The sequence below is a fragment of the Ptychodera flava genome, assembly GCF_041260155.1.
Source record: "Ptychodera flava strain L36383 chromosome 23 unlocalized genomic scaffold, AS_Pfla_20210202 Scaffold_23__1_contigs__length_28996876_pilon, whole genome shotgun sequence".
Classification (NCBI taxonomy): Eukaryota; Metazoa; Hemichordata; class Enteropneusta; family Ptychoderidae; genus Ptychodera; species Ptychodera flava.
In genome coordinates, this window is record NW_027248277.1 from 16,429,296 (window position 1) to 16,548,042 (window position 118,747).

Here is a 118,747-nt window from a genome sequence, read left to right on the forward strand (position 1 = left end):
GTTATCGTCAAATATGGAAAGGTCTATAAAACGGATCAATAGTGGACAAAACGAAAGAAGTATTCATGTTTCATAATTAACTTTTCTCCAGAATTTACAACCTGATTTGTTCATGACTAGCCTTCCCAATAATGTGCCACTTACAGTTCATGCAAATCTCTCTCTCTCTCTCTCTCTCTCTCTCTCTCTCTCTCTCTCTCTCTCTCTCTCTATATATATATATATATATACATATGTGTGTCTGTCTGTCTGTCTGTCTGTCTGTCTGTCTGTCTGTCTGTGAAATATGAGGGGGGGGGCTATGGATTTTCTCCATAAATTACCGGGGGGCCATGGAAAAAAATCACCAGAAAATAGAAATCCTCCAGGCTCCCCTGGAATTAAATTCTGAACACTCCCTTATGAACGTTTAAAAGGTAGATGCACGGAGTATCGCTTGTGAACCGATACACAATGGCCGCTGTGTGCTATGGATTAGAAAAGTAGGTCATAGCAGACAGAGGCAGCCGTGTATCGGTTCACAAGCGACTGTGGATGTATCCAAGATGGTCTCCGATAAAAAGTTGATTTTGCTGTTATAAAAGAGTATACATGTTCATGTTTTTTCATGTTAAGTCTGATTTTTTCAGGGACGCATGACTGTTTGCTGACGTCATCTCAGTCTGCCTCCGTTTTGGTTCACGCCAAGAAGCACCGACTTGCCTTGTTCGGGTAACTGCAATTTTTTTCGCTCGTACGAGAGCCTGCAGTGCAGTCTTGGTAACCGAGACTGATACATGCATAGTGTTTGCAGCACGACAAATGGCGCTGGAAAATTACACGCCTGCATGACAAATGAATCTCCTAGCCAATGTAGGTTGAGGTCAATTTAAATCATCGTTTGTAAATTCACGCTAACTTGTGTGCAACATCTCTCCATGGAAACAGTGCGTTGTTGACTGTGATACTCCATCTGGTATTATTCACATTATTGTTTCGAAAGGTTTATTCTCCCAAAATCTGTCAACAATTTAACCTTCAAAGAAGCCAGATATGCAATTATTCATCACGTTAAGCAATCTTAATATCATAATTATTCTGGATTATCGCACTTCCCAATGTTCTGTTGGAAAAGGGGAAGGCGTATATAAATTTCCGTTGCCATCCTCGTGTGTGCACCTTTCACTAAACCTGGGAACACACCAAAAGCTCAATAAATTACAAATAACAGTTGATTCTGAAAAAATAAAAAGATGAAAGGCTGGCTCAATTAATTCAGTGCGTGACTCTTATCTGATCAAGATAGGAACGTTTCTTAGCTACGAATACGCACTGGTTAAATGGATGTTGGTCGGCTTCAGTGTGAAATGCGGTCATTTCAGGTCTCATCAGCCTTCTATCAGCAGCTCGTGGCAAAATATCTACTGTATTCTCCCGCCATTACAGATCAAGATGAGCAAAATAAGTGATCGATTGCTAGCTAAAAATTGGATAGGTACATTTTAATGTCATGAGTTCTCTTCAGTTTTGTGGAGGGGGTGTTTCGTTGGATTTTTACCGAGTTGAGTCAAATCGAGAATTCAGATGCCGATTTCGTTATAAACACCATTCATCAACCGTTCAACCATTTGCCTGACTGTATGTATAGTGCTGTGGATAATTGAGAAAGGTATTACATATGAAAGTGTCTTGTTCAATTTAGGTTAAGGACGCATCGACTTTTACGTCGAGGTAGGATGGCAATGGGCCCCTTTCATCACTGATATGACATTTGCTTTCCTTTAAAATTAATTTATTTTCTCTCTTTGTCTTCAAAACCAGAATGATAAAAAGCAATAATGATTAGTGATAATTTGTGAACTTTCAGTGATAGACACAGTCAAAAATTTTGCTGAGGGGCTTATTGTCTTCAGTTCCCCCACCTAAAAATGGAACGTTCATGCCATGAGATTATGTCCTGGCGTTTTGTGACGTAGGCTGGACATTTTCTGTTACTATGGAAACGAGGTTGGTGGTTTGTTTATCATTGAATTATAAAAACTGTGCAACGAGCTCGTCAAACATAGACCCATCCTACGTGAACAGTTAGAGGGAGATTGCGGTCTCTTGAAGGGTCTAGCCAATCAAGTCTTGGGATTTGATGCTTAAAACTGTCGATAATAACGGTTCGGTGGGGATATGTAACACACAGGTCTACTCTAGCTCAAGGATAAATTATCGGATTCTGTGATTCGATCGGTAAGGACATTTCTAATATTTTCAAGAACGTGTTTTAATCTAGACTGTCGACTGTCGTTTCCGCCATTTCAGGTGAAGCTAGAAGCCATGGTGTGACAGCTAGCAGTTTAAACTTGCACGCCCCTTTCCTTCTATATTTCAAGGCACGTGCACAGCAATCTGAGGAAAAAGGTAGTTTGTACATGTATTAATACAAACACATCAATTACTAATAAATTCCTTTACATAAATCATGTAAACAACACTTATAAGTGTACAATAGCAATACCTTCAGAGAACAAGATGCTGTCTGCTAGATCGCAATTAATATTGTACATCCATTTCACCTACTCTGTCCTCTGCATATACATCCATACTGACAGACTACACATGCCTTACCTCCTATTGATTTCTTTGCATTAATTATCTTTATTATAATGAGCTTATGGTTATAGAACACAATGTATTGTCCGCTGGAATATGAAAGAAAGAGTGTGCATCCATTTCACCTACCCTGTCTTATACATCATACTACCAACTATACTTGCACATTTTTTCATTAATTTCTTGGCGTAAATTATCTCAATTATAATTAGCACCTGTATGGTAGCTAATGGCTATAGAACACAATGCATCACTTATCTGCTGGAATGAAAGAAAGTGTGCATTCCTTTACCTAGCATGCCCTGTGCATATACACCCATACTAACAGACTGCACATACCTTGACTCATAATTAAATTCTTTGCATAAATTATTTCTATTATAATTAGCACCTATATACTAGCTTATGGCTATAGAACACAATGCATTGTCTGCTGGAATGAAAGAGAGTGTGCATCCGTTTCACCTATCCTGTGTTACACATATACATCCATAGTTACAAATACACTTGCCCCATTTCTTTATTAATTTCTTTGCGTAAATTATCTCCATTATAGCATCTATATGCTAGCTCATGACTATAGAACACAATGCATCGTCTGCTGGAATGAAAGAAGAGTATGTATCCATTTTACATACCCTGTCTTATACATATACATCTATAACAAACTACACTTGTCGCATTTCTTAATTAATTTCTTTGCATAAATTGAATTTATTGTCATTAGCACCTGCATATGCCGCTCATGGCTATAGAACACAATGCAAGGAATGAAAGAAAGAGTGTGCATCCATTTCCCTATCCTGTTAATTAAGACACAAGGTACCGGTATGTGTAGTCTGTTAGTGAGGATGTATGTGCAGAGAATAGGATCGATGAAATGGATGCGCACTCATTCTTTCAATCCAGCAGACCATGCATTCTGTTCTTAAGCCGTAAGCTGGCATACATGTGCTTATTACAATAAAGATACTTTTTGCAATAGCTATTATAAAAAAGCTAGAATAAAGGTGTTAATTATAATCGAGGCAATTTATGCAAATTATTTAAGAGTTAAGGTATGGGCAGTCTGTTAATATAAATTGGTATGCACAAATAGGGTAGGTGAAATAGATGTATACTTTCTTATTTTCAAGCAGACAATGGATGCATTGTTTGCCATAGCCATTAGCTAGCATACAGGTGTGATTATAATTGCTCAATAATGTCCTCGCTTCTTAAAATGTATGTAATTGTTGATTGACTTCTGACATATCGCATTGTTGGTGTGGTGCAGTGGCTGGCAGGGCTCTCCCTCTTGCGTTCTCTTTCATCACGTATGAGAAGTCAGCTACAAATAGAAGCTCATAGGAAACAAAACCCCACGGAGCCCACGCAAATAGTATTCAATGAGCTTATATATCACAAGAAAAGTGATGTCGAGAAAATCAAAGTCTCGTAATTACGAGAATTCAAAACTCGTCATTACGAGAATTTTTTTGGTTTTTTTCTTACAAATATGGCACGAATACGCTTCCGTAGTATCCTACACCAGTTAGTTTTATAAATATTTGTCTTTGTTTGTTTGCGTTTTGTTTTACCCAGTGTTTCCTTTTCAGTTAAAGTTTTTAAGATGCTTGTAAATAGGACTTTATCCCGCAGGATTTCGAAATAGATAAATAAATAAATAAATATGTTTTTTTGGATCTATTTTAGTGTGATATTCATCTTTGTTTGCCCTCAAAAATGAAGACATCCGAGAGGATTACTTCGTTGATAACTGTGATTTTGATCACCTGGACTGAAGTTAGTAAGTAGACATTTACTGTTTCATAGATTCTGTGTATGTTTTCTTGGCTATATGCCCATACCATGTGCCTTAGTCATGATGGATTGCACAGGGTATAGCATTACTGCAATAACTGTCGCTTTGACGGCTAATTATAATCGACAAAAATTGCGAAATTGCGAAATAGCGAAACTAAGAAATAAAGAAACTGAAAAATTGAGAAATTAAACTATGCTTGATACGATATCAATAACAAACGTCGTCACTTACAATATAGTAGAAATTTGATATTATTGAACGCCATCTTGAATATAGAGCACCTTGACGGGTACGCTTAAGCCAAATTCAAGTGCCACAGGCCACTTGACACATGCCAAATTTCACGATTCACGTTCTGCAGTTTACACCAGAAAATACATTTTCACTCCAATTTACTTTTATCGATGCATCTACACTGATAAATCAACATTAGCATTTCAACGGCGCCTTCTATATGCATTAAGTGATGACCTGTGGTATGTGTGTTTAAGAATTCTACATGTAGGGGCCTAGGTTAGTACAATGAAGGACTGGACAACCTATGGGTGGACGGCCGGTGTTTTTTTTCAAAATGATGCTGCGCATAAAATAGTAGCCCTTCAAAAGTGCTTGCAAGAAAAAAGTTCCTCTCCCCAATTTTCATGTGCAACAAACATGACTCTCCCCTGTGTTCTCTTCTTTACACTACTATTGAGGTTCGGTCTTCGCCTTACACTTCGATCATGGGCTTTCGATCGACTACCCGAGCAACGCTGCACGTAACTTTGGCTTTGATGTGCAAAACATTTGTTCACATGAGTGGGACACTTGAAAAACTCTCCATCGTCAAATGATTAAATTACCGACCGACAAATACTCCTTTAATACTAGTTTTCCCGTCAGTATGGTTATGGTGTAATCTTGTAAGCTTGATGACCCAGGATGACCTGGTTGAAGGACAGTTATGCTTGTAGGCGAGACCAAATGGGTACATACAGTTAAAATGCGTTGTAGTCGTCAGTGCACGGAGGTCCAAATTTCTATAATTTGGTTCCCTGACCGATTTCAACCGCTGGCTGCGCTGCTAACGAAAATAGGGTTAGGTATGGGCTAATGCATTTATGTTGCAGTCAGAATTTTGATCATATTAATGAGCACAGTCACATGATCAGATAATGTAATGAGCGCATCTGTACAGTGGCAAGCTTGGAAATTCGATGATGAAACATCGAACGTTTTAGTTGTTTGCACGGCTTCACTTTAAAGTCTCTGATTTTGTATTTCTATGATTGTATTTAGTGGTGAAATGCCGATTATCGTCTATTTTTTTCTCAGACGTGACCTTGTGACCCTGGTGACCTTAGGCGTATACGGCAATGCCTCAAAAGTCAATGATTTTGTCGACATAGGATGCTTGCTTCGGGAAATTATGGAAGTAAAATGACTCCACGAACATAGAGAAATCTAAATTCGAAGGTACCCCCAAATTGGAAATACAACGCAATCACTGCACTCGTACTTTTGACCAATGACAGCCATGCTTACAAAAGCGCATACCTGACCCTGTTTTCATCAGCAACTAGCGCAGCCAGTTGCAGATATATGTCAGCACAGACAAAGAGAAACAGACTAGCAACGGGTATTATTCAAGGCGTGAAGCGGTTACGTTGCCTCAGCTGGCTCTCGCCTCGCTTTTCCGAAGAGTGCTGACCATACATCCTTCGGTAATTTTCGGATTTTCCTCAATTGTTAAGCGAAAGTATGTTCGGCAAAGTTGTGTTGTTGTTGTCGTGTGGTGCTGAGCGGAATTGGCGTGCTGGCAAAAACGGAGTGTTTTGAGCTTCAGGAAAGTGAGTTTTACCATTTTAAAAATTCCTCTCATATTTTATGAATATATAATGAGTGTGTTTGAACAAAATTTGAAAGTCTTTTATCGGTCTGGTTTTACTCAATAGTTTACGGTCAGTCATACCGCCTTTTACACGTTCGTCAAGGAAGGACATGTTTATGAAATGCTGGCGTGTTATGTTTTGATTAGCGTGAAGCAGTGTTTCTGCCATGAGATCTCACAAAGAAACTATGGTTGCGACGCGACTGGCAGTGCGATGCCATTGCGTCGTATTTTTCGCATAATCTCGTGCAATTATCAACCACAAACAGTCTCCAAAAAGTTTAACACCTTTAAAGCTCATTTTAATATGAAAAGGCCATAGTCTACCGAGACGACCATGGAACAAAAGGCATGCCGCGTTTCTAGTTTGTTTCTCTATTTGTCTGTGATGTCAGGGATCAAGACTACAAATTTATACATATTAGCTTAGGAAAAACAGCCCACTTTTGACGTCATCGCATTCCTGAGCAGTTGGTTATAGCCAGACCTCGTCGCATGCGGTTACTCGCAGGAGGTAGCAATGACAGCTGAAAGTAAACCACATACAGCAATAATTCATAACAGGTTCAGTAATTATAGTAAGAATCTACCGACCTGAGAGAGTAGCAGAGAGAATACTCCGGCAATTTTATGTTGTGCGTTTGTGAAAGAACAGGAATGCAGATAACAGAGGCACGGATTTACGACGTGTGGTGGAAGGAATCTGAGGTGGAGTGCGCTCAAAAATTGAAAGCTACAAGGGGTGTGCTAAAAATGTTGAGAGGAAGCTTAACAAGGGAGGGCTACTCAATTTTGTTGAAAATGTACAGAAGCATTTAGTGCAGTTTAAATCAAATGATATACAAATGGCAGAAAAGAATGAAATACAATGGATTATAAAATGGTTCAATTTACAAAAAATATGCTACATTTCGATATGTATGTATACTAATTATATTAACTTTCAATACAAAATGAGTAATTTCTGAGTATTTCTTGACTAAAAAAGAATAGTATACTTGCCTAATCTAGCATGAGGAAAATCTACTCGCTATTCTATAGGGCATTGATTATTTGGGAGAATATGTAAACTTTAACGAAGCTCATTCCACATAGTACACAAAACATTAGACTGCCTCGATAACGAATCCATCTTTTATTGCAAGAAATAATTTGTCATATTCCAAAAATATCTGGGCAATAGAAATTCTTGTATCTTTCAACCAAATGTTAATCTGATCTCTACATGTACTTTAATTTTTGTTTTCTATTTCTTTTTAATTTTCCCTTTCCCCTTTGACACAAGTTTTGGCGATCTCTTGATAAACGCAATATTGCAGGAACAAAGTATGATACCATATATGAATGAAATGCATAAAATGCATTCTTATAAATGTTAAAATATAAAGAGGATATCATGGAGTAATGCTCTCAGCAGATACTGTTATTAGTGTACAGGGTCTAGGACAAAACTGAACTGTTGTGAATTCATCCTTTATTATAACAGAATGTATATTTTAATTGACTTAAGTTCAATAATTATTTTAACATTTAACCGTATCCTTTAGAGGCTTTTCAAATTACACGGCTGCTGAGGTTGTTTTGAAAATACAAAGTTGCAAACAAATAATGAATGAATAAAATAAAAATTCTGAATCTGACTGTTGGTCTATTGATATGACAAATGACACAATAAAATCGCAGATTTGCCATTCCTGCAGATTTTTAATCTTCAATCTCATGCAAAACTAAACAGGGTTTTCTTACCAGGTACAAAATGTATTGTCATTGTTAGATTGTTGAATATTGTGACCAAAACACTGATCATGCGAAAAATTGTGATAAAAATATCAGTTTTCAATGTCATTTTTTTATTTTACCTAATGCAAAACAAAGTGAATCACCTCTCAGATTGCACACATTAATTTCTCAAAATTTTCAATGCGAGAGGACCCCTTTCAAGCTTTTCCCCCTTGGATGTCCGATGTCATTTTCTAACAGTTTTACGTTGTTTCATAACAGTTTTACTTTGCTTAAAACAAATTGAAAACACTTCTCACCTTGCACCATACTGAACTATCGCACACATAAATTTCCCAAATTTTCCACGCAAGAAAGGGGACATCCCCTTTCGGGCATTCTCCCCCTCAGCCCCTTGCGTGTTCTCCCCTGTACTTTAAAAATTCTTCCCTGTAAGATATCCCAGTAAAAATGCCTGCCATGATACCCATCCAAATTGAACAATGGATACTGGTTATAGCCGGATGTTTCATATTTACATCTTGTTGTGACTTGGAATTTCATTTTGTTGGTTGCACCTTTTTATCCGTCGTGAGACAACTGATGGTAATCTAGCAGTGTAAACCAGGATTTGAATAGTCTTTATTATTGCTGTATTGTTGTAAATTGTACAAATACATTTATTGATGTTTAGCTTTTCTAAGTTGGGGGTGGTCAAAATTTCTGTGTTAGAGACTGAGGGTGATTACTCAAATTTATCATGGTTGGCTAGGGAGTTTCCAATAAAATTCCTCCGACCCCTCCCCCAACCCCGAACCACTGACCGTAAAAATGACGGCTCCCTAAAGCAAAGACAATGAAGCATCAGGGCTAGAGATATACTCTGACGATAATGATGATGGTACCGTGATTGATGAAATCGACAGAGGCACGAGGAGGTACAAGGATACCGAGGGGGGGCACTGTGGGGCAGTGGATAGGGTATCGGTCTCACCGTCAGACGATGGTTGGTTAGAGACCCATTAGGTCCACAGTAACGTACTCATTGTCGGAGGATGGCACTTTACTTTAACCCCCTTGCTCCCCTGAGCAGTCTGTAATGGATACCTCATCCTGCAAGTGGCCCTTTGCCTGCATGTTACACTAACTGTACATGTTTTCCGTACAGAAGTAACCGACGTTGACATTCTTATTGGAATCTTATTCAGTTTGTCGTCTTCAAAATGCTTATGTATGAGATCGAGGAAAGACTTTCCTAAGTTTGTTCTGACCAATTTCGAGAAATGCGGATACCACAATAACGTTTCGCTCTCTAGTGTTCTTATTTCGGCTGGTTCTTCCTTCTCATCCATATATCATAGGATCTACTTTAGTCTTACGTTATGAACGCCCTTCATCACTTAAATGAATGGAAATATATTCATTCATTTATAGATTGATTGATTTATTTCTTATTTATTTTTTGATTTCTTTATTTAATTATTCATTTCTTAATGTATTTATCTATTTATTTATTTATTTATTTATTTATTTATTTATATACTCTCCAGGCAGTTTTTCTTGTCATAATTACACAATTGTAAAATGTTCTTTGCCAAACTAAAACATATAAAGTGTGTGACATAAGAGAGAGAGAGAGAGAGAGTAAAATTTTGAATTCTAGCTAACTTCTTTATCTTTCCCTGTTTATTCGCAGATTCTCTTCTGATGGTTAAAGAAGATTCGTTCGTCATTACCGGTCCTGAATCTCTTACGTTTAGTCCTTACTACTATACCGATTTTACCTTCTCGGTCAACTTGTACATACAAAGTGGTGGCGACGAGTTTGACAGCGACATAGTTTCTCAATTCACCTTTTTCTTTAGTAATTATGATACAGATATTAAAACCAATGATGGTCACATTGGCTCCGCTTACGCTTTATCAATGGGACAATCGCCCGAGGATATTCCGATACCACCTGAAGGGGTTAACATAACTGGCTGGACGGTGGCTATGAGGCCTGATCTGGGAAATTGTCATCATTACAAATACATATGTTTTACACCTGCAAGCATCGTAAGCTGTTTTGACGCCACAGATATGATTGATTGTAAGTACTTTTTCACTAAACTCATCGTTGCCCAAAGACAAATTATGTTGTCTCACTGAATGCAATATGAAAATCCAACTCTTTTGAGCTCAGAGCCCAATGTATACATTGGACTACATATACAACTTCCCGAACTTTGTTAGTAATGTCAGTATTTTGTTTGTTTTGCAGGCAACAGTACCGTAACTCTGGGTAAGTTTATTTGGCTTTAGTTGGTGGCATAAGCAGATATGAAATGAAATTCATACATACAAACTTATGTACGTACGTACGTACATACATACATACATACATACATACATACATACATACCTAGAGATTTGCATATCATGGCGGCCTGAACAGACGTGTGCTCTCCAACCTCCGCAAGCTTTTTTCTGTTTCTTCAAAAATTGAGAGTTTATTCACCTTGGCTGCAATAATTATTGACATTACATCATTGTGGTTCATGTGAACTACTTTTTTTAGCCATATGGTACGTAAGAGTAAAAAAAGACAACGGCAGAAGTCTTCGACAAGTTCCACGTGTGGTCTTGACATGGCGTCTAATGCTGCTACCGTGAGTATTGGCAATGAGAGTGTTACGCAACATGATGATCAAGATATTTTCCCGCAACTGTCGTCACCAGAACTGAAGGCTTTGGCAACGATACTTACTAAGCAAAATGAAACTTTGTCACTCAAAATAGACCAAGTGAAAGAAGAGTTAACTCTAGAAATCTCCTCGGTCGTCGCTAAATTGAACTCAACGGTGGAAAATGTTACAGACTTGAAGGAAAGGGTCGCTGACGTGGAACGCTGTCAAGAGTGCCAGTCATCGGAGATTGATTCCCTGCGTAAGATGCTAGCTAATGAGCGTCGTGAGCGGATAACTGCTCAGCTGTTATTAGATAGATATAGTCGAAATATGATATAATTATACGTGGTATCCACTATGAGAAAGATGAAGATTTAGAACGCAAAACTCGGACCTTTTTGAAGAACTCGTTAAAACTCCCGACGGCTGAAACCGTACAATTGAGTTCCGTTCATCGTCTTGGTACGCCTTCTGAAAATCGCCCGTCTCCTCCAGTTATTACAAGGTTTGTCAGTCTCAGCGATAGGAATGATGTGCTTAGTCGTGGACATTTATTGAAGGACACCAACTTTGTCGTTCATGAACATTTACCACCTGCCTTACAGAATGCACGCAATAAACTGTTGCCTGCGTATTACACGGCCAAGAAAGATGGCCACCGTGTCAAGTTACGAGTACCACCACGAGACTGTTGTGCTTTGTTAATTATTGACGGTAAAGAGAGCAAACGCTTAGATGCAGTGGTTTAATTTTTTTATATGTGAATAACTTGTCCAGATATACACTGAATTTAAAATTTGTCACAGTTGTTTTTCGGGGGTTTTCCCTTGTCTCTCTCATATTGTTAGTCGCGAGGTTGGAGACGCTTGCTTTTCCCCGTTGTGCTCCATCTGTTGGCGCCTCGTCTGAAGTTAGGTCGTGTTTCGGTTTTGTTGTTTGTTGTTTTTTCTTGTGCTTTGTTTTCATAGTTCCTTTTTTGTTTTTTTTTTGTCCTTGTGTGTTGATGTTTCCCTTTTGTTTGCTTTCTTCCTTTCTTTTTTATGTCATGGCAATCCCCATTTTCAGCTATTGTATACATTTGGTGTATTTTGTAAGTTATTTATTTCAGTTATTATTTCCCACTACTTACATATATGGCTGTTACTTCCAAAGTTGAAATTGCTTCATATAATTGCAATGGATTAGCAAATTCAGTTAAAAGAAGAGAGATCTTTACTTGGTTGCGAGATAAATCTTACAACATTTATTGTTTGCAAGAACTCACTCCACTGTATGTAATGAAAGTTACTGGAAAGCTGAATGGGGTGCGGATATTTTTTTTCAGTCATGGTACTAGTAATCGGAGAGGGATTGCAATTCTTTTGAAAAATAATTTTTCGTATACAGTAGCCAAGTGTAGATTCTGAGGGTAGGTGGATTATGATGGATATTACTGTTGATACTCATCGGTTCATTCTTGTTTGTTTATATGCCCCAAATGATGATAATCCCCTTTTCTTTGAGAATATCCATTCACAAATTGTCGATTTCTGTGGTGATGTGTCTGATATCATCATTTGCGGGGACTTTAACACCGTTCAAGATGATTTGGTTGACAGAGTAGGTAGTGGAAAGAATGTTTATCATCGGAATGCATTCGAGAGCATTAAACATTTAATGCATTCGTGGGACTTGCATGACATCTGGCGATTACGTAACCCTTCTGTAAGGCGATACACGTGGAGGAGAGGCAATTCGGCCAGTAGGATTGATTATTTTTTAGTGCCATTTTCTTTTGTCTCAAAAATAACAGGTGTTACCATCGGCGAAAGATATCGCTCAGATCATCACCTTATTGGTATTGGTTTGGAAACTAATGTTTTCACACGTGGAAAGGGGTATTGGCATTTCAATAATTCTCTCCTCAAAGACCAAAATTTCATTATCCATTCACAACGTTTTATTTCCAATTTCTTTGTTGCTAATAATGGCTCTGCAAACCCTCACAGTGTTTGGGATGCCTTTAAATGTGCTTTTAGAGGTCACTGTATTAAGTTTAGTTCATTTAAGCAACGCAAAAGAACAGAAAAGGAGAATTGTCTTATTAGAGAAATTAATGAATTACATGCCATCATTGATTCTGGGTCTAGTCATTGTCAAGGTGACCTTTCTCTCCGTTTGTCATTGAAACAGGAAGAACTTGAGTCTCTGTATGCAGAGAGAACAGGTGGTCTCATTATTCGTGCTAAAGCTAGGTGGATGGCTGATGGCGAACGTCCGACGAAATATTTTCTTAATCTTGTTCACAGGAATTATTCGAGGAAAAATGTCATGACTTTAGTACAGTCCGACGGTACCATTCTATCAGACCCATTACAGATTTTGAGTGAAGAAGTTTTGTTTACAGGAAACTTTATTCATTCGATCATCCCCCGATTTTACTAGCAATGAAAATTGCCATACTTTCTTTCCTGATAATTTTGCTTGTCGTCTAGGTAGATCTGAACGGGAAACCTGTGAAGGTTTAATTACGATCAATGAGTTGTGGCAAGCTATCAGATCCTTCCCAACTGGAAAATCTCCTGGCTTGGACGGTATTCCGGTTGAAGTTTATAAAACTTTTTCAAAGAATTATGTACACCCATGCTTCAATGTTTTAATTATTCATATAATCTTGGGTTTTTATCATCCTCACAAAGAGAAGGGCTATTATCACTTCTTTTGAAACAGGATGCACAAGGTAATGATAAGGATCCAGTGTTTCTTAAAAATTGGCGACCTTTAACTTTGCTTTGTTGTGATACTCGCATTTTGGCCAAGTGTCTTTCATTGCGAGTAAAACGGGTTATCACAAATATTATAAATGAGGACCAAACAGGTTTTATTCATGGTAGATTTATAGCAGATAATATTAGGAGGATTCTTGAAATTATAGAATTGTATGAGAAGAATAATGAGCCTGGATTGGTCTTTATTGCCGATTTTGAAAAGGCCTTCGATAAAGTGAGATGGGATTTTATTTTTAAGTGCTTGGATTTTTTCAATTTTGGTCCTTCATTTATGTCATGGGTGAAAGTTATGTATAACAACATTTCTAGTCGTATTATTAATTATGGTCATATTTCTGATAATTTTAGTCTCTCTCGGGGCGTTCGACAAGGTTGTCCGCTGTCACCTTACTTATTTGTAATTGCTGTAGAGATTCTAGCGATTCGAGTAAGAAGTTGTAAAGAACTAAAAGGTCTTAAAACAGGTCCCTTCGAAAATAAGATTTCACAATACGCCGACGATACTAACTTCCCAACTGAACCAGACCCTGGTTCTTTTTATGCATTACTTGATATCTTGAATGTGTTTTCCATAATATCAGGGTTACAACCTAATTATGATAAATGCAAGGTGCTACGTATTGGGTCACTTAAAACACAGATTTTCATATCAATACCAAATGTCCCCTAATTTGGACGGATGGCGATGTTAATGTTCTTGGTATCCAGATTCCAAGAGATTTATCATATCTTGTTGATGCTAATTTTTATCCACGTTTTGAAAAGGCGAGGAAGTTACTGCAGCCATGGCAGGGTAGGGGGCTCACTCTTTACGGGAAAGTAACAGTTATTAAATCTTTGGTTAATTCACAGTTTACCTATTTGTTTATGTCTCTCCCTTCACCCAATAGCGACTTCTTCAAGAAGTACAATACTTTAATTTTTAATTTTTTGTGGGGAGGTAAACGAGACAAGATTAAGAGATGTACTATACAAACTCCTATGAAAATGGGGGTCTTAAGTTAACAAATTTGAGTGTTTTAACCTCACGCTTAAGACTGCCTGGTTTATTAGACTCTTGTGTAATGATAGTTTATTTTGCAGTAAGTGGTATAAATATTTGCTTTCCAGTTTTGGTGGTCCTCCTTTTTATTATGTTAATTTAGACAAGACTGATTTTGATCTCTTAAAGCCCATTAGTTCTGTTTTCTTACGAGAAATTTTTTCAGCGTGGCTGCAGTATAACTTCACCACTGTTGTTGACAAGGTAGATGTTTGCCAACAACTGATCTGTTATAATTCTAAAATACGTATTACAGACAAGCCAATAATGAGGAAACGCTTTTTGAGAATAGTATAATTTTTATTAACGATCTTCTTGACGATAATTGTAAGTTTTTTAGTTATGAAAATGTCATCACAATGTATGGTAATATCTGTACTCGCTTTCAGTACAATCAATTATTGTCTGCAATACCAACAGATTGGAAGAATATTTTACAGAGTTCACATTCATCAAAATTACAGGTCTGTAGGCCTAATTTTCGCAATCCTAAATGTTTGTCTGGTTTAAAAATTAACAGAGAGATTTACACTTTCTTTGTAAATATAGAACACCTGAGGACCTTCCTCCACACATAGTTTGTTACTGGTACGATTTATTTGATGAGATAATATTTCTGAAAAAGTTGTTAGTGCTTCCATTCCAATTAACTAGTGATATTAAGCTATGGAATTTTCAATATAAGTTGATAATGAAGATTCTTCCCTCAAATCGATTACTTATAAATGGCAACTAATTAATTCACCGATATGTAATTTTTGCAATGAGGTTGAAGAGGATTATTATCATTTATTTTGGGATTGTATTTATGTAAATCGTTTTTGGATTTCAGTAAAGGAGTGGTTTCAAATGGTTACACTAAATACCATAACGCTTAATGCAATCTACTGTATACTTGGCGACTCGTGTTCGAGTTCTAGTTTACTTATAAATCTCATCTTCCTTATGGGACGCTTTTATATTTTTAGATGTAAAAATGCTAATTCACTGCCAAATGTTCTTCAGTTTAAATTGTACGTGAATTCTGTTTACAAAACAGAAAAGTATGTAGCAATGTCAAAAGATAGGCAAAGGATACATGTTGAAAAGTGGGGAGATTTTGTGAACTTTTTTGATGGTTAGCTTTTCTTCTTTCTGTGTTGTCTTTCTTTTTCCTCAGGTCTTTTCTGTTTTCTTTATGATTGTTTTTTCAACAAAAAAAATAAAAAATAAAAAACCTATTTACATACATACATACATACATACATACATACATACATACATACATACATACATACATACATACATACATACATACATACATACATACATACGACTTTTTAAATTTGAAAGTTTTGCGCATTGTAACATTTCGATCTTTGTTAATTAATGTCAGTATTTTGTTTGTTTTGCAGGCAACAGTACCGTGAATCTGGGTAAGTTTATTCATCTCTAGTTGGTAGCATAACCAGATATGAAATGAAAATGCTCACGTGTTTCATGAAATGTTGCAATTATGTGAAATTTGAACTTTTTGCCACATGTTTGCAACTCCATAGAAAGTGTTATGATCAACATAATGAACAAGATGCACCACAGATTAATTATAAAGTTCATTAATTATTCAAATATACCAGGTTAAAACAATATTGAAGTCATTTCACATTTTTATGTCAGCTAATTTATAGTATGCATATCTGATGAGCTTTCACAGTTTTGCATATATAGCTTTAAGGACCTGACCAAAGGCATTACACTTGCTATGTAAAATGGAAATATAATGACACAGTTAAAGAAATTAAGCATTTTTATTTCAGCTATTTACATATTGTATACTTAATGACCTTTAGAATTATTCTGTGGTGAATATTGCAATGCAGTTGCAAAACATGTGGCAAAGGTTCAAATTTACACATCACTGCAATATATAATAAAGCACGTGAGCATTTTCATTTCATATCTGGTTATACGATAGAGACGGTTTCTCATTCCTCTGTACAGAAACTTGCCTTTCAGTTATGGACAATATGACATTATCGATAAGCCTTTAATAACCTGAGGACATAAATTGAACTATTTCGAAATAACCGCTCGACGGAGTAGATGTACAATTTTCAGAATACTCGCACAGACGATATGTTATAGTTGCGCTTCCACAACTACACGGTCACCAAGGATTGGCATATAACAAGATAGGGCAAAAGAGGCGCGGAAGCAATAATTACCTCTATGCAGTCACCGCTTGGTGGAGCATTGCTTTCCGTCCCAACCCAAGAGAAATTAAGTGATTGTCTACTGTGATTAAAGTTCAATGTCCGTGCTAATATAAGGAGTTTTGATACAAAACACAAGGAAACATAACTATGCAGAGTTCTTTCACCGTTTATCAACGTGCCAGGATTGTGAAAAATATCGATTTTCTTCAAGACAATAACTCATCCCTATAGGTTAACGAAAACTTGTTGACATGTTATTACTGAAAATGAACCTCTCATCGTTTGTGATTACTGTTATAATTGAAGAATGCAACGAAACCCTTGCATTTTTTTTGCATTTTCAAAACTTCAAAACTCACGATGATTTACCGAATTTTGCTGAGCTTATATAGATCACACTCATTATATATATATATATATATATATATATATATATATATATATATATATATATATATATATATATATATATATATATATATCCCGACCAACATGCTTTTACTTCCAAAGGGTCTGTTAACGGAAACACTTTTATGTTACGCCCTGGGCGTTAACATCCAATTGTGCGCCATTCTAGCATTTCTGTATTAGAATGTGAAATTTTATGTGAAACAAAATACGATGATGAGCTAGATAGCATGGTACCTCACCTGGGTAGAAATCAGTATGTCCTGAAAGGATGTTGATAAAATGGGGATACACTTGAGCGTTGATCGACTTTTGAGTGATTTTCCATGTGGTATCAAATATCTCTATTCCTTGATGTTGTAAAATGCTACGTCAGCAGACAAAATCGGGCACCCATCTTCAGTGTGCCTTTCAAGTAACAAGAGTGTGGTGTACAAGTTTCATTTCACTATAATCACTCTAGATTTGGTTTACTAATCTCGACCCCCCCCCCCCTCCACGAGAACTTCTGGTCCTTCCCTTTGATGGTTGCAGACAAGCACTGTTGTGACAAGTTTCATTACCCAGACTGCACTTCGAGGAGCTCCAATCCTGCCGATTCCAAGTGCAAGCCTCGGTAACAAAGACCATATTGTGGCATATGGTTACATTTTCTGTATTATTTTACCAGATTAGTGCAGTGGTCTTTAGCGTTTACCTGTGGCTTTAAGCTTTCACTCCGTATGGTACTTGAGCGTATGCAGTGGTTACTGGCTCACAAAGCTTCGCAGTCATTACAATATTACACAATGACATCGCTACCGACCCGGGAGAATTTGCTGAATTTTTCTGCTCTTGGGACAAGTCTTTTTTCTCAAATCCGAAAACAATGCCAATCCTTATGTGTGTTTCCGGTAAGATGCCTCAGAAAATAAAGGTTGGCAAGTCGGATGATTTTTTTGTTGGCTGAGACCAATAAAAAAACAAGATAAAATTTAGAGATTACTCAGTTTGTTATGGAAAATTCGAATATAATATCTGGAGTTGGCGGGGTTTCCTAGGGTAGGTCGGGTTACCGGAATCCCACATATGTCTTGTTTTTCATATATCCTTACTGCTAATTTTTACCAATTTTTTTCGCATTTCGTTTGTTCTAATCATTGCAGCTACAGGTTGTGATGGTGGAAACGCTCTTTCGGCGGCTGGACTGATCGTTGCCATGGCAACTCTCCTGCAGCTGGCCAGTTACATTTCTGGACAAGGATAACTGCTGGGGCAGAAGATGTAAGCCGCGCCCATGCAAGCAAGTTCATCCCAGGAAGCGTCGTGTTTTTTACTTAAATTTCACTTTTTAAATCGAGTTGAAGGAAGAAAATTACTCCATTCATCTTCTGGCTTGTTAAATAGTTTTTGCATCATTTTGCGGTTATTGTCCTACACTGTAAAAACTACGCCAAACATGTTCCAACGCATCCGTAATCCTAGCCATCAGTGTACAGTGATGAACCGGCAATCTTCGGAACTGAGAACTGCAGGTCAATCAAAGGGAAGAGATGGTCGGAACTGCGCCTGTGCGATTTTCTTGTTTACAAATAATGTATTTCTTGCATGATATCTGGTTGAAACACGTCAGGATAGCTAAAACTATTGAATTCTACGGTTACATCTTTCGTCAAACGCCGAACGTACCTTGGATATAGCATCGATCGTATGGGTGCCATACGACTTTTGAGCGCAGTTCGAATCCAAGCGACCCTTTCCCTTTCATGGTAAACATCTGAAACGACACCATAAGTTTTCAGCAATGCCATGCGGTCCGGATTTATTATGCTGTCTAATATTGAATATTAATGGTCAAAACATTGTAAAAAAATTATATTATGTAGGGCTAAGCCCTTGGAGTCGCGCCAGAGGTTAAGATTAGAAATTTTATTTCCGTCTGACGATGCACAGTCGACGCTTACATGGTCAATAATAGTATTGATTCACGATTAGTGATAAGAAAGAAAAAGGAGAATTAATTGATACTTCCTATAAAAATTTGTAAGACCTCTACGAATTGCGTAAATAATTAATTCACACACCCAGGCCCAGTTCAACCTCTGATGAAAACAGTTCACACATGCTATCAAGCAGGTATAGATTTTCTGTGTCATTTGCCACAAAGTTGGACATAAATCGGCAATTTTTACAATGGTAACGACCCACTTTGTTTAATGAGGGACGAATTGTGCCATTTTTATCGTTGCAATAGCAAATGTACTGCCCAACTTCCAATTGCAGGCTGAAAACTAGCGTCCCGACGAAAAACTGACAGGTTTTGACACAGAGAGCGCTCTAATACCAATTCCAAGCATTCTTAGCCTTTGTCCTCGTTCATACGCAAGACACTTTTCTCTCTTTCCCTATCTTTAAAGACGATATCTTGTATAAATGACGAGATGGAGAATAATATTTACTAGCTAATAGCAGTCACTGTGATATATTTTATAAATGGCGTGTAAAAATATAATAAGTGCACGTTTCGTATTTGTTTCTTTCCAAGGGCTAAAAATCATGGCGGCGCCCATGAATTTAGTGGGGTACACTTCCTTTCTGTGTGAAAAGACCAAAAACAAAGTATTGTCATCGACATATTGTGTACAATAAGCAATGCAACTTATGAATAAATTAAAATTAATAAGGTAACATAAGTATATGATTTAACATAATCAAATTAATTCTTGTCCAAAATATGTTATCACGATAACATTGGAAAGTTCAAACACACTAGACTGTGATTAAAATTAAAAGTCTTGGCATTTCGACATACTTTTATGAAGTAGAACAAGAAACTATTTTACATACCGAAAATATATCAAGCATTACAAACAATAGAGCTTAAAGATAGAATACGCCTCTGGGACAGATATCCGGACTCTAAAATGTTTGCAATACTTTTCTGATCTACCGCTTATTGTGGGGACTCATTTTCAAGCTCTTGGAATACTCAGCGTCTTAGCTTTTCGAATATTGAAAATGTTACTTTCCTCATAGAGTTAACACAGGGATGGCGGCCATTTTGAATTTCAAATGTCGGTAAAATTTGGGTAATTTATTTCTTCAGTACCAAATTTTGTACGGTAATCCGAAGTGTTATTCTTGATCACGTAAAAGAATGGGTGAAAGTTTCACTGAGGAAAGTTTAAGAAAAAACTTTAAATCTCTCACTTACGAGGTGCTTACTACATTCAGTTTGCAAAAAAGTTGTATATTCTGGAATGTAAAATCTTACCTAGCGAAATAATTCATAAAATGAAAAACTTAAAATTCCAGCATCTTTGACGATAGACTTAAAAAGTGCGTTTCGCTAATATACCTAATCGTTGTTGTAATTGTAAGTTAAACTTAGAACACAAAAGTCGCTGATAACTATTGTAAGGCCTCTTCCCATAGCTTACCCTGTCGTTAGCTTACGTGTTTGCACGCACTAGCTATTATGCATTATTAGTCTGTGTGTCTGTTGGCGCGATATCTTAAAAACTCAAGAATCAACTGTGGCTCATTGATACCGTTTTGAAATGCCGAGTACCTGTAGTCTTAGCTTCTATAATTAATGCTAATTTCAACATTTGTTTATTTATTTATTTATTTATTTATTTATTTATTTATTTATTTATTTATTTATTTATTTGGAAAGCCAACGGGATATAGTCCCATTTATAGGTTCCAAAATTATGTGTTCAGAAAACATATCTCCTCAAAATTACTGTATCACATCTTAAAAATCTTGATACATATGTTTATCATGGAAGCATACGACAGATTTAAGGTCATTTAAAAGTTTCATGACAGTTATCGCATGTTTCGCTGTTCATAGTTCAGCAGCAGCAATTATGAAAGAAACTTCAAAATGTCTTAGAATGCTCATTTTGGTCGTGAGACCAAACTTTCTCGAATTGTGTAACGATGTTTAATGTTCGTGATCCGTGATTAGGCAATCAAACGTATCAGATAATAGACGCGACACAATGATAAAACTTCGCTGAAAATTGTCAAAGGACAAATACGTGATTGTGAAAAAGAAAAAAATATTTGTAAAACCAGTGCCAACATAACACCAAGACACGAAAACGTTGGTTGTATGAACCTTTATTGGCAATGCACATCATACTCCAAAATAAACGATAACAACAAGAAACCTGTGCTGAGACAAAGACACCCATACCCCGCCCCCACACCCACATCCACACCCCTGGGAACGGGCATGACAACTGTCCTTTATGGGTACCCATATAGCTATTTTTATCCAGATGGCGGAATGTTTGTCGGATTTACAGTTGTTTCATAACAATGTTCTGCTACTCTTATGAATCTATCAGGAGAGAAGAGATTTACATAGCGGACTGTGTTTTAAAGTTAGTTGTTGTATAACAATGCCTTCCTTCTGTGTTGGAGTGATCGTGAGAACACAAGTTGGTTTCTTTTGTTGAGCGTAAAACACTCCGGGTGGCGGATTATAATAAAGGTTGCACCGCTTGTTAGCGCTGCCAAATGGCTCCGCTTAAAGGTACACGGTCACCGTGAATTTGCATATTCCATATATGGGGGGCGGGGCTTAGCATACTACCCCCGTAACACAAATACAAATACTTCATCAGGGTATTTTCTGCTTTTGCCTTGATAAGGTATCTTCCCAACTCGCCTTGTATGCCAATAATTGTTGTAAATTTGCTGATTCCCAAGATGAAAGATAGAAATTGGTTACATAACTGTTCCAAAGTATCACTAACCCTTTGAGCGCCAAAGTCAATTTTTGTCGCCTTATGACTATACCCAGACATTTTGTTTTCAAATTTTTGCCAAAATTTTGATAAAAAACCGTAGCCAATGAAATATGTCTGTTCGCCCCACAATCATCAAAAATGTTACAGAAAAATTCATAAAATAGGTAAAATGTTACATTAAAATTTTGGTTGGAAACATTACAGCACTCAAAGGGTTACAGCCCCATATAACAAAACAGGAAAAATAAGTTGATCAAATAGCATAAGGCAAAGTGGTGTGGAGACGATTCTTGTGACTCTGAGTGATACATCGCAATGTAAATAATACTTAAATGCCTTATTTTAGCAGGATATTGTTCCTTTTGGTTTCTATTCCTAAATATCAAAACTTCCTAACTGCTGTTACATTGTCATTATAAATTCTAAAGTTAATATTATTTAGAAGCCTGTTACTTGTATTAAAATCATAACCTTTGTTTTATTAACATTAATAACAAGATTTCACTTCTTACATATTAATTAATCAAGAAAGATTCTGTAATCAATCTGCAGTTTCTGACATAAAAACTAGATCGTCTACATACCGAATGCAATTAATGGGTCTATCACCAAAAATACAGGACTGGTTTATCAGCATGATTTACAAATATATGTAGGAGGTCATTCAAACAAATAAAATTGCTGAATAAAATTTGAGACATATTGCATCATTGCTTATAATATAGACAGTACTCCGGTAGAACAAGCACACAGTCAGTGTGTAGAACAAAATAACATTGCCCTAGATGTAAATTTTCTACCTGTTGTGTTGTCGCCACCAGCATTTGGTACATTATGGAAAGTTGTTCGAGACTCCCGGCAACAACAGTTGAACAATGCAAAAATTACGTAGGAATATACCGGCGACAACTGTTACGTTAATGTAATTTTGCATTGGTTCGACTGTTGTTGCCGGGCGTCCCGATAGGCTTTCTCTAGTACAATTCAAAGTGCGCATGCGCTTCAAAGTGAACAACGCTGCCACTGCCTGGCCAGCTCAAAGTAGATGGTACTCGTCGGTTTTTAAATTGAAGGTGATTGCTTTTTAGTTGTAGATGTCGGGTGAGATTTTACAGTCGTTTGCTCTTGAGTTGTCAAGTGCCGTTTTTGTTGTTGTCGCCAGTTTTTTCGTCAGAAATGTGTAACAGTTGTCGCCGGTACATTCCTATGTAATTTTGCATTGGTTCAACTGTTGCCAGGGTCCCAAACGGCTTTCCACAGTTTCGTGTTGCTCATTCGGCTGTAAATAATCTTTATCGGGTTTCTGTTGAATATTTTTCTGGGCTTGTGGTCTTTCGGGAAACATTTGTCTTCTAGGGATAGGAATCGTTGTCCGATTTTGGTGCTCACATTCTCACTCAATCGGGTTTCAAAATGTCGCCACCAAAACACATAATATTATTTATCAAATTTTAACACCACCTACAAATAGAATGGTACGTCCTAATCATATAAATGAGAGTGTCGAGCTAAGAATTAAATCCTTTCACTTCTGTCTGAGGATTGCAGGATGCATGAAACTTAAGTAACATATATTATTACTTTGTACTTGAAGTAAACGATGTTACAATTTCATCCCTACAAAGTTATTTCGTCGGCGTCGTTTACAAGGCCAAGGTATCAACGGGGGACAACACGGAGAAGGTTTACATCGGCCTCACTAACAACACCTTCAAGACGCCCTTCGCTAATCACATGCAATTGTTCCGTAACGAGAAATATCGTAACTTTACAGAACTGTCAAAGTTGTCTTTAAAAGACAAGCTTCGACGTCTCGTGGTCAATTATTGACAAAGCATCAAATAAGCAATCGATGTAATCTGTGTATATCAGAAAAGCTACACATCAATGCTGACAAATCTACGCTGTTAAACAAACGCTCTTAGTTGGTTTCAAAATGCCGCCACCAAAACAAATATTATTTATCAAATTTTAACACCACCCAGAAATATAATTGTACGTCCAGACCATATAAATGACCATATAAATGAGTGTAGAGCTAAGAATCATTTCACTTCTGTCTTAAGATTCATTTGGTGTACAGTAAGTACTTTTACCTAGAGGGCATGGGCAAAAAATGAGGAGTTCAAAAAAGGTTGCCAGAATTCACTAACTTGATGAAATATGCCCAGCACGTAACAGTATCACCTCATTAATCTTTCTGACCACCCCCGGGATATTAAATGTACCGCCCTCAACCTTCGATCCGGGGAAATTATCAGCCGTTCTTAAACGGATCTAGAGTGGAAGATTCCATGATGATCACAACAGTTAGTTTACCTGTACCAAATGAAATCCGTATGGAAATTAGATAACACTAAAAGTTGCAGCATTGTAAAACAGTAGGGAGCCATGGCGACGCCCTACAGCGACTCCATTCTTCCCTGAGCGGTGAACTTTTCGTCCTGGCACCGGAAGCAATCTACAACATACATAGATATAGCTGAAAATGCTAACTTCGAATATGAAATAACCTTTAACCTTGTAATCTCTCAGTTTTCCATGGTATGAATACTACGCCAAAGATGCAAAACTGAAAAATTTAACACGGTGACTATGCATGCTGACTTTTCAGATTTCTCTGATCTTCCGTGATCTTGATTCAACACGGAATGATAATCTATACTTGGACAGTGCACTGATATGATTCAGGCAATCGATAGTTCTGGGTTTAGGGACCGGTCAGTTTTTTTGGCCCGGGGGTGGATGATGTTTTACAAACGTCAAAAAGTGGCTGACCCCGCCCCCCTTCCAACTTTAGAATACAAGGTGACCCCTATTCCGAATTTGGGAAACAGGGTGACCCCCACGCGCGCGACAAAGGTAAAACAAAGGCTGGAATATAAATTCAATAATCATATATATAAATATATATATATATATATATATATATATATATATATATATATATATATATATATATATAAGAAAATGTAGGAATTCAGGTGATCCCCAGTGGAGCGTGGAGTGGGGTGGAGATAGAAGAAACTTAGGTTGACACACACTACCACACCTGGTTGTTAGGTTCCAAACGTATTTATTATACCTAAAACACAACCAATATTTACATTTTCAGTCAGCGCACCCCAGACATATGAAACTAGGTGTCCCCTACGGCCTGGCAATACGCATTTGTCGCATTTGTTCGGAGCCAGAATGGCGTGATACACGCCTTAACATTCTACAACAATCGCTGATTGAACGCGATTACCCTCACAACCTCGTCAAAGAACAAATAAATAGAGCAAAATCAATCCCCAGGCCGGCTCTCCTTCAGTACAAAAACAAACAGGGAGACTGTCGCATCCCACTAGTCACGACATATAATCCCCGTCACCCTAACTTGAAATTCATCATGTCCTTGAACCTCCCAACACTCCATAAGTCACCAAGATGTAAAGAAGCCATCCCTAATGTGCAAATTATATCATATCGACGCAATGTTAACCTCAAAGACCTCCTTGTCCGCTCGAATATTGACAACGCCGGTGAATCCAGCCCCGGTTTCACCAAATGTCAGTCTACGAGGGTAGAGTTGACTTTTCAGATCCTCAGATTCAGATCAAAGATCTCAGATCAAAGATCCTATAACTTCAGACGCAGATTCGGAATTAAAATTTCACAATTTTCAAAGTTTGATGTAATATACTGATAAATAAAATATAATTTAGATTCCAAAAGGCTTTAGAAATAATTTTATTTCTATCTTGAATCTTGAACTTAAAAACTTCGGTCTAAGAAACAGAACGTCATCAGTCGAAGACAGGGTGCGCAATGATTCAACTTGTTATGTGATCACGTGTGTAGGCAATTAGTAAACGTTCAAATGCCTCATGCCGATATACGCCCTCTATAGTCAATACATAGAGATAAACACACCACCAGCGATCGAACGATCAAGACCGCGACGTGACGATCATTAAATGCTGGCAATCGACTGTCCATATTTTACCATCGTTCGTAATATTGATAGCGAGGGAATATAACTAATCCATGTTGGAGGCCGGTGACCCCGGGCAAAATCAGGAATTCAGGGGTCGGAAGAAGCAAGTTAGTTAATCTGTAATTGTAAACGCGTGTTCGTGGAAACTTGCTGAGCGAAAACGTTTATGTAGAACCTTTTTTTTGTTATCATACCTGCCTTGTACACATATTTTAAATTATTATTCTAAATATTGTAATCATACTGTTAATACGGGTATTGTAAAAGGCTTCTAAATTCGAATCTGCGTCTGAAGTTATAGGATCTGAGATCTGAGGATCTGAATCTGAGGATCTGAATCTGAGGATCTGAAAAGTCAACTCTACCAGTCTACGAGGGGTTGCAACATTTGCAAATATACCCTCAATACATCACAGTTCCAAAGCACGGTCAACAACAAAACATACACAATCAGAAATGCCATCAGTTGCAACAGCAAAAACGTCGTATACCTCCTCACATGCCAACGCTGCCATAAACAATATGTCGGGGAAACAAAAACATCTCTCAGTGCGTCACAAAAGAGATACCCCGGTCGCCATACATTTTAATTCTGATCAACACAGTATCAGTGATATTTCAATAATTGGCATCATACAAGTCAACAAACAGGATGACAAACTACGCAAACATTTAGAATCACAATGGATCAAAAAACTTGACACACTGTCCCAAGCTGGCCTAAATATTCGCCCAAAATTTACATGGCCTTCAACAGCGCCCCCACATACCAGCTTTTGAGTATTTGAAGGAACCCCCTGGACTTCAGCGCGCCAATTTCCAGCTCTCGGCGTAGGTCCAGACAGTTTTGACCGTACTCACAACCTCGAGGTTAGTCTCTCTCCTGTCATTTATGTACATTTACAGATTTTCAGATACTTGTAACTCCACATTGCTCGTTTTCCCATACAATTCAACCATTGAAAATTTTATGTTCGTACTTTTTATTGTAGAAAACACCTGAAGAAGCTCTAAATTTAGAGCGAAACGTTGTGTTTGAGGTATAATAAATACGTTTGGAAACTAACAACCAGGTGTGGTAGTGTGTGTCAACCCAAGTTTCTTCTATCTATCTATCTATCTATCTATCTATCTATCTATCTATCTATCTATCTATCTCTCTCTCTCTCTCTCTATATATATATATATATATATATATATATGTAGGTAGGTAGGTAGGTAGGTAGGTAGGTAGGTAGGTAGGTAGGTTAGGTTGTACTCGCTGGTTGAGAAAGTGCTCGATGCGGTCATTCCGCAGAGCGATTTATACTTCAGGATTGACTGGAGTGACAAAGTAACTGAGTTGTTACTCTGAGTTTCGCGCTCTATGCGGTCATCAGACAACTGAAGAATCCAGCTCCCGGCATAGAGAATGCTCGTCGGCACCCAGGTGGCGAAGGTGTTGGTATGTAGTTGGCAGTTCCAGTTTCTAGGTGGGGTCGCAGGAGTAGTTTGTTTTCATGGCGACATTTGGAAACAAGTTCTGACCTTTGGTTGAGTAGACTGTTCTTGTCTGCGTTGATTATGCAGAGTTTTTTTCTGCGAGGCACAAGTTGCAGCGTTTTGTTTCGTTGGTGTATGCGGTTGCCCTGGTGACGATGGACCAGCTGACCACTAAATGCTACTACGGACTAACAGAATCAACATTCAAAAGCCGTTACACCTACCACAGGTACTCATTCAACCAAAAGAAACAAGCTAACAGCACCGAACTTTCAAAGCACGTATGGAAGCTAAAACAAGGAGGACGACCATTCACTATCAGCTGGTCCATCGTCACCAGGGCAACTGCATACACTAACGAAACAAAACGCTGCAACTTGTGCCTCGCAGAAAAACTCTGCATAATCAATGCAGACAAGAACAGTCTACTCAACAAAAGGTCAAAACTTGTTTCCAAATGTCGCCATGAAAACAAATTTTACTTAATGAACTACTCCTGCCACCCCACCTAGAAACTGGAACTGCCAACTACATACCAACACCTTCGCCACCTGGGTGCCGACGAGCATTCTGTATGCCGGGAGCTGGGATTCTTCAGTTGTCTGATGACCGCATAGAGCGCGAAACTCAGAGTCACAACTCAGTTACTTTGTCACTCCAGTCAATCCTGAAGTATATATGTATATATACTCTTGTCAGTTGTACGATCGGAATTTACAAAGTGTCAATATTCTGAATGAGTTGTGAATAAATTAACACTTTCTATGCATAACCAGATGTCCAGAACTGTTGTACATAAATGGATGTCATCATTAAGAAAAGCAGCAAATCAAAAACTTTGATGGGTTTTTAGACTCGCTAGCCTTCAAAGTACATCTCCTGAGAAGCCATAGAGAACTATGTTTAGAAGTTGTAGCCAAATCTGATATGCGCAGTGTCTGAGAGGACCTTTTCTTTTAACATTGAAATCAGCACAGATAATTACAAAAACTGCCTTTTGTTAACTATTATTTAGCCATTAAAAAACACCTTTTTACAGTAAACCTACGACACAAGGGAAAATAGTTGCATCAATGAGAATGAAAAATATTTTGTCATTTTTCTCTTTCTAAAGTATGTCACTGTATCAAATGTACTGTGAAATATTAGTGCATGTTGCTGTCTTATGCTCAATTCTCATAGAGAAAACAGAAAAGATTCAGAAAATTTGTCATGCTTTTCGTATGAACTGCATATTTCATAATGATTAGTACACTTTGCAAAACAGACTTTCAAGTTGCAAACATCAAGATATCACTTATATCTGATATACTAAAGAACCGCGCCCTGCCGAAAAATATTAAACATCCAGATATCTTTGATATATGTCTCATATATGAAGGCACGCAGCCGAAGGGCATGCTGAAAAATGTCTGATATTTTAAAGTAACGCGCCTATAGGGCGCACCGAAAAATATTAAACATACAGATATCTTTGATATATGTCTCATATATGAAGGCACGCAGCCGAAGGGCATGCTGAAAAATGTCTGATATTTTAAAGTAACGCGCCTATAGGGCGCACAGAATAATATTAAACATACAGATATCTCTAATATTTATATGTGTCTGATATATCAAAGTCATGCGTCCAAAGGACGCGCTGAAAAATAGTCTGGTTATTAAAGTTACGTACTAGAAGGCCGCGCCGAAAAACGCAACTGAATGGTGAAATTCGTGGCTGGCATGATGCATTTTAGGCAAGTATGGGTCCTTGTCAAAATTCAAAAACATACTGACCCCATTGGGCATTTAAAAAGACAAGATAAACCCCCATTCACCAAAGTCAAAAACAGGGTGACCCGCCAAAGAATCCCCCCGCCCGAAGAAACTGATCAGTCCCTTAAAGTGGCACTCGCACTTGGTAACATTTTAAAAGCACATTTTTTAATGCCAACGGTCGATATTTGACGAGGCGACTGCGCGCGGATCGCGAGATATCGATAAAAACATGTCTTCAAAAAAGTAAAAGTTTGAATTCCGGTGGCCCACCTAAATTCAGCTTCCGAACATCGAACGTTCGGCACTGGGGCCATTGTCAACTAAGCTATGGAGTACGAGTCTACGCTGACGCTGCTGTACGCCACAGTACCACTGGCGTCGGTGATCGGTCATGGCCTTTGGGAGAAAGCTGAGTCTTACTGACTTGGCGTATAAACGAAAAACAATTTTTGCTGATTCCACCAGAATTGGCAAAGGTGACTAGCACAGTTACGTGCGGTTGATACATAGCGGCCGCCGCGTGATATGCATAGACGCATGCCACGCGCGCATACCACGCGCGCGGCGTACTGTGTGGCAGACGACAAAATGTAGTCATCGGAGGCGGCTAATATTTGACATGTAAAAACTGATGTTTATGTGATATTGGTTAAAAATATAATACAACCGATTTAGAATAATGAAAACGACAAAAACTAAGGAGAAGTTTTTAAAAACTTGCCTGAGGTAAAGGCATAATGCTGTATATAAAGTCTTTGCAGTGGGAAGTAAATTAATTGCGTCGTTCGAACTTATTGTAGACTCCCTAGAATATCGTCAATCAGCACAACAACAAACCTTCGGGTGATTTCGAGTCAAAATTAGAACGATCGTAAAACTTCGGGATGTGAAAAATACGCTCGGGAAATGACATGTTTTTATCGATATCTCGCGATCCGCGCGCAGTCGCCAAGTCAAATATCGACAGTCGGCATTAAAAAAATGTGTTTTAAAATGTTACAAAGTGGGAGTGCCTCTTTAATGGCCCAGGGTCAATTAAATCCAGTCGCAATGGCTACGATGCGTATACCAGCTGCTGTCTCTTTTCTCAGGGTAATTGTGTGTACACCTGGTTTAACTCCCGTTCGCAATATATACACTTGACTAGTTCCCCATCTGAAATCCGTTTTCACAACAGTTGCTGTAGATTCGTCTTCATCAAGCCATGCAGTGACCTGTCCACAACCATCACATGTCATAAATCCCATTACAATATGAGCTTTCTCGTGTTCGTACGGCGTTATATCAATTTTGAATTTTATTGTGCTGTTTGGCTCTGTTGATTCCCAAAAGTTCTTTTTATCCACGCGGGCCTGGTCCCCTCCGGTAGAGTTCCCATGCCAACCACTCATCATAATAGGAACGAGAGGGTTGGAGTTTCCTGTCTGGGCGCGTACAGTTGCCCAACACTGAGTACTTTTTAGTTTTGTGGTGTTCAGTAATGGCGAGGGGATGGACATACGTTTCCTTTGGTTATCTGCAGATTGGCTATGGGAAGTGTTTGTCATTCGTTGAATTACCCTTAACAGAACGTTGCCAAACATTCGCGTCAGAATGTTTCCAACCAGGGAATGGTATTGCACGCTTGGATGGCAATGGTCCACTGGACTTGCAAAAATAGCAGCTTCCCCTCGCTCGATGAGATCGCATAAAGCCACTTTCATGTCAAGGGATGGCACATTGTAATGCGCACTCAACGGTTTACTACAGCTGTCTACGTTGCTCTGACAAGAATTGAATTGGAAGCCAGTAACAAAATTCACATATACCAGCTGTGGTCCGTTGGCCACCTGCAACACTTTTCTTGTATATTCTTCTTGCGGAGAACAGCCATAATTATAAAGGTAATCGTTGACACAACATTCCCACAGGAGGATATCGAGCTCAGTTAAATTTAAGAAATTCCCCATGCAATAAGTATGGAACAAGCTTCCCGTTGCACCAACTGCACCGTTGAATATTTCGACTTTTGTACCCAGCGCTTCTTCCAAATTGTTCTTAAGTTTTGCAGCGTAGCAATTCATCCCTCCGACTCTAGCCCCAGTTGAGATCGAGCCTCCACTGACCCCGATCCTTAAAGTCTTCTGTTTGAGCAAAATGTTTTTGAAAACGGTCTCCAATTTGGAAAAACTTGCTGAGTTTTCCAGAGCTTTAAGTTGTCGTTCTTTTTTAAATCCCGACTCAAGATCTTCAGTATCCAAACTTTTACGAAGTTTGAGAAACCTTTCTTCAACGGCGTGTAAGTGTGTTCGATTCATTGTGTCTTTCAGCTTGTTCCTGTCGTCACCGGCAGTTGGACGTCCCGCATGCAGCAAGTTGCCAGTGATCGCCATTGGTCGCGGAACGGTTTCCTCTCCGCCATCAAATTCTCCCCACAGCTTCAAAGGTGAACGCTCGTGTACCAACGAATACGCCCCCGATGAAAACGACGCGTAGAACACAACAGTGAAGCATACCAAGACTATAAGAATGAACCATGCGATAGTCATCTTGTGTCGATATATCGAACGAGAACCATGTCGATCATGTTGTATAGCCATGCTTTCTGGTGGGTGATATCTACTGCCAGTCTGAAAACAATGGATGTGGACATTAGTGACACGTTTAAGGTAGATCGCGCCTCGACTCAGGGACACATATACGGACTTTCAAACTTTTACAATTTTTTTTTCTGATCTACCACTTGTAGGGGTTCATTTTGAAGCTCTTGGAGAAAAACAGACTTTCACCGGCTTAGTATTTCGAAAATCGAAAATTTTATTTTTTCTCCATAGAAGTAAACACATGGATGGCGGCCATTTTGAATTTCAAATATCGGTAAATCTTGGGTAATTTGCGTCTCTAGTACTAAAATTTGCACGGTGACCCCCAATTTTTATTCTTTATTTTGAAAGAGAATGGTCGAAAGACTCCTTAAGGAATTAATGTTGGAGCAAAGTTTAAGTCTTTCACTTTCGAGGCGCATACTACGTTAGAGCAAAGGCCATAGAGGAAGTAACAGCTGCCTGTATAATTGGCAAAATCTATCAGCAACGTGTACATAGGCGTCCTTATGACGCCAAACCCCCCTGACAGGTTTTGCATCAGACCCGGCATATCTTAAATGTTATCAGACGTTCAGTTTATCTGACAAATACAGGGTTTAAACCCCAAATTGCCGTATAAAGGAAGTCATCGATTACTGTCCTACAATAAATAACGAGAATGTTAATTTGCAACACAGCCAGGCATGCTCCCAGAAATGTAGTTGTGGTTCTGCTCATTCTGTCAAATTTTCATCAAGTTATCCAGAAAAGTAATACCGTCATCATTGAAGTACCTTCAGATCGCTAATTTACACTTAAAAAGTTTGGTAATTAACAATGCTGTCAATAAGTATATGGTGACGGAAAGATAATGAAGAGTGTACATTGATAATGGTGTGCGTTGAACCGTTGGCAATACGCAGTGGACTCTATGCAAATAAGGCTGCATACAAGCGTGTGAAGATTTTACGACACGGTGTACATGTTAACGCTGTTGTACACACAATATAGATTTATGGGGACGGGAATGTTGGAATTTTGCGCTTCACATAAGTACTATAACTGCAAGCTGCTTATCTACATGTTATCGTTGTTTTTCATAGAAATATGGATTTAGGGGAACGGGAATGCGCCCAGAACGTCACCAAAAGTAGAAACATTGTAAATTCCAGCGATTTTCTTCTCTCAGAGGAAGTAGCAACCACAGCACCCTATTATACTTATTAATATTATATATTATATTATATTATATTATATTATATTATATTATATTATATTATATTATATTATATTATATTATATTATATTATATTATATTATATTATATTATATTATATTATATTATATTATATTATATTATATTATATTATATTATATTATATTATATTATATTATATATATTATATTTACTTTTGAAGATAAGAGTGTTCTTTTCAAAACATATTTTTGTTAATTGTTTGGTGATCCAATTTGGATGCTATATTCTGTTAATATCATGAGGAAATTGAAAGTTGCTTATAATAATGCTGATCGTTTTTTATGGGATATATAAAACGTAGTAGTGCGAGCTCTATGATTGTATCTAACAGAAACAATGACTTTGATGCCTTGCAAAGAAGGAAAATTTGTGGTTTAAAACAAAGAATTCTGAGAAGCAGTAATGATATTGTACGATGTGCGTATGACTCATTATATTTGAACTCTGAAACGATAAAGTTATGGAACAAGCTTTTTCTGTAGCTTAACTAAACTATGTATATTTATCACTATATTTTCTTTCGCTGTTATAAGGACAATGAGTTTGAGATAAAGTCTACGATGATAATAATAATAATAATAATAATAATAATAGTAATTGTTATTAAAAATAACAATAACGACTTACCGTGTTTGGCAATGTTACAGAGAGGAATTTTTCCGCGTTGGAATTTGGCGCAGTACATACAGTACTGTATTATAGACCAGCTGTTGATATATGCAACCGTTTTCATCCCGTAATACACTTATTTCCACCTCAACAGCTGTGTCACGTTGTAATCTCGGCCTAATCTGCAAAATTTATCCTGCTTTGGTACCACCTGCATTTATTGTGGCATCATGTGTCTAAACAGACACAAACACGCACGCACAGCGCAAACTGCTTCATGCCTTGTTTTTCTAGTAATGCGTAGTTACGAATTAGTGCAGCTGTATGCCAATTTCCGTCTGACGATGTTAAAAGATTGTGACACTGTTGCTCCGCATACTATACATACATACATACATACATACATACATACATACATACATACATACATACATACATACATACATACATACATACAATTTAAAAAAGTATGTCTTATTACAATTTACTCCAAATTTTATTACAAATCACTGCAGTGATTGTTATTACAAATTACTTCAAATTTTATTACAAATTGCGCTTGTTCAATTATTACAAATAACTCAAAAGTATATTACAATTTACTGCAGTTTTACAAATTACCACAAAATTTTATTACAATTTACTGCAATATAACGAATTAAGAAAGTATTACAAATTACTGCTCTACACCCCCTGCCAACCATGACGTGTTTGAGTAACCCCCCTCTCTGCTACAGAAATTTTGAGTGACCCCCGCCCTCCAAAAATTGGGAAAGTTTAATATCTTTACAGTAAAATGGATTGCTGCTGCGACAGGCCCTGTACAGACCCTGATTAAACCCTGTGGTACAGGTCTGTGTCAGAAAGAGGTTCCATTGCTGTGACAGGGGGTGATGTACAGGTCTGTATCCAGTGCTCTGATGACATGGCTGTATACAGTGCTGTGGACACAGTGATGTGACAGGGCCTGAAATTTCTGCCTGTCCCAGCACTGTACGTACAGGACTGTGCCTGCATCAGGGTCAAAATTATTTAATGAGCACACAATGCGTGTATTCCTTTTTCTTACCAAACTGGTTCATTTTTTTCTGAAAATATATACCCCTGAAATCTTACAAATTTTCAGCCACTGTATCAGGCCCTGTATTAAAATTCAACACAGACATACCACTGTTCATAAACCAGTATTTCAGTTATGTTGTCTCAGCACTGGATACTTGATTGCTTGCACTATTTGTATCTGCTGAGGGCATTCCTCCATTAGTAGAGCAGATGCATGTAAGTGTGGTATTTTGGCAAAATATTTCATTTTATGATACAAGCATGAAACTTTACAGGACCATCAATGGTGTATCACTTAGTAACAAAACAACGCTAGCCACCAGAAAATCCAAGATGGCGGCCGTTTATAGGCATGCAGCCATTTTCAATATGGCTGTTGATCAAATATTCTAAGACATAATCGCACAATTTTCTACCGATTTAAGTGGTTTCTGTATCAAAATCTATGTTTTTATAGGCCTGAGGCTGTTTTTGCAGGTCTTAAGGCATATTTGTGATTTTACTCATCAAAGATGGCGGCCATATTGCGGCCAATTTCCAATATGACTTCCCAGCAAATCCATATACTGGATTTTAAGGCATAAAATGGACAATCTATTATCTATCTAAATGTTATTTCGTGTCAAATTTATGTTTTTATCAATCTGATTAAAATCAGATGTAGAGTACGGCGACGTCTTCTTATGCATACGCGGTATTCTCTCGCTGTCGCCTCTCACTGGGAGTGAGAGGCGACAGCGAGAGAATACCGCGTACGCATAAGATGACGTCGCCGTACTCTACATCTGATTTTAATCAGATTGTGTTTTTATGTGCCTGACTCTACTATTGCATGTTTTAAAGTTATATCTTTTAATATTGTCATCCATTACGGAAGCTGCATGGCGACCACGGGCTTCCAAGCAAATAAAAAGCATAATTTATTACCTTTTAGTGATTTTATGTGTCATTTTATATTCTATGCGTGCATGAGACTGTTCCTACAGGTTTTAAAAGCATATTTTGTGATGTTTTTCCATCTAAGATGACGGCTGTGTGGTGGCCGTTTTGCAATATCGCTTCTAAGCAAATCAATATACTATATTTTATGACATAAAATGCACAATTCATTACCGATTTAAGTGAATTTTGTGTCAAATTGTAAGTTTTTAAGTGCCTGAGACTTTTCTTTCGGGTTTTAAAGGTATATTTAATAATTCTGTTCATCTCTTAATGGAAAACATACAAAATTTAACTATTTAACTAGCACTCATGAAACCATAGCCTACTGTCAAAAAACTGTTTGGTACTTTTTCAGACCAAATAATAATTTAAAAAGTTTATTTTGTCAAAATTGACGTGATATTAGTTTAGGCAAGGACAACTTCAAAGTACTGTGCAAATCAGAACACTGCGATAACACCCACACTTACCGACATATTCTCTATTACAGCCACATTTTGTCAACTTTTGACAACTTTCAGCGATAGAAGATGGAGCTGTCCTATAGACTCGCCAAGTGTCACCTTGGTATTCCCGTCCCAAGTATCTTTGTGTTGGTCTATTTGGCAAATTATACATTTCCCGTCCCCATATATATGAGCTACCTAATATGCATCATGTTTGGCATGCCGTATGAGTGCCAACTGAAATGGAGGAATTAAATTCTGCGATCGTTGCGGCTTGCAAATAGGTCCAATCTTGCATCATTCATATGCATAGCTGTGTTCGATCTATCATACATACATTCAATAAACTTTTAAAACTGCAAGATCCTCATCACTGACAGATTCCGGTTGTTTAGTGAGTGTTCTAAAGGTGTCAGAGATGTCTTACCATGCAATATATGAAAAAACAAACAAACATACAAACAAACTTGAAAACATGTACGACAAGAAAATCATTAAGGAGGCAACTTAAAGCTTCCTCACAACCAGGAAAAATATACACCACTTGATGACATCTTCTACCAAACTACAGAAAACCCCGCCAGAAGGAACAGTCTTTATCTGATGCCTTATGATTAGTGGCTGTTTCCAGCCAACAAACCTAATCCCTGAATTTTGAGACTATTTCATAAAAACAATAGTCAAACGACAATCATAAATGTCAAGGACACAAAAGGCGTCTTTAATGTAGAAAGTCTCTGCGTCAGAAAGTGGAAGCAATTGAATGCTGTTGTGTGGAACATGGTTATTGTTGTTGGTATCTATCGACATCAATTGTGAGGTAAATGACTCTTTTTGAAAGACAAAATCCATAAGGTTTTCTCTGTTCCAACGTCTATTGCAATAGACCGAAACATTCAGTCGCGGGGGGGAGCACTACGTGACCTCCGACCAAAACCGTTTGCGCAGTCTGAGTCCGATTTATCATGTTTGCAGCCCACACAAGGTTTGGGACCTTTGCAGCATTTGTTGGCAGGAATACGTACCACGACGATCACAAGTCCGCCGCTGTTACAGTACAGGTTTGTTTGTCAACAGTTGTTTTCATGGTTACAGTGTTCTTAAGCAATGATCATATTTCTGTTCACATCAAAACATTGTTTCATCTTTGTTCATCAAGTGACATATTTGAATTTGAAATTGTGCCCCACCTCACTATACGAATTTTATTTTTTGAAATTTTGTAAATGAAATGAAAAGTTATCCATGCAGGACTCATTCTTGATTTTTGGTAATGAGGACCAATCATACATGCAGGGAGATCGATTGTAATAGCGGGCGAGCCACAGTCCAGGGGCAACAATAAGATGGAGGGACTGTGGTTGAAGTGATGCAAGACACAAATTAAAAGTGATCGATTCCTGCCATGTTTTGGCAAATGAATATCGATAACCCTTGTGTCAGTACTTTTATCTAGTATGATGCACGCAAAACGAATCATTGTCAAAGGCTGATGAGTTAATGCTTTAATCTTTATTCCACACAAATTTGTTTGAATGAAGCTAATGTGAAATGTGAAGGATAACATAACTGAAAAATCGAAGGACAGAAAGATGAACGTCCTCGCCATCTAGAAGTTGTAATGCCTACACTTGGGCAAGCAAGTCTTCCGGGCCTACACCAGAGCCGATTATCTTACCCGGGACTGCCAACTGTAGGACTTGTTCCCTAACACCATCGGCAGTTAAAGTTGTATTTGCCCCCCAGATGATGGCAGCAATGCCTGAGAGAGAGAGAGAGAGAGAGAGAGAGAGAGAGAGAGAGAGAGAGAGAGAGAGAGAGAGAGATTATTTTTGTGCATAATATGCGCATCAAAACATGGCTTTACACAGCAAAAACCTGACGGCATTTTATTGCTCCTGGCTTTTCCCAAAACATTACACACAAAACCAAAAGAATCACAAAATACGACATCGGAAAGTCTTCAAGACAACTTGTCAACTCAGCTTGTACATGTTTACACCGCACTGCTAGTCCCGGCTTAAACTCAAATGTCATAAATAACAGTGCACGTCACACGTATAGACGCCGTGCTGAATAGTGAGTTTTTCTTACGTGCTTTTGCAGGGAAGTAGAACAAGAACTTGCACTTTACACACAAAACCAATATGGTGAAAAGGTCAGTAAAACTTACAGCTACTTGCCACTATAAAAATCCGACAAAAGCGTATCCGTTGTAATTCTTCACACGCAAAGAGCAACATCGAGAGTGCGAGTCACAAAATATTTAATCACATGGTATTTACCTGACACGTGAGCAGCAGCCATGGAGGTGCCTGTTTTAATCGCGGTTCCTGTCCTCTTATTCTTGAGACTTAAAATGTCCACAGCAGGCGCGTACAGGTCAGTGCAAGGTCCGTAATTGGAGGAGACGTACAGACTGTCGTCCATGTCAGTACCACCAACAGTCAATGCCTATCGGTTGAGAAGAAAGTTGTCTGGATAATAACGTAATAAGATAACAGCCAGAAAATCTGTCCCCTTGGTTCATTCTATTAAAATCCAATGGAACGGACGACTGTACTTAATGTAATCAGCACTACTGCGTTTTCGCGGGATCTCGTTATATATTATCGTTAACAGTTTTGATTATAATTCATGGATTTCCAATGGACTTAACGAGGAAATTTGTATAAAAAAACCTAACAAGCATGTATTGTGCCGGGGATAGTAATGACGTTGACTATGAGGTGATAGAATGCACAAGACCAGTAATTCACAACGAAGATAGTACGGGTGGAAAAGAGAGTGCTGACTTGAACTTATACAGTCACCTGTAATCTAAATATAGCCATATATGGTCAAAGCGGCGTTCATTGGTATTCAAAATGCCTAGGTGAGGGCGTGGCCACCAGCTTAAAATCTGTGATTGGTTAAATCTGTCCATGGTAACTGTGACAAAATTTGAACTGGTTACAGTATACCTTCAACATTGTGATACCTGCGTGCATGAGTGCTCGTTTGGTTTGAACTTTAATTTGAAGTAATTTTATAAAGACAAGTTTACCTGCTTGAATCAAAATGCAGACTGTTGTGAAAGATGGTTGGTGCATTCTTTGATAATATGAGGAGGCCAGTGGAAATCATAGAAAAGAGGCGCATGACTTTCTGCAAAAACACCACTGATAGTGTTATTTTCATCACCAACTCAACGTGCTCAAAATTTCCGTGGACATGCCGACTCGAAATGTTCATCAGCAGTCAAGTTGACATTGACCTAACAGCTGTCAAGAGGATTCGTGCCGCTAAATGTTTTAAAATAAGAAAATTTAGCTCAATACCACTGTGCAAGCCTATTGGAAATTGATTCGTGGTCTTGTGCTAGAATAAATTCTTATTGTACGCCCGTGCGAATTCGTATCAGTGAGTCCGAGCGCGAGTTACTACTCATAGTTGAGCGAGGGACATATATCACATTTTTACATTACTACTCTTGTTTAATTGTGGCTCATTGCGAATGTCTCGGAGTAAGGCTGCATTCACAAACACCTCTTGAGGGGAAGATTTCGAGGGGAGGACTTGAAAACATTTACAACATGCCAGGTGAGGAATCTGATAAAAGTGACATTGCAAAGGGGGACTTGAAATTGTTTTGAGTATCAAAGTCTTTTTCCAATTTCTTCTCACACTTTCTGCCATTTCTTGCCATATCTATTAACTTGCGCCCTTCGGACACAAGTGTCAGGGTATATTAAACAATTTATTCATGATCATAGCATCCATCTTGAGGCAAAACATAGAGGTTGTCATCATTTTTATTTACCAACACCTCTGTTGTGCAAAGCTGTCTTCTATAATGACTAAACGTTTCAACTTAACCTTTCAATAACAATTGAATGGCCGCAAAGTACCATCCTCACAGCAGTATATACCTAATTCCTATTTTAAAATATAAGAACAAGGGTTTTAAATTTAAAAATATGCCTTAAAGTTAATAATCAAGATGATTAAACCGTTTGAAAATTGAAAATTAGCTCTATTTCGATTTTCTTTTGTGAAGGTGCAAACTGGTTCATTGGTCGGTCGAAATGTGCCACGGATTCAAACGGTCATGTCTTCGTATGTACATTTTTATTTCTTGAGGACTTGACAGAATGCAAATTATTAAGAATAGTGCATACCTTTAGTGTCACCAATAAAAACTAGAAACTCCAGGTGAAACAGCATTTGAATAACAATTGGGAAGATGATAACCTATATCTACATTTTCAATGAAATTCCAAAATCAAATTTCAAGCGCACACATGCACTTTTAATCACCTTAGTCTAATAAAGCACATTAATATCAATTATCAAAGTCTACAAATACACTGATCGCTAGTTTTGTGTTGTAAAATTTATTCATAGTTTCCTCATACACTTCAACGTATAGTGGATTAACATTTCGGTGAAATTCTACAATCAAATTTCATGCACACATGCACTTGTAATCACCTTAGTCTAATAAAGTACGTTTATATCATTTATCAAACATCTATAAATACACAGATTTCACTAGTTTTGTACTGTAATAGGTATTATTCATAGTTTCCTCATAGACTACAATATATATTATAGATCAACATTTTCAGCGAAATTCCAAAATCAAATTTCTAATCTTCCTCTTCTAATCAAGTACAATTATGTCGATTATTTAGGGTCCATATCACCCCTGCTAATCAAGTACATTTATATCAGTTATCAAATGTCTACAGATGAACAGATATTACTAGTTTTATATTTGAAAATACACGTTCATAGTTTTCTCATAGACTACCATATACATTTAAATAGATTATCACATACATAAATAGAGAGAATGATATAGCTTGTTTTTATGGGAATAATGTTAACATTTTGCCCAATAGACAGCATTGTATCATGACTTTATATATTTGGACAAAGCACTATATAGGCTACATTTTCCTTCCTTTCGGGGAGGGGAATTCAAAATTATAGCAACTTTGAAGTCAGAAGGGGGACTTGAACACATTGTGAATTTGTTAGTGGGGTATTTGATAAAGCTCTGAGAACTTTTTCGGAACCTCGCCTCCAGGGGTGTTTGTGAATGCAGCCTAAATAAAGTTTTTTAACTGTTCCATTTTTCAAAAATCGAAGATTTAATATTCCCTAGAGATGGCCGCCATTATGAATGTTGGTAATATTTTCTCTCGCTGCAAGCTTTACACGGCCACCCATTATTTTCCTTCGATTTCGAAAGGACAGTGTGAGCAAACGTTTAAGTCGTTTAATTCTTTCACATTCTTGGCGTGCACTGCCTATAAAGGATAGAAATGTAGTACTTACATCCGGGCTACTTGCAGGCGTATAACTGCAGGCATCATCGGCATTGTTACCAGCGGCAACGACTGGCAGGAAACCCGCCCCTTCCAGATTTTCAAGCGCGTCATTGGCAACTTGATTGAAATCGCCTGAAAACGGTAAACTTACCACCGCAGGAGCTGTTCCTCTTTCAGCTACTTCGTTGATACCTGTTGAAACGTACGATTATCGAAACGCTTACTGAATAATTAATTTCCAGTTTAATACGGTCAGTCAGTCAGTCAGTCTGTCTGTCTGTCTGTCTGTCTATCTATTTGTCTGTCTGTCTGTCTGTCTGTCTTTCTCTTTGTTTGTCTGTCCGTTTCTTTCTCTACTTGCCTGCTTTTTGTCTCTCCGTTTACCAGTCTCTGTCTCCTTTTCCGTACGTACCGTGTTTGGACTTTGCTCTGTCCCTCTCTGCCTCTCTGTCTCTGTCTTTGTCTCTAACTCTCTGTCCCTCTCACTCTCCCCCAAGTATGCACCCACGGAAAACCTCTCTCTCTCTCTCTCTCTCTCTCTCTCTCTCTCTCTCTCTCTCTCTCTCTGAGATACAGATGGGCATATGCACCTCACCTGCAATGATCGTACTCCAAGGAGCAGTTCCCGTACAGTCAAAGACGCGTACGGAGTGAAGTTGTACGTTCTTTGCTACACCGTATGTATAACTGCCAATAGTGCCGGCTACATGGGTTCCATGACCGTTACAGTCTTTGTGTTGCTGTGGAAAGAAAAGGTGAGAATCACAGAGGTTGTCATATGTCTCATGCGCCCCCGTGTTGTAAAATGTAACCCTCCCCCATCCTTGTGTCTAAAATGTGACCCTTCTCCTTGTCAGGCGTTCTTAAGCACGACCCTCTTCGCAATCACAGCAGTTTTCTCCCCAGGAAAACTCTTAAAAACAGTTCCGGCTAATTAATATGACAGTTTAATTGCTATGTAAGTTACAGACAAGGGGAGAGCAGTTGTTTTGGGAGGGAGGGTTGCAATTTATCAAATGGCATTTTAGAAGGGTCTTGCATTTGTGGAGGGTCACCATATTTTGCGCAACTGCATTAACCGGCATGATATTGCTGATACAGTGCTTCATCCAAAAAGATCAAATCATAATACATGGGAGTCTATCAGGTAAACTATTGACAATTACTCCCCACACGCAACAAGCTATATCTGTACATTTATATATGTTTGATAAGTATAGGTTATCGCACGAGTAACGGTGCGTTTGCGGTTGTTATCACGACACGTCATCAGTTTGTAAAAGTCACGAGGCCGCAGGCCGAGTGATTTTTACAAACTGACGACCAAAAGTGTCGTGACAACAATCGTAAACGCACCGTTACGAGTTGTGATAACAGATTTATACTACGACAAACACAAATTTGGCCAGAATTGCGATGGTTGCCTTTGCCGTCATTTCGACTTACGACTATTCAATTACATGTGAATTAAAACCAAGTACTGAACAGAGCATCTGTGCGGGAGGAAATTGTCTTCTAATTGGTTCGTTATACACGCCCCCTTCCGATTTTTCTAATCGTCCCTGGCAAGGGCAGGTGGTTCTCAATGGGCTATTTTTTCATATGCTAAGCGATTCATGTGAGTTGCTCAAATCGATTAATTGTTCATGAAGTTCTCACCACCTGCAATGCCCTAGCTAAAGTTTTCAGTTTCTACTTTGCTCCTGGAGTAGACATGGACACTGCTCATATTCTGATATTTCCGTCTATGACAGCGATATTGTACGTTTTGTGTCACAATATGATAAAGCAGATACATGGACCAACGGGGAAATAGCGGCGGAGAAAGCATTCACCCTGACCAAAACACATGAGCAGTCACGTTTTGCAGTTCCAATCGGCGCGATAATTCTCGCTAAAATTCAACGTTCACGTGTGCCAGTGTTACAGTCTGCGATACCTGGGGTCGGGTGAGGAATACACGTATCCGTAAATCAGGCGTTGGAAGTAGTCACATATTGAAGCGAAGGAACTCAATTCGGGTTTTGTCGTTTCGTGGTTGAAGTTCGTCGAGTTAATGGGACAGAATATCCATCACAAATTTGAGAGCTTTGTGTCGTAGCATTTAGTGTAGTGTTATCTCGCGATATACTGACACGGGAGTTCGCTCCGTTTCCACAAGTACCTTGTAACAGAATGTGTGAAAAGAGGTGCCAAGACGAATATTATTCCCGGCAAAAAGGGAACTGCTCGACTAAAAAGGGTGTTGTAGAATGTGTGAAGTGTGGTGTCAAAGCGGCAAAAGAATTTGAGAGCCAATAAACTTTGCATGGAGTATCTTTCGCAACTTCAGAAATAAATATGGCAATTTTTTAATAGGTGGTCACTCGTCTTATAGCCTTCAGCGACAATGTTCTCTCGCCGTAATTGAAAATAAACAAACGGTCCTATGGCATTCTTCAATCCTCGAAAAGAGGTTCATCACTAAAACAACTGCCATTAGCGCGCTACCTTCTCGTCCCACCCTTCTATTAGTATGCTTATTCAGCCCCGCACACCCGTCGGCCACCCCTAAAAATAATTATACCGGCCGCCGGGTACGTTTGTAGCAGCATACGTGACAATTGTCCCTGTGTTTTGTACCGTCATGACAATCACTAACTTCTGAACGGGAACTAATTGTGGTGAAGACGTTTAAATACATAAACACACTACATGTTTTAGAGATCTGCATGTCTTACGATTTTGCCAGTGAAGTCCGCAAAGTTATTGGGCTTGTTAAGGAAGTCCAAATGGTTCCTTTGTATTCCACTATCGATTACATAGACGTCGAAACCATTACCATCACCTAGATAGAAACAAAAAAAAACAACAGAAAAACCAACTACTAAGGCAGTTCTACTTTGGACATACTTGGCAAGTTTTACCAATTACAGTGGCCTCTCATTTACTATTAAGCTAAGTGCCCCATCACCATCTTAACCACAACCACCACCACCACCACCACCATCATCATCATCATTAAAATTGCCACCACCACCATCACCTCCATCACCATCATCAACACCATCATCATCATCAGTAGCAGCAGCAGCAACATAATCGACTTTTCGTATTTTTACAACTACGATATCACATGTAAACTATAGTTACCATAAGATAGTAAGTCGAGAGAACGTGTCCGTTGTCTCTATACCAGATTGCGTTCGCGTGGCTCTGTAAATATACTGACTCCGCTCATACTCAATTAATTGCCTGGCCCAATTAATTAATTCAGAAGGAAAAGAGAAGACCGTCCACCGTACAGTTAAGCGAGGGTTGCACTCGTTGAAAAATAAAAATAGCAAAGAAAGTATTTCCAAATCAAAGGGAGCTGGTGGCTTGAATTGTGCTCTGCTGTCACGCGTCGGATGACCCATGCGACCAATGAAAAGACTGCATCAAAGGTACGTTTGGCGATTGCTCGTAAAATTTATATGATGCAGCCATGTTGACCTGAGAAATCTAGATATCGTGCATCAAACACATTGTTTGTGAACATGAAAGTCGCACAGGCGCACATCCGACGACTCCCTCCCTGTAACTACATGTTGAACGGAACATAAACAGCTATAGCAACAGAAATCGCCACTAACCAGGTGGATTATACATGCCGTCCAATGGCAGATCAGCTTGGTCGATACGATCCAATCCCCAACTTTCGGCAGCAGCCACACTTACTAAAGCGTCTTCTTCAACATACTCAACCTTTCGGTCGTTCAATAACTGTGCGCAAAAATATTCCGTTTCAATTTGCGGATGTTTTACTCCTTCCATACTTCTAAAAAGTAAATCTTCCGAAAACTTCGATCGTACATGACATTTATTTCATGCTCCTAGGAATTTTCATGCATTTTTGAATAACATTTCGAACCTAAAATTGATTCAGACTTTGACAAGTACTACTAGTGGGACGAGAAAGAAGAAACCATTCTCAGTTGTAGTGATATGAAACAGAGTTTAAGTATCGACACGCTTTCAACATTACCACACACACACGTATGTATGTATGTATGTATGTATGTATGTATGTATGTATGTATGTATGTATGTATGTATGTATGTATGTGTGTGTGTGTGTACGTGTGTGTGTGTGTGTGTGTGTGTGTGTGTGTGTGTGTGTGTATGTATGTATGTATGTATGTATGTATGTATGTATGTGTGTATGTGTGTGTGTATGTATGTATGTATGTATGTATGTATGTATGTATGTATGTATGTATGTATGTATGTATGTATGTATGTATGTATGTATGTATGTATGTATGTGTAATTATTCGTGATTTAATCGCTACAGAAATCGAAGTCACTTACACTATCCAGGTCTTGTTTATCATAGTCAGGTAAGTCGATCACAAATCCTTTCATTCTGCCATTGAAGCTACTCTTCACCACCGCATTATGGTCGAAGTCACTTCTAATACGTGAGAGCATGTCGTCCACGTCAGAGTCCGGCTTAGAAATAAAAGTAACGGAAAGGGCTAGAATGAGATTAATTGTCAAAGCCACGAAGTGAGATTGAGCCATTTAGTAGACCAAGGTATAAAAAGAGGTGTTGTGTGTAGGAGAAAAGACATTTAATAGGTATACAGTAGATTGTGTTCGGAAATTCTTTGATTTGTCATCACATGCTTGGAATAGAACTGTATTGTATTGCGTTCTGGGAGATCATATTTTTGGAGGTCAAATTCAGTTGCCTCTAATAGGGTCATGAAAATGAATGAATGCAGGCAAGGTCGCTGTGTTCACTTCTTTCAAAGTCATAGATCGGACAACTTGTATGATTGCACATAGCTCGTTAAATAAGAGGTTACGATAACAACAGTTGATGGCCACTCCGAAAACTCCCGGTGTAAATATTCCGGACTTAAATGTAGCATTATTTACACAACTGGATGAAGTGGCTTTTTTGTGGAATATTTTGTCAGTTTGTATATTTTGAGGTCTCAAGTAAATCTATCGGAGCTTGGAAGATAGTGAATTTACAGTCAACGAAACATGAGCAAATTACACAAGTTACAAACTTTGGCGTACAGTTGAGTGATACTTTGTGTGAGGACCATTTTATGCTTGATCACCATATATCGATTGATTTTAATGGGGTATTCGGTGACACAGAGAATTATTCAAGCCGTCCCTTTAGGGAGTTTCCCGTTGCGAGTAAACACTTTCATCACCTAGAAAAATAACATATTTTAGAATCTGGCTGGCAGTATGTAGCTGTGTGGTAAATGCTGATGCCGAAACACCGTGGAATTCCCAAAGCTTCATTAACGTAGTATGCGCCTTGACACTGAACGACTTTAACTTTCTCTGAAACTTTCCTGACTGATACTTTCAACCATACTCTTACTAAATCAACAATGAAAGTCAGGAGTCACCGCGCAAAGTGTGGTAGTAGCGAAACAAATTACCCAACATTTTGCGATATTTGTAATTCAAAATGGCCCCCATTCCTGTGTTCACTCAATGGGGTAAAAATCAAAATTTACATTCTCGAAAAAGTAAGACTGTTAGAGTTTTTCTTTCTCCAAGAACTTTAAAAGGAGCCCCAACAACCGGTGAAAAGAATTGTAGAAATTTGAGAGCCCGACTATCTGTCCCCGAGGCGCGTTCTAAGCTAACCTAAAGAGGAATTACTTAATTATATCTTGTACGCAACAAAATTTCAATTCATCAGTAATGTAACTTTTTGTTTGATTTGCAATAATTTTAATAGTTTAGTAAACAATTTGAGTCATTCAAATTGCAGTTGTTAATTTTTTTCATTCGCCACTATTTAATACATGATAGATGACGTCACTATTATGGTGCATAGTAACTGTTATTCGGGAGTATACAACATTGAATATTGCGTGCTCTTCAGACATTTTCTATTGTGATATCTTTTTAACAAATGCTAGATAACTTCAATGCGATACAGCATATCGCAAGGCAATGATAATCCACACCAAAACAGTAAACAACAATGCGAGCTCGCAAATGGAACATCATGAACATTAACGTAGAAGTTTAGGTCGATTCAAAGACAGACAGACAGACAGACATACAGACTCAAACAGACAGAGACTCAGATAGAGACTAGGATAGATAGAAAGAGAGTTAGATAGAAAATCAAAGACAGAGAGACAGAATGAAAGAGACAGAGACACACAAAGAGACATTGACAGACAAATCAAGACTCAGAGACAAAGAGACAGAGACAGACAGACAGATATGTCTTGTAGCAAAGACTAAAATATTGACTGTTCTGGTTCAAATAAAATACGGACAGGGTTAGTTTCACTGTTTTCCATGTTGTGTCAGTAACAAAGAAATGAAGTGAAGTGTAAACAGGTAACTCACCTTCATTACAACAATGTAGGAACCAGGTATTCTATTCCGAGCAAGGGGTCTGATGTATTTTGTTGTTCTTATCCTACTCCATGCCGAGTCGAGACACAGGCACAGTAAAAGACACAACACTAAAATTTTCATGTTTTCTAATTTTTCAGTTGCTTTCTTAGACAGAACTGTCAAAAAATCAGAAAAGTCACATCAGTGGCATTATTTGGTAGACGAGCGAACCCAAATTATGGCCTTTGTCGATCGCAAAGGGTTTCATTTGTCGCTTGTAGAACATGAATGTACCGTATCGGAATCTAGTGCGCGAAAAGAGTTCTATTAGTAGCAAACGTCCGATGACAGTTTATGAAGGTCAGGTTTAGTTGGTCATATACAGTGGAGCGGAAGGCATTGGACTTCATCAGTGAATTATTATCAAAGTTGACATGGATGCACATATGTTATTGTCAACATTTTTAGTTTAATGTTATCACAACATCCGTTATTTTATGTCTAATGTAATTGCCTGCAGCTGAACTGAAGTCCGTATTGTATTTCATTTAGTCAACGGTAACACCATAGTGTTTTCCAAAATCACTCGAATTATTAGTATTTCAGCATATTCTAGGGAAGAAACGGAGAAAATGAACTTTTTTTAAGAACCAAACCAGTGAAAAATATCAAAAATAATATTTATCTAATCTGAGTAAGCACCTCCAAAATGAAAGACTTAAACTTTTGCCAAAAAATGTCCAAAAGGAAACTTTGAACAATCAGGAGTCACCGTGCAAAATTCGGTACAAGACAAACAAATTAACAAACATAATATAAATTCGAAATTCAATATGACCGCCATCCCTTTGTGTACGGAAAAAGTGAATTTTCGATTTTCACAATGAAGAAAAGTAACGTTTCAATACCTTTTAATACGATCTTCAAAATGAGCCCCAATAAGTGGTAGACCAAAAATGTTTTGTAAAGCTTTTAGAAACTGAATATCTGTCCCGAAACGCGTTCTAGCATGATAAAAATATTGCAGACCAATAAATCGTATGACTTTTTTGTCGTGTCTCGAAAATTAGTATGCATAACTATTTTGAAGGGTGCTCATGAAATTGAAGATTGGACTTCTTGTCAGTTTTCATAAGATGTGACCACGAAGATATAATAGACTGACTCTGTTTGTGATCAGTGTTCAGTCGGTCTAGATCGGTACCACTGCCATAGCGACCTATGCCTTAATTTTAGCTTTTGAACTCGAAGAGAAAGTATTCACATCCCGTCTGTTCAATGATGGTCGGACTAGAGAAATAATTACCCAGCCATATGGATAATATGACGGAATCCGCAAACTTTGCACACGGAAACGGTGATTCCTGGATAGCAACGTTTCCAACCTAAGGGAGATGGGGAAAAAATGTTAGCCTCACTTTTTTGAAATCCAGGACCAAATGATATAGAAAGAACAACCCCGAGCAATTTAAATGTTCTGAGGAAATAATTATGAATGAAGAATGGAGAGACTGTAAATTTTGTTACCTCGCTCTGACATGTGCACACGATCGATAGCAAAGTAATAAAATAGCTAGGCAATAAAAGAAGTAGCCGAGCAAACACCGAAACGATGCAACATAGACAAAGATAAAGTATGTTACTTACCGAAGAAAAGTATTTCGACTGCGAACAGCAAATGTGCCGGATACTATCAAAATTATGGTTTTATACACTAATTGATCGTCCACTACTAGAAGACACGCGTGGTCTATCACTGCAACAGCAAATGTGCCGGATACTATCAAAATTATGGTTTTATACACTAATTGATCGTCCACTACTAGAAGACACGCGTGGTCTATCACTGCAGTTATAAACGAACACAATTCGAACTAATTTGGGATAATTGGATCTCAATATTTTTCAAATTTCTCAAAAATGTAAGGTGCCTTATAGTTTAATGTTGCATCATTATTATTGCATGTTTTAAATGTATATCTTTCATATTACATTACGTTATGTTATATATATATATATATATATATATATATATATATATATATATATATATATATATATAATAATAATATATATTAATACATTACGGAAGCTGCATGGCGACCACGGGCTTCAAAGCAAATGCAATTACTATATTTATAGCATATAAAGCATAATTTATTACCTTTTTAGTGATTTTATGTGTCACTTTATGTTCTATACGTGCATGAGACTATTCTTGCAGGTTTTAAAAGCATATTTTGTGATTTATTTCCTTCTAAGATTAAGGCTGTGTGGTGGTCGTTTTGCAATATGGCTTCTAAGCAAATCCATATACTAAATTTTATGACATAAAATGCACAATTTATTACCGATTTAAGTGAATTTTGTGTAAAATATTGTCTTTTTATGGGCCTGAGACTTTTCTTCCGGGTTTTAAAGGTATATTTAATAATTCAGTCCATCTCTTAATGGAAAACGTACAAAATTTAACTATTAAACTAGCACTCATGAAACCATAGCCTACTGTCAAAAAACTGTTTGGTACTTTTTCAGACCAAATAATAATTTTAAAAGTTTATTTTGTCAAAATTAGCGTGATATTAGTTTAGGCAAGGACAACTTCAAAGTACTGTGCCAATCAGAACACTGCGATAACACCCACACCTACCGGCATATTCTCCAGTACAGCCATATTTTGTCAACTTTTGACAACTTTCAGCGATAGGAGATGGGCTGTCCTATAGACTCGCCAAGTGTCACCTTGGTATTCCCGTCCCCAGTATCTTTGTGTAGGTCTATTTGGCAAATTGTACATTTCCTGTCCCCATATATATGAATACCTAATATGCATCATGTTTGGCATGCCGTATGAGTGTCAACTGAACTGGAGGAATTAAATTCTGTGATCGTTGCTGCTTGCAAATAGGTCCGATCTTCCATCATTCATATGCATAGCTGTGTTCGATCTATCATACATACATTCAATAAACTTTTAAAACTGCAAGACCCTCATCACTGACTGATGCCGGTTGTTGAGTGAGTGTTCTAAAGGTGTCAGAGATGTCTTACCATGCAGATTTCTTTCCCTTCTCTGGGACAGCAGATGCAGTATGGAAACAGCGAAATGAAGGCAACTTTCTTTCTACCTTTCTACCTTTCTTAGTGATATGGTATGGAGAGTAAGTCAATGTGGTTTCATGACAATGGCAAACATGGTAAGACACCAGTGAATCGATAAAGCTTTGACCCTCGTCATGTGATCTGGTTCCTGCAAAAACGGTTTTATGTTTGTGTGATTCGTCTTAACGGTGTTTCAGGACCAAAGAGAGGTCCCTTCATCAGTCGCTCGAATGGTTTTGTATCCGGCATGTTAAGTTTGATGGTAGACTGGAAAACTATCTGGATGCAACTAAGATCATTATAAAGGGGAAATTCCTTTTGAAACCCACATCAGAAACAACATGACTCGAGCAGAAAAGACTCATCCGAACAATCTGTCCAAAAACAAACATATCACAATAAAGCTGCCGATAAAAAGAGGCATTTGCGATTGCGAATATGATAGATAACATTAAGAAATAGAGAAGACCATCTAGACCACTAGAGAGCTTCAAAATACAAACTATTATGGTAAAGCAACACAGGGCGACGTTAACTATATGGTAGACATGAAAAAACAAACAAACATACAAACAAACTTGAAAACATGTACGACAAGAAAATCATTGAGGAGGCAACTTAAAGCTTCCTCACAACCAGAAAAAATATGCACCCCATGATGGCATCTTCTACCAAATTACAGAAAAACCCGCCAGAAGGAACAGTCTTTATCGGATGCCTTATTATTAGTGGCTGTTTCCAGCCAACAAACCTAATCTCTGAATTTTTAGACTATTTCATAAAAACAATAGTCAAAAGACAATCATAAATGTCAAGGACACAAAAGGCTTCTTTAACAAGCTAGAATCAATAAAAATACCATAAAACCCCATTCTGATAACATTAGACGTGGTATCAATGTACACAAACTTGCCACAAAGGAAGCCACAAACGTCGTGATGGTGGCGATGGACTCTAAAATAGCACGACCCAATACAAACGATGTCAAAGACCACAAAAAACCTGCATGAAAGCCCTACTGTCGATTATTCTCAAACACTATATATTTGAATTCAACGGAGAATACTATAAACAAGCCTGTGGAGGCGGAATGGGCTTACCAGCCTCACAAGAAATAACTGACACCAGTTTCTATGCAATTGAGTGAATTATATTAAGCTTACATCTCCACTCGGATCAAATATTCCTTTGAAAACATTTAAGAGACGCCATTTTCACTATTTACATAGGAATAGAACGTGAGAACTTCTAACATTTGTCGAGGAGTAAAACACCCTGCACCCTACATTCAAATTCACGTTTGAACATTCTATCGACAAAATCTCATACCTTGACTTTGTGGTCTTCAAAAGTCAGAGATATAATTGAGTGAGTAGGATCGATTTGAAAAACCAACACGAAACCGACTGGCACGTTCCAATATTTATTAAGAAGTTCCTACAACACTTTCAAAGGTCTTATTAAAGGTAGATTATTTTGATATGCTTTCACATGCAACATCAACGTGGACTTCATCGAAATAGTCGATTTCTTCACACGAAAACTTCAACAACGAGATTACAGAATAAAACAGAAATGTCTGGTATCAGAAAATAAATTAACAAAACAGCAACTATACCTTCATGACAAAGATAAGAATAATGACGTAACATCGAAATCTATCCACACAACAACCTTTAGTCCATTCATCAAAATCATCCTTATCAAACAATATTCAATAAGAAACTGAAAATAATTAGGGGCGATCAAACAACGGCCACATTTTTTCCAGAAGAAAAACTTATCATAGCATATAAAAGGAATAAAAACAAAAGACATCCTCTTTCAGGCAAAAATCAAACACAAGAATAATTGAAACGAATAGTCTGAGCAACAAACCATGCAACAGTCAGACCACAACATAAAGATTCTAGCAAATCTTTTTGATAAACAATGGCTAATGTCAAACTAAACATATTGGAATACAACAACATTCGAGCGACTAACGAAGGACCCAAAATTGGTCCTAAAACACCATTAAAACGAATCACAGAAATATAAACCTGTTTTCCCGAGTGTCCAGATCACATGACCAGGGTCAAAGCAATATCTGTTCATTAAACCACATTGATTTACTCACTATACTAACAAAGGTAGCCCTGTAATCCTTTGTTCAGCTCTCCCAGACTGGCTCTGATTAAGTGCGACTCACGGATAATAGGGCTGGTTAATTAGCATTTTATATTTGTTCCCCCACCTCTTGATGTAAGCTAAATATACTTATGGTCATAAAGAATTCTGATATGTCATAAAGATGTCAAAAATAGCAAAAGAGTGGTTTGGCAGTGAAGATCTTTCATTACAAATTTTATTTTTAGTTTATTAACACATTAAATATACTTTTTGTACTGTAATTCACTGGCAGAGCAATTTTCTGACTCAAGAGTGGACAATGTCACAAAATAAACATCGGAAACAGACTCAACATAGTCGAAAACATGGGTATAGCCACCAAAATTGTTAAATTCAGATGATAATCCCCCAAATCATCAATGATTTCATTTTTCCGGAAGTTGATTTGGCGGCCATCTTGAAAAATGGCCGCCATATTGGATTTTTTGTGGCTAGCGTTTTTTTCTTGAACAGTGATCTAAAATGTGGCTACATGCAAATTTTCTTGCTCGTGTCACAATTTGAAATATTTTCTCACTTATCCACTCTATTACAAGATCCAGCCCTTCTACCTCTGGTCACAACTGTTGGGAGTGTCTGTATATCATCATCACTACTGTCCTCAACTTCAAATTCACTACCACTACTGCCATTGAGTACATGAAGTACAACATTATTGTCATCATCACTGATTCCAGCTGAGCTAGTTTCACATGCCATATTAATATTTACTCATTAGTCAAGCAGACCAGCCAATTTCTGGCATTCTTGCCGAAATTGTTGTTTGTTGTCTAGCTGTTAGCTAGTCCTTTTACATCATATTTCTGGCATTTTTTTGAAACTGTTATTTGTTGACAAGCTGTCTATTCCGCTCTGCGTCTATGCACCCCATAGACGTGTGTACATATGCCTAAGAAGAACCTCCGGTATATGTACACGTCTATGGGGCGCATAGCCGCAGCGAGAGCGGAATAGACCACAGGTAACTATAGTATCAAAACATCTAAGAATCCTCATTTTTCTTCTACATAGGAAAACAGCTCTGTTGACAGGATTACATAATCTACGACACTTGCTCCATTATTTGAAACACAAGAGTAATTACAATGTTTGTCACCTTGGAATCGTCCATTTACAATATGCAAATCTATTTGTTTACAAAGCTCAACCAGCTGTCTACCAAAAGAATTTACAAGTTTATCCTTCGATCGACGTGGCAAGTCAAAGGTATCTGTTTCATAACCCGGACATAGGTGTACATCATTATCTTGTACAATATAATCCTGTAATTCCACCGGTACGTGCATTAAAATCGCCAACTACAATCAAATAAAAGTTGTCGAGCTTGTCATAAGCATCTAGGATAATGTGCTCTAAGTTTTCAATACCATCTAAAAATCATGTGTATACATTGGTGAGCGTTCTGGCGGTACATATACAGCGCATAACAAAATATCCATGTCAAGATTAAGAATGGTTTTATCAATGGTGACTAAAACAGCGTTTTGTGATTGCTTACAAACTCTTTTCACATAGGGAGCCAAGTAATCAATAACAAAAACAGACACACACCCCGAGTGTCTCCAAAACGATTTGTCTAATATTATAGGTAGTAAAGTATTTGTATCCGCTAATCACTTTATCAAATTCACTCTCAGAGCCCACTAATCACTTTATCAAATTCACTCTCAGAGCCCACTAATCACATTATCAAATTCACTCTCAGAGCCCACTAATCACTTTATCAAATTCACTCTCAGAGCCCACTAATCACATTATCAAATTCACTCTCAGAGCCCACTAATCACTTATCAAATTCACTCTCAGAGCCCACTAATCACATTATCAAATTCACTCTCAGAGCCCACTAATCACTTTATCAAATTCACTCTCAGAGCCCACTAATCACATTATCAAATTCACTCTCAGAGCCCACTAATCACATTATCAAATTCACTCTCAGAGCCCACTAATCACACTATCAAATTCACTCTCAGAGCCCACTAATCACACTATCAAATTCACTCTCAGAGCCCACTAATCACATTATCAAATTCACTCTCAGAGCCCACTAATCACTTTATCAAATTCACTCTCAGAGCCCACTAATCACATTATCAAATTCACTCTCAGAGCCCACTAATCACTTTATCAAATTCACTCTCAGAGCCCACTAATCACATTATCAAATTCACTCTCAGAGCCCACTAATCACTTTATCAAATTCACTCTCAGAGCCCACTAATCACACTATCAAATTCACTCTCAGAGCCCACTAATCACATTATCAAATTCACTCTCAGAGCCCACTAATCAACATTATCAAATTCACTCTCAGAGCCCACTAATCACATTATCAAATTCACTCTCAGAGCCCACTAATCACTTTATCAAATTCACTCTCAGAGCCCACGAATCACATTATCAAATTCACTCTCAGAGCCCACTAATCACTTTATCAAATTCACTCTCAGAGCCCACTAATCACATTATCAAATTCACTCTCAGAGCCCACTAATCACTTTATCAAATTCACTCTCAGAGCTTGCCCAAGTTTCATTAAGACGCACCCACAGGATATTTAACAATTCTATAAAATCTGGGTTCTTCAAATTTCTGCGTAAACCTTGAATGTTCCATGCAAGGATAGCTAGTGAGTCATGGCAATACAAGGCCCGGCCGATTTCCTATGTATGTATGTATGTATGTATGTATGTATGTATGTATGTATGTATGTATGTATGTATGTATATATATGTATGTATGTATGTATGTATGTATGTATGTATGTATGTATGTATGTATGCATGTATGTGTGTAATTATGTATGTCAGACTCTTGTGGCAATTGAACTGCAATCCAATATACCCTGTAATTTATTGTAGCAAATAATTATTTTGCAGATGCCACCACCGACGTTCCTGGTAGGTATTAATATAATAATAATAATAATAATAAGCTTTATTGACGTTATTCCCTCAAACGTGAACATAGTCAAGAACTAATACTACAAAATAAGAAAAGGATATTTATCAAAAAATAATAATATATATATATATAAATATAAGATATAACTTTATGCAGAATATGAAATGTTGGGTAATCTTAAAAAATATCTGTTTCTTGGATAAATGTTGTGAGGTATATCATGCTATCTGTATTGCTCATTATGTAGCAAATTTGGCTTGCAGATCCCAGTTGTTGAAGTTTTCATTGTTGACTGCTATCGAGTCTAACAATTTTTGTCGTGATTGTGTATGACATGGACAACACATGATATAATGAAATTCGTCCTCAACTGAGTTAGTATCACACCTATACAAATTCTGTCCTCAGCCTCTAGTTTTGGTCTCATGTGTCTACCTTTCTCAATCATCAGATTATGGTCACTTATTCTCAGCTTGGTAATGTATTTTCTGTCATTTTTATCCTTGATACAGCTTAAATACTTTTCCATTTTAAAATCCGTTTTAAACTTTCTATAAACGCGTAATTTTTTATTCTCTCCTGATGATGTCTTTTCTGCATTAACTTCATTTTTCCATTTTAAAATGTAGTCATTACTTATCTTATCTGTTAAGTTTTTCACACTATGTTTATCATTTTGCCAAAAATTACCAACACTCTCCAATCCTGTAATTTCTTGCATTGCAGTTGCCCAGGCCATGTTATTGTTAGTACAAAATACCATCACCTCATGGATCAAAGTATTTTCTTTCTTAGTGTATGTTCTATACCATATTTAACCATCATTTTCTTGATAAAAGTTAAAGAGGATGCCTGCCCATCTCACCTCTCACTGCTAAATTTGTTGCTGACTGATTAACTTGGAGAAGTATTTTACACAACTTAAGATTCAATTTTTCAATTGGTGTCCTATCTGAATATTTCTCAGTTCCCCAAATTTCACATCCATAAGTTAGTATAGGCCTAATAACATGGTCAAAAATATGAATCCATGCATGAATATTTATGTTAGCTGATGAACTGACCACTTTTCTAATATAAAAGAACGCTTTCAGTGCCTTCTTGTATAGAGTCTCCTTTGCAATGTCGAACTTCCCATTACATTTGAAGTCTATGCCTAAGTATTTGTAGCTTTGAACAATTTCTAATTTCATACTACTATAATAAAAGTTATATTTATGACGAAGGACCCTAGCATTCTTGTTGAAAACAATGACTTTGGTTTTGTTAGTGTTGACTTCTAAATTCCAGTCATTACAATATGAATGAAGTTTATCAAAGCAACGCTGTAATCCAGCCTCTGATTCAGAAATTAATACAAGATCATCAGCATATAATAGGAAATTGATCAGGGACTGTCCTAAATTAACTGGTTCACACCTATCATCAAAGTAACCTGATAAATCGTTAACAAACAGATTAAAAAGAATAGGACTAATATTGCAACCTTGCCTAACTCCTCGCATTGATTTGAACTGTCGTGTGATTCCACCATTAAGTTTTATACTGTATTTGACTTCGTCATACATACTTTTAATTATTTGATAAATATTGCCATTAACATTATGTGTTAGTAACTTATAATAGAGCCCTTGACGCCAAATACTATCAAATGCCTTTCTAAAATCAACAAATCCTACAAACAACCGATTTATCTTTTTCCTTTTATCCTTCGCATTTTCAATGTTGATTTACTAATATACTTATCAATAACCGATTTTAAGATGAACATGTTGTCTGTTGTTCGAAATCCAGGCCTAAACCCAGCCTGATATTGACTTAGAATATCATGACTCTCAACATATTTATGTAATCTATTATGTAATTTATGTTGAGATAATCTGTTAATATATTATGTATGTATGTATGTATCTGTGTATGTATCTATAAATCTCTGTCTGCATCATTGTATGTATGTATGTATGTATGTATGTATGTATGTATGTATGTATGTATGTATGTATGTATGTATGTATGTATGTATGTATGTATGTGTGTGTGTGTGTATGTATGTATGTATGTATGTATGTATGTATGTTGTTACGTGCAGAGAAAACGAACAAAAGGGTGAACTCAGCAGTTAACGTTTAAACAAAATTTATTACGAAAATAAAACTAATTGCTAAGTCAGGGATAGAGTACAAGCTTTAAAAGTGTACAGACTACTTATCTCAGCTGGGACGGCAAAGCTCCAGTCTCAGAGTTGTAACAGTCAGTTGGATGAATGAACAGTCCTTGCAGGCTTGAAGCTGCACAAAGTCCACAGTATAAATCCAGCGTTGGCAGTGAAGGTCTTGAAAAGTCTTGAGAATGACTACTGCTGGAGTTTAGTAACACACAAGAGACACGATCCCAAAAGTCTGACTGGAAGCTGAGCACGTCCCCTTTTATAAAGGCATATAAGAACAATCTAGAACTTTTATTGACATGCTAATTACTGTTCTAAAATTATCTCCCTTACACAACTAATCAACTTTCCAGAACATTCCAAACATGACTAATTGAATTCAAGGTTGTGAGGTCATCAAGGGCAGTGACCTTGAGAATGTTCTAGACTAATTGAACTCAGGTCATGATGAGTGTGGGGGGAAATGACCTACATAACACACCCCCTCTTCAAAAAAAAGAAAATTTTTCAAAGAAAAATCTTTCTTTTGCAAATGTAATCTTGAAAAAGATTTAAGTACTCAAATTTTTTTTTTTTTTTTTTTTTTACTCTAAAGTAAAACTTCTTGAAAGTGAACAACAATAAACTCTAAATACGAGAGAGACAGTCTGCAATTAAATTGTCTCTGCCTTTGATATGTCGAATGTCAAGATTAAACTCCTGTAACATTAAACTCCATCTCAGCAATCTCTGATTTTTGCCTTTAAATTTCTGCAGAAAAACAAGAGGGTTGTGATCAATATAAACCACTATTGGCTGATTTGAAGAAGTAACATAAACTTCAAAATGCTGTAAAGCTAATATCAAAGATAAACACTCTTTTTCAATTGTAGAGTAGTTTCTCTGGGATTTGTTAAATTTGCGTGAAAAATAGCAAACAGGATGATCTACACCATGACTATCCTCTTGCAATTAAACAGCACCAGCAGCCGTATCACTAGCATCCACAGCTAATTTGAATGGCAAAGTGAAATCTGGTGCAGACAACACTGGAGCACTTTGCAGTAATGGCTTTAAGTGTATCAAATGCTGTTGGCATTGCTCTGACCAAACAAACTTTACTTTCTTTTTAAGTAAGTTAGTCAAAGGCTCAGTAATTGTGGAGAAATTTGGACAGAATTTTCTGTAGTAACCAGCCATACCGAGAAAGCGCATCAGTTGTCGTTTGCAGTTTGGTATGGGAAAACTTGAAATGGCACTGATTTTTGGCATCAACAGGTTTTACCTCACCCTGTCCTACAGTGTGTCCGAGGTAAGTCACCCTCGCCCAGCCAAACTCAGATTTGGCAAGGTTGACAGTCAACATTGCTTTGCTCAGTCTCTCAAAGAACTTCCGCATGAGCTTGATGTGTTCCTCCCAGGTGTCACTATACAGAACGACGTCGTCAACGTAGGCTGCACACCCGCTAGCCCGGATATGACGTCGTTGATCATCCGTTGGAACGTTGCCGGAGAGTTCTTCATTCCGAATGGCATCACCTTGTACTGGAACAATCCGTCTGGTGTAACAAAGGCGGATATTTCACGAGCACGATCCGTCAAAGGGACTTGCCAAAATCCCTTCAGTAGGTCAAATTTCGTCACATACTTGGCTTTTCCCACTCGGTCGATGCAGTCATCAATCCTCGGGATTGGGAAAGTGTCTGTCTTTGTTAAAGTGTTGACCTTCCTAAAGTCCGTGCACATACGATAACTGTGGTCTGATTTGGGAACAAGTATGCACGGCGAACTCCAGTTACTTTTACTGGGTTCAATAAAGTCATTGTCCAGCAGGTATTTGACTTCTTCCTGGAGATATTTCGCTTTTGTTGGATTCAGTCTGTATGGATGTTGTTTTACAGGCTTACTGTCCCCAACATCAACGTCGTGATAGATGACGTTTGTCCTCGTTGGAACATCTTGAAACAGGTGTTTATATTCGTGGAGCAGTTCTTTCACCTGTTGTTGTTGTTCTGGCTGGAGGTGTGCCAACTTTGTAGACTCCAGCTTCTCCAGGATTTCTGAGTTCTGAAGCTTGACCGAGCCAGCTTTGAGTTTAGAGTATTTTCACTCAAGTCAGTTTCAGTATCACTATCTTCATAATGGTTTGAACTGACTGCACTGACAGGCTGAGTTATAGTAGGATTATCCCTATCCAATATGGCTTAAGCATATTTATGTGACATAGCTGTTTTTTGTTTTCGCCTGTCAGGTGTTATTATGATGTAATTTAAATCACTCAATTTCTTATCAATTAGATATGGCCCAAAGTAACGAGCATGGAGTGGTTTGCCAGGAATTGGAAGTAGAACAAGAACTTTTTGACCTGGTTCAAACTTCCGTTTTGAGGTGCTTTTATCATATTGGTTTTCATTGACTGCTGAGATGACTCAAGATTATCTCTGGCTAATTCACATGCTTTAGAGAGTTTTGTACGAAAATCTGACACATATTGCAAAATATTCAGACAATCATCATCGTCTGATAGGAATTTCTCTTTAACGAGCTTAAGTGGGCCACGGACTGTATGTCCAAATACAAGCTCAAATGGGCTAAAACCAAGAGACTCTTGAATTGACTCTCTAACAGCAAAGAGCAGAAAATGAATTCCTTCATCCCACTGCTTCTCTGTGTCAAAACAGTAGGTCCTAATCATGTTTTTCAAAGTTTGATGAAATCGCTCAAGAGCACCCTGACTTTCTGGATGATAGGCGGATGACCTATACTGTTTAATGCCTAGCTGATCCATTACTTGTTGAAAAATACCAGACATAAAGTTGGAGCCTTGATCGGACTGGACACATTTAGGGAGGCCAAATAAAGTGAAAAATTTGACTAAAGCTCTCACTATAGTCTTTGTCTTTATGTTTCTCAGTGGTATGGCTTCTGGAACCGGGTTGATGTACACATAATTGTCAACATATACTCATTTCCTGATCTTGTTTTTGGTAGGGGCCCAACACAGTCTATTAGTATCCTACTAAATGGTTCTTGAAATGCAGGAATTGGCTGTAAAGGGGCCTTTGGAATGGTTTGATTTGGCTTTCCTACCATTTGACATGTGTGACAAGTTTTACAGAAATGTGCTACATCCTGCCTGAGATTAGGCCAATAAAAGTGACTGAGAATTTTATGATAAGTTTTCCTTACTCCCAAATGACCAGCCCAGGGCGTTTCATGGGCCAGGCGCAATATTTCAGCACGATAGGGCTTTGGAACCACAATTTGATGTTTTATAGCCCAGTCGTCATCAACCAAGACATCTGGAGGTCTCCATTTACGCATGAGAATACCAGATTTTGTATAATAGGAAACAGAGCTATCTGAAGTTTTATCTTCATCATCTACCCTGTCAAACAAACACAAAATATCTGGGTCTTTGTGTTGTTCTGCAATGAGATTTGATCTAGAAAATGTCTGACTTTGGTCAGCAGAAGTTTTACTGGAAGTTTCAAATCCACGAGGGATAACGGAATGCTCCGTGTCAAACACCTGACTGAGAAAGGTGTCATTTAAGTCAACATCTGTGACATTATTTTTGAGAGTATTTTGATTCTCGGAAGTTTTCTTTGACATGGCTCGAGTAATGGCACATGAAGGAAATAAATCGGGTATCTCTTGTTCAATTGGCTCTGGATCCTGATCTAAAGTAGGATTATCAGTCACAAGTGGATTAGTAATGACCTTGTCCCCAGCAAGGTCGTTTCCAAGAAGAAGGTGAATCCCTTCGAAAGGCAAAAAGGGCCTAATACCTAAAGTCACAGGTCCAGAAACAAAGTCCGAAGACAAATAGACATTATGGAGAGGAACAGGAATGAAGTCATTGCAATCTACCCCCTTAATAAGAACTTTAGAACCTGAAAATGACTTTTCAGAAAACGGCAGGGTATCTGCCAACAAAGAGACTGGGAAGCCCCGGTATCTCTTAAAATTTTGACAGGGGTAGCGGAAGAGAAATCACTAGAAAGTGATATAAAACCATCATGAATAAATGGTTCGAAATACCCATAATGCTATCTTGTGAAGAATTGACCTTGACCTCATTAATTGGGGATAAGAGGGGTTTAACCTCAGAAAATGTGTTACACACATTATTAGACTCTAATTGAGTTGATGAAGAAATAAAGCCGGTGGGCTAGATCCACTTGACCATGCCACCTTTGACCACTTTGACCTTCACGTTTTCTTTTCAACTTGAAACAATCTGACATTAAATGGCCGTCTTTCTTGCAATAATTACAAGAAAGTGTACCAAACTGTTTTTCAGAAGGAGATTGAGACTTGGGATCTGATGATGTGGGAGTGTTACTTGAACTCTGTGAACTGTTGTCATTTGATTTTCTACTGTCCTTTGAGAAATTCTTGGATGAAAAGGAGGAGTTAAATTTACCTGCATTGTTTCTGTATGAAAAGGACTGGGATGGTTTGTTGAGAAAAGAAGATTTGTGGGTCAATGAATAATCATCGGCCAAACGTGCAGCAACCTCTAATGTATCTGCCTTTTGTTCATTGATAAACGTCTTGATGTCACTCCGGATGCACCTTTTAAATTCCTCAATCAAAACAAGTTGTCGTAATTTGTCATAATTCTGACTGACCTTTTCCGAAGAACACCAACGATCAAACAGTTGTTCTTTTGTTCGAGCAAATTCAACGTAAGTTTGATCTTTCACCTTCTCACAATCCCTAAATTTCTGACGGTAAGCTTCAGGCACCAACTCATAACCCTTGAGAATTAATTCCTTCACAGAATCATAATCTGAAGCCTGCTCTACTGACAACTGAATGTAAATTTCTCTGGCTTTACCCACCAAAGCACTCTGCAAAAGCATAGACCAGGACTCCTTAGGCCAATTCAGACTCTGAGCAATTTTCTCAAAATGGAGAAAATATTTATCAACATCCTTTTCTTGGAAAGGGGGAACTAACCTGAAATGCTTAGTGATGTCAAAATTGTCTGAAGGGAAGAATTTTCCTGACTTTCCAAGCTCTAAACGTCTCATTTCTAACTGCAGTCGGTGTTCTGCTAATTCTCTTTCCTTTTCTTTTTCCTCTCTTTCTTTCTCCCTTTGTCTTTCTTCCATTTGCAATTCTTTTTCTTTCATTTCCAATTCCCTCTCTTTCTGTCTTTCTTCCATTTCTAATCTTTCCTGCCTTTCTTTTTCTTTCTGTCTTTCTTCCATTTGCAATTCTTTTTCTTTCATTTGTAATTGCATTTGTATTTTTTCTTTTTCTAATGCCAATTTTTTAAGCTCCAAATCTGCCTGAATTTCTAATTCTAATTTTTTGAGTTCGAAGGAAGACTCAGGCTCATAATCTTTTAAGGCAGACTCTTCAAAATGGCCAGAATTAACTAAATGTTTTGCAATCTTGAATTGAATTTCTCGCTTGCGCATAGATCTTTTGACATCTACTTAAGGAAATTGGCCAGTGCAATGAGGTTGTCCTTTTTGAGGGAATCAAATGCGTCCTGATCAAGGTCATCCATAAATTCGTCTGGCTTGAATTCCGCCATGATTGAATTTCGCTGAGTTCACAGTATACAGTAGTTTTGAAAAGGCAGGCAAAATGTTGTCAAACGGCTCAAAATATTCGTATCCCGGACAAGCCCCCAATTTTGTTACGTGCAGAGAAAACGAACAAAAGGGTGAACTCAGCAGTTAACGTTTAAACAAAATTTATTACGAAAATAAAACTAATTGCTAAGTCAGGGATAGAGTACAAGCTTTAAAGTGTACAGACTACTTATCTCAGCTGGGACGGCAAAGCTCCAGTCTCAGAGTTGTAACAGTCAGTTGGATGAATGAACAGTCCTTGCAGGCTTGAAGCTGCACAAAGTCCACAGTATAAATCCAGCGTTGGCAGTGAAGGTCTTGAAAAGTCTTGAGAATGACTACTGCTGGAGTTTAGTAACACACAAGAGACACGATCCCAAAAGTCTGACTGGAAGCTGAGCACGTCCCTTTTATAAGGCATATAAGAACAATCTAGAACTTTTATTGACATGCTAATTACTGTTCTAAAATTATCTCCCTTACACAACTAATCAACTTTCCAGAACATTCCAAACATGACTAATTGAATTCAAGGTTGTGAGGTCATCAAGGGCAGTGACCTTGAGAATGTTCTAGACTAATTGAACTCAGGTCATGATGAGTGTGGGGGAAATGACCTACATAACAATGTATGTATGTATAAAACTCAAACTCTTCTGTTAGTTCAACTGCAACCCCATGTACCCTATCATTTATTGTAGCTAATAATTATTTTGCAGATGCTAGGACTGACGTTCCTGGTAGGTATTAATATATTATGTATGTATATATCTGTGTATGTCTCTGTGTATGTCTCTATAAATTTCTGTCTGCATCATATGTATGTATGTATGTATGTCTGTGTGTATGTATGTATGTATGTATGTATGTATGTATGTATGTATGTATGTATGTATGTATGTATGTATGTATGTATGTATGTATGCATGTATGTATGTATCATTGTATGTATGTATCATTGTATGTATGTATGTCAGACTCTTTTGTGAACTGAACTGCAATCCAATGTACCCTGTCATTTATTGTAGCAAATAATTATTTTGCAGATGCTACCACTGACATTCCTGGTAGGTATTAATATATTATGTTATATATATGTGTGTATGTATCTATGAATCTATGTCTGCATATATGTATGTATGTATGTATGTATGTATGTATGTATGTATGTATGTATGTATGTATGTATGTATGTATGTATGTATGTATGTATGTATGTATAAATCTCAAACTCTTATGACAGTTCAAATACAACCCGATGTACCCTGTCATTTATTGTAGCAATTACGTATTTTGCAGATGCAACCACTGATGTTCCTGGTAGGTATTAATATATTATTAGTATGTATGTATGTATGTATGTATGTATGTATGTATGTATGTATGTATGTATGTATGTATGTATGTGTGTATGTATCTATAAATCTCTGTCTGCATCTATGTATGTATGTATGTATGTATGTATGTATGTACGTACGTACGTATGTATGTATGTACGTATGTATGTATGTATGTATGTATGTATCTGTGTATGTATCTGTGTATGTATCTATAAATCTCTGTCTGCATCTATGTATGTATGTATGTATGTATGTATGTATGTATGTATGTATGTATGTATGTATAAATCTCAAACTCTTATGACAGTTCAACTGCAACCCGATGTACCCTGTCATTTATTGGAGCAAATAATTATTTTGCAGATGCAACCACTGATGTTCCTTGTAGGTATTAATATATTATGTATGTATGTATGTATCTGTGTATGTATCTATAAATCTCTGTCTGCATCTATGTTTGTATGTATGTATGTATGTATGTATGTATGTATGTATGTATGTATGAATCTATGTCTGCATCTATGTATGTATGTATGTATGTATAAATCTCAAACTCTTATGACAGTTCAACTGCAACCCGATGTACCTGTCATTTATTGGAGCAAATAATTATTTTGCAGATGCAACCACTGATGTTCCTTGTAGGTATTAATATATTATGTATGTATGTATGTATCTGTGTATGTATCTATAAATCTCTGTCTGCATCTATGTATGTATGTATGTATGTATGTATGTATGTATGTATGTATGTATGTAAATATATATATATATATATATATATATATATATATATATATATATATATATATATATACACATTCTGTATCTTGCTTGGACATATGTGGTTGTTACCATGGTTACTGGCTCGCCAAGCTTCGCGATCACTACCCTATCGCGCGATAACGTCATTATTAATGCTCACGCTTGTTGGACAGAGATATTTATAACCGCACAGTCTTGGGAGAAGTCTATTCGTCCAAGATCCAAAATAAATTTCAATACTCTTAGACCAAGCAAAAATTGTGTTTCCGGTAGGATGACTCCAAAAATTAGGATAGGGAGATAAGAGGATTTTTCCTTTTAGTTGACTGTGTTACGGTAGAAATTACCATACACAGACAGTGAAGATAAGAAGTGCACTATGGGGTTAAATAATAACCGAAATTATTTGATGAAAACTAAAATACTCACAAATAACTAAAACTTTACAAGAGTTACCCTGCTTGGTCGAGAGCTTCTAGCATTAGTGTAGCCAGTACGTTTTCAAAAAAGGCCGCGAAGTGTAATTTCAATCTGACAGGCGGTCTTCAGTGTGACGTGGCATTCAGTGGACAGTCCGTAACTTCTTGACATGGTTGTTTGACGTAGCGGTTTTCCTGTATCTTCTTTACACATTGAAAAATTAACGTTGCCCGTCCTGCAATACCTGTGTAGGTTCCGTCAACTGTAATTCTCTACATTGTGACTGGTGCAGCAATCGGCAACATTTTACAGGTGGTATAGCCACAAACTGATGACGTCAAATCGCCATACACGGCACACAGTACCATAATTACACAGCGTCTCCGTCTTGTGTACGGCAATTTATCTGTTTGTGAGGATATACCACTTGTAAAATGATGCTGAGCAATCTCCCAGGTCAGACAGGCGAGCTCCTTTCAGATGTTATGCAGTCTCCCTAATGCACTCTGAGAAGATGTCTATACATGTTCGGTCAACACCTGGTCGGTAGCAATGTTAAAATGGCCATCACATACAATCTACATACTCTTGTAACACATCAGGTGACGACGTATTATGAAGCGTATTAAGGAGCTCTCGAGCAAAGCCATTGTATCTATCTCGAACAAGCTTAAAAAATGAATATGGGGTATCATAACAGCTGAGGCCCATCATTAAGGTAAAATTTCGATATTTCACTCAATTAGATATTGAAAAAAAAATGTCTAGGTTCGTTCGGTGCCTTAATCAAGATTAGGTCGGATTACCGGAATCATATATTTTTTGTAATTTGGCGTAACTGCTTTAACCAAAAATCATACGCATTTCATGTGTTCTGTTCTACAGATGCATGTTGCGATGGCGGAAACGCGGTTTCTGCGGCTGGACTGACTGTCACCATGGCAACCCTCCTGGCAAGTCACATTTCTGGACAAGGATAAGTGCTGGGGTCAAAGATGTAGGACCATGCAAGCATGAAATCCCAGGAAGCGGTCCTCTCTTTTTTTTGTAAATTTCACTATTTTAACCGAGTTTCACAATTTCTAATTGAAGGAACAAATTACCAGTAGCTATTTGATTCATCTTCTGGCTTGTTTAACCGTTTTCCATCATTTTGCGGCTTACACAACACTGTCCGACGCACGCTGTACAAAACGCGTCCGTAACCTACGGTGGCCCAAAACTACCAGTTCTCCGCATTTAAAGTCTGCGTCGCATTCAATTGTTTTTCTCTCACATATGTCTCCGCATTCAAAGTCTGCGTCGCATTCAATTTTTTTTCTCTCACATATGTCTCCGCATCCAAAGTCTGCGTCGCATTCAATTTTTTTTCTCTCACATAATTTTATGTCTCCGCATTCAAAGTCTGCGTCGCATTCAATTTTTTTTTCTCTCACATAATTTTATGTCTCCGCATTCAAAGTCTGCGTCGCATTCAATGTTTTTTCTCTCACATATGTCTCCGCATTCAAAGTCTGCATCGCATTCAATTGTTTTTCTCTCACATATGTCTCCGCATTCAAAGTCTGCGTCGCATTCAATTGTTTTTCTCTCACATATGTCTCCGCATTCAAAGTCTGCGTCGCATTCAATTGTTTCTCTCTCACATATGTCTCCGCATTCAAAGTCTGCGTCGCATTCAATTGTTTTTCTCTCACATATGTCTCCGCATTCAAAGTCTGCATCTCATTCAATTGTTTTTCTCTCACATATGTCTCCGCATTCAAAGTCTGCGTCGCATTCAATTGTTTTTCTCTCACATCTGTGTCCGCATTCAAAGTCTGCGTCGCATTCAATTGTTTTTCTCTCACATATGTCTCCGCATTCAAAGTCTGCGTCGCATTCAATGTTTTTTCTCTCACATATATCTCCGCATTCAAAGTCTGCGTCGCATTCAATTTTTTTCTCTCATATAATTTTATGTCTCCGCATTCAAAGTCTGCGTCGCATTCAATGTTTTTTCTCTCACATATGTCTCCGCATTCAAAGTCTGCGTCGCATTCAATTTTTTTTCTCTCACATAATTTTATGTCTCCGCATTCAAAGTCTGCGTCGCATTCAATTTTTTTTCTCTCACATATGTCTCCACATTCAAAGTCTGCATTGCATTCCATTGTTTTTCTCTCACATATGTCTCCTTGGCTAGATCATTAACCCCATAAGCTTACAATACAATGAATATCTTTGTCACTTACCTTCAAAAATGAGCTTTTAGCGATCACGAACACTAAAAGAGTGATACTTTTTCTGGATGCAATCATTGGTCATGGAGCGAGGGTCACGCTCACCAAAACTTGCCAGCACCTTCATGTGTTGATGACAAAATCATTGACAGCGACGGCCATCCACAGGCGGCCCAATCACTATTAATAAAGCTTATTTTGAGTTTTTCTAAGTTTTCTCTGTCACTGTCAGTCCCTCTCCTTTTCTTCATGCTCTGACTGATCGTAGTAAATAAAATAAATGACTATATAGCCTAACCTAGCCTCTTGACTCTTTATTTATTTTACACCCCATTACAAGGATGTTTATCTCTCATATACACATCCTCTAATTAATTAGTCAACACGACTAATTATGCTAATCCGTGGACTTATCAAGGTGGGTCAACATTGGAAAGATAGAGATGTAAATGAAAAATGAGCTTTAGTAACCTTTCCTATCTTTCGCGATGTTGACTAACCTATAAAATCCCTGATAACTCCACGGATTAACATAATTAGTCATGTTGACTAATTAATTACAACATTTGTGTATATGAGAGATAAACGTCCTTGTAATGGGGTGTAAAATAAAGAGTCAAGAGGCTAGGTTAGGCTATAAAGTAATTTCTTTTTATTTACTACGATCAGTCAGAGCATGAAGAAACAGAAGAACTGATAGAGAAAACTGAGAAAAACTCAATAATAAGCTTATTGATAGTGTTTGGGCCGCCTGTGGCCCATCTAGGAGAGAAACAATTGAATGCGACGCAGACTTTGAATGCGGAGACATATGTGAGAGAAAAAAACTTGAATGCGACGCAGACTTTGAATGCGGAGACATATGTGAGAGAAAAAACATTGAATGCGACGCAGACTTTGAATGCGGAGACATAAAATTATGTGAGAGAAAAACAATTGAATGCGACGCAGACTTTGAATGCGGACACATATGTGAGAGAAAAACAATTGAATGCGACGCAGACTTTGAATGCGGAGACATATGTGAGAGAAAAAAACTTGAATGCGACGCAGACTTTGAATGCGGAGACATATGTGAGAGAAAAAAATTGAATGCGACGCAGACTTTGAATGCGGAGACATAAAATTATGTGAGAGAAAAAAAATTGAATGCGACGCAGACTTTGAATGCGGAGACATATGTGAGAGAAAAACAATTGAATGCGACGCAGACTTTGAATGCGGAGACATATGTGAGAGAAAAACAATTGAATGCGACGCAGACTTTGAATGCGGAGACATATGTGAGAGAAAAACAATTGAATGCGACGCAGACTTTGAATGCGGAGAACAGGTAGTTTTGGGCCACCGTAGTAACCCCTTGCGACGGATCTTTCAGTGTACACTGCCCACTAATAGATTACAGTGAAGACTGAAAGGTCTGTCGGTCGAGGACGCTCCTACAGGCACTTTGCATAGAGCGCCCTCAAGCGATGGATTTTCCAGTCTATGTACAGTGATGAACTGGCAATCTTCGGAACTAAGAACTACTGGTCAATTAAAGGAAGGGGGCCGTCGTAACTGTGCCGGTGCGAGTTCCTTTATATTTACAAATATTACGAATTACTTACAACAATATATTTGATGCACGATATCTAGATGCATCACGTCAACATAGCTGCAATATTTAGGTTTACAAAGCATATTATGAAAAACATGTTCTAACTTTCATGAATCATCGGCTATGCGTTTGATACGAGGATACATTGGTCGTATGGGTCCCATAAGACTTTTTTAGCGCATTTCCGACTACCCCTCCCTTTAGATTGTAAAATTGTGAAACGACTTTATAAACATTTTTCCTTTTTCACGCGAGCCGAGTTTATTATGTTATCAAATATTGAATGTTGCTAGTCAAAATACTTTTAAAATTTACTTTAAGTAATTAGATGCACAAACAATTTGTTTTTCTAACTTGTCTGTTTGAAAAGACAACAAACATAATCAAATCAATGCTTGTCCCGACAAATGTACATTTAACACGATAACATTGGACAGTTCAAACATACAGACTGTGTTCACAATTGAAACTCTTGGCATTTTGACACACTTTTTGAAAGTAAACAAAAAAAATATTTTACAAGCAGAAAATGTATAAAAGAATAACAGATGATAGAACTTTAAGATAGAAAATGCCTTGAGGACAGATATTCAGATTCTCAATTTTTTACAATTCTTTTCTTATCTACCACTAGTGGGCGCTCATTTTAAAGCTCTTGGAATAAAAAACAAAATCACCGACTTAGTTTCCGAATATCGAAAATGTTATTTTCCACGTAGAGTTAACACAAGATGGCAACCTTGAATTTCAAATAATGCTGAAATGTGGGTAATTTTCTATCTCTAGTACCAAACTTTGCCCGATGATCCCCGATTTTTATTACTGATCTGGTAAAAGAATTGTTAAAAGTTTGTTGTTGAGAGTTTGAGTAAAACTTTACATGTAAGACTTTCATTTTCTAAGCACATCCGTACTACGTTTACTTGCAACAAATTGTACATTCTATAATGTAAACATCTTACCTTCTGAATTGATTCATAAAATGAAAAATGAAAAATCTAGAAAGTGCATTTTTTGCTAATATACCTTATCGTTTTTTGTAATTGTCAAATAAATTTAGAAAACAAAAGTCGCTGAAAACCTCTAAAAGACCGCCTCCCCTATCTTGTCGTTAGCCCATCTAATTGCACATGTTAGGTATTATGCATTGTCAGTCAGTCAGTCTGTCTGTCTGTCTGTCTGTCTGTCTGTCTGTCTGTCTGTGTCTCTGTCTGTCTGTCTGTCTGTCTGTCTGTCTGTCAGTCAGTCAGCCAGTCTGTCTGTCTGTCTGTCTGTCTGTCTGTCTGTGTCTCTGTCTGTCTGTCTGTCTGTCTGTCTGTCTGTCAGTCAGTCAGTCTGTCTGTCTGTCAGTCAGTCAGTCAGTCTGTCAGTCTGTCTGTCTGTCTGTCTGTCTGTCTGTCTGTTGGCGCAATATCGAAAGACCTGCTCCACGGACCAGAATCAACTTCGGCACATGTATATACCGTTTTGGAATGGCAGAGACTGAGTACCGGTAGTCTTGGCTTTTATAATAAACTTTGCTTTTATAATTGATACTTTGTTGAGAAATCATGTACTCTCAAAATTACTGCATCACATCTTACGAGCGTTGATACAGATGATGATCGAGGAAGCATATAACAAATTTTAAGGCCATTTAGTAATTTCGTTAACATTATTGCCTATTCCGCTTTTCATAGTTCTTTTGCAGCAATTAGGGACCGTTCAGTTTTTACGGCCGGGGGGGGGGGGCGGTAAAATCCAGGGGGTCATCGTAATTTTGGAATCCGCGAAGGGGGTGTCATCGCTTTTTCACTGGTAGGAAAGGGGGGTCACCACATTTTCAAAACCATAATACCTACAATAAAGTTCAATTTATGCCATGTCCATGATCGACCCTCTTTACCGGCGGGCCACCTAAGGTGGCTCAATACAATACATTGACTTTATGTACTGGCCCATGACCTTCTTTAAGTTCACTTTTCGTAATGGCCCATGACATTCTTAGCCAACGGGCCGCCTTTAGCGCCCTGTCCAGTAAAGTTTACTTTATGCAATGGCCATGATCGACCCTCCATACCGGTGGGCCACCTTTGATGGCCCACGAGAATAAAGTAGACTTTACGTAATGGCCCATGACCCTCTTAACCGCAGGGCTGCCTTTGGCGATCCACTCCAATAAAGTTTACTTTATACAATGTCCATGGACATAACTTGTCTATGGAAATGAAGTTAAAAATTGCCTTACAGTTGTCCTAATTAACAGACGTGACGTTTGCATGGATGTGGCTGAGAAATTGTGCACTGGCATCTCTGCTACAGAATAAAGTGTGCCGTGTACCGGAGTTCAAATCAAAACCGTGCGGGTAAATTTGACATTTTTCAGCCGTGGGGGGGGGGGGGGGGTTCATCAAATTTATTCGTCTGACAAATGGGGGGGTTCATCCTTTTTTCACGGAAAATGCAGTAGGGTCTATATTTTTTGGAACACCGGCGACAAGATTTGCCGACGCCCCCCCCCCCAGGGTCGTAAAAACTGAACGGTTCCTTATGACAGAAGCTTCCAGATATCTAGTTAATAATGCTCATTTGGTCGTTAGATATACTTAGCTCGTTTTTCTGTACCGATATTAATATTGGTGATTCATGATTGACGACCGATACAACAACTACTTTAGGCCCTAGTAGATAGATGTTCAGGCCCTGCGTTTCACAACATATTTGGCAAAGAGCGCCCTCTACAAAGCTTTGACAGCCAGGACCTTTGTATCCTCAACCGACAGCTCGCATCAAGATCATCAAATAAATATGTTTGTTTTGCTCTAAATGGAATAGTGTTCCAGCTCTAAAGATTCACTTTCAACTAGGACATATCGATGTTGTCAACTAAGGAATATGGACTTAGTGATACCACTGCATCTGTATTTAATTAAAAGAATGGATGTATTTAGTCGGTCATACCTATTCTGGAACTATCACATGGAAAATCCAAGGTTACGCTGTAAATCAGCTGCTGGTGAAAGAGGCCCTACGCAGAAGAAAAAGTTACCCCTCCCCTTGGACAGTTTTCTAAATAGCGACCCTTCCCCATTCTCCTGGCACACCCCCTGTAATTACTGAAGACTCAATTACTCCGATTTGTTCCCAAGACGCATGGCTGTTTCTCCGATTTGTTCCCAGGACGCATGGCTGTTTGCTGTGCACGGTATTACTGATGCCATCTCACTCTGCCTCCGTCGTAAGGCTACGTTCACAGGATGATGGTGGGGGGGGGGGCTAGGGGAAGCGCAAATGAAATCTTATTTTTATCAGATCCCCCCTCAATACCCTCAAAAAATTTTCAAGTAACCCCAATCTATATGATCAAAATTTTTAAAGTCCCACCCCGAAATTATGATATAGCCGCATATTTATCAGTTATGTATGCACAGAAAAAAATAAATAGGTATTGTGCAGTTCTGCTCGCAGATGTTCTACCTGTTATCAGCAGCTTGTAAAGCCATATTCCTGGGGCAAGCTCTTAAATTGGTTCATTTTTAAATGCCTCAGTAGACTTTTTAGATTTATCGGCCAGGTCAATATCATCAGCTGAAGAGCACATAAAATGACAATCATGAGCGAGTATGCACACTGTAAATTCCTGGCTACATTTTGCCAAATTCTGAAAAACTGAGCATCCTACCAACAAATATTATTTTCAAACGTACAAGACATGACTTAGATGCTACTTTTAAAAGTTTTGCAAATTAATGACACTTAATTGCTACAATATTCCTTAAAATAAACGTTTTAATCCTTGAAATTGTGGGTGTAATATTGGCCAATTCGTAAAAAATAAATATTTCAATTTAGCCACGATTTTTTCATTTGAGTCTTCACTGTCCAAAGTTTTACTTTTGTGTTATTGTACAATGAGATGAGAAATTTTCATTCACTGCATCATAGACCTTGGAGCTGAACGAACTTGAATAGTTTTATGTATTGATTTATTGGCGAAAAACTGTGACTTTTCATCGCAAATTTGTAGAAAATCAACCAAAGGTGATCCCATGTTCTTTCTTTATTATTTTATTATTCTAATATACTAGAATTAAAAAAATCAATGGTAACTGTTAAGCTCCCTATCTTCCTTGATCTTGTGTACGAGTATATGCTTCGGTGTCATTACCGTCTCATCATCCAAACTCTTCTTCAACAACATAAAAGTCAGAGCTATCTCTGTCACTGCCCGTGTGCAGTGACAGTAACACTGTTCGTTGACAGTAGCAGGGCAGTAGCGGTATTAACTTTGGTAATTTTGACAGTATTTTTGTTCAGTTTATACAGCTTTGTCTGCTTTGCCTTTGCTACGAATGCGCCCCCTTTTCAAAGGGCGTTGGTTCGGATTAGTGTGACATGCGGTCATTTCGGGTGTCATCAGCCTGTTATCAGCAGCTCGTGGATAAAATATCTACTGTATTCTCCCGCCATAACAGATCTAGGTAAGTAGATTAAGTGATCGATTGCTTGTTGATAGTTCATGATTTGATAGATACACGATAGGTGTCATGAATTTTCTTTAGGTTTATGTTAGCGGGGACTTTTTTGTTCGTTTGGATTGGTTTTGCATTTCTTTCCGAGTTGAGTCGAATCGAGTGTCCAGTTACGGGTTTCTTTATAAACTCAATTCATTGCAACCATTGAACTGTATGCACGCCCGTATTTATGGTGCATTCGATAATTGAGAAAGGTGTATAATACGGAAGAGCCTTGTTCAATGTAGGTTAAGGACGCATCGACTTTACGTCGAGATAGGATGGCAATGGGCCACTTATACTGATGCAACTAATATCTAATTATGGTGTAAAGCATTTAGTTTTGTGGAGCTAATTGAGGGTTCATTTGCATATTATATGAACTGTGTAATTACTGATATCACTCCAAAATTACAACATCAAATTTGATGAAACTTGCAACAGATGTTGATCTGATGGATATCCAATTGTACTCAGAGGCATTTAGCAGTGTCAAGTTAGTAAATAGCATATTTGCATATTTTATGAAGTTTTATAATAAGTCATATAACTCCAAAATAACAGCATCAACTGTGATTAAAACTGCTGCATTTACTGATCCAACAGATATCTGATTGTGTTTAAAGCATTTAGTAGTGTGAAGTTAATTAAGGGTTCATTTACATATTTAATACACTTTGTAATTAGGTACATAACTCTGAAATTACGGCACCAAATTTGGTGAAACTTGCTACAGATATTTAGCTGATAACTATTCAATTGGGCTATGAAACACTGAAAAGTATCAAGTAAGTTAATATTAAGGGTTCATTTGCATATTCAATAATTTTGTAATTAGTGACGTTACTCTAAAATTATAGCATTAAATTTAATGAAACGTGCTACAAATGATGATCTGATAGATATCTTATTGTCCCATGAAGCATTGAGAAGTGGCAAGTTAATTAACAGTTCATTTGCATATTAAATAAAGATTTGTAATTAGTAATTAAACTCTGTGAGTACTGGCGAAGTTGATAAAACCTGCTACATATATGATATAGCAGATTTCTGATTGTTCTGTGAAGCGCACTACTATTAATGAACCTATTGTAAAACACAGGAGCCCGTACAGTTCACATCTGGTTTGTTTTTTACATAAGGGAGCCGTCATTATTTACGTCCTGGGGGTCGGAGGAATTGCTTTAGAAACTCCAAAATTTCGAGTTACCCCATCCCTGCCAACCATGACGTGTATGATTAACCCCCCCCCCTCTGCTACAGAATTTTTGAGTGACCCCCTCCCTCCAAAAAAAAAAATTGGGGAAGTTTAATATCTATACAGTAAAATGGATTGCTGCTGCGACAGGCCCTGTACACACCTGATTAAACCCTGTGGTATAGGTCTTTGTCGGAAGGAGGTTCCATTGCTGTGGCAGGGGCTGATGTACAGGTCTGTATCCAGTGCTCTGATGACATGCAGTTATTCTGGAGGATTTGTTTTCAAGAGGGGGAAGATGTGGTGCGAAAGCACCACAAGAGAGCGCATAAGCGGTCGCGGGGGGAAGTCAGGAGGGGGGTGTCCCCCCTCCTGCCATTGGAGCTTTTGAAAAATAGAGATTAAAATGGTGTTATTTGGTGGCACTTGGGGAGTATTTTTTTGTATAAAAAACTCAAAGGAAAATAAATCTGAGACAGTATTCCAAAACTTACATTCAATTCACTGATTTCAACTATATTTTTGAAACCGAAAAAATAGCGACAGACATACATTTATTCACATTTATTATTTATTATTATTTTCCTGCAATAAAAGATGGGTTTGTTGTCAAGGCATTCAACTGGCTTTAAACTTCATAGCATCAGAATAAGCTTGCTTTACACATTTTCCCCTATCGGTAACCTATACAATGTAGAATATAGAAAGCAGACGTTTCTCATTAATGATCAGGCAAGTATATCAATCTTTAATCAGGAAATACTGAAAAATGTACTCAGTACTAGCCTCTAACATAAGGCTTGCCACGTCGAAAAGCTGATCATTCTCGTCTGAAGATCACAATAACGTGAAACACATAGTGTAATGAGATTTTAGTTTCTACTTGAAACCACCTGTATTATGATTTATATATATATATATATATATATATATATATATATATATATATATATATATATATATATATATATATATATATATATATATATATATGTGTGTGTGTGTGTGTGTGTGTGTGTGTGTGTGTGTGTGTACACAAATACCGGGTATGAATATACATATCTTTACTATTATTGTTGTATTAATTCGTAACTCCACTAAATGCTTCAATACATGTCAACAAAATTGAGTAGCCCCTTTCTTGTTCTCCACTTTTGAGCAACCCCCCCTGTAGCTTTCGATTTTTTGAGTGACCCCCCCCCCTCAGATTCCTCCGACCCCCCCCAGGCCATAAATAATGACGGCTCCCTAATGGTTTCCCTATGGAGACAGAAACGATAGTGTCGACATATATCAAGCAATACTGTAAAAATTTCATTAAATATTTTTTCACAGATGACAACCTCAGAACATTATGATGATAACGATTGGAACTAATTTGGGATAATTGGATTTTTATATTTTTCAAATTTCTAAAATGTTTTAGGCGCTCTATAGCTGAATGTCGCGATATTACAAATTACTCATAGAAACAAGTTTGTCACTTAAAAAGAAAACCAGATGAGGTTACATTTGCAGATTATAATCCAAATTATCGTTTGCAAATTCATACTGACTGTACATAACATTACTCCCTGTACACCGTGAGTTCTTGAAATACTCACCCTGGTATCATTCACATTATTGTTCGAAAGGTTTATTCTCAAAAAACTGTCAACAATTCAACTATTAACAATTTAACCTTCAAAGAACCGGATAAACAATTTTCATCACTTATGCGACCTTAATGTCGTAATTGTTCTGAAGGATTTTCACACTTCCAAATATTCTGTCAGAAAGGGGGGGTTGCGGTTATAAACTTAGTTTAATATGCTCTTGTCTGACCCGTTCACTAAACGTGGGAACACGACAAAGCTGAACAAATTACAAATAGCAACTGATTCAGAAAAAAATGAATACGTAAAAGACTGGCACAATTGATTGAGTTCATGGCTTCTATCTAAACATAGGCAAGCGCCCGACAACCATTGTTGTCTGCTTAGACGTTGCTACGAATACGCACTGTTCCAATGGGCGTTGGTTAATGCGGTCATTTCGGGTCGCATCAGCCTTCTATCAGCAGCTCGTGGCAAAAAATCTACTCTATTCTCCTGTCATAACACTCAAGTGGTCGACTGCTAGTAAAAAAATTGGTAGGTACAATTTTAATTTCATGAATTGTCTTCAGTTTTGTGGGGGGGGGTTGTTTATTAGGATTATTTTTTGTGTTGCAGGGTTTTCCCCGTCGAGTGGAATCACAGACAGTAGAGACTAATAGAATCTCACACCCCAAGGACCTGGATCAGATTTCTCACACGAGTTGGGGATATTTTGTCTCACACGAGCCGCAGGCGAGTGTGAGACAAAATATCCCCAACGAGTGTGAGAAATCTGATCCCAGGTCCTCGGTGTGTGAGATTCTTTTTCTCACATGACCATAAAATGCGTTAATTCATATTGGACACGTACAATATTATCAAAAATTGTGACAACTCTGTCGTCTGCCACTGTACTTTGACCTGCTTACTTTGTAGTTCTAGTCCGTGTGTTACTCGTCGTGCCATTGGATAACGTTTGCGCGTGGAACAAAACAGACTGTTTATCATCCAATCAGAGCTCGTGTAATATTTACTGCAGAGTGTGGGACGGTTTCTGAGAGTGTGGGATCGATTTTTCCCACACTGTCGATCCCGCACTCCAGCGGCCTAGAATGTGAGAAACTACTGTCTATGATTGAATCGAATGGAGTATTCAGTTCCCGAGTTCTTTATCAACTCCATTCATTGCGACCATTGAACCATTTGTATGCCCATATTGACAGTGCAATTGATCATTGACAAAGGCGTTTCATAAGGGCAGTGCCTTGTTGAATTTAGGTTGCGGACGCATCGAATTTTACGTCGAGGGAGGGATGACAAGGGCCGCTTTCATTGCTGATATAATTTTTTTCCTTAAAAATTAATTATTGTCTTCTCTTGTGTTTAAAACCATATTGATAAAAGCAATCATAGCAAAAAATGACTTTTTCAACTTGCAGTGATAGACAAAAATAAAACTTTACTCTGGTACTCATTTTCTTCACCTTCCCATCCGCCTAAGCGAAATGATCACGCCACGAGATCATTGACATGGCGTTTCGTGGCGTTGTCTAGGTATTTTCTGTGACTATTGAAACAAGTTGGAATTTAATTCATTGTAACCATTTAACTGTATGCACGCCGTATTTATGGTGCATTCGATGATTTAGACAGGTGTATAATACGGAAGAGCCTTGTTTAATGTAGGTTAAGGACGCATCGACTTTACGTCGAGATAGGATGGCAATGGGCCACTTATACTGATGCAACTAATATATAATTATGGTGTAAAGCATTTAGTTGTGTGGAGTTAATTGAGGGTTCATTTGCATATTATATGAACTGTGTAATTACTGATATCACTCCAAAATTACAACATCAAATTTGATGAAACTTGCAAGAGATGTTGATCTGATGGATATCCAATTGTACTCAGAGGCATTTAGCAGTGTCAAGTTAGTAAATAGCATATTTGCATATTTATGAAGTTTTATAATAAGTCATATAACTCCAAAATAACAGCATCAACTGTGATTAAAACTGCTGCACTTACTGATCCAACAGATATCTGATTGTGTTTAAAGCATTTAGTAGTGTGAAGTTAATTAAGGGTTCATTTACATATTTAATACACTTTGTAATTAGGTATATAACTCTGAAATTACGGCACCAAATTTGGTGAAACTTGCTACAGATATTGAGCTGATAACTATTCAATTGGGCTGTGAAACACTGAAAAGTATCAAGTAAGTTAATTAGGGTTCATTTGCATATTCAATGAATTTGTAATTAGTGACGTTACTCTAAAATTATAGCATTAAATTTAATGAAACGTGCTACAAATGATAATCTGATAGATATCTTATTGTCCAATGAAGCATTGAGAAGTGGCAAGCTAATTAACAGTTCATTTGCATATTAAATAAAGATTTGTAGTTAGTAATTAAACTCTGAGAGTACTGGCGAAGTTGATAAAACCTGCTACATATAATGATATGCCAGATTTCTGATTGTTCTGTGAAGCGTACTACTATTAATGAACCTATTGTAAAACACAGGAGCACATTCAGTTCACATCTGGTTTGTTTTTCATATGATGGTTTCCCTATGGAGACAGAAATGATAGTGTCCACATATATCAAGAAACACTGCAAAAAATTTCATTAAACATTTTTTCACAGATGACAATCTCAGAACATTATGATGATAACGATTGGAACTAATTCGGGATAATTGGATCTTTATATTTTTCAAATTTCTAATATGTTTTAGGCGCTCTATAGCTGAATGTCGCGATATTACAAATTACTCATAGAAACAAGTTTGTCACTTAAAAAGAAAACCAGATGAGGTTACATTTGCAGATTATTATCCAAATTATCGTTTGCAAATTCATACTGACTGTAAATAACATTACTCCATGTAAACCGTGAGTTGGTGTAATACTCACCCTGGTATCATTCACATTATTGTTCGAAAGGTGATTCTCAAAAAACTGTCAACAATTCAACTGTTAACAATTTAACCTTCAAGTACCGGATAAACAATTATTCATTACTTCGGGCGATCTTAATATCGTAATTGTTCTGAAGGATTTTCGCACTTCCGAATATTCTGTCAGAAAGGGGGGTTTGCGGTTATAAACTTAGTTTAATATGCTCTTGTCTGACCCATTTACTAAACGTGGGAACACGACAAAGCTGAACAAATTACAAATAGCAGCTGATTCAGAAGAAAAATGAATACGTTAAAGACTGGCACAATTGAATGAGTTCAAGGTTTTTATCTAAACATAGGCAAGCGCCATACAACCATTGTTGTCAGCTTAGACGTTGCTACGAATACGCACTGTTCCAATGGGCGTTGGTCAATGCGGTCTTTTCGGGTCGCATGAGCCTTCTATCAGCAGCTCGTGGCAAAAAATATACTCTATTCTCCTGTCATAACAGATCAAAGTGAACAGAATAAGTGGTCGACTACTAGTAAAAAAATTTGTAGGTACAATTTTAATTTCATGACCTGTCTTCAGTTTGGGGGGATTGTTTATTAGGATTATTTTTTGTGTTGCGGGGTTTTCCCCGTCGAGTTGAGCATAGAGAGTAGAGACACTACTGTCTATGATTGAATCGAATCGAGTATTCAATTCCCGAGTTCTTTATCAACTCCATTCATTGCGACCATTGAACCATTTGTATGCCCATATTGACAGTGCAATTGATCATTGACAAAGGCGTTTCATACGGGCAGTGCCTTGTTCAATTTAGGTTGCGGACGCATCGAATTTTACGTCGAGGGAGGATGACAAGGGCCGCTTTCATTGCTGATGTAATTTTTTCCTTAAATATTAAATTATTGTCTTCTCTTGTGTTTAGAAACCATATTGATAAAAAACAATCATAGCAAAAAATTACTTTTTCAACTTGCAGTGATAGACAAAAATAAGACTTTACTCTGGTACTCATTTTCTTCACCTTCCCATCCGCTAAACGAAATGATCACCCATGAGATCATTGACATGGCGTTTCGTGACGTTGTCTAGGTATTTTCTGTGACTATTGAAACAAGTTGGATGGTTTGTTTATTAATGAATTATACAAAAAGATCACTGCACAACGAGCTCGTTACAACAAAGACTTATCCTACGTCAACAGTCACACGGAGATTAAGGTCTTTGGATGGTCAAGCCAAACAAGTCTTGGGACTTTATGCTCAAAAACTCTGGACTTGTAACATTCCTGTGAAGGTATAAGGAGACTAAACACACAGCGCTTCTCTATCTCCAGGATAAATTCTCGAATGGTGTGATTTGCTTGGTAAGGATATTTTCCCAACATTTGGGAGAACGTGTGTCAATGTCGTTTCTGTCATTTTCGTCGCAGTGCAGTGACACTGTTGGCTGCAGTGATACCGGATACGGCCGACTCAAGGGCCAATGTCCGCGTGCATGTATTGCTTGAACACATGGGTTTATGTGCCCGAGAGCAGGCGACAATTTGCCCGACGCCATGCCTCTTCACAGTTAATGTTACATAACATTTAGTTACATGCAGGTATTTTCAAACAGTTTTACCATTATCGACCAGTATCAAGCAGATTTTAACGAATGTCAAAATAGCAGTGTGCGTATGGATATTTTACATCTAGCGTTATGTGTCTACTTTGACATCAAAAAACGTCGGAAGGGTTTCACCGGACCGGGTAACCACGGAAACCGGTCAGTATATCGTTCAACCAGCCTGCTAACTCCCCTGATGTGCCTATTCAAATCACTACACTGATTTATAATCGCATGTAATAATCGCGGTCATGTCATGCCTTCGGCATTCCAAACTCTCGTCTCAATCTCGTATATTCGAGACACCATACCAGTAATAGAAAGGAAAAGCCTAAAAGGAATGTTGACAGCTTGGTATTAATCTTGTCTTTTCCGAAAATATCTCCTCTGAACACCGGTCTCTTGCTTGACGCACTCATATATCTGCCATTTTACAAATCTCATATTTTGTTGGTTTATTTTTAGTGCGCTATTCAAGTTCAAGTTTGTTTTCCCTCAAAGATGAATACTTTCGACCGGATCATCTTATTGATAACTGTGATTTTCATCGCCTGGACCACCAAAGCTAGTAAGTAGAAATTGATGTTTTAAAGATTCTGTGTATATTTGCTTGGCTACAGGTTGGTACCGTGTACCTTAAAATGGCGGAGCGCACAGGTACAGCATAGCTGCAATAAGTGAAGCATTGTGCCGTGTTGACTGTGAGCCTCCGTTTTTCTGCATTGAAAGCGCAAAAATTATGCTCAAGCAGCACAAGCAGCACATTTCCACTCGCAGAGGCGCAGTTCCGACGACTATATCCCTTTAATGTAGCATGTGATACAGAATAAGTTTGAAGCTATTGTAGAAAGACATAATTTATGGATATTTCCTTGAACAAAAGAATATAGAGAGCGAGAGTGATAAAACAAAACGAAATTCAGAGATTACTAATTCCTTATGAAATAAAGGGTATATTATTTAGGGCAAATGTATATATGTACACACACACACACACACACACACACACACACACACACACACACACACACACACTGGGATTATTTAGTCATATTGAGTACTTCGTGATTGCTCCTGGCCAAGGGAAACATATATGAGAGAGAGAGAGAGAGAGGAGAGAGAGAGAGAGAGAGAGAGAGGGGGGGGGGAAAGGAGGGGTAGAGAAAATCTTTGAACTCCAGCTTACTTCTTTATCTTTCACTGTTTATTCGCAGGTTCGCTGGCGAATCCACCGCTAATTACTGAAGATTCGTTCGTCATTACCGGTCTGAATCTCTTACGTTCAGTCCTTACTACTATACTGATTTTACCTTCTCCGTCAACTTGTATAGAGAAAGTGGCGGCGATGGCGACTTTGAACTTTCTCAAATATACTTTATGTTTCTGGATGATCCAGATTATGACTTTTCCTCTGGCTACGCTTTATCCGTGGGACAATCGCCCGAGCCTACTCCAATAACACCTGAAGGCGTTGACATCACTGGCTGGACCGTGTCAATGAGGCCTGATATGGGCAACTGTCAATACTACAAGTACATATGCATCTTACCTGCTGAAAGCGATATAAGTTGTTTTAACGCCACAGAGATGATTGATTGTAAGTCCTTCTTCACTTAGTCGCTGCCCAAAGACGAATTATCTTGTCTCGCTGGAGGCGATATGAAAATCCCCGATTATTTTCACTCCAAAAGTGTTTATAACACAAATACACCATTTTTCCAATTATTGCATGGCAGTAAAAGGTGACAGAAATCTCGAACTTGACATTTCCTTTATTTTCTTTACAGCAAACGCTTTATAAGTACGTCATTATGATCCAAATTTTAAAATTTAAATTATTATAGATAATCATACATGCTATGCCTGTATTGCCATTCTTCTATTGTTCAGACGGTACTGATATGAATCCATATTTTAACTTGTGAAAACACAAATTACATTTACACTGTAACCGAATTATGCGACGCGTACGCGTGACCTTCGCTGGTATGCATGACCTTCCTTGGTAGATGTACATATAAACAGCTGAGCGAATAAGACAACTGAGAATCCCAAACGTCATTATGATTATGGTCAAAATTCTGTTGTTTGCAGTCACTTCATGGGCATTGCACTTAGGCACAAGTACATTTGTACCAAAAACATACAAACAAACGTATTGAAAATTTGTATCATATGCCGACACCTGTTATCGTTCACGGTCGCTCCCGTGGCGGTGCAGTGTGTTCATGTCATTCTCGCTGCTGAAGATTACATGTAAGATATCGCTTGACAGTGAATCACGATAGAATCGCTTTACGTTTCCTGTTGATGAGCTCAAGTATCTGGGCGGTGAATAACATCGTCCGTAAATGAGCCACAAAATCCAACCTCACTGAAAATACTCGCGACAGACAAGGTGGAAGGTGCATATAATATTTCCGATTTGTACCTGTCAGTGAGATTCACTGGTCATGATCGTGTCTGGTGGCACCGGTGTGTTGCGGGTTTCAGCTACAATGTAAGATCTAGGGAAAGTCAAACTTTCGCCTAGTTTGTTAAAGGAAGTTTAGTTCTATTTAGGCAAGCCGGGAACGGAAATATACGAGCAGACGACGGAAATACCTTTGAAATGTTTTATTCGTACAGCAACAAAATCACGAACGAGTTACGACATTACAGCTTACAGTCTGTGTACTCACTTCATGTTTTCCCTAATCCGCTAACTTAAAGAAGGTAAATTCGGCATTTTGACGTCTGAGGACATGTACAATTCTTCGAGATAAAGTGACTGGTCCGGGTATTATATCCACTGAGCTTTAATAGATGTCGCAGAGCTGCTTGCTCTCAGCTATTCATACTCGATCGAGTTTGAAATCGAACGCTGGCGTGGCACGAGTATTTTGACGCGATTTGGGTGGCCTTATCACGCAGGGATGAGATTATGTATCAAAGCACGAAAAACACACCCATTTTACACACTCCAGTTTATGTTTTACATCCACTGTCATTTTAAACTAAAATAAATCTTCTTCAACTTGTGAAAACCTGTGTAGACATCGTAATATTTAAATTGTTCGCTTTAAACGTGCTCCATACACCCTCCTTTGAAGTGGAATGGCCCAATAGCGGAATAATATCAAGAAGTGATATGGTTGTCATCACTCCTTAGCGACCAACTTTTTATAAGTACAGCCTGGAGGAAGCAAGGTCGATTCATGTTAATTTCGTTGCAAATTTCGGAACGTCTGTAGGAAAAGAGTAATAACCAAAGCATGCATGTATGATAAAGGGGTTATTACACGAAGTTTGGGCGATACCGCGTCGTATTTGAGTGATGCGTCCGTATTTAGCGGTATCGCCTAAACTTCGTGTAATAACCCGTAATTATTATAGATTTTCTGTGTAATCAGTTTTTCACTGATGCGGTAATGCTAATGTTCTCAGTACAATGTTTATTCAGAAACGTATGCGTGCATACATATCTACCCACCTACCTGTCAAAATTGCAAATTTTGCAAATTGGCGCCACTTCGCGATCTATAACATCTATTGTCATCATTTTGTTTGTTTTGCAGGCGACAGTACTGTAAATCCGGGTAAGTGGATTGAGTATAAAGTGCAAATAGCTCTAGTCTGTGGTATAAAAAACGACGGTTTCTGACATCAATAACATCATTACATCTCGGAAAATCTTCTGGAAACTAGACACATTCTAAAAATGGTAAAATTCAATGCTTGTCTGACTTTACCTGTAATGGTGAATGAATACAAACATACCCCAAAGACAACGTTGAATTGTACGCAAACTTAGCACGGGTTCATTGTTATTCAGTCCTCAAATTTTTCCTCAATATCCTTCGGGTCTACCTAAAAGAGAACGGTGTGACCAGAGGCTTGCAAGCCTAATAAAACTAATAGACTGGTGAGAATATTGTCAGCCATGTGTTCTCGTACAACGTTATTAGTGCTGGACAGTATATTTGAACCTGACTGCCCCCCTCCGACACATGGGTTTTCTCAGCTGCAGTTACGGGCTGGCCGGAACAAGGTGTTCACCCTACGATCTACGCAACAGTCTGTGTAACAGTCTGCTCAAGTGTAGTCCTTCAATTTATTATGTTTTTATATTTGTGTGACCACAGACTCGAATGCAAGTCTCTATTGTAACCTAAGTGAAAATCATTGATTGCCCGATATGGTTCCGGGTTCAAAAGTGTACTTTTATCGGGAAGGGTACCGTTTCTCATTCCTCCGTATGGGAAACTTGCCTTTCAAAATATGAGACGTTATAACATTAACAATAAGCTGTATGTATGTATGTATGTATGTATGTATGTATGTATGTATGTATGTATGTATGTATGTATGTATGTATGTATGTATGTATGTATGTACGTATGTACGTACGTACGTAGGTACGCACGCACGCACGCACGCTCGCACGCACGCATGTATGTATGTGTGTATGTATGTGTGTGTGTTGTTACGTGTAGAAAACGAACAAAAGGGTGAACTCAGCAGTTTCCGTATAAAATGAAATTTATTACGAAAAATAAAACTAATTGCTAAGTCAGGGATAAAATACAAACTATGAAAGTGTACAGACTACTTATCTCAGTTGGGACGGCAAAGCTCCAGTCTCAGAGTTGTAACAGTCAGTCGGATGAATGAACAGTCCTTTGGCTTGCAGGCTTGAAGTTGCACAAAGTCCACAGTATAAATCCAGAGTGGCAGTGAAGGTCTTGAAAAGTCTTGAAGTTACTACTGCTGGAGTTTCCAAAGACTTGAAGTAACACGCAAGAGACACAATCCCACAAGTCTGACTGCAAGCTGTGCACGTCCCTATTTATACCCATGTGCTTACATAAAAGCATATAAGAACAATCTAGAACTTTTATTGACATGCTAAATACTGTTTTAACATTATCTCTCTACACAACTAATTAAATTTCCAGAACATTCCAAACTAATTTAATTCAAGGTTGTGAGGTTGTTAAGGGCAGTGACCCTGAGAATGTTCTAGACTAATTGAACTCAGGTCATGATGAGTGTTGGGGAAAATGACCTACATTAACAATGTATGTATGTATGTATGTATGTATGTATGTATGTATGTATGTATGTATGTATGTATGTATGTATGTATGTATGTATGTATGTATGTATGTATGTCTGTCTGTCTGTCTGTCTGTCTGTCTGTCTGTCTGTCTGTCTGTCTGTCTGTATGTATGTATGTATGTGTTATTTGTACGTACGCCAGACTACCTTATGTTCATTGAACTGCAACCCCTGTCATTAATTGTAATTATTTATTACTTTGCAGATGCTACAACAGATGTTCCTGGTAGGTATTATATATATATATATATATATATATATATATATATATATATATATATATATATATATATATATATATATATATATATATATATATATATGTATCTATGTATCTATGTATCTATGTATCTATGTATCTATGTATGTGTTATTTGTACGTATGCCAGACTACCTTATGTAAATTGAACTGCAACCCCTGTCATTTATTGTATTTATTTATTACTTTGCAGATATATATATATATATATATATATATATATATATATATATATATATATATATATATATATATATATATATATATATTGGTTCACATGGGCACATCTTGTGTGTTTCCACTAACCCTTCGATTTTAAATGTTTTTTTGTCGAATTAAGCTTATGCTTTTTCTTGATAGGTGACACTCAAAATGAAATATAAATTAAAAATGTTCCCCATAGACCCGCTATACAGTATTTTTCTTACAAGCCTTAGGATTAAGCATCGAATCTAGCGTCAGTCTAGCACTTCGGTATAATTATGTGAAACTTCATGTGGGGCAAATGTACCTCACCTAGGTACCATCAGTTTTCCTTGAAAGAAACTAGGTAAATGGGATGCGCATCTCACCGTTTATAGAATTTTTCGCGATATTTTTAAATTCAAATTTATGCAGCTCCATTCCTTTATATTGTAATATACTGCGCCATAAAAAAGAATCAGTCACCTATCTGGAGTGTGCTGTTCAAGTGATAAGAGTGCTGTGAACAAGGGTGACTTTAGATCATAGACCCTCCAAATTTGGAGGGTCTATGATGTAAATGAAAAAGGAACCTTTTAGTAACTTTAACTATCTTTAAAATTTTGCAATGTTGACCAACCCATAAAATTGCTGATAAGTCCACAGATTAGCATAATTGGTTATGTTGACTAATTAATTACGAGATATATGAGAGATTAAGTCCTTGTAATGGGGTGTAAAATATATAAAGAGTCAAGAGGTTAGATTAGGTTATAAATAAATAAAGAGTCAAGAGGCTAGATTAGGTTATATAATCATTTATTTTATTCACTCCGATCAGACTTATACAGAAAACAGTGGGGAAATCTCAACAATATTAATAACGACTGGGCCGCCTGTGCCCTATCGCGCGATACCGTCATAATTTAACTATGACGGTATCGCGCGCTAGGGCACAGGCGGCCCAGTCGTTATTAATGTTGTTGAGATTTTCTCAGTGTTTTCTCCATCAGTCTGTTAATGCTTACACTCGATAGACAGAGATATTGATAACTGCACAGACTTGGGACAAGTCTATTCTTGTACGATCCCAAATAAATGCCCTTTCTTAGACCAAATAAAAAATTGTGTTTCCGATAAGATGCCTCCGGAAATTAGAGTAGCAGAGTATTTTTTCGTTTTTGTTGGCTGTGTTACGGTAGAAATTACCACACACAGACAGTGAAGACGAGAAGTGCACTATGGGGTTCAATAGTAAACAAAATTATTTAATAAAAACTAAAAACACACAAATAACTAAAACTATACTAAATTTAGCCTGCTTGGTCGAGAGCTTCTGGCATTAGTGTAACCAGTACGTTTTCAAAAAAGGCCGCGAAGTGTGATTTCAATTTGACAGGCGGTCTTCAGTGTGACGTGGCATTCAGTAGACAGTCCGTAACTTCTTGACACGGTTGTTTGACGTATAGCGTTTTTCCTCTACCTTCTTTACACACTGAAGAATTAACGTCGACCGTCTTGCAATACCTGTATGTGTCGGTTCCGTCAACTGTGATTCTGTACATTGTGACTGGTGCAGCAATCGGCATCATTTTACAAGTGGTATAGCCACAAACTGATGACGTCAAATCGACGTACACGATACACAGTGCCATAATAAGAAAGCGTCTGTGTTTTGTGTATGGCAATTTGACGTCATCATTTTGTGGCATAGACTCTTGAAACACATCAGGTGACGACGTATTAAGAAGCTCTTGAGCAAAGCTATTCTATCTCTGTCCAACAAGCTTACAAAATTGAATATTAGGTAACGTAACAGCTGAGACACATAAGTGAGGTAAAATTTAGATATTTTACTCAATCAGTTATTGAAAATGCGAATAAAATATCTAGGTTTGGTGGGTTAATCGAGGGTAGGGCGCGTAATAGGAATCACATAATTTTGTAATTTGGCCTAACTGCTTTCCCTGAAGATCATACGCAATTCGTGTTAAGCTGTGGGTCCATAGCTGTGGTGTTTTTCGGGGGGGGGGATTTCTGCCTTTTACGTTCTGGTTTTGACTTTTACGTTTTTAACCCCGCCGCAACAGCTGTGGTGGCGGGGTTAAAAACGTAAAAACCAAAACCAGTCCATAAAAGGCAGAAATCCCCCCCCCACCCCGAAAACACCACAGCTATGGACCCACAGCTATTCATGTGTTCTGCTCTATACAGGTACAGGTACAGGTTGCAATGGTGGAAACGCGGTTTCTGCGGCTGCACTGATTGTCGCCATGGCAACCCTCCTGGCCAGTCGCATTTCTGAACAAGGCTCGAAGATATAGGACCATGAAAGCATGAAATCCCAAGAAGTGATCCTTCCCTTTTTAATTATTTTAACCGAGATTCACAATTTCTATTTGAAGGAAGAAAATTACCTGTAAATATTTGATTCATTTTCTGGCGTGCTAAATCGTTCTGCACCATTTTTGTGGTTTACGCAATGGTGTGCGGCGGACGCTGTACACAACGCGTCTGTAACCCTAGTGACGGATCTTTCAGTCTACACTGACAGATCCGTCGCTTGAGGACGCTCCCTACATTCCCCTCCGCAGAGAGCGCCCTCTAGCGACGGATCTTTCAGTCCGTTTACAGTGATGAACTGGCAATCTCTGCTAGTCAATTAAAGGGAGGGGCCGTCGTAACTGCGCCTTTGCGATTTCCATTATATTTACAAATCTTACAAATTACTTAAAACAATGTATTTGATGCATCATGTCAACGCAACTTAAATATTTTATTTTTTTGCAATACACATTATGACAAACATGTTTTAACTTTCATCAATCGCCGCTATACGTTGATACCAGGATACATTGGTCGTACGGGTTCCATACGACTTTTGAGCGTATTTCCGACTACCCTCCCTTTAGATGGTAAAATTCTGACACGACGCTATATACATTTTGCATTTTTCACGCCAGCCGAGTTTATTATGCTATCAAGTACTAACGGTTGATAGTAAAAACATTTTTTTTTAAATTTACTAAATTTTAGCGCATTTTGATTCAAAAATAATTTGGTTTTCTAACTTGTCTGTGTGAAAGGATAACAAACATAATCAAATCGATGCCTGTCCCAACAAGTGTTCATTTATCACGATAACATTGAACAGTTCAAACATACAGATTATGTTTACAATCAAAACATATGACATTTTGACAAATTTTTGGAAAATACAAGAAGAACCTATTTTAAAAACAGAAAATGTACAGATGATAGAACTTTAAGATAGAAAATGCCTCGATGACAGATATTCAGATTCTAAAATTTCTACAATATTGTTCTTGTATACCACTCGTGGGGGCTCATTTTCAAGCTCTTGGAAAAAGAACAAAATCACCGACTTAGTTTTCCGAATATCGAAAATGTTATTTTCCACGAAGAGTTGACACAATGATGGCAGCCATTTGAATTTCAAATAATGCTAAAATTGTGGGTAATTTTCTATCTCTAGTGCAAAACTTTGCACGGGGTGATCCCGATTTTCATAGCTGATCTGGTAAGAAAATTGTTTAAAGTTTATTGTTGAAGTTTGAGTAAAACTTTACAAGTAAGACTTTCATTTTCTAAGCACATGCGTACTACTTTTAGTTTGCAACAGATTGTATATTCTATAATGAAAACATCTTATCTTGTGAATTGATTCATAAAATGAAAAACTGAGAAATCTAACATCTTTGACGGGAGAGTTAAAGTGCACTTTTGCTAATATACCTTATCGTTTTTTGTAATTGTTAAATAAATTTAGAAAACAAAAGTCGCTGAAAACCTCTAAAAGACCGCCTCCCCTATCTTGTCGTTAGCCCATCTGTTTGCACATGTTAGGCATTATGCATTGTCAGTCTGTCTGTCTGTCTGTCTGTCTGTCTGTTGGCGCGATATCGAAAAACCTGCTCCACGGACCAGAATCAACTTCGGCATATATATACGGTTTTGGAATGGCAAAGCTAGACTGAGTACTGGTTGTCTTGGCTTACGTAATTGATACAAATTTCAACAAGTGTTTGTTCAGAAATCATGTATTCTCAAAATTACTGTATCACATTTTACGAGCGTTGATACAGATGATGATTGAGGAAGCATAAGACAAAGTTTAAGGCCATTTAGTAATTTCGTTAAAATTATTGCCTATTTCGCTTTCCATACTTCTTTGGCAGCAATTATGAAGGAAGCTCCCAGATATCTAATAAATAATGCTCATTTTGTCGTTATATATACTTTACCCGGTTTTTTCCGTATCGATATTAATATTGGTGATCCATGATTGACGACCGATACAACAAATACTTTAGGACCTAGCTGATTTTCAGGCCATGCTTTTCACAAATGTTTGGTAAAGAGCGCCATCTACAGCCAGGACCTTTGTATCCTCAACCAGTAGCTCGCACCAAGATCATCAAATAAATATATTGTTTTGCTCTAAATGGAATAGTGTTTCATGTCTAAAGATTCACTTTCAACTATGACATATCGATGTCGTCAACTAAGGAATATGGACTTAGTGATACTGTTGCGCTCGTAGTTAGGGGAATGCGAGTTGAGAGGTACCAGTCTGGATCGTAATGCTTTCAGTAACTGAAGCTGACACACCAAGATGTAGATTGTAACACAACCTTGTACTTTATTGCAAGATGGCGACCGTGTCGTTCACCGTCAACGGTCTGATCTCAAGTCTCTAGTCTAAGCTCTCTACAAAGTTAAATACATCTTCAAACTTACATAATTACAAAAGTTATCACGTGGTAATTTTCCCGCCAGTCTTTGATTGTTTCTTAAGATTAAATAAGATCACACCATGGAATATCCCATTCTCGATTGTTCTCAATGAAATCTTAACCAATAATTAATTAAACTATCACACTATCTCTTATTTGCTTCTCGTACGATCTGAGTCAATGACCTTCACACGTCTTGGCCACGTGAGGGACGCTTCGAGATAAAATCTCTACAGGGAGGGGCGTTACAGTGTAATTGTTACGCTCGTATTTAGGGGAATTACGAGTTGAGGTACCAGTCTGGATCGTAATGCTTTCAGTAACTGAAGCTGACACACCAAGATGTAGATTGTAACACAACCTTGTACTTTATTGCAAGATGGCGACCGTATCGTTCACCGTCAACGGTCTGATCTCAAGTCTCTAGTCTAAGCTCTCTACAAAGTTAAATACATCTTCAAACTTACATAATTACAAAAGTTATCACGTGGTAATTTTCCCGCCAGTCTTTGATTGTTTCTTAAGATTAAATAAGATCACACCATGGAATATCCCATTCTCGATTGTTTTCAATGAAATCTTAACCAATAATTAATTAAACTATCACACTATCTCTTATCTGCTTCTCGTACGATCTGAGTCAATGACCTTCACACGTCTTGGCCACGTGAGGGACGCTTCGAGATAAAATCTCTACAGGGAGGGGCGTTACACTCTCCCACCTTTTTATAACCAGCGTCCTCGCTGGTCAAAACGAGTGACGAAGCATGGCGATAGCTGACAATTGCAATCTACTTAAAATAAAAAAAATACATTAATCGTAAGGCAGTGTGGTTAAAATACGCATAAATCACATATTTTACAAGTTAGCATAAAGTCATTATTCGTGCACCTACAAAATTACAGACTAACATTAACGCATCTAAAATACATACAGAAATACTAATAAAATCACTAAAATACATCCAACTACAAACTCAAAGTTCAACTATTCTACATAAAATACAATCGACGAAAATCATTCGAAAATCGTAACATGTATCATTGATAATTTTCTTGAATTTGTGTGAAAGGGTGGGTTAACTGGAAGGGGGTGTACATTGAGAAGGATGACGTAATTTTGCTTGGTGTATTCTGATATCACGGTCAAAGGTTCAAGGTAACCATAGTAACGACCGTTAGGCATCACTAGACTGTAGCAAATAGCAACTTCCGTGCCAACATTCGGGGCTCTTTCTATCTCCAAAATCTTCATAAAACATAAAACAACAAAAACATCAACACAAAACCTCCTCAACAACTTCAAAAACTCCAAAAAACGCGATAAACCTCACTATCGCTCTATCTCCAGAAACTCAATTCCTCAGGCCATCGGTCAAAACTAAGGACCATTGTATCACTTACGGATCACTAGCACTGGCATTCCTAGCCAACTGAGGGGAGATACACAACAAAACATCCAAACTCCTTACACTTACTTCTTCAACAACAACATAACTTTAACTTCATCAAAACAAACAAAAACAAAACAACACTTCAAAAAGAAAGACGCCTCGATTGCATACAAGTCCAGAGTATTATCCTAATAAAAGAGTGGTTTCCAAAATACCAGAAAATACAGTCAACAAAACTGAAAAGTCATGCATCTTGTACGTTGTCGTCGCACTTTATGGGTGGGTGTATTCCGAAATTCTGCTTCTTATCATTGTCAGTTCATTCGTCACGTAATCAGTCCGTGTTTACAAAGCCGACTGGAAGGTGAACCACAAGCATCGCTGACGTTGGCTGGTCGTATCTGTTCTAAACTCACACACATTTCAAACTTCTTGAGCCATTTCTGTAGACAACCACTCTCTCGTCCGGTGTATCTTCGAGGCATGACGTTAGCACCAACATTAATAATGTCACATTGCCTACCTCGGACGTCCGGCACGCGTCCATGTCTGCAAGCCGCCTTCGTCTCTCCGGTCATAGTTCACCTCCATCCGCTGCGGTGCATCTTCGATGAGCCGCTACATATCACCATACATTCGCTCGTGCTGCTGGTTCAGTGGTCCTTCGTCGGGGTCTGCCATCTCTCGTACACGCCCCTCGTTGACTCCACCACCAGATCTCAGAAACCTACAGCCGTGCTGCTTCAGTATACTCCGGATTCTCACACCAAATTGTTGCGCTCGTAGTTAGGGGAATTACGAGTTGAGAGGTACCAGCCTGGATCGTAATGCTTTCAGTAACTGAAGCTGACACACCAAGATGTAGATTGTAACACAACCTTGTACTTTATTGCAAGATGGCGACCGTGTCGTTCACCGTCAACGGTCTGATCTCAAGTCTCTAGTCTAAGCTCTCTACAAAGTTAAATACATCTTCAAACTTACATAATTACAAAAGTTATCACGTGGTAATTTTCCCGCCAGTCTTTGATTGTTTCTTAAGATTAAATAAGATCACACCATGGAATATCCCATTCTCGATTGTTCTCAATGAAATCTTAACCAATAATTAATTAAACTATCACACTATCTCTTATCTGCTTCTCGTACGATCTGAGTCAATGACCTTCACACGTCTTGGCCACGTGAGGGACGCTTCGAGATAAAATCTCTACAGGGAGGGGCGTTACAATACCACCGCATCTTGTATTTAAAAGAATCGATGTATTTAGTCGGTCATTACCTATTCTGGAACTATCATATGGACAATGAAAGGTTACGCTGTAAAATCAGCTTCTGGTAAAAGAGGCCCTCCCGAGAAGAAGAAAAAGTTACCCCTCCCCTTGGACAGTTTTCTATATAACGATCATTCCCCATTCTCCCGGCCCACCCCCTGCAATTACTGAAGGCTCCCCTAGTCCGCTTTGTTCCCAGGACGCATGGCTTTTTTTCTGTGCACGGTATTACTGATATCATCACACTCTGCCTCCGTCGTAAGGCTCCGTTCACAGATGATGGTGAGGGGGCTAGAGGAATCGCATTGAAATCTTATTTTTATCAGATCCCCCTCAATACCCTCAAAAAATTTTCAAGTATCCCCCATCTATATGATCAAAATTTTTCAAGTCCCACCCCCAAAATTATCATATAGCCGCATATTTATCAGTAATGTATGCACAGAAAAAAAATAAACATGTATTGTGCAGTTCTGCTCGCAGATGTTTGTAAAGCCATATTCCTAGGGCAAGTTCTTAAATTTGTTCACTTTTAAGGTAGTATGCACCTCGAAAGTGAAAGACTTAAACTTTTTCTCTAACTTTCCTCATGGAATCTTTCAATCATTCTCTTTCAAAATCAAGAATAAAAATAGGGGGTCACCGGGCAAATTTTGGTAATAGAGAAACAAATTACCCAAGATTTACCGATATTAGAAATTCAAAATGGCCGCCATTCCTGTGTTAACTCTATGGAGAAAAATAAAAATTTTTGAATTTCGAAAAACTAAGCCGGTGAAAAGTTTTCTTTCACAAAGAGCTTTAAAATGAACCCCCACATGTGGTATATCAGAAGAGAATTGTAAAAGTTTGAGAGTCCGAATGTCTGTCCCCGAGGTGCGTTCTACATTAAATGCATCAGTAGACCTTTTAGATTTATCGGCCAGGTCGATGTCATCAGCTGAAGAGCACACAAAGTGACAATCATGAGAGAGTATGCACACCGTGAATTCCTGGCTACATTTTGCCAAATTGTGAAAAACAGCATCCTACCAACAAATATTATTTTCAAACGTACAAAACATGTATGACTTAGATGCTACTTTTAAAAGTTTTGCAAAATTAATGACACTGGAATATTACAATATTCCTTTAAATAAACGTTTTAATCCTTGAAATGTTGGGTATAATAATGGCCAATATCGTAAAAAATAAATATTTTAATTTAGCCATTATTTTTTTCATTTGAGCATTTTTGTGTTATTATACAACGAGATGTGAAAATTTCATTCACTGCATCATATACCTTGGAGCTGCACGAACTTGAAGTTTTATGTGTTGAATTTATTGGTGAAAAACTGTGACTTTTCATCGCACATTTGTAGAAAATCAAGCAAAGATGATCCCATGTTTTTCTTTATTATTTTATTATTCTAATATGCTAGAATTAAAAAAATCAGTGGTAACTGTTAAGTCTCCTTGTCTTCCTTGATCTTATGTACAAGTATATGCTTCGCTGTCATTACCGTCTCATCATCCAAGCTCTTCTTCAACAACATAAAAGTCAGAGCTATCTCTGTCACTGCCCGTGTGCAGTGACAGTAACACTGTTCGTTGACAGTAGCAGGGCAGTAGCGGTATTAACTTTGGTAATTTTGACAGTATTTTTGTTCAGTTTATACAGCATTGTCTGCTTTGCCTTTGCTACGAATGCGCCCCTTTCAAAGGGCGTTGTTCGGTTTCGAGTGAAATGCGGTCATTTTGGGTGTCATCAGCCTTCTATCAGCAGCTCGTGGATAAAATATCTACTGTATTCTCCCGCGATAACAGATCTAGGTAAGCAGATTAAGTGATCGATTGCTCGTTGATAGTTCATGATTTGATAGATACATGATAGGTGTCATGAATTTTCTTTAGGTTTATGTTAGCGGGGACTTTTTTGTTCGTTTGGATTGGTTTGTATTTCTTTCCGAGTTGAGTCGAATCGAGTGTCCAGTTACGGGTTTCTTTATAAACTCAATTCATTGCAACCATTGAACTGTATGCACGCCCGTATTTATGGTGCATTCGATAATTGAGAAAGGTGTATAATACGAAAGAGCCTTGTTCAATGTAGGTTAAGGACGCATCGACTTTACGTCGAGATAGGATGGCAATGGGCCACTTACAGATACTGATCCGACTAATATATAATTATGGTGTAAAGCATTTAGTTGTGTGGAGTTAATTGAGGGTTCATTTGCATATTATATAAACTGTGTAATTACTGATATCACTCCAAAATTACAACATCAAATTTGATGAAACTTGCTACAGATGTTGATCTGATGGATATCCAATTGTACTCAGAGGCATATTTTATGAAGTTTATAATTAGTGATATAACTCCAAAATAACTGCATCAAATGTGATTAAAACTGCTGCATATACTGATCCGACAGATATCTGACTGTGTTTAAAGTATTTAGTAGTGTGAAGTTAATTAAGGGTTCATTTACATATTTAATACACTTTGTAATTAGGTATATAACTTTGAAATTACTGCACCAAATTCGGTGAAACTTGCTACAGATATTGAGCTGATTACTATTCAATTGTGCTATGAAACACTGAACAGTGTCAAGAAAGTTAATTTAGGGTTAATTTGCATATTCAATGAATTTTGTAATTAGTGACGTTACTCTAAAATTATAGCATTAAATTTAATGAAACGTGCTACAAATGATGATCTGATAGATATCTTGTTGTCCCATGAAGCATTGAGAAGTGTCAAGTTAATTAACAGTTCATTTGCATATTAAATAAAGATTTGTAATCAGTAATTAAACTCTGAGAGTACTGGCGAAGTTGATAAAACCTGCTACATATAGTGATATAGCAGATTTCTGATTGTTCTGTGAAGCGTACAACTATTAATGAACCTATTGTAAAACACAGGAGCACATTCAGTTCACATCTGGTTTGTTTTTCATATGATGGTTTCCCTATGGAGACAGAAATGATAGTGTCAACATATATCAAGAAATACTGCAAAAAAATTATTAAACATTTTTTCACAGACGACAATCTCAGAACATTATGATGATAACGATTGGAACTAATTCGGGATAATTGGACCTTTATATTTTTCAAATTTCTAATATGTTTTATGCATTTAATGCATACGTAAAAGACTGGCACAATTGAATGAGTTCAAGGTTTTTATCTAAACATAGGCAAGCGCCATACAACCATTGTTGTCAGCTTAGACGTTGATGCGAATACGCACCGTTCCAATGGGCGTTGGTCAATGCGGTCATTTCGGGTCGCATCAGCCTTCTATCAGCAGCTCGTGGCAAAAAATCTACTCTATTCTCCTGTCATAACACTCAAGTGGTCGACTGCTAGTAAAAAAATTGGTAGGTACAATTTTAATTTCATGAATTGTCTTCAGTTTTGTGGGGGGTTGTTTATTAGGATTATTTTTTGTGTTGCGGGGTTTTCCCCGTCGAGTGGAATCATAGACAGTAGAGACTAATAGAATCTCACACCCCAAGGACCTGGGATCAGATTTCTCACACGAGTCGGGGATATTTTGTCTCACACGAGCCGCAGGCGAGTGTGAGACAAAATATCCCCAACGAGTGAGAAATCTGATCCCAGGTCCTTGGTGTGTGAGATTCTTTTTCTCACATGACCATAAAATGCGTTAAATTCATATTGGACACGTACAATATTATCAAAAATCGTGACAACTCTGTCGTCTGCCACTGTACTTTGACCTGCTTACTTTGTAGTTCTAGTCCGTGTGTTACTCGTCGTGCCATTGGATAACGTTTTGCGCGTGGAACAAAACAGACTGTTTATCATCCAATCAGATCTCGTGTAATATTTACTGCAGAGTGTGGGACGGTTTCTGAGAGTGAGGGATCGATTTTTCCCTCACTATCGATCCCGCACTCCCAGCGGCCTAGAATGTGAGAAACTACTGTCTATGATTGAATCGAATCGAGTATTCAGTTCCCGAGTTCTTTATCAACTCCATTCATTGCGACCATTGAACCATTTGTATGCCCATATTGACAGTGCAATTGATCATTGACAAAGGCGTTTCATAAGGGCAGTGCCTTGTTGAATTTAGGTTGCGGACGCATCGAATTTTACGTCGAGGGAGGATGACAAGGGCCGCTTTCATTGCTGATATAATTTTTTTCCTTAAAAATTAAATTATTGTCTTCTCTTGTTTAAAATCCATATTGATAAAAAGCGGTCATAGTAAAAAATGACTTTTTCAACTTGCAGTGATAGACAAAAATAAGACTTTACTCTGGTACTCATTTTCTTCACCTTCCCATCCGCTAAACGAAATGATCACGCCACGAGATCATTGACATGGCGTTTCGTGGCGTTGTCTAGGTATTTTCTGTGACTATTGAAACAAGTTGGAATTTAATTCATTGCAACCATTTAACTGTATGCACGCCCGTAATATGGTGCATTCGATGATTGAGAAAGGTGTATAATACGGAAGAGCCTTGTTCAATGTAGGTTAAGGACGCATCGACTTTATGTCGAGATAGGATGGCAATGGGCCACTTATACTGATGCAACTAATATCTAATTATGGTGTAAAGCATTTAGTTGTGTGGAGTTAATTGAGGGTTCATTTGCATATTATATTGTTATGTAGGTCATTTCCCCCCACACTCATCATGACCTGAGTTCAATTAGTCTAGAACATTCCCAAGGTCACTGCCCTTAATGACCTCACAACCTTGAATTCAATTAGTCATGTTTGGAATGTTCTGGAAAGTTGATTAGTTGTGTAAGGGAGATAATTTTAGAACAGTAATTAGCATGTCAATAAAAGTTCTAGATTGTTCTTATATGCCTTGATAAAAGGGACGCGCTCAGCTTCCAGTCAGACTTTTGGGATCGTGTCTCTTGTGTGTTACTAAACTCCAGCAGTAGTCATTCTCAAGATTTTCAAGACCTTCACTGCCAACGCTGGATTTATACTGTGGACTTTGTGCAGCTTCAAGCCTGCAAGGACTGTTCATTCATCCGACTGACTGTTACAACTCTGAGACTGGAGCTTTGCCGTCCCAGCTGAGATAAGTAGTCTGTACACTTTTAAAGCTTGTATTCTATCCCTGACTTAGCAATTAGTTTTATTTTCGTAATAAATTTTGTTTTAAACGGAAACTGCTGAGTTCACCCTTTTGTTCGTTTTCTCTGCACGTAACAAAATTGGGAGCTTGTCCGGGATACGAATATTTTGAGCCGTTTGACAACAGTTTGTCAGCCTTTTCAAAAATACTGTATACTGTGAACTCAGCAAAATTCAATCATGGCGGAATTTAAACCAGACGAATTTATGGATGACCTTGATCAGGACACATTTAATTCCCTCAGAAAAGACAACCTCATAGCACTGGCAAATTTCCTTAAAGTAGAAGTTAAAAGATCTATGCGCAAGAGGGAAATACAGTACCGTATTGCCAAACATCTAGTTGATTTAGGCCAATTTGAGGAATCCACCTGAAAGATTATGAGCCCGAGTCTACCTCTGAACTCAGAAAATTAGAATTAGAAATGCAGACAAATTGGAGATCAAGAAACTAGAATTACAAATGAGAGAGAAAGAATTACAAATGGAAAAAGAGAGACGGGCAGATTTGGAGCTGACGAAGTTGGATTTAGAAAAGGAAAGATTGCAAATGGAAGAAAGACAGAAAGAAAAGGAAAGGCAGGAAAGATTAGAAATGGAAGAAAGACAGAGAGAAAAAGAATTGCGATTAGAAGAACAGCGATTACAGGTAGAAATAAAACGTTTAGAGCTTGGACAGTCAGGAAAATTCTTCCCTTCAGACAATTTTGACATCACTAAGCATTTCAGGTTAGTTCCCCTTTCCAAGAAAAGGATGTTGATAAATATTTCCTTCATTTTGAGAAAATTGCTCAGAGTCTGAATTGGCCTAAGGAGTCCTGGTCTATGCTTTTGCAGAGTGCTTTGGTGGGTAAAGCCAGAGAAATTTACATTCAGTTGTCAGTAGAGCAGGCTTCAGATTATGATTCTGTGAAGGAATTAATTCTCAAGGGCTATGAGTTGGTGCCTGAAGCTTACCGTCAGAAATTTAGGGATTGTGAGAAGGCGAAAGATCAAACTTATGTTGAATTTGCTCGAACAAAAGAACAACTGTTTGACCGTTGGTGCTCTTCTGAAAAGGTCAGTCAGAATTATGACAAATTACGACAGCTTGTTTTGATTGAGAATTTAAGAGGTGCATTCGGAGTGACATCAAGACGTTTATCAATGAAACAAAGGCAGATACATTGGAGGTTGCTGCACGTTTGGCCGATGATTATTCATTGACCCACAAATCTTCATTTCTCAGCAAACCATCCCAGTCCTTTTCCTACAGAAACAATGCAGGTAAATTTAACTCCTCCTTTTCATCCAAGAATTTTTCAAAGGAGAGTAGGAAATCAAATGACAACAGTTCACAGAATTCAAGTAACACTCCCACATCATCAGATCCCAAGTCTCAATCTCCTTCTGACAAACAGTTCAGTACACTTTCTTGTAATTATTGTAAGAAAGACGGCCATTTAATGTCAGAGTGTTTCAAATTGAAAAGAAAACGTGAAGGTCAAAGTGGTCAAAGTGGATCTAAGCCAACCGGCTTTATTTCTTCATCAACTCAATTAGAGTCTTATAATGTGTGTAACACATTTTCTGAGGTTAAACCCCTCTTATCCCCAATTAATGAGGTCAAGGTCAATTCTTCTCAAGATAGCATTATGGGTATTTTCGAACCATTTATTCATGATGGTTTTATATCACTTTCTAGTGATTTTTCTTCCGCTACCCCTGTCAAAATTTTAAGAGATACCGGGGCTTCCCAGTCTCTTTTGTTGGCAGATACCCTGCCGTTTTCTGAAAAGTCATTTTCAGGTTCTAAAGTTCTTATTAAGGGGGTAGATTGTAATGACTACATTCCTGTTCCTCTCCATAATGTCTATTTGTCTTCGGACTTGTTTCTGGACCTGTGGCTTTAGGTATTAGGCCTTTTTTGCCTTTTGAAGGGATTCACCTTCTTCTTGGAAACGACCTTGCCGGGGACAAGGTCATTACTAATCCACTTGTGACTGATAATCCTAGTTTAGATCAGGATCCAGAGCCAATTGAACAAGAGATACCCGATTTATTTCCATCATGTGCCATTACTCGAGCCATGTCAAAGAAAACTTCTGAGAATCAAAATACTCTCAAAAATAATGTCACAGATGTTGACTTAAATGACACCTTTCTCAGTCAGGTGTTTGACACGGATCATTCCGTTATTGTGGATTTGAAACTCCAGTAAAACTTCTGCTGACCAAAGTCAGACATTTTCTAGATCAAATCTCATTGCAGAACAACACAAAGACCCAGATATTTTGTCTTTGTTTGACAGGGTAGATGATGAAGGTAAAACTTCAGATAGCTCTGTTTCCTATTATACAAAATCTGGTATTCTCATGCGTAAATGGAGACCTCCAGACGTTTGGTTGATGACGATTGGGCTATAAAACATCAAAGTGTGGTTCCAAAGCCCTATCATGCTGAAATATTGCGCCTGGCCCATGAAACCCCCTGGGCTGGTCACTTAGGAGTCAGGAAACTTATCATAAAATTCTCAGTCACTTTTATTGGCCTAATCTCAGGCAGGATGTAGCACATTTCTGTAAAACTTGTCACACATGTCAAATGGTAGGAAAGCCGAATCAGACCATTCCAAAGGCCCCTTTACAGCCAATTCCTGCATTTCAAGAACCATTTAGTAGGATTCTAATAGACTGTGTTGGGCCCCTACCAAAAACAAGATCAGGAAATGAGTACATGTTGACAATTATGTGACATCAACTCGGTTCCCAGAAGCCATACCACTGAGAAACATAAAGACAAAGACTATAGTGAGAGCTTTAGTCAGATTTTTCACTTTATTGGCCTCCCTAAATGTGTCCAGTCCGATCAAGGCTCCAACTTTATGTCTGGTATTTTCAACAAGTAATGGATCAGCTAGGCATTAAACAGTATAGGTCATCCGCCTATCATCCAGAAAGTCAGGGTGCTCTTGAGCGATTTCATCAAACTTTGAAAAACATGATTAGGACCTACTGTTTTGAGCACAGAGAAGCAGTGGGATGAAGGAATTCATTTTCTGCTCTTTGCTGTTAGAGAGTCAATTCAGGAGTCTCTTGGTTTTAGCCCATTTGAGCTTGTATTTGGACATACAGTCCGTGGCCCACTTAAGCTCGTTAAGAGAAATTCCTATCAGACGATGATGATTGTCTGAATATTTTGCAATATGTGTCAGATTTTCGTACAAAACTCTCTAAAGCATGTGAATTAGCCAGAGAAAATCTTGAGTCATCTCAGCAGTCAATGAAAATCAAATATGATAAAAACACCTCAAAACGGAAGTTTGAACCAGGTCAAAAAGTTCTTGTTCTACTTCCGGTTCCTGGCAAACCACTCCATGCTCGTTACTTTGGGCCATACCTAATTGATAAGAAATTGAGTGATTTAAATTACATCATAATAACACCTGAAAGGCGAAAACAAAAACAGCTATGTCACATAAATATGCTTAAGCCATATTTGGATAGGGATAATCCTACTATAACTCAGCCTGTCAGTGCAGTCAGTTCAAACCATTATGAAGATAGTGATACTGAAACTGACTTGAGTGAAAATACTCTAAACTCAAAGCTGGGCTCGGTCAAGCTTCAGAACTCAGAAATCCTGGAGAAGCTAGAGTCTACAAAGTTGGCACACCTCCAGCCAGAACAACAACAACAGGTGAAAGAACTGCTCCATGAATATAAACACCTGTTTCAAGATGTTCCAACGAGGACAAACGTCATCTATCACGACGTTGATGTTGGGGACAGTAAGCCTGTAAAACAACATCCATACAGACTGAATCCAACAAAAGCGAAATATCTCCAGAAGAAGTCAAATACCTGCTGGACAATGACTTTATTGAACCCAGTAAAAGTAACTGGAGTTCCCCGTGCATACTTGTTCCCAAATCAGATCACAGTTATCGTATGTGCACGGACTTTAGGAAGGTCAACACTTTAACAAAGACAGACACTTTCCCAATCCCGAGGATTGATGACTGCATCGACCGAGTGGGAAAAGCCAAGTACGTGACGAAATTTGACCTACTGAAGGGATTTTGGCAAGTCCCTCTGACGGATCGTGCTCGTGAAATATCCGCCTTTGTTACACCAGACGGATTGTTCCAGTACAAGGTGATGCCATTCGGAATGAAGAACTCTCCGGCAACGTTCCAACGGATGATCAACGACGTCATATCCGGGCTAGACGGATGTGCAGCTTACGTTGACGATGTCGTCCTGTATAGTGACACCTGGGAGGAACACATCAAGCTCATGCGGAAGTTCTTTGAGAGACTGAGTAAAGCAATGTTGACTGTCAACCTTGCCAAATCTGAGTTTGGTTGGGCGAGGGTAACTTACCTCGGACATACTGTAGGACAGGGTGAGGTAAAACCTGTTGATGCCAAAATCAGTGCCATTTCAAAGTTTTCCCATACCAAACTGCAAACGACAACTGATGCGCTTTCTCGGTATGGCTGGTTACTACAGAAAATTCTGTCCAAATTTCTCCACAATTACTGAGCCTTTGACTAACTTACTTAAAAAGAAAGGCAAAAATCAGAGATTGCTAAGATGGAGTTAATGTTACAGGAGTTTAATCTTGATATTAGACATATCAAAGGCAGAGACAATTTAATTGCAGACTGTCTCTCTCGTATTTAGAGTTTATTGTTGTTCACTTTCAAGAAGTTTTACTTTAGAGTAAAAAAAAAATTGAGTACTTAAATCTTTTTCAAGATTACATTTGCAAAAGAAAGATTTTTCTTTGAAAAATTTTCTTTTTTTTGAAGAGGGGGTGTGTTATGTAGGTCATTTCCCCCCACACTCATCATGACCTGAGTTCAATTAGTCTAGAACATTCCCAAGGTCACTGCCCTAATGACCTCACAACCTTGAATTCAATTAGTCATGTTTGGAATGTTCTGGAAAGTTGATTAGTTGTGTAAGGAGATAATTTTAGAACAGTAATTAGCATGTCAATAAAAGTTCTAGATTGTTCTTATATGCCTTTATAAAAGGGACGCGCTCAGCTTCCAGTCAGACTTTTGGGATCGTGTCTCTTGTGTGTTACTAAACTCCAGCAGTAGTCATTCTCAAGACTTTTCAAGACCTTCACTGCCAACGCTGGATTTATACTGTGGACTTTGTGCAGCTTCAAGCCTGCAAGGACTGTTCATTCATCCGACTGACTGTTACAACTCTGAGACTGGAGCTTTGCCGTCCCAGCTGAGATAAGTAGTCTGTACACTTTTAAAGCTTGTACTCTATCCCTGACTTAGCAATTAGTTTTATTTTCGTAATAAATTTTGTTTAAACGGAAACTGCTGAGTTCACCCTTTTGTTCGTTTTCTCTGCACGTAACAATATGAACTGTGTAATTACTGATATCACTCCAAAATTACAACATCAAATTTGATGAAACTTGCAACAGATGTTGATCTGATGGATATCCAATTGTACTCAGAGGCATTTAGCAGTGTCAAGTTAGTAAATAGCATATTTGCATATTTTATGAAGTTTATAATAAGTCATATAACTCCAAAATAACAGCATCAACTGTGATTAAAACTGCTGCACTTACTGATCCAACAGATATCTGATTGTGTTTAAAGCATTTAGTAGTGTGAAGTTAATTAAGGGTTCATTTACATATTTAATACACTTTGTAATTAGGTACATAACTCTGAAATTACGGCACCAAATTTGGTGAAACTTGCTACAGATATTGAGCTGATAACTATTCAATTGGGCTATGAAACACTGAAAAGTATCAAGTAAGTTAATTAAGGGTTCATTTGCATATTCAGTGAATTTTGTAATTAGTGACGTTACTCTAAATTATAGCATTAAATTTAATGAAACGTGCTACAAATGATAATCTGATAGATATCTTATTGTCCAATGAAGCATTGAGAAGTGGCAAGCTAATTAACAGTTCATTTGCATATTAAATAAAGATTTGTAATTAGTAATTAAACTCTGAGAGTACTGGCGAAGTTGATAAACCTGCTACATATAATGATATAGCAGATTTCTGATTGTTCTGTGAAGCGCACTACTATTAATGAACCTATTGTAAAACACAGGAGCCCGTACAGTTCACATCTGGTTTGTTTTTCACATAAGGGAGCCGTCATTATTTACGTCCTGGGGGGTCGGAGGAATTGCTTTCGAAACTCCAAAATTTCGAGTAACCCCCCCCCTGCCAACCATGACGTGTTTGAGTAACCCCCCCCCTCTCTGCTACAGAAAATTTGAGTGACCCCCCTCCCCCCCCCAAAAAAAAAAAAAAAAAATGGGAAAGTTAAATATCTATACAGTGAAATGGATTGCTGCTGCGACAGGCCCTGTACACACCCTGATTAAACCCTGTGGTATAGGTCTTTGTCGGAAGGAGGTTCCAATTGCTGTGGCAGGGGCTGATGTACAGGTCTGTATCCAGTGCTCTGGTGACATGCAGTTATTCTGGAGGATTTTTTTTCAAGAGGGGGAAGATGTGGTGCGATAGCACCACAAGAGACCGCATAAGCGGTCGAGGGGGGAGGTCAGGAGGGGGGTGTCCCCCCTTTTCGCACTTCCGAATATTCTGTCAGAAAGGGGAGTTTGCAGTTATAAACTTAGTTTAATATGCTCTTGTCTGACCAATTCACTAAACGTGGGAAAACGACAAAGCTGAACAAATTACAAATAGCAACTGATTCAGAAAAAAAAATGAATACGTAAAAGACTGGCAAAATTGAATGAGTTCAAGGTTTTATCTGAACTTAGGCAAGCGCCATATAACCATTGTTGTCTACGTAGACGTTGCTAGGAAATACGCACTGTTCCAATGGGCGTTGGTCAATGCGGTCTTTTCGGGTCGCATCAGCCTTCTATCAGCAGCTCGTGGCAAGTGTCAAGTGGTCGACTGCTAGTAAAAAAATTGGTAGGTATAATTTTAATTTCATGAATTGTCTTCAGTTTTGTGGGGGGTTGTTTATTAGGATTATTTTTTGTGTTGGGGGGTTTTCCCCGTCGAGTGGAATCATAGACAGTAGAGACTAATAGAATCTCACACTTCAAGGACCTGGGATCAGATTTCTCACACGAGTCGGGGATATTTTGTCTCACACGAGCCGCAGGCGAGTGTGAGACAAAATATCCCCAACGAGTGTGAGAAATCTGATCCCAGGTCCTTGGTGTGAGAGATTCTTTTTCTCACATGACCATAAAATGCGTTAAATTCATATTGGACACGTACAATATTATCAAAAATCGTGACAACTCTGTCGTCTGCCACTGTACTTTGACCTGCTTACTTTGTAGTTTTAGTCTGTGTGTTACTCGTCGGGCCATTGGATAACGTTTGCGCGTGGAACAAAACAGACTGTTTATCATCCAATCAGATCTCGTGTAATATTTACTGCAGAGTGTGGGACGGTTTCTGAGAGTGAGGGATCGATTTTTCCCACACTGTCGATCCCGCACTCCCAGCGGCCTAGAATGTGAGAAACTACTTTCTATGATTGAATCGAATCGAGTATTCAGTTCCCGAGTTCTTTATCAACTCCATTCATTGCGACTATTGAAACATTTGTATGCCCATATTGACAGTGCAATTGATCATTGACAAAGGCGTTTCATAAGGGCAGTGCCTTGTTCAATTTAGGTTGCAGACGCATCGAATTTTACGTCGAGGGAGGATGACAAGCGCCGCTTTCATTGCTGATATAATTTTTTTCCTTAAAAATTAAATTATTGTCTTTTATTCTGTATAGAAACCATATTGATAAAAAGCAATCATAGCAAAAAATGACTTTTTCAACTTGCAGTGATAGACAAAAAAAAACTTTACTCCGGTACTCATTTTCTTCACCTTCCCATCCGCTAAGCGAAATGATCACGCCACGAGATCATTGACATGGCGTTTCGTGGCGTTGTCTAGGTATTTTCTGTGACTATTGAAACAAGTTGGAATTTAATTCATTGTTACCATTTAACTGTATGCACGCCCGTATTTATGGTGCATTCGATGATTGAGAAAGGTGTATAATACGGAAGAGCCTTGTTCAATGTAGGTTAAGGACGCATCGACTTTACGTCGAGATAGGATGGCAATGGGCCACTTACAGATACTGATCCGACTAATATATAATTATGGTGTAAAGCATTTAGTTGTGTGGAGTTAATTGAGGGTTCATTTGCATATTATATGAACTGTGTAATTACTGATATCACTCCAAAATTACAACATCAAATTTGATGAAACTTGCTACAGATGTTGATCTGATGGATATCCAATTGTACTCAGAGGCATATTTTATGAAGTTTATAATTAGTGATATAACTCCAAAATAACTGCATCAAATGTGATTAAAAATGCTGCATATACTGATCCGATAGATATCTGACTGTGTTGAAGTATTTAGTAGTGTGAAGTTAATTAAGGGTTCATTTACATATTTAATACACTTTGTAATTAGGTATATAACTTTGAAATTACTGCACCAAATTCGGTGAAACTTGCTACAGATATTGAGCTGATAACTATTCAATTGTGCTATGAAACACTGAAAAGTATCAAGAAAGTTAATTTAGGGTTCATTTGCATATTCAATGAATTTTGTAATTAGTGACGTTACTCTAAAATTATAGCATTAAATTCAATGAAACATGCTACAAATGATGATCTGATAGATATCTTATTGTCCCATGAAGCATTGAGAAGTGTCAAGTTAATTAACAGTTCATTTGTATATTAAATAAAGATTTGTAATTAGTAATTAAACTCTGAGAGTACTGGCGAAGTGATAAAACCTGCTACATATAATGATATGCCAGATTTCTGATTGTTCTGTGAAGCGTACTACTATTAATGAACCTATTGTAAAACACAGGAGCACATTCAGTTCACATCTGTGTTGTGTTTTTCATATGATGGTTTCCCTATGGAGACAGAAATGATAGTGTCAACATATATCAAGAAACACTGCAAAAAATTTCATTAAACATTTTTTCACAGATGACAATCTCAGAACATTATGATGATAACGATTGGAACTAATTCGGGATAATTGGACCTTTATATTTTCAAATTTCTAATATGTTTTAGGCGCTCTATAGCTGAATGTCGCGATATTACAAATTACTCATAGAAACAAGTTTGTCACTAAAAAGAAAACCAGATGAGGTTACATTTGCAGATTATTATCCAAATTATCGTTTGCAAATTCATACTGACTGTAAATAACATTACTCCATGTAAACCGTGAGTTGGTGTAATACTCACCCTGGTATCATTCACATTATTGTTCGAAAGGTGATTCTCAAAAAACTGTCAACAATTCAACTGTTAACAATTTAACCTTCAAAGTACCGGATAAACAATTATTCATTACTTCGGGCGATCTTAATATCGTAATTGTTCTAAAGGATTTTCGCACTTCCGAATATTCTGTCAGAAAGGGGGGTTTGCGGTTATAAACTTAGTTTAATATGCTCTTGTCTGACCCATTTACTAAACGTGGGAACACGACAAAGCTGAACAAATTACAAATAGCAGCTGATTCAGAAGAAAAATGAATACGTTAAAGACTGGCACAATTGAATGAGTTCAAGGTTTTTATCTAAACATAGGCAAGCGCCATACAACCATTGTTGTTAGCTTAGACGTTGCTACGAATACGCACTGTTCCAATGGGCGTTGGTCAATGCGGTCTTTTCGGGTCGCATGAGCCTTCTATCAGCAGCTCGTGGCAAAAAATATACTCTATTCTCCTGTCATAACAGATCAAAGTGAACAGAATAAGTGGTCGACTACTAGTAAAAAAATTTGTAGGTACAATTTTAATTTCATGACCTGTCTTCAGTTTGGGGGGGTTGTTATTAGGATTATTTTTTGTGTTAGAGACACTACTGTCTATGATTGAATCGAATCGAGTATTCAATTCCCGAGTTCTTTATCAACTCCATTCATTGCGACCATTGAACCATTTGTATGCCCATATTGACAGTGCAATTGATCATTGACAAAGGCGTTTCATACGGGCAGTGCCTTGTTCAATTTAGGTTGCGGACGCATCGAATTTTACGTCGAGGGAGGATGACAAGGGCCGCTTTCATTGCTGATGTAATTTTTTCCTTAAATATTAAATTATTGTCTTTTATTTGTTTAGAAACCATATTGATAAAAAGCAATCATAGCAAAAAATTACTTTTTCAACTTGCAGTGATAGACAAAAATAAGACTTTACTCTGGTACTCATTTTCTTCACCTTCCCATCCGCTAAACGAAATGATCACCCATGAGATCATTGACATGGCGTTTCATGACGTTGTCTAGGTATTTTCTGTGACTATTGAAACAAGTTGGATGGTTTGTTTATTAATGAATTATACAAAAAGATCACTGCACAACGAGCTCGTTACAACAAAGACTTATCCTACGTCAACAGTCACACGGAGATTAAGGTCTTTGGATGGTCAAGCCAAACAAGTCTTGGGACTTTATGCTCAAAAACTCTGGACTTGTAACATTCCTGTGAAGGTATAAGGAGACTAAACACACAGCGCTTCTCTATCTCCAGGATAAATTCTCGAATGGTGTGATTGCTTGGTAAGGATATTTTCCAACATTTGGGAGAACCTGTGTCAATGTCGTTTCTGTCATTTTCGTCGCAGTGCAGTGACACTGTTGGCTGCAGTGATACCGGATACGGCCGACTCAAGGGCCAATGTCCGCGTGCATGTATTGCTTGAACACATGGGTTTATGTGCCCGAGAGCAGGCGACAATTTGCCCGACGCCATGCCTCTTCACAGTTAATGTTACATAACATTTAGTTACATGCAGGTATTTTCAAACAGTTTTACCATTATCGACCAGTATCAAGCAGATTTTAACGAATGTCAAAATAGCAGTGTGCGTATGGATATTTTACATCTAGCGTTATGTGTCTACTTTGACATCAAAAAACGTCGGAAGGGTTTCACCGGACCGGGTAACCACGGAAACCGGTCAGTATATCGTTCAACCAGCCTGCTAACTCCCCTGATGTGCCTATTCAAATCACTACACTGATTTATAATCGCATGTAATAATCGCGGTCATGTCATGCCTTCGGCATTCCAAACTCTCGTCTCCATCCCGAATATTTGAGACACTATACCAGTATCCAATAATAGCAAGGATAAGCCAAAGAACTGTCGACAGCCCAGTATCAGTCTTATCTTTAAAACATCACCTCTGAATACCGGACTCTTGCTTGACGCACTCATATATCTGCCATTTTACCTATCTCATATTTTGTTGGTTTATTTTAGTGCGCTATTCAAGTTCAAGTTTGTTTTCCCTCAAAAATGAAGACTTCCGAACGGATCATCTTATTGATAACTGTGATTTTCATCGCCTGGACCACCAAAGCTAGTAAGCAGAAATTGATGTTTTAAAGATTCTGTGTATATTTGCTTGGCTACAGGTTGGTACCGTGTACCTTAAAATGGCGGAGCGCACAGGTACAGCATAGCTGCAATAAGTGAAGCATTGTGCCGTGTTGACTGTGAGCCTCCGTTTTTCTGCATTGAAAGCGCAAAAATTATGCTCAAGCAGCACAAGCAGCACATTTCCACTCGCAGAGGCGCAGTTCCGACGACTATATCCTTTAATGTAGCATGTGATACAGAATAAGTTTGAAGCTATTGTAGAAGACATAATTTATGGATATTTCCTTGAACAAAAGAATATAGAGAGCGAGAGTGATAAAACAAAACGAAATTCAGAGATTACTAATTCCTTATGAAATAAAGGGTATATTATTTAGGGCAAATGTATATATGTACACACACACACACACACACACACACACACACACACACACACACACTCTGGGATTATTTAGTCATATTGAGTACTTCGTGATTGCTCCTGGCCAAGGGAAACATATATGAGAGAGAGAGAGAGAGAGAGAGAGAGAGAGAGAGAGAGGAGAGAGAGAGAGAGAGAGGGGGGGGGGAAAGGAGGGGTAGAGAAAATCTTTGAACTCCAGCTTACTTCTTTATCTTTCACTGTTTATTCGCAGGTTCGCTGGCGAATCCACCGCTAATTACTGAAGATTCGTTCGTCATTACCGGTCCTGAATCTCTTACGTTCAGTCCTTACTACTATACTGATTTTACCTTCTCCGTCAACTTGTATAGAGAAAGTGGCGGCGATGGCGACTTTGAACTTTCTCAAATATACTTTATGTTTCTGGATGATCCAGATTATGACTTTTCCTCTGGCTACGCTTTATCCGTGGGACAATCGCCCGAGCCTACTCCAATAATACCTGAAGGCGTTGACATCACTGGCTGGACCGTGTCAATGAGGCCTGATATGGGCAACTGTCAATACTACAAGTACATATGCATCTTACCTGCTGGAAGCGATATAAGTTGTTTTAACGCCACAGAGATGATTGACTGTAAGTCCTTCTTCACTTAGTCGCTGCCCAAAGACGAATTATCTTGTCTCGCTGGAGGCGATATGAAAATCCCCGATTATTTTCACTCCAAAAGTGTTTATAACACAAATACACCCATTTTTCCAATTATTGCATGGTAGTAAAAGGTGACAGAAATCTCGAACTTGACATTTCCTTTATTTTCTTTACAGCAAACGCTTTATAAGTACGTCATTATGATCCAAATTTTAAAAATTTAAATTATTATAGATAATCATACATGCTAAGCCTGTATTGCCATTCTTCTATTGTTCAGACGGTACTGATATGAATCCATATTTTAACTTGTGAAATTACATTTACACTGTAACCGAATTATGCGACGCGTACGCGTGACCTTCGCTGGTATGCATGACCTTCCTTGGTAGATGTACATATAAACAGCTGAGCGAATAAGACAACTGAGAATCCGAAACGTCATTATGATTATGGTCAAAAATTCTGTTGTTTGCAGTCACTTCATGGGCATTGCACTTAGGCACAAGTACATTTGTACCAAAAACATACAAACAAACGTATTGAAAATTTGTATCATATGCCGACATCTGTTATCGTTCACGGCCGCTCCCGTGGCGGTGCAGTGTGTTCATGTCATTCTCGCTGCTGAAGATTACATGTAAGATATCGCTTGACAGTGAATCACGATAGAATCGCTTTACGTTTCCTGTTGATGAGCTCAAGTATCTGGGCGGTGAATAACATCGTCCGTAAATGAGCCACAAAATCCAACCTCACTGAAAATACTCGCGACAGACAAGGTGGAAGGTGCATATAATATTTCCGATTTGTACCTGTCAGTGAGATTCACTGGTCATGATCGTGTCTGGTGGCACCGGTGTGTTGCGGGTTTCAGCTACAATGTGAGATCTAGGGAAAGTCAAACTTTCGCCTAGTTTGTTAAAGGAAGTTTAGTTCTATTTAGGCAAGCCGGGAACGGAAATATACGAGCAGACGACGGAAATACCTTTGAAATGTTTTATTCGTACAGCAACAAAATCACGAACGAGTTACGACATTACAGCTTACAGTCTGTGTACTCACTTCATGTTTTCCCTAATCCGCTAACTTAAAGAAGGTAAATTCGGCATTTTTGACGTCTGAGGACATGTATAATTCTTCGAGATAAAACAACTGGTCACTGTGCTTTCATAGATGTCGCAGAGCTGCTTGCTCTCAGCTATTCATACTCGATCGAGTTTGAAATCGAACGAACGCTGGCGTGGCGCGAGTATTTTGACGCGATTTGGGTGGCTACATCACGCAGGGATGATATTATGTATCAAATCACGAAAACACACCCATTTTACACACTCAAGTTTATGTTTTACATCCACTGCCATTTTAAACTAAAAATAAATCTTCTTCAACTTGTGAAAACCTGTGTAGACATCGTAATATTTAAATTGTTCGCTTTAAACGTGCTCCATACACCCTCCTTTGAAGTGGAATGGCCCAATAGCGGAATAATATCAAGAAGTGATATGGTTGTCATCACTCCTTAGCAACCAACTTTTCCTACAGCCTGGAGGAAGCAAGGTCGATTCATGTTGATTTCGTCGCTAATTTCGGAACGTCTGTAGAAAAAGAGTAATAACCAAAGCATGCATGTATGATAAAGGGGTTATTACACGAAGTTTGGGCGATACCGCGTCGTATTTGAGTGATGCGTCCGTATTTAGCGGTATCGCCTAAACTTCGTGTAATAACCCGTAACTATTATAGATTTTCTGTGTAATCAGTTTTTCACTGATGCGGTAATGCTAATGTTCTCAGTACAATGTTTATTCAGAAACGTATGCGTGCATACATATCTACCCACCTACCTTTCAAAATTGCAAATTTTGCAAATTGGCGCCACTTCGCGATCTATAACATCTATTGTCATCATTTTGTTTGTTTTGCAGGCGACAGTACTGTAAATCCGGGTAAGTGGATTGAGTATAAAGTGCAAATAGCTCTAGTCTGTGGTATAAAAAACGACGGTTTCTGACATCAATAACATCATTACATCTCGGAAAATCTTCTGGAAACTAGACACATTCTAAAAATGGTAAAATTCAATGCTTGTCTGACTTTACCTGTAATGGTGAATGAATACAAACATACCCCCAAAGACAACGTTGAATTGTACGCAAACTTAGCACGGGTTCATTGTTATTCAGTCCTCAAATTTTTCCTCAATATCCTTCGGGTCTACCTAAAAGAGAACGGTGTGACCAGAGGCTTGCAAGCCTAATAAAACTAATAGACTGGTGAGAATATTGTCAGCCATGTGTTCTCGTTCAACGTTATTAGTGCTGGACAGTATATTTGAACCTGACTGCCCCCCTCCGACACATGGGTTTTCTCAGCTGCAGTTACGGGCTGGCCGGAACAAGGTGTTCACCCTACGATCTACGCAACAGTCTGTGTAACAGTCTGCTCAAGTGTAGTCCTTCAATTTATTATGTTTTTATAATTGTGTGACCACAGACTCGAATGCAAGTCTCTATTGTAACCTAAGTGAAAATCATTGATTGCCCGATATGGTTCCGGGTTCAAAAGTGTACTTTTATCGGGAAGGGTACCGTTTCTCATTCCTCCGTATGGGAAACTTGCCTTTCAAAATATGAGACGTTATAACATTAACAATAAGCTAGCTAGCTGTATGTATGTATGTATGTATGTATGTATGTATGTATGTATGTATGTATGTATGTATGTATGTATGTATGTACGTACGTACGTACGTACGTACGTACGTACGTACGTACGTACACATGCGTGCGTGCGTGCGAGCGAGCGTGCGTGCGTGCGTACCTACGTACGTACGTACGTACGTAGGTACGTACGCACGTACGTACGTAGGTACGCACGCAAGCACGCATCGCTCGCACGCACGCATGTATGTATGTGTGTATGTATGTGTGTGTGTGTGTTACGTGATAGAAAACGAACAAAAGGTGAACTCAGCAGTTTCCGTATAAAATGAAATTTATTACGAAAAATAAAACTAATTGCTAAGTCAGGGATAAAATACAAACTGTAAAAGTGTACAGACTACTTATCTCAGTTGGGACGGCAAAGCTCCAGTCTCAGAGTTGTAACAGTCAGTCGGATGAATGAACAGTCCTTTGGCTTGCAGGCTTGAAGTTGCACAAAGTCCACAGTATAAATCCAGCGTGGCAGTGAAGGTCTTGAAAAGTCTTGAAGTTAATACTGCTGGAGTTTCCAAAGACTTGAAGTAACACGCAAGAGACACAATCCCACAAGTCTGACTGCAAGCTGTGCACGTCCCTATTAATACCCATGTGCTTACATAAAAGCATATAAGAACAATCTAGAACTTTTATTGACATGCTAAATACTGTTTTAACATTATCTCTCTTACACAACTAATTAAATTTCCAGAACATTCCAAACTAATTTGATTCAAGGTTGTGAGGTTGTTAAGGGCAGTGACTTTGAGAATGTTCTAGACTAATTAAACTCAGGTCATGATGAGTGTTGGGGAAAATGACATACATAACAATGTATGTATGTATGTATGTATGTATGTATGTATGTATGTATGTATGTATGTATGTATGTATGTATGTATGTATGTCTGTATGTCTGTCTGTCTGTCTGTCTGTCTGTCTGTATGTTTGTATCTATGTATCTATGTATGTGTTATTTGTACGTATGCCAGACTACCTTATGTAAATTGAACTGCAACCCCTGTCATTTATTGTATTTATTTATTACTTTGCAGATATATATATATTATATATTATATATATTATATATATATATATATATATATATATATATATATATATATATATATATATATATATTGGTTCACATGGGCACATCTGTGTGTTTCCACTACCTTCGATTTTAAATGTTTTTTTGTCGAATTAAGCTAATGCTTTTTCTTGATAGGTGACACTCAAAATGAAATATAAATTAAAAATGTTCCCATAGACCCGCTATACAGTATTTTTCTTACAAGCCTTAGGATTAAGCATCGAATCTAGCGTCAGTCTAGCACTTCGGTATAATTATGTGAAACTTCATGTGGGGCAAATGTACCTCACCTAGGTACCATCAGTTTTCCTTGAAAGAAACTAGGTAAATGGATGCGCATCTCACCGTTTATAGAATTTTTCGCGATATTTTTAAATTCAAATTTATGCAGCTCCATTCCTTTATATTGTAATATACTGCGCCATAAAAAAGAATCAGTCACCTATCTGGAGTGTGCTGTTCAAGTGATAAGAGTGCTGTGAACAAGGGTGACTTTAGATCATAGACCCTCCAAATTTGGAGGGTCTATGATGTAAATGAAAAAGGAACCTTTTAGTAACTTTAACTATCTTCAAAATTTTGCAATGTTGACCAACCCATAAAATTGCAGATAAGTCCACAGATTAGCATAATTGGTTATGTTTACTAATCAATTACGAGATATATGAGAGATAAAGTCCTTGTAATGGGGTGTAAAATAAATAAAGAGTCAAGAGGCTAGATTAGGTTATATAATCATTTATTTTATTCACTCCGATCAGACTTATACAGAAAACAGTGGGGAAATCTCAACAATATTAATAACGACTGGGCCGCCTGTGCCCTATCGCGCGATACCGTCATAATTTAACTATGACGGTATCGCGCGGTAGGGCACAGGCGGCCCAGTCGTTATTAATGTTGTTGAGATTTTCTCAGTGTTTTCTCCATCAGTCTGTTAATGCTTACACTCGATGGACAGAGATATGATAACTGCACAGACTTGGGACAAGTCTATTCTTGTACGATCCCAAATAAATGCCATTTCTTAGACCAAATAAAAAATTGTGTTCCGATAAGATGCCTCCGGAAATTAGAGTAGCAGAGTATTTTTCCTTTTTGTTGGCTGTGTTACGGTAGAAATTACCACACACAGACAGTGAAGACGAGAAGTGCACTATGGGGTTCAATAGTAAACAAAATTATTTAATAAAAACTAAAACACACAAATAACTAAAACTTTCCAAAGTTACCCTGCTTGGTCGAGAGCTTCTAGCATTAGTGTAGCCAGTACGTTTTCAAAAAAGGCCGCGAAGTGTAATTTCAATCTGACAGGCGGTCTTCAGTGTGACGTGGCATTCAGTGGACAGTCCGTAACTTCTTGACATGGTTGTTTGACGTATAGCGGTTTTCCTGTATCTTCTTTACACATTGAAAAATTAACGTTGCCCGTCCTGCAATACCTGTGTAGGTTCCGTCAACTGTAATTCTCTACATTGTGACTGGTGCAGCAATCGGCAACATTTTACAGGTGGTATAGCCACAAACTGATGACGTCAAATCGCCGTACACGATACACAGTGCCATAATAAGAAAGCGTCTGTGTTTTGTGTATGGCAATTTGACGTCATCATTTTGTGGCATAGACTCTTGAAACACATCAGGTGACGACGTATTATGAAGCTCTCGAGCAAAGCTATTCTATCTCTGTCCAACAAGCTTACAAAATTGAATATTAGGTACCGTAACAGGTGAGACACATAAGTGAGGTAAAATTTAGATATTTTACTCAATCAGTTGTTGAAAATGCGAATAAAATATCTAGGTTTGGTGGGTTAATCAGAGGTAGGGCGCGTTATAGGAATCACATAATTTTGTAATTTGGCCTAACTGCTTTCCCTGAAGATCATACGCAATTCGTGTTTAGCTGTGGGTCCATAGCTGTGGTGTTTTCGGGGGGGGGGATTTCTGCCTTTTACGTTCTGGTTTTGACTTTTACGTTTTTAACCCGCCGCAACAGCTGTGGTGGCGGGGTTAAAAACGTAAAAAAACCAAAACCAGTCCATAAAAGGCAGAAATCCGCCCCCCCACCCGAAAACACCACAGCTATGGACCCACAGCTATTCATGTGTTCTGCTCTATACAGGTACAGGTTGCAATGGTGGAAACGCGGTTTCTGCGGTGCACTGATTGTCGCCATGGAAACCCTCCTGGCCAGTCGCATTTCTGGACAAGGCTCGAAGATATAGGACCATGAAAGCATGAAATCCCAAGAAGTGATCCTTCCCCTTTTTATTATTTAACCGAGATTCACAATTTCTAATTGAAGGAAGAAAATTACCTGTAAATATTTGATTCATTTTCTGGCGTGCTAAATCGTTCTGCACCATTTTTGTGGTTTACGCAATGGTGTGCGGCGGACGCTGTACACAACGCGTCTGTAACCCTAGTGACGGATCTTTCAGTCTACACTGACAGATCCGTCGCTTGAGGACGCTCCCTACATTCCCCTCCGCAGAGAGCGCCCTCTAGCGACGGATCTTTCAGTCCGTTTACAGTGATGAACTGGCAATCTCTGCTAGTCAATTAAAGGGAGGGGCCGTCGTAACTGCGCCTTTGCGATTTCCATTATATTTACAAATCTTACAAATTACTTAAAACAATGTATTTGATGCATCATGTCAACGTAACTTAAATATTTTAATTTTTGCAATGCACATTATGACAAACCTGTCTTAACTTTCATCAATCGCCGCTATGCGTTTGAT

General features: G+C 38.0%; 5 protein-coding genes across 6 annotated transcripts; 3 read left to right on the plus strand and 2 right to left on the minus strand.

Annotated features, from left to right (window-relative positions):
* The first annotated feature begins 2,014 nt into the window (after positions 1-2,014).
* Positions 2,015-19,562, plus strand: LOC139123622 (uncharacterized). The gene is made up of 6 exons (XM_070689788.1): positions 2,015-2,217; positions 4,276-4,369; positions 9,673-10,068; positions 10,240-10,260; positions 15,850-15,870; positions 18,204-19,562. The coding sequence occupies exons 2-6, from the start codon at positions 4,306-4,308 to the stop codon at positions 18,302-18,304; spliced, it is 603 nt and encodes a 200-aa protein (XP_070545889.1). The 5' UTR covers positions 2,015-2,217; positions 4,276-4,305; the 3' UTR covers positions 18,305-19,562.
* Positions 19,563-28,604: 9,042 nt separating this feature from the next.
* On the minus strand, positions 28,605-33,526 carry LOC139123492 (uncharacterized). The gene is made up of 2 exons (XM_070689647.1): positions 33,478-33,526; positions 28,605-31,637 (listed from the first exon to the last, which is right to left on the minus strand). Exon 2 carries the CDS (start codon positions 31,605-31,607, stop codon positions 30,060-30,062), a length of 1,548 nt encoding a protein of 515 aa, XP_070545748.1. The 5' UTR covers positions 31,608-31,637; positions 33,478-33,526; the 3' UTR covers positions 28,605-30,059.
* Positions 33,527-38,132: 4,606 nt separating this feature from the next.
* LOC139123779 (uncharacterized) lies at positions 38,133-53,554 on the minus strand. Its single transcript, XM_070689932.1, has 8 exons — positions 53,407-53,554; positions 47,591-47,757; positions 45,560-45,700; positions 44,842-44,971; positions 43,948-44,054; positions 41,823-41,967; positions 41,235-41,419; positions 38,133-38,363 (listed from the first exon to the last, which is right to left on the minus strand). Exons 1-8 carry the CDS (start codon positions 53,552-53,554, stop codon positions 38,133-38,135), a joined length of 1,254 nt encoding a protein of 417 aa, XP_070546033.1.
* Positions 53,555-77,571: 24,017 nt separating this feature from the next.
* On the plus strand, positions 77,572-91,256 carry LOC139123997 (uncharacterized). 2 transcript variants are annotated; one of them, XM_070690130.1, is made up of 5 exons: positions 77,572-77,672; positions 82,117-82,219; positions 82,866-83,248; positions 85,209-85,229; positions 89,408-91,256. In XM_070690130.1, exons 3-5 carry the CDS (start codon positions 83,029-83,031, stop codon positions 89,515-89,517), a joined length of 351 nt encoding a protein of 116 aa, XP_070546231.1. In that variant the 5' UTR covers positions 77,572-77,672; positions 82,117-82,219; positions 82,866-83,028; the 3' UTR covers positions 89,518-91,256. The 2 variants fall into 2 exon arrangements, with proteins under 2 accessions (XP_070546231.1, XP_070546232.1); XM_070690131.1 differs by lacking the exon at positions 77,572-77,672 and adding an exon at positions 81,219-81,409.
* A 19,781-nt stretch (positions 91,257-111,037) lies between these two features.
* On the plus strand, positions 111,038-114,643 carry LOC139123780 (uncharacterized). Its single transcript, XM_070689933.1, has 4 exons — positions 111,038-111,154; positions 111,807-112,190; positions 114,134-114,154; positions 114,525-114,643. The coding sequence occupies exons 1-4, from the start codon at positions 111,088-111,090 to the stop codon at positions 114,641-114,643; spliced, it is 591 nt and encodes a 196-aa protein (XP_070546034.1). The 5' UTR covers positions 111,038-111,087.
* The last annotated feature ends 4,104 nt before the right edge of the window (positions 114,644-118,747 follow it).

What these genes read in the sequence shown, in the direction of transcription:
- LOC139123492 (XM_070689647.1), bottom strand. Translation starts at nt 31,607, where the DNA reads ATGGCTATACAACATGATCGACATGGTTCTCGTTCGATATATCGACAC.
- LOC139123780 (XM_070689933.1), top strand. Translation starts at nt 111,088, where the DNA reads ATGAAGACTTCCGAACGGATCATCTTATTGATAACTGTGATTTTCATC. An exon ending in CGCCTGGACCACCAAAGCTA is followed by an intron (nt 111,155 to 111,806) that starts GTAAGCAGAAAT and finishes GTTTATTCGCAG; the next exon opens with GTTCGCTGGCGAATCCACCG. An exon ending in CGCCACAGAGATGATTGACT is followed by an intron (nt 112,191 to 114,133) that starts GTAAGTCCTTCT and finishes TTTGTTTTGCAG; the next exon opens with GCGACAGTACTGTAAATCCG.
- LOC139123622 (XM_070689788.1), top strand. Translation starts at nt 4,306, where the DNA reads ATGAAGACATCCGAGAGGATTACTTCGTTGATAACTGTGATTTTGATC. An exon ending in GATCACCTGGACTGAAGTTA is followed by an intron (nt 4,370 to 9,672) that starts GTAAGTAGACAT and finishes GTTTATTCGCAG; the next exon opens with ATTCTCTTCTGATGGTTAAA. An exon ending in CAACAGTACCGTAACTCTGG is followed by an intron (nt 10,261 to 15,849) that starts GTAAGTTTATTT and finishes TTTGTTTTGCAG; the next exon opens with GCAACAGTACCGTGAATCTG.
- LOC139123997 (XM_070690130.1), top strand. Translation starts at nt 83,029, where the DNA reads ATGTTTCTGGATGATCCAGATTATGACTTTTCCTCTGGCTACGCTTTA. An exon ending in CGCCACAGAGATGATTGATT is followed by an intron (nt 83,249 to 85,208) that starts GTAAGTCCTTCT and finishes TTTGTTTTGCAG; the next exon opens with GCGACAGTACTGTAAATCCG. An exon ending in CGACAGTACTGTAAATCCGG is followed by an intron (nt 85,230 to 89,407) that starts GTAAGTGGATTG and finishes TGCTCTATACAG; the next exon opens with GTACAGGTACAGGTTGCAAT.
- LOC139123779 (XM_070689932.1), bottom strand. Translation starts at nt 53,554, where the DNA reads ATGGCATGTGAAACTAGCTCAGCTGGAATCAGTGATGATGACAATAAT. An exon ending in CCTACATTGTTGTAATGAAG is followed by an intron (nt 45,701 to 47,590) that starts GTGAGTTACCTG and finishes TTTATTTCTAAG; the next exon opens with CCGGACTCTGACGTGGACGA. An exon ending in CGCCTGCAAGTAGCCCGGAT is followed by an intron (nt 38,364 to 41,234) that starts GTAAGTACTACA and finishes CTCAACCGATAG; the next exon opens with GCATTGACTGTTGGTGGTAC.